Source organism: Ictidomys tridecemlineatus, chromosome 11 (genome assembly GCF_052094955.1).
Source record: "Ictidomys tridecemlineatus isolate mIctTri1 chromosome 11, mIctTri1.hap1, whole genome shotgun sequence".
NCBI lineage: Eukaryota > Metazoa > Chordata > Mammalia > Rodentia > Sciuridae > Ictidomys > Ictidomys tridecemlineatus.
The window spans coordinates 124,507,469-124,650,720 of NC_135487.1; the positions used below are offsets into that span (position 1 = coordinate 124,507,469).

Consider the following 143,252-nt stretch of genomic DNA (forward strand, 5'->3'; position numbering starts at 1 on the left):
TTCAGAACAATATAGATTCTGATGGGAACAGACTCTGGATGCCAGGGTCTTCTTAGGGAGTCCCTCTGTTTTGTGAAATCTAAAGATTGGGTGGGGGGTAACAGTTTCTGTCCTGTGCTCAGCTAGGACAACCGTTTTCATGGAACATGCCTTTAAAGAGAGAAGCACATGTAAAGAAACATGATCCTTAACTGCAAATAATAAATGCCTCAAAAGCAAGTCAATTGCTGGAGACCAGATCTAGAAGGAAGCAGCTGGGAGTCGGGAGGTGATGGACATGACAGTCCAGGCAGAAGGAGTGACCTGTGAAAAGCTCTGAGGGACGAGGGAACAAGAGCCAGGATTCAGGGACAGATTGTTTTTTAAATTGAGTTCTAATTTACATGGAGAACAACTCAACATTTTGAAGTATACAAGGATTTTCTTGCACTTTTCAGAGAATTTTTAAATTTTTTCTACAGCTCTGTATTAGATTCATGTTGTTTTGTTACTTCTTATGTTGAAATGGGGACAATCAATTCTGTCATTTATATTTATTTATGTATTTGTGGTGCTGGGGATCGAACCCAGGGCCTTGTGCATGTGAGGCAAGCACTCTACCAAGTGAGCTATATTCCCCATATTATGAGTAAAACCACATTTTCCCTTTTCTGTTTGCATCTTCTGCTTAGCTACTCAGATGCTGAGACAAGTTTAGAGACTGGACTGTGGGTAGCTGCATTCTGGCAGAGTAGTCATTTGGTTTTCCTCTGGATTGTTGGAAACCTTTACGCCTCAGGCCCATGCCCTGTTTTTTTGCTCTGATCATGTTCCCCAGTGACAGCAGTGCCCCTTTTGACTTGGGGGGGGGGCAGTGTGCATTTTTAGTTCTGCAAAGCCCAACGCATCCTGGGAACCATTATCACTGCTATTGTTATTTCTAGGAGCAGAGACTGGAGAACACCCCAGACTGGAAAATACCACTCACTTCAAACCTCCTGGGAGGAATTCCTGGGTGAGGATGAAGAGCTCTGAAGAGGTTACAAAGATCTGTTTAACTGGAACAAAAGGCAGAGCAGGGTATCCTGACTGTTGTGAGCCTGAGATTCGAGTTCACTAGGGATTAAGCAATTCTTGGCTCTTGAGACACACAATGCCTCCAACTGCTCTTGCAGAACATTGAAGGGAATATTGGGATTATGGCTGGATACTTTAAAAAAAAAAAACTCAACGGATGCTTAACCACATCCTAGTGCTTCTTGTCACGTACAGCAGCACCACAGGAAAGGCCTGGTGGTAGCATGGGTGAGTTGACAGGACTCCTACACTTTAATTTTCAGAAGCAAAGGATGGGTGGAGCCCTGGAGTGGACATCCAAATTTCTAGTTGTATTCCCAGCATGTGTTGCTCCTTTGCTTAAGACCCCTTCTGGTCCTACATCCTGGGGTCCAGAGCTGAGCTGAGCTGAGCTGGGTTGAGCTGAGCTGGGAGGGGAACCTGAATATTTGGCCTCATAGATAAGATCAAGCCTCAGCAGCTCATGGGTCTGGGGTAAGTCTTTTCTGATGCAAGAGCTGGTGAATGCAGCTATGTTGGGGCCTCAGGAGAGAGAGGAGGACCTCCAGGGCAGGGTTGAAGTAGCTGCACATCTTGGTGCAGTTTGTACCTGGGGGCAGGGGCAGGAAGAATGGAGCAGATCTGATAGCCCTGGATCTGACTGGCTTTCACTGGCTGAAGAGCACAGGATACCTATAATGTAATTCCTGTAATGGCTTGTACTTGTATATGACTCATTAGGGAAATATTTCAAAGGCAATCAACATTATAATAAGCATTATAATAAATTAATAATGCAAGTGGTTTTGAAAAATGTGATAAGAGTGAATTTATGGGGTTGAATTCTTCAGTTTATTGGCTCATCAAAAGGATGGGGGGATAGTTGAAAAATTATTGCTAAAACAGGAATTTTAAGATATGACTCAAAGGTCAGTCTGTTGTATATCTAGTAAATAGATTTCAGTCCTAAACCAGTGGGCCAAAAAATCTGAATGCACATTAGTCCTGCTAAATTCTAAATCACTAATTTAGCCCCAGAATAACTGTTCACATTAATGTTTATAACAACTTTTAATACTTTGTCTCTACTTTATGCCTTTTGATTTTATTGTTTTGAGATAAGCATAAGGCATATAGATTTTTGTGTTTGTATATCTTTGACTAATGTGATCATAAAGCAACTTAAATCATAATTGAAATTCAAAGTGTGCGCGTGATCTAAAAGGGAACTCATAGCTCTTAGGCAAATACCATCTGCTACGCATAGTGTCAGCACCACCTAGTGGCTAGATGCAGAACTGCAATACCACTGCATGGTGAATTTCCATGAAAAACACGACCTTAGTAAAATTACAATTATCTTATATTAGACAAAGGAGCCAAAAACATGCATTGAAGAAAAGATAGCCTCTTCAACAAATGGTGCTGGGAAAACTGGAAATCCATATGCAACAAAATGAAATTAAACCCCTATCTCTCACCATGCATAAAACTCACCTCAAAATGGATCAAGGAATAAGACCCCAACTTCCTTAATAAGACTCACAAGAATTCAAATCAAGAATCAATAAAACTAAAAAGTTTCTTCTCAGCAAAAGAAACAATCTGTAAGGTGAATAGAGAGCCTACATCTTGGGAGTAAATCTTTACTGTTCACACATCAGATAGAACACTAATCTCTAGGGATTATAAAAAACTCAAAAAGCCAAGCACCAAAAAACCAAATACCCCAATCAATAAATGGGCCAGGGACCTGAACAGACACTTCTCAGAAGTTGATATGCAATCAATCAACAAATATATGAAAAAATGTTCATCATTGCTAGCAAATAGATAAATGCAAATCAAAACCACTCTAAGATTTCATCTCACTCCAGTCAGAATGGCAGCTATTATGAAGACAGACAGCAATAAGTGTTGGTGAGGATGTGGGGAAAAAGGTACACTCATACACTGCTGGTGGGACTGCAAATTGGTGCAACCAATATGGAAAGGTGTATGGAGATTTCTTGGAAAATTGGGAATGGAACCACCATTTGACCTAGCTATCCCTCTCCTCAGTCTATAACCAAAGGACTTAAAAACAGCATACTACGGGGACATAGCCACATCAATGTTTATATTTATAGCAGGACAATTTACAATAGCTAAACTGTGGCACCAACCTAGATGCCCTTCAGTAGATGAATGGATAAAAAAAGTGGCATATATACACACTGGAATATTACTCAGCAATAAGAGAGTAAAAATCCTAGCATTTGCAGGTAAATGGATGGAGTTTGAGAAGATAATGCTAAGTGAAGTTAGCCAATCCCAAAAAACAAATGTCAAATGTTTTCTCTGATATAAGGAAGCTGATTCATAATGGGATAGGGAGAGGGAGCATGGGAGGAATAGAAGAACTCTAGATAGAGCAGAGAAGTGGGAGGGAAGGAGAGGTATGGGATTAGAAATGAGGGTGGAATGTGATGACCATTATTATCCAAAGTACATGTATAAAGACATGAATTGGGTGTCAAAATATTTTATATACAAACAGCGATATGAAAATTGTAGTATATATGTGTAATAAGAATTGTAATGCATTCTGCTGTCATTTTTTTAAAATCAATAAAAAATTACAAGAAAAAAAAATAATTTAAAAATGGGTTTGAACAGATGGGAAGACATTTCTTCTTGATAGGGCAATTCTAATACCAGAAAGATGCCACTCTCCACACCCGCCCTCAAAAAAAATTTTTCCCAGGTCCTGGGGATTGGACCCAGGGCACTGTGCATGCTAAGCAAGTGCTCTTCCACTGAGCTATATTCCCAGCCCCTCAAAACAAAATCTTAGATAAGTGTCTGTCTTCTGGTGAGGTCTTGAAATGAGGGGCCACCATGTCCACATTCTCCATATTGACCTGTTCCACCCTGTGGCTCTTCAACTATTCTGTGGAGGAGGGAATTAGTCTTCATGTGCTGGGAACAGGATGTGGAAAAAAACTGACCACTTTTAGCGAGAGAGTTTTCAAGAAGTCATTTCTACCAATTAGAGAATGCCAACAATGTCCTTGAAGGGGCCAGAATATCCATCTTTGGTTTTGCTTCTGTTTTTTGGTTTCTCAAACATTTCTTGACCCCAGGCCCTGTGGGCAATGAACTCCCTTCCATCAGAAGTGTTTAAATAGCAGCTAATGCCCAGGGTCACAGATGCTATGGAAAGGCCTTCCGGGTTTAGTGGGAGGATGGACTAACAGACCTCCTGGTCTCATGATAGCCTGGTGACTCCATGAGCTCAGAATTCAGTACGAATTCTGAGGTTCCATGCAGGCAGAAGGAAGAGGAGGCTTCCCCAGAGCCAGTGGCCAGTCTTCTGTACAGCAGGATATTGGACGCAGACTCACTCAACTTCATCCCCTTCTTGAAAGTGTCCATTCAGTGGAGCTGAGACTATCATGCTAAGTGAAATAAGCCAATCCCCCAAACCACAGGCTGAATGTTCTCTCTGGTATGCGGATGTTGACTCACAATAAGCAGGAAGAAGGGAAGAACAGAAGTCCACTGGATTAGACAAAGGGGGATGAAGGAAAGGGAGAGGGATGGGGACAGGAAAGACCGTAGAATGAATGGGACATCACTTTCCTGTGTTCACATATGAACACATGACCAGTGCAACCCCACATCATGTTCAACCACAGAATGGGAAGTTACACTCCATGTACATACAATATGTGAAAATAAACTCTACTGTCATATGTATAGCTAAAAAAACCAACTAGAATACTTTTCAAAAAGCGTCTTCGCTGTCTCTATGTCACTGTGCTCTTATTTGGATCAGCCGATTACAACATTGCTACTGATTCATGGTGATCCCGAGATAGGAAGGAATTGAAGTCAAAGGAAATATTAGAAACAAAACAAAGAAACTGTCCTGTTTTCTACAGATCTGGAAAACAGAGGAGAACAGAAGAATTCTCATTAAATGAAGGAGGTGGTCTTATAAATGAAGAATACAGGGCCTCAAGCTTCCAGGATTTATAGAATTGGGAAGAGATCAGGGGAAAAGGTTTATATATAGCTCTTCTCAGCAATCTTCCAAAGCCTTTCCTAAGGGTCAGATCTCTGGCTGCAAGGTCTCCAAGTTCCAGGTCTTGAACCTGTGCTGTGTGTGGGAGGCGCTGCCCACCCTGGACTGTGCTGGGACACCTGACCATCCTCTCCACATTTGGTGTCTTGCCTACAAACAACCAGTTGGAGACTCTACGTGACTCTCTATAGACTACATGTGACTGTGGACTGTATGAGACTCCATACGTGAACTGCTTGGGCTCCACAGGAGTTTCCTCAGAATCAAGTGACATTGGGACCTTCTCCATGGAGCCCGCAGACTTCCTCAGGGATTTTGACCTTTGGGTTCATTGGGGAGACCCTATATATAGGCAGGTCTGATGTTCTAGAAGGATCGATGGGACTCTGTGCAGCCGGGGAACGGCACAAGCTGTGCTGCCTCTGGTGACTACGACCTGGAGAAGTTGTGAGAATAGAGTTTTAACACATGGCCTCTGCAGACAGCCACCCCATTCAGTCTCCTGGGTTGCACTAGGTGAATTTGGACAAGTAACTGAAGTTCCCAGAGTCTTAATCTCTCCTTTTCTTTCTTTCTTGAATTGAACCCAAGGCCGAACATGAGCTAGGTGACTGCTTTACTACTGAGTGACCTCCCAAGCCCAGCTGGACGACTTCAGAATAAAAGGAGGGGAGCAAGAAGAGAGAAGAGGGTAGGGAAAGGGAGGGGGGCAGGGGACTGAAATGGAGTAAGTTAAATTTCATGTATTTGTGATAATGTCAAAAATGAACCCAACTATTATGTACAGCTGTAATGCACCAATTAAAGCAAAAAAACAAGCCAGGAATATCAATATACTGATTTACCTACTCCTTTTTATGGGTAGATAGGACATGGCAGTGAGGTGCCCGGCTCAGGGCTGGCACATGGGGGAGCCTCACAGGTGTGAGCTACAGCAGCACCTGCGGATAAGAGAGCTGGGCCAGAGCACCCATCTGGTTGTACTGGGATTTCTTGAAAGGAGTTTATGGTAGAAAGTGCTCAATGTGTTGGATTATGAAGACTGCTTGGATTTATGGAATTTGGGAAACCAACAAAGGCCAATCATGTGGCAGCTGCCTCACTCCTCTTCCTTCCTGGTTGCAAGGAGACAATGACAAAAGGTAATTGCAGAGGTGTTTGCTGTCTCCTGATGCTACAGACAGCTCTCTCTGTGTGGCCCGAGACTTGGGTAGGAAAAGTGTGCGGTGGCCAGACATCATCGTCAGAGGAGGGAGTGTTGTGAATACTGTGATGACCTTTTCAGAGAATGACTCTCAGGTGAGAACCTTGTTTTTTGCGCTGTGGTCAAAGACATAAAGGCTGTTGGCTTACAGTGTGAGGACATTCTCAGGAAACACCTGACTTCATGAATGTGGTTCTGGGGCCAGGAGGAAGCCGGCCCCACGGGTTTCCTATTTGTGAGTTTGTGGGTTTTCAAAGATGTTCAGGTAGCTTTCAGCAAATCTCCAGGGTATCGAGGCTGGTTCTTGGCCTCTGGAATGAGTGAGGCCTTCTCTGCTTAGATTTTGAGGTGGCCGCATCATGCAGGGACAGGGGACAGCTACAGACTCCCAGCTACTTTTGGAAACCCACCCTTCAGTGAACAGGGCTTGTGGTTTACCTAGTGGCGAATGACTTCCAGGGATGACCGGTGAGACAGCTTTTTTTTTCACATGTATAGTTTCGATTGACCTCTCCTGTAACGGGATCTTGACTTAGGTGTGGACGTGATGGGTTGGTGGTAAAGATATGGCTGTAAGGGAACCTTACGTGGTGTGACCACTTCCCTTCTTGGCCTGTCCAGTCAGCATGGCTGACCGAACAAGTGTGTTAATAAAGGGAAGGTCTCCCCTACTCTCCCCACTGCTTCCTTAGCTGGGAGAAACTGAACACCCGTCTTCTCTGAAGGGCATGCCTCTCCCACAGGCCCTTCTCCCACCAGGTTGAACATCTCTCAGCTGCTGGTGGTGGGGGGAGTTCTAGGTTTTCACGTGCTCACAGATCTCAGCCCCAAACCAGGGAGATAACGAAGCTGAGAAATGCTGACCATTGGGCCTCCCCTCCTGTCTCGCCCTACCCAGCAGTTTGCTTTCTGGAAACTTCTAGGCTTTAAGAGGGACACTTGTTCAATCTTCTTATACTTCTTTTCCTTTGAACACTGACCTGCTTACACAGTGTGGGCGAGTTGGTCACAGTCCCGCCTGGTACAGCTAGTGCTTGGCAGGGTGCTCAGGCAAGCGGATGCTCTCCAAGACATTGACACTGACACTGAAGTCCTCACCCGGCATCGTCCTGTGGTTTTACCAAGGGATCTTTTGCAGTCACTTGTGGCTGGCCAGGCTGGAGTGATGGCCTCGTTGTTGGGGAGGAAGGAAGTAAATTCTCTACAGAGAAGCCGCAAGCCTGTTAGTGGCTCTGTGGATGTCCTCGGTCTTGAGGTCTGTCTTTCAGACTGAGGGCATTTCTCTCATTTGTCCTGAGTTTGTGGCATGTGTGTGTTTAGAAAGAACTCGTCACTTAGATTGGAAACTACCCACCCCCCAGTTCTGTGGCGTAGGAGGATTGCAGGTTCAAGGCCAGCGTGGGCAACTTAGTGAAAATTTTTTCTTTCTTTCCTTCCTTCCTTCTTTTGCTCACCTGCCCACCTCTCTCTATCTCCTCCCACCCCCCACCCCCCGCCACTCTTTTTCTTTTTTAAACAAAACAAGGGATAGGACACAGGTGTTACTCCAGAAAGTAAATTGAAAAACCCTTTTATAGCCAAACTGGGAATTCAAGAGGCGTCTTATATTTAGGTCCTCAATAATGAAAAAGTTGACATTTTCTTCTGGAAAATAGTTATTATCTCCACAATGACAGGGTAGGTGCTCCCCACAAGGGACCTTGGAGAATTGTGATGTGCATCTTTACCCAGCTGTACCGAGGGCTGCAGCATCAAGCCCACCTGACAGTATGACCATTTTTGAAGTTTTGGGGTTTCAATTCTCGGTTTGTCTTTTTTTTCCAAAATAGCTTCTGATGAGAGCAGGCAGGAGGGTTGGGGTGGGGAGGGCCTGGGGCAGCTGAAACCTCTGAGAAGGCTCATCATCTGTTGGGGGTCAGTACCAGGCGAGTTTTGGGATGATGATTGTGTGTCTCTCAGGCTTTCTTCCTTTCCTTTAGCAACTTCCTGACATGGAGAGTCCTCTCTGACGTGTACCATCTGTCATTTTAGAGGATGCTGCATGACGAGGCCTGCTTCCAGGGCCCTCTTGGCCCCACCTGGCTCACTGGCCTCCCTGCTGCCCTAAGTCCTGTATCACTTGAGTCCAGCACGTGTTGTGCCTCTGTCCCCGTCTTGGTGGCCTGTGCCACTCCTACCCCACTACACAGGGCTACTAACTCTCAAGGGCCTTGGATGGGGGCCCATCCTGAGGACTCTTTCCTGCTGGTCAGGGCTAGTGACCTCATGAATCTGCTCCCAGTGCCCCTGCAGATCCTCTTATTGGCATTTGGGATTGAACACACGGAGGCTTTACCCCTGAGCTACATTACTAGACTTTTTTTTTTTTTAATTTTTAATTGTAAGACAGGGTCATGGCTGGCCTTGAACTTGCCTGTTGGGTCACTGGGATCACAGGTCTGAGCCACTGGGCCACGCTTGCTGCTGATCCTGAGGTCCCTCCACCATCCCACAGGGAGGAGGCCCAGCCTCACTCACTCCTTCTCTTCCCTCCCACAGGGCCCAGCTGCTCAGTTTTCTTGCTCTTTACAGCTCTCACTGTCCATGTTAACTGAGTTTCCTTTCCCCTTGATCCTGATTTCAGACTCAGTTTCCTTATGCCTGCCTATTCCCGGCCCCTTTTCAGGATTTCACATGGTCTTTGCTTTGCAGATACAGACTAGGGATACAAAAATAGGCAGGTTTCCCACTTGTGAGAATTCAAGATGTAATCTGAGGCTCGATCGCTGCTAAGTGTATTTTTTGCATGTGTGAAAAGGTGTCATGGGCTGCTAGGCCAGGGTTAGCTACCCCACAGGAGCCTGTGGGGGCAGGGTGAGAGGTCATGACCAGGTCATGGGGTACCTGTCCAATGTGGCTCAATGGTTAGGCACTGCTGAGTTCAATCTCTGGTTTAAAAAACAGAAAAAAAAAAAAAAGAGGGAGGAGAGTGAAGAAGGATGGGGAGAGGACATTTTGGGCAGGGGAACTTTAAGTGAGAAAGAAAAGCTGGAGACGCTGGGAAAGGGAATATGAGAGGAAGATAGGCCAGAAGCCAGGTTGGCAAATGCAGTGTTCGTAATCATTATGCAGTGGGTTATCTGCTGAAAAGGTGCCGGTTATCTCATTACATGAGCCATAAGGTTCTTGTTTTACCTCAAAATATTTGTGGTAAGAGGCAGTATTTTCTTTTAGGCCTCCTTAGAGTTATAATCATTTCCTTTGCATTATTTCTCAGAACATGACTTCATTTAATCATTTGACCTTAGCGTGAGCCACAGATGATAAAATAGAACATTAAAAAAATATCCAACACTGGAGGTGTTACTTGGTATGGGTGCAGGCTCTTTCTACCTTTTGAGATTAGATCTCTTACCTGCCATGCATTGATATGTGGTGCGCATGTGTGTGGGTGAGAGGTGTGTAGAAGTTGAGAATAGACAGAAAGATCTCTGGGGCTCTGAGGCTGGAGTCAGGGCAAGAGATGAGAGCAAAGAATCAGGAGATCTAATTGCCCCGTTAGGACCCTGTCCCCTCTTGGCATGGCTGAACTCCCAGTACCCAAGCAATGTCTCTCTTCATGGGAGAAGGTAGGAGTTGCGCAGGACAGCGTGATGGTTTTTATAGCAACTTCTCTTGCCCTGGCTGACTAGAAAAATATGACCCATCTTTGGCTGAGCCTTTGCGAACTGTGTGGTCCTTCAGTTGGTGAAGAAAAGTCCACTGACATCATCACCTCTGTTTTGGGAAAATCTGGTGTACAAGAACAGGCCACCAGAGTAGGATGGTGCTGAAAGACCAAAGGACAATGGGGAAAATCCAGGATTGCAAAAAAGGGCAATTAGGGGCTTACTGACAGAGCATGTCTTGGGTGGCAACAAGAGAGGAGGATTCTTGCACCCCAAGGCAGAAAGAAGGTGTTTTCACGCCTTTGATCAGTTTTGGCCCGCAGAATCCTTCATTTCCCTCCCTTCCTCCTCCCCCTACTACCTTTCCTCTACCCTATTAATTTACCATCTGTTTTCAGAAGATCCTTTTTTACCCTCTTTTTTTTCTCCCTACCTTCCACTTACGAGAGAAAGCACAGGACCCCTGACTTTCTGAATCTTGTTTTACTTAACACGATGCTCCCCAGTCCCATTCATTTTCCTGCAAATGACATAATTTTGTTCTTTCCTGTGGTGGAGTAAAACTCTGTTGTGTTTATATACCACATTTTAAATACATTTATCTGTGGATGGACACCTTGGCTGGTTCTCTAACTTGGCTATGGTGATTGTGCTGCTATGAACATGGATATGCATGTTGCTCTGCAGTATGATGACTTTAATTCTTTTGTATAAATATGAAGGAGTAGCACAGATGGACCCATATATGGTGATTCTATTCCTAGTCTTTTGAGGAACCCCACACTGATCTCCACAGTGGATGTGCTAATTCATATTTCTACAACAGCATATAAGAGTTCCTTTTCTTCTGCAGCTTCTCTACCGTTATTAGTGTTTGCATTCTCAACAACTGGTATTCTAACTGGGGTGAGATAAAATCTCAGTGTAGTTTTTATTTGCATTTTCCTGATTGCTAAGGATGTGGACCATTTTTCATGTATTTATTGGCCATTTGAATGTCTCCTTATGAGAAGTGTCTTCTTACTTCATTTGAATGGGTTATTATTCTTATTATTTTTTGTTATTAAGTTGTTTCAAATTCTGTGTATATTCTGGCTATTAGTCACCTGTTGGAAGAGTAGCTGGCAAAGATTTCCTTCCATTCTGTAGATTCTCTCTTTGCACTCTAGTTTCCTTTGCTGTGCCGAAGAAGTTGTCCCACTTATTAGTTTTTGGTATTATTTTCTGAGTTTTGGGGAAGCTTTGAGTCCTACTGAGGAAGTGGTTGCCTGCTTGACTGTTGTGACTTTATGCGTCTTAGAGGGTTTAAATGTGTGCCTGTGTTCCCTGGTGGGCACGATGGTGGACTCAGATCAACCTGGATCCCTTCAGACCCCAGTGCCCCTTGTCATTTTAACAAAGCATGTACTGTAACTATAACTCCTACCATAGTGATACATGCATGTACTGGTGACATAGAGTGACAGCAGTAGCAGTGACTGTGGTTAAATGAGTTCCTTTCTTGTGTTGGCATTGGTCTAAGCATTTTATTCATTCACCATCTAGAAAATACTTTATGATAACTGACTGTGTTACTCCAAGAGTGGGCGGTGCAGAGAAGGAGACAGACTCAGCCCCACCTGGCGTGGGTCGACAGCAGATAAACAAGAAGCAAATCTTCATGGGGTGAGGCATGCAGTGTCAGTTCCATGAGGAAACTAAAGGCACAATAAAGGGACAGCTAGTGGAGTGCTGGCCAGTGTGTGGCTGTGGGGCTGTGAGGGAACATGGCCCCCTCCCTCCCTTCTCTCTCTCTGTCTCTCTCTGTCTCTCTGTCTCTGTCTCTCTCTCTCTCTCTCTCTCTCTCTCTCTCTCTCTCTCTCTCTCTCTGAGCCACCTCTCTCGGAGGAGAAAATTGAGTATAACCCAGAAATCAGTTTGCAAAGCTCCAGGAAAGGAATGTTGCAGCCAAGGTCACAGCAAGGGCATAGGCCCCCAGCCAGTAATAAACTTGGCTGAGAGGCAGCTCTCTCCCTATTTACAAATTTGCATTCTTTTTAGTACAGGGTCAGTGAACTCTGACAAATATACACATTCATATAACAGGCTGCGTACAGGACATCCCTCACCCCCAAGCATTCTTCTGTGTTCCTTGATTGTGAATCTCTTCTCCCACCATAGTCTCTGGTGGCCTCTGATGTATGGCTGGCTGTTCCTACAGTTTTGTCTTGTAAAAAAAATCATAAAAATGGAACCACACAAAGGGAAGGTACTAGAGAATGAGATTGATAAATTATGCTATGTACATGTAAAAATATGGCATAATGAAACTTACTATTATGTATAATCATAATGGACCAATAAAATCCCAGAATCATGCAGTTTGTAGTATTTTGAGAATGAGTTCTTTCACGTAGCATAATGCACTTGAAATTTATTCATGTTGTGTGTTTCCGAATAGGACTGTTGAATAGGATTCCATTTATAGAATTTGCCCATTTTGTTCATTCATTTCCCAGTGAAGGGATATTTGGGTTGTTCCCAGTTTTGGGTTACTAAAAACAAAAAACTGCTAAAACCATACAGATATAGGTTTTTATATAATTCCGGGTTTTCCTTTCACTTGGGTAAATAACTTGGGTGGTGTTGCTGGCTGGTATAGTAAGTGTGTGCTTAACTTTATAGGAAACTGTCAAACCGAGGAAAGCTACTCTTAACATTTCACCTTCCAGGGGAGGGTACTGAGCTCTCTTGGGCTAAGCAGCTTGCCCAAGGTCACAAAGCTGCTAAATGTAGATCATTTTAAATTTTCTTTTTCCTGTAGTAATGGGAATTTGAACCTAGGGCTGCCTTACCACTGAGTAAGGCTGCTTCAGCCTCCGGAGTCGCTGGGATGACAGGCGGGCGCCATCACCAGGGCAGGCATAGGTCTAAAGAACTTGAGCTTCCTGAGTCTCGCTTCGTGCAATGGCTTTTCTAGGACCCTCGGTTTCCGGTTGTTCCCTGCCCTTACCGACTCCATCAGGCAGTTTCTCGCCTGGTGATGCCATCTGGTGTTGCCCAGGCAGTTTTGCCACGGAGGCCAGCTGAATGTGCTTCTGCCTCCTGCACTTTCCGCTGTTTACCCCGAGATGACACAGGTCTGGGTGTGTGCAGAAAGCCAGCTCCTGCTGCCAGCAAGCCACCCAGGAGCCCCTGTTCCCAGATTGTCAAGGCTCCGATGAGACAGCTCTGCTCTCACGCTTGGCCCCAGGACGATGAGACAGTGACATCTCGTGGCCATTACTTAGAACTTCAGCTTTAACTTGAAGGTTTTTTGGTTTTAGTTTTTGTATTCAAAATTGAACCCCAGGGCGCTTAACCACTAAGCCACATCCCCGGAGCTCTTTATTTTGAGTCAGGATGTCACTGAATTGTTTAGGGTCTTGCTAAATGGCTGAGGCTGGCTTTGAACCTGAGATCCTCCTGCCTCCAGCACCTGCTGGGCTTGGGTTTTTCTAAGTGCTGTAGTTGTATGGATTCACCTACATACTAAATCCTGTAGGCACATGTGTGTGTATAAAGTATACACGCTCATGTTTAAAAATTCAAACAGCAGATAAATACATACACTAGAAGTAAAGTTTCTCCTCCATATCTCTCCTTAAAATTCCACTTTTTATCATCCAGCCGTTAGCACAGTTATAACATGATAATGTAGGTAAACTTTCAATTTATTCACTTTTTATGGTATTATTATCTACATGTGGGAAAGATAAATGACTTAGAACTTTTCTACCTTCCTGGTTGTAATATTACTAGGTTTTCCTAGTGGTTAGACTTATGTTTAAAAGTAATGTACTTCTGGGAATTACAAGGGAGCAAATTATGTTCTATGCTTTTATAAATAGGTCAAAATGCCTGCTACAATTACATATAACTATAATGCACTATTACTAATAAAAAATTTAAAAGTAATGTAATTAAATCTCCTTCTTGATTACCATTGTTAGACAAGATCTATTGATTCTCCACTACACAAAACAAGGAAATTATTATATATAGACTTCTTTCCACTTTCTGCCTCAAGATTTCTGTCAGTCATATTATCACTTTCATATGAGCATGTTTATGGTAATTAAGTGTTTTGTGCTTGGGGTTGATTTGAACCCTTAAATGGTATTTAAGACATTATGATTAAGTAAACATGATTCACTGAAGAACCAAGTACTGTGATTAGGCTACAGAAAAGGAAATAAGATGCTGTGTAATTAAACCTTGGGCACTCGAAGGAGAATGTTCTATGAATGAAGGTCTCTTTTCTCCACTCCATCAATTATTCACAATTACCTCATACTTTAGTTTGCATCCAATCTGAACCACCTCTTTCTTACACTGTCTTGTTTTTCCCAGGGTCTCTAATTAATATTTTTCTTCTCATTAAAGTCTCTATTAAAATTCATATATCTTCATCTGATCACTTAGAATTGATCAGCAATGGCTTAGGAACTTTACTTTGAGTGCCTGTTTGTATAGTTCCTGTAGTAGCAGTGGTTCACCTGAACACAACCTTTAGAGTCCCCTGACTTTCTGGGGACAACTTGCTGTCTAGGACTGCTGTGTGGCTGTCACCTTGGAAGGTTTTTCACCCACATTTTTAGGGGTCTTGTGTATTTTCCTCTTAGGAATGTTATTTTATTTTGCTAAAGTTTAGATTCGCTAGAATGCATGCTCTCTCTGTATAACAGTGTGGCTAAGAGCCAGCCTCCTGGAGCTGGGGCTGTAGCTCAGTGGTAGAGCGCTTGCCTAGCACAGGTGAGGCACTAGGCTTGATCCTCAGCACCACATAAAGATAAATAAATAAATAAAGCTATAAAAAAATTTTTAAAAAAGAGGCTGACCTCTTGAGTTTGAAACCTGACTTCACCCTTGATCTTTGACAAAAGTTTGAACTTAGCACCATGCCATCTGAAACATGGGCATAATATCACTCCCTCAGGGATAATTTCAGGGATCTATTGAGATAATGCATACAGTATTGTAGGACAGAGACCAGTAAATGATCAAATAATATTGTGGTGGCTTTTGAGAGGAGTCAATTGGAGTGCTCCTTTGATCCTGTTGAATTGGCAACCAACGCATGTTTCTGAAGTGGTCATAAAGGCTACCTCGGCCACTGTACCCACCATGCCTCCCTTGATGATCTCATGCTGTCTTTATGCCAGTGACTGACAGATGCATCCCCAGGCCTTTCTCCTGGACCCGGACTTAAGTGATGGACTGTCTGCTTGACAGCTCCACCTGCATGTCCCCTGTGCCTCTCCAGTGGAACTTGTTGAAAATGAACTCTGATCCTCTCTCCCGGATTTGTTCCACTCAGGCTGTTTAGCACATTAGGATAGAATTTCCATCCTTCTAGGGGCCCAGGTTAAATATTTTGGAGTCATGTTGACTCTTTTCTTTCTCATGTACTTGTCATCTCATCCACCAGGAAAGTCCGGTTAAAATATGGCTGGTATCCCGCCATTGCTGACCACCATCACCATTTTCATCTCATCTCAGCCATCATTATCTCTTGCTTGGATCTCATGGTGGTTTCCTGGCTGGTCTGTCTGCTTCCACTCTGTTGCTCTCTGCTGTCTGTCCTCAAACACGTCAGGTGTGATCCTGTCTTATGGCTTGTGCCCTCTTCCCTGGGCATCCTCCCTCCGAGGCCGCTGGCCATCTGCAATTATAAATAAGGTAGCCAGGGAAGTGCTCACGGGGAAGTCGGCCAAGGCAAAGGTGTGAAGGGCTCAGCTGTATACACTGAGCACACAACCAGAGAACAGGCCAGCAGTGACCCTGAGGACAGAGGAGGTTCTCCCCCATACTCCATTGCTCCCCTGGTCCAGTTGTTGGAAGAGGCCTTTTGATGATAAGTCCAGGGAGCAGGATCTTCTTAATGCAGATAGACTTCAGGGTGCAAAGAGGGCAACAGGAAGTGTAAAGATGTCCCCCTCCAGCATGCACTAAAGCTGCGCCAGGGGTGTTCTTCAACTCTCACTTCCTGTGATTCCAGGCTTTTGGGGTGCTCCGGGGCTGAGGATTCCAGCACAGGCTGAGTGCTGCCTCAAGTTCTCCTCTGATCATGAGCCATGAGAATTAAGTAGCTGGCCTCTGCCTGACCATCCCGCCTCTCAAAGCCCGAGTCTCAGTCCTGGGATCCCTGACCCTGCAGGGGGGATGCAACTGGGCTTCTCTCAGCACCTCCCCCCACCCAGTCCTGTGTCCTGTTTTTGGTCAGGCAGGTGACAGCTCCTTCACTGGGAGAGGGCACCCTGGGCACATGGAAAGAGGGAGAGGCACCTGCTCTCAGCCTTGTTCTCTCATTTCTCCCAACTCTCCCCCTCACTCTTCAATAGCCACAAAACCAACCGTGCACAGAACTTTCTATGGGGTTTGCACTGTGGTTCAGAGCCCTGGATGTGGTATTCAGGCTGTGGAGAAGGTGTGAATGAGAGCAGCCAGGGAGACTCAGGAGGGGGCTGGGTGTGGAGCAGACAGCCCTGAGAAGACCAGGAGCCTGAGCTCTCTGGCTTGATCGCTTTCCATCCCTGCCCTTCATCTCTTGAAGCGCCTGGTGCCAGGTAACCAGAGCTGCAGGACACGCCACGGACCCCACCCAAGGAACTGGCATTTATGGGAATGCTCTCAGGAGCAAACAACACGTTCTTTTGTCAACAAAACACCCGGGAGAGTGCTCTAGGGAAGTCACCCATCTTGTCTTTAATTCCCTGGAAGGGTGAATGGAAAAGATCTTTTTAACATTAGTCTGATTAGAAGGACATTGATCTGGAGTCTGTGCCCCATAACTTTAACCCGAGTGGTAGAAATCTTCCAGCAAGTTTGTTTTGCCCTGTGCACTTATCATTTTGGAGACAGGGAGTCAAAATCCACAGAGGAGGTACCTTTCTTTCCTAATGAGGGATTTTTAAATTTCCTCTCTGGAGCCTGGTGCAAGTCTTCTCAGCACTGTTTTGGGTGTGAGTTATTTGGTGACAAGATCTCTAGAAGAGATGGTGAGCAGATATGTTTTTAGTCTTGAACTGCCCTTACACTGTCCTCTCTGGGTTTTCATTTAGACCTAAGAACCCCGCCCTTTTGGAAAAAATTTCTCGTGCTCCACCTTTATGGCAAACTACATTTCTGCAATCAAGACAATCGTCTCTGCTTCATGCTCTACAAGGCGCAGGCCTGTGACATGATGTGGCCTCCTTTGGAAAGGCTCAGCTTGGGTTGGGTTGGCAGAGTTGGCCCTGCTGATCCAGGACAGGCCCTTGCACCAGAAAGCTTGAACACCATGTGGCACACATGGAACTCATCTGTATTACATTGAAAGCAGGAACTACTGCTCTGAATTCCAACAGGTCAAAGACTTTAATGACAAAATTTTTTTAAATAGTTGAACCTTTGCAACAGCCTTGACTGTTTAGGAAAGCAACATCTGTTTAAGAAGTGGGCATCTTTTCAAGACTCTTGGCTCTGCCAAGGCGTTTTCCATCTTCTCCCACTTTCTGTGGCTGCATACCTGGTTGTGACTGCAGGGCTCCATGTGACTGCAGCCTGGCGGTAACTCTGTGGCTCGAAGCTGCTTTTTTAGCTCCTGATCCCTAGAAAATAGCATGAAGCAGAAGTTCATGTGTTAACCACATGATGGATGAGCCTAATCTTAGGGAGCAGGAATGAGAGAATGGGAGAGGCTAGGAAGTAAGGAGAACACATCTAAAGGTGTGTCTTCCCAACTTGGTCACAGCTATGCCACAAGTTGATTGCCTGGTCTCAGAATGTTTCTATATCAAGTTTTTGCATCTTTGAGCAGTGCACTTGGTGGTGGTAAAGGAGAGAAATCCATCCAATGGCTCTACTATCCCATTGTCAAGATCAACCTCCAGCAGGTGGCCCAGAGTGGAGGTCGGGGCACATGGTATACATGAGGAAAGTGCCATTGGGTCATGCTGCACATGCCAAGAGAAACTGGGATCCTTGCCTGGCAGATGCAGAAGCCTGAATACACAGTAGCAGAACTAGTGAGACCTGTGGCTACAGACTCCAGTCTGAGCAGTCCAGCACCCCTGCCCAGCATTGCTTAATGGTCAGTGTGTGCATTCTCAGCACCAAAGCCCTAGGACAAAGTCTTAGTGACCTGCCAAAAAACAGTGCAGCCAGAGCCTTAGAGGCCTTCAGTAGCCAAAATCAAATTCAGCTCCAGATGACAGTTCCAAATAAATTATTGCAAATAATCATGGTAAAAACCCCAAGTGGTCTATGCCAGGTAAATACCACTGATGCATAAAGCATCCACCATGGCCGTAGCAGAAACTTCTATCCTTCCTGTGCATTTGCTCCTCTGAAGTCTCCCCTGTTTCTTAAGGTTTGAAGCCTTGCAGGCACCTATCTGTGGAGGTGGGTTCTTTCAACATTTTTGGGGGGGGACGGTGTCCAGGGATCTGACCCAGGGCCTCACTTATGCTAGGCAAGCACTCTACCACTGAGCTACATCTGCAGCCAGAAGTGGGTCCTTTGGAACTTAAGACAGAGGACAACACAAACTCCCGTGAGATGCCCTTGGCCATGACACAGGGGGAGACAGACTGGCCGGTCCACACATGCCCACACTCTCTTTCCATCCTCTTCAGGGAGCTAAGTAGCTGTTCCTTATCGGGGGAGTAAGGCAGAGAGGGACCAGGGGTGTGGTGCAATGGGCTCCCTCCCCACGGCAGGGTGGGGACATCAGGAGTGTGAGAAATGCTTCTCCCTCAGACACCCAAACTCCAGGGCACTCGTGTCCAGATCTCCTGAAAGCTCAGTGGGCAGGGCTCGGGGGCACAGGAGGGGCCTGTGGACTCCTGAGCTGAGTGCTGAAGGACCCTCTTCATTTCTCTGAGCAGTTATCCAGGAGTCTTGTCTTCCCTGGCTGGGTCAGGAGGGCAGGTGCCCAGCACCCTCACTGGGTCACTATCTCCTTAATGAACCCCACACATCACTGATGAGGAGGCCTGAGGATCTGGAAGTGCCGAGGGCGGGTGTGCCCTCTGTTGGTCCCGTGGGCGTGTCTAGAAGCTCCTCTTCAGAACATGGTGGGTAACTGTCAACTGCGGACCTCAGCCTTGGGGCCACGGGAGTTATTCTGAGAAAACAGCAAAGTCCCATTCTATACATTTGTCCACTAAGAGCTGAGCATCTGACTGACCAAGTCCTGTACTGTGGGCTGCGGTGATGTGAGAATTGGGGAGGGTCTCTCTCTGTCTGTCTCTCTGTCTCTGTGCCTGTGCCCATCCGTCTGTCTGTCTCTCTCTCTTGTAAGGATGATAAGAAACATAGATGCAAAAGTTATAGAGACCCAGAGGGAAAAAGTGAAGCTTCCCTGAGAGGGGAATTAGGTTTTGCAGGACAAGTGACTTCCACAGATAAGTCAAAGAGGGAACAGTTACTGGAACAGATGTGGAAAGGTATGGCCACATGAAATCAGGTGTGTGTGTGTGTGTGTGTGTGTGTGTGTGTGTGTGTGTGTGTGTCAGGAGCATGGGGTGCCTGTTCCTGTGGTGGTGGGGAAGGATTGGAGATGAAGCTGGAAGTTTGGGTTGGAATTAAACTGCAAAGAGCCTTGTGCCCACAGGAAAGAGTGAGCTCTCTGGAAAACAAGGGAATCCCAGCAGAGGGATCAACAGGCTGGACAGTTCATCCTGCTGATCCTACTGGGAATGAATGGGGGTGGAAGAGTCTGGAGGTAGGGACACCAGTCTCAGGTGACTGCAATAGTCCTCATGGTTGACAAGAGCCAGTACCAGGGCAGGGGCCGAGGGAACACGATTTATGAGATACCTAAGACAGACAGCAGAATGGATTGGACTGGGTGACCAATTCAGTGTAGAGAGCCAGAGACAGCTGTGTGTCTCCTGGCTGGGGTGACTGGGACAGAGGTGTGTCTTCAGCTAAAAAGAAGGAGATGAAAGGAGAAAAAGGAAGGGAGGGGGAGGGAAGGAGTAAGGAGAGAGTAAAAAAATTTGTGGTTCATCTGATTTATTTTTTTTTCTTGAGTTTCAGGCAACCTGCAGGCAATGCTGGTTTTGTTAAAAACAGTTAAAAAGTCCACTCCAGACTGACAGGTTGGTCTCATAGAAATTATTTTATTGGTATCCCCAAACATTCTGAGGTCTGAGGACATGAATTGCATTCCCCTGGAATAAGAGTTAATCAGTAAAGATATGGATAAATTGGTGGAGATGATGCAGATTCATTGGGAGACTTACCCAACATTCAATTTGACAATGATTTATTGAAAGCCAGCTGTATGCCAGGCACCATGCTGGGCTCTGTGTGTACATCAACTGGAGTTGGGCTTTGCTTTTATGGCCTCTCGAAGTTGTTGGAGAACCAGAAATGCCCCCAGCCCCATGTTTCTGCAACAGAAGAGAGATGTGAAGGAAAGAATGTGGTCTTGGGGGTTGGGAGCCCTGGGTTACTTTAGTTTGGGCTTTGCTACTACCTGGCTATGTGGTCATCATCATCTGGTTTCCTCCCAGATCTCAATTTCTTGCTGCAAAATTAGGGTTGTCCTAACCAACTTTCAGTTCTCTCCCCACATTGACAATGGTAATTACAAATCTGTCAAAGTGCCATAGGTGCCCAAAGGAGAGATGGTGGGTGGATACTGGTGGGGCTTAGGGAAAGGGCAGAATTACAGTAGATGGAGATGATGGGAAAGGCCTTTCAGGAAAAGAAATTGCAGAAGGGCTGAGCTAGGAAATGGAGAAGAGCACCTCTCAACTAGGGGCAGGGTCTGGAGGGCATGTTGATACATAGGGTGTTCATTCACCCTTCACGGGAAAGTGTGGGGAAACACAGATGGCGGCAGCCACCTTCCCCCACCCAGGGTGGCTGATAAAACCCAATATGCTGCAGGGAATTTCTGTATGCCACAGCAGCTGGCGGTGCTCTGGCTGAAGGACAGCTTCAGGAACAGTGTGAACTGTGTACAAGTTACATGGAGGGCAGCCAGGCCTCCTGCACCTCAGCTCTCAGTAGGGTTCCTGGTCCTGTGGCATCAGTGTCAACTGGAAGTTTGTTACAGAGAATCCCAGGCTCCACCCAGCCTCACGGAGCCAGGATCTGCAATTTCATAAGATCCTCAGGTATTCCAGAGGCACATTAAAGTCTGAGAAATTCTCTTTCTTGATAAGCCAAATTCCTCACCCCAGCTGCTTCTCTTTTATTTCTTGCTCAGAGGAAACAGAAGTACCTCCTGAATTTTCTCGGGAGCATGCTGAAGCTGGATCAGATGCCAGTTTGATTACCCATAGTTTCTTCTTCACTTATTCAGTCAAATGGTAATTTGCATATATTCCAATATGCATTCTAGCAGTGTCCTTGGGCATCCTGGAAGGTTGGGGAAGACCTGGGAACCGGAGTGCAAAGTCCACTCACTTGGATGAATAGATATTGGCACAGGCGCAGGAGAGGAGTTAGTCTCAAGTCAGGTGACCTTGGAGATTCAGACAGGTTGAAAAGCATAAAGTGCAGTCCACTAGAAGGACATCCATATGGCGTCCATCATCCTAGGGGCGTGTGCTTCCCATCTGGCAGGCTCCTGCAGTCGTCCCAGGAGGCTGATAGCAATTGAGAAGTGTACCCACGCGGGCAGGACCTCCCTGCTGGAATTGAGGACTGTCAGGATCCCCCTCCCCCCGAGCTGACACTCACTAAGGAAGCCTGGAGATGCAATGGGCCCCGAGTTGGGAGCAACTTATCACTAGATTAAAAAAGGAGCCACGAGGGCAACGCTGTAACCTAGGAAATAAGTGGGAGTCCAGCAGGGCTCTGGGCTTGGTGCAGACAGAGCATTTGACACAAAAGCTGCTGGATGTGGCCTAGGGTGGCTTCAATCTTCCCATTTCAATGCTCCTTCTTCCCCATGGAGAACACTTTGGGAGATGCGTGGACTCATCTGTGAGGAGCTGGGGAGGCCAGCTGGTGGGGCCCGGAGGCTGGGGTGCGTGCCTTCTTCACCTTGGCGTAGATGACAGAGGAGTCCTAGGAGGAAGGAACACTTAGGCGGGGCCCAGAGCTGTTGGGCCCCCGGGCGAGGCAACACAGGTCAGGAGACTCACCGTCTGATGGCTGAGGCTGTGTGCAGAGGCCGCTGTGGAAAGAAGGGGAGCGCTCAGCTGTGGAGGCCCACTCAGAGCTGTCCCTGTGCCCCGAGCTATAAGGCCAGTCCTTTCCGCCCTAGGACCTCTCCTGCCCAGCAACTGCTCATTCTGTCCTCAGCCTTGGAGCGCTGACCAGCCCCCTCCTCAGCACCACCTCACACTTTGCTCCCCACTCTGAGCTTCCAGAAGCTCTCAAAAGAAGGGCTTCACCTTTGACCTTGGTAGTCCCTTGACCCTAGAGTCATGTCACATATTATGGAGCATTGTCTGAAGCAGGCTTTAGAGAGAAGATTCCGAGTCCTGTTTCCCTGGGACGGAGCCCTGGGTCTGCCTTGCCACCCGGTGGTCTGGGGCTAGTCACTCAACCTCTCCTGCCTCACTTGTCACATCTCTATGATGGGAATCGGCATGTCATCTGCCTCTGGGCTTATTGCAGAGATGTATGCATCTATATGATACAGGCACATACTGTGCACCTGGTTTTAGATGGATAATTCCTATCATCTATCATGTGCTGAGCAGTTTCTGTGTGCCAGGTACAGTTCTGAGTGCTCTAAAGAAATAAACTCAGGGCTGGGGTTGTGGCTCAGCGGTAGAGTGCTCTCCTAGCATGAGTGAGGCACTGGGGTCGATCCTCAGCACCACATAAAAAGGAATTAAAGATACTGTATCCAACTACAACTAAAAAAAATAAATATTGAAAAAAAAGAAAACAAACCATCATATGCAAGTATACTACAGTTATATCCTTCTATATCTATATATGCTACAGGTACAGTTCTAAGGGATATCTAAGATATTTATACATATGATAAATATATATTTATAGATATTTATTTGTATCCTAGTCCTAAGGAAATATATAGCTGAGATCTTAGATATAAATATATATCTTAGATCATATATATGTATCTCTCTCTAAGATCTCTTTCTATACATACACAATTTTTATTTACACCCCTATATAGCCCTGTTCTAAGGGTTTGATCTGTCTACCGACCAATCTATCAATCATCAATCTATATCTTATATATATGTTAGATCATTTGTATATATACACACACACACATATATATCTTAGATGTATCTTAGATCTACCATGATGGGATTGGCGTCCTTAGAAAATGAGGCACAAGAAAGATGATCTCTCTATCATGAGAGGATGTAGCAAGAAAGCTCTTGTTTGCAAACCAGGAAGAGGAAGAGGGGACCCTGACCATGTTGGGGACTGTGAACAATAAATGATTATTTTGTAAGCCAACCAGTCTATATTATTCTGTATAGGAGCCCAAAATACGACAGCAGAGAATAATAGTCCTGCTCCATTTTATAAACAAACAGCTTTACAGAGGGGTTCAGTGACATCCCAAGGTGATGGTTCTATGCTGAGTTAGACTGTACTGAGGCCATCAGTTGAGGACAGAGAAAGTAGTACCATGTGATGGGCTTGGGCTAACCCCAAACAGTGTAGGCACAAGTTGAGAAGCCCCAGTGAACTAGGCTGGGGGCAGCTGGCTCTGTGTCTGGCTGGCCCAGTCCTTCTGGGGAGGAGGAGATGGAGCAGTAGGCTGTCGACGTTGAAGGCTGGCCAGAACCGGTGCTCCCTCTGCTCTTACCTGAATTTCTGCTTTCCTTCTGGAGGCAGGACACTTGGGAGTAAACCACGTCTTCTCCTCTAGAATTTACTTAGAGAGAAGTTGATGTGTCAGAGGACAGGAAGGAGCTTGCCTCTTAGCTGAGCCCTGTCCTCCTCCCCAGCCTGTTTATTGTCCAAAAGGACGAAACCTTCTGGGTCTGTGGGCTGTCGCCCCTCACCTCCGGTCCCAGCTCTTTCCCACACCGACCCTGTGGCCCAGCCCAACGGCTTGTCCCTGGTCCTCACCGTTCAAGTACACCGGCTGCAGCTCTATCCATCCTGGCACATTGTGGTAGGTGGGGTCCTGGGGGTTGGAGTCTGAAGAGCGCCTGTGAGACACAGGAACACTGGTGTTTCCCAGGGGCCTGACACAGTGGCTATGGTGATCCCTCTCAGTGAGTTTTTACCCCAGACGGGCAGACAAACCTGGAATCATATTCATGACTACGAATCATGAGGAATTCATACTATGTGTTAGACTTTACGGCCACCAGGTATGTAACAGGCACTGTACTTGGAACAATAGAAAGTTAGTTCTATTTTATCTCCATTCTACAGGTAAAAAAATAATGGAGGTTTTACAAGGTGAAGTGACTGACCATGACCATGTGACCAGAAAAGGGAAAAACCAAAATTCAAACCAGGCTCCAGAACCTCTATTTTCACAGAGATCAGAATCAGAAAAGGTCTTAGGAACTCTGGATGGTTTAGATACTACTCCCACTGCTACCAGGGGTTGCCCGGGGATAGTGTTGAGCCACGGTGTGGCTACTGAAGTCAGCCTTAAGGATCCAAGACAGTGGCCCTTCTTCAGCTGGCAGAGTGACTTCACTGGGTGACCAAGTTATGCGGCTCTGTCTTCTTGGCTGTCATCACAACAGGTCTTGGTTATGTTGGCCAAGTCCAGAGCTTTCCAGGTTAATTAAGCTAAGTCATCTCAAGACATGGATGGACTCAGGGGTCACAGTGGGCACTCAGACAAACAAGCCAAGAGCTAGGGGTGGTTGTATAAGGATGTGAGCTGAGAAATAAAAAGTAGTGGATACTTGATGTGAGAAGAAGGCCTCTACAGTTGAAGTGGTGGATGGGAAGGTCCTGGGAATTGCCTTGAGGTATCCCAACAGAAGTGGCGACGTGAAGCGGGTACCACCCATCTCAGCATCATACAGCAGAAACTGGGCTCTTGGTGATAATCGGGTTCAATTCCATTGTATACCCCATGGGAATTTCATTAACTACATGGAAACACAGCCCAGGTCTTACCTGGAGGGGTCAGAGGCCGTCCGTCCCCCTGTGAAAGAAAGCACAGAGGTATTTGATTTAGGAAAAGAGGACCTTCTTAGGGGGCCCAGCCGCAGGAGACTTACATAGAAATCACCAGGCATTGCTGCCAATAAAGTCGGAATCCTTCCCAAGGGAGGTGATATTTGGGGCCCAAACTACTAAACAACTGACCCTGGCCTCCAAAGGAGTATGGTTATAATGTGAAATAGGAGTCCACAAACTGTAGGCCTTTAACTTGGAGTTTTCAAAGAGTGATCTTTAAAAATGGCAGGCAGTTTAATAGCAGCAAGGCAGGAAAATAGACTTTATCATCTACAAACATACTGTGCATTTAAAAAAAATCAACAAGTTACCAACTCCTATTTGGCTTCTGTTTTTCACTTCTGTTTCTCAGAGTTGATGTCCTCCTCTTCCCATCGCTTAGGGGTCTTTGTAGATACCCAGGGAGGAATGTTGCAATTTGGGGGGTTGGATAAGCTGCATGTCACCCAGGCTTGCTCCACTAACACGGCTCTTTCAGCAGTTTCAGATTTGGTAAAGAGGGCTTTGGGGGACCCAGTGGGAAAGGTGAAGAGGGATTGTGGGGTGGAAGGAGAGGAGGTTTTGAAAGCCTGGGGTACGGTCACACAGTCGGCATGAGGTTGAAGGAAGGCAGAGGAGGGATGGGCTCAGGCGGAGGTGAGCCAGGAGCTTCTTACCTGCTTTCCTCGAAAGCCAATGGTAGAAGAGCAGAGCGCCAGCAGCCAGGACCACCGTCCCCAGCAGCCCCCCAGTGACTCCTGGGGCCACAGGACCACTTTGGCTCTCCGTTAGCCCTGACGAGGAGACCCCATGCGTGAGCCCAAGACAGAGGCTTGTGGCCTTCAGCTGCTCTGAGCCCTGAAGCTGGTGCCTGGCCTGGGAGACAGGACGAGCCTAGAGGCCCAGAATCCCTGAGGCCAAGCGGGTGTTGGTGTGGCACAGGACATGGCTCCTGGCTTTGTGAGGCAGGGCGTTGCCATGATTGAGACAGGGCTGAGGGTCAGGATGGACAGTGGCCAGTGAGAGAAGAGCCAGCAGGTAAACCATGAATTCCATGATGCTCTTTGTCCCTGCCCCCACCACAAGTGGGAAGCACTCTCTTGGTAAAGCCCATGAGAATGACCAGAGGGTCCCTGGAGGAAATTTTTGGCTCACACCTGTGCCCTGGGAGTAAGAAACTTACCTGGGATGAAAAGTGCCACCACCTCACTGCGCTGGGCACCCTGGCCATTGTCGGCCTCGCAGGAGTAGTTTCCAGAATGTTCTGCAGTCAGGGAGAGGTTGAAGGATGCCCCTCCCACAGAGGGTGCCGAGCTGTTTCCCAGGGTGACGTCCTCCAGGTAAAACTGGTACAGGATCGGGGGAGAGCCCCTCAGGGCCTCGCAGTGAAGCTCCACCATGTCCCCCACCTCAGCCTGGGCCCTGGGAGCCCTGAGGGTGAGCACAGGGCGGGACACTGGAACTGAGACAAAACAAAATGTCCATGGCAGTTTCTACTTCTAACATATTTGTAAGAAAAAGAAAAGTGTTATAAACAAATGCAAAAAGTCAGAGCTCAGACTCTGAAAATGGATTAAAACAAACCATAGTTAATGACTTTGATGCATAAATACCTTTTCATGTACAGTAATATTCCATAGAAAATGTAGAAAGTGATGAAAACTTCAAATAGTCAGTAAATATAAAAAGACTTTTATCTTCATTATGAATACATTACATGTATGCAAGTTAAAACAACCTGAATATAATTCCTTTTCCTTCTCACCCAATTAGCACAGCCCAAATGGATGGATAATGCCTACAAGGTAAACAGGCACCTTGTTATTGACTAGGTGAGAAAGCAAATTTAAGACACTTCTTTGACAATTTGAAAATATCTACCAAATTTAAAACACTTTGAAAGCTTGGCCCAGCAAAACTACTTCTAGGACCATCTCCTTTAGGGATACTGACATAATGTAGGTCAAAATTGTTTGTATACGAATTTCTACAATAGCTAAATATCAGAAATGACCCAGTAGACCAAGTAATGCAATAATGAAAGATAGCTAAGATGCATGGGTGTACTTTTAAGTGAAAAATGGAAGTTGGGTAACTATATGTGTAATATGATCCTACTTGGGTAAACAAATTCTGTGCCTCAATGTTCATAGAATATTTATGGAAAATACTCATGAAACAGTTAACAGGTAGTTATATCTAGGAGAAGAGAAGTTGGAAAGAGACCTTTGTGTTCACTTATACATTGCTGTTGGAACTGCAAATTGGTACCACCACTCTGGAAAAAGTATGAAGATTCCTTAGGAAACATGGGATGGAACCACTATTTGACCCAGTTATCCCACTCTTGGGTTTATATCCAAAGGACTGAAAGTCAGCATACTCTAGTGATGCTGCCACATCAATGTTTACAGAAGCTCAATTCACAATAGCCAGGCTATGGGACCAACCTAGGTTCCCTATAACAGATGAATGGTTTAAAAAAACAAGTGGTATATATACACAATGGAATATTACTCAGTCATATAGAAGAATGAAATTATGGCATATGGTAAATAGATGGAACTGAAGAATATTATGCTAAGTGAAATAAGCTGGTCCCCCCTCCCCCCCAAAAAAGAATGTTTTCTCTGATATATGGATGCTAAGTCACAACAAGGAAGGGGAAGATGAGAAGTTCCTTGGACAGACAAAGGGGAATGAAGGGAAGGGAGGCGAGATGGGAATGGAAAAGACAGTAGGATGAACCAGACCTATGTGACTAAGTTATGCTAATTCTATGTATGTCTAATATGCCAAAATACACTCTATTGCCATGTATATCTAGAAAGAACAAATAAATTAAAGAAAGAAAGAAAGAAAGAAGTAGACCTTTACAACGTTGGTCCTTTGGTAATACTAGATTTTTAACATTCAGATAACATTTCATGATATGGATCTTGAAACTAGGACACACGTCATAGAGAGGAGAAACTGCCTCCCAATCTGCTCTTCTGGGTGGTTGCTGTTCTCCGTGACTTGGGTCCTAGCTCTGGAACTCACACACAGTATATCCAGGATGTTCAGGAAACTCTTTAGCTAGGTTGATAATAGCAGCAGAATAACAGGTGTTTGTGCCGGGGAATCATAGGAACAAGGGGAGAAGGATGATCAACAGTCCCAGTTCAGAGGAAAACTGTCTGAGGCAGGTGCTACTGGGACAGGAGGTCATAGAGCAGGAGCAAATGATCTGGCTGAATGGGAGAAACCACACCTCAAATCAGCTCACCTCCCGGGGACTTGGAGATCACTGCACTGGCTACCTCGAGTAGAGACTGGATCCTGAGCTAGCAGTCCCAAATTATCCTGTTTCTTTAACTTTGTCTCTACTCCTCAAGATACTTAGGGATTCAGCCAAGAAAGACCAAGAGTGTAGACCTAGGTTTGGCTTTACCTGACTCAGGGGTAATCGTACACCATAGCATAGTCTCCCGTTCCTGGGACGAATCCCGGAGGTAGGGACAACCCTCTTCTCCTTTTGCACGAATCCTTCTAGGAAACTTTGTGTCTGTATGTTCTATATTCCCTGTCCAGGAAATTATGGGAAATTATGGCACAATTTCCATCTAGGACAGGGAAATTATGACACGATTTCCATCTAGCCGGATTTCCCACTTTACGGATGAGGACACTGAGGTCAGTATTAGAAAGGTGCTTGGTGAAGGTCATATAGGAAGTTGATCTTTAAAGCCAAGTCTGCAACATTCATCGTAACAGCCCTAAGAGACTTTTTCTTTACCCTGAGTCTCCCTAAACAAGGTTTAAAGGTCATCGCCAAACAGATTAAAAGCTCAAAAGAAGCACTTTTCCTTTGGTTATTACACTTAATGGCAAGGGGCGAGAGGACAGCTTAGAAAAGACAAATTTAATTGATGGGGGCGATTTTTATCCCATGTCACCCTGCTGTCCCCTCCTCTGCCCCTGTCACCTGTGCCCATCCTTTAAGGACCCAAAGGCTGGGAGGCTGTGCGGATGTTAGCATAGGATTTTAATATGGAATATGGATAAAACTTCTATTCCTGGGAATGAAGTGAACTCAGGAGTAGAAGCTTCTTGGAAGTCAAGGAGAGAAGAACCCAGGCAAGGAAGGGTCTGATATTTGGGGGAGCAGAGAAACCCATCCTCAGAATCCTTGGGCTTCCCGAAACCACCTCAGGAGGGAGCTCAGATGTCAAAGGGGCTCTGCAGGCGGGGAGAGGCTGCGAAGGCAACCAGACAGGAGCCCGGGGAGCGCTGCACCTTGGTTGGAAGGGAAGGCACCCGCAGGTCTGGCTTGTGATGCTGGTGGGCACAGCTGGCTCACCTGTGACAATGACAGTCACCAGTTCACTGTGCTGCATCCTCAGGTCATTCTCAGCCTCACACGAGTAGTTTCCAGAATGTTTCTCCATCAGGGAGAGGTTGAAGGAGGCTCCTCCGCCAGAGGGGGCCACTGTGCTGCCCAGGGTGACGTCCTCATGGTAAAACTTGTACAGGATCGGAGGAGAGCCGCTCAGGGCCTCGCAGTGAAGCTCCACCACGTCCCCCACCACAGCCTGGGCCCTGGGAGCCCTGAGGGTGAGGACAGGGCGGGACACTGGAACTGGGGGAGGAAAAACAGCCATCAGCTCTTTCTGATTGAATATATTCTTCCACACTACAGACATTTCAAACAGGACAGTGATTTTCTTGTTTTTTAATGACCTTGAGACACAAATGAGAGCTCATCCTTTACACATTCTCAGGACCTTCTTCAGACCTCAGGAAACACTGACATGTGTGCAGTTCTCACACACATGTGGTTTGGAGAACTGAGATGTAAAAACCCAAGCATATGTGAGGAATCTGAAAACAGATGAAATTGAAACCTGTGCATCTGATAAGGATGAAGGGGGGAAGGAGAAACCAGCTCAACAGAAAGTGAAGGAGAGGAGAGAGCTGTTGCATTTATAACCAGGCATGGAATTGAGTCTGGGCTACACTAGAAACAGGACTCACAAGAGGATGGGCATTGCAGTGTATTTGCTTATTTTTATATTTAATTATTCACAAATTACTGAATACAAGGTATCCAGAAGTTCCACAATGGTTGTATGTAATGGATATTCAGTGGTGAGAAAGACATAGACCCTGCTCTCAGAGCTTTCAATGCAGGGGAAATGGTAGGCAGAAACTGAACAAAACAGAAATTTAGAGTCAAAGCATTGATAATTGACACCAAAGATCAGGTGCTAAGAAAGGTTGAATACTGGGACTGGATCTAGCACAGATGAGTCAGGGGAAGCTTCTCATGGCATTAGAAATTAACCATGGGAAGAGGGAGGAAAGAGGAAAGAGGAAAGATGAAGCAGGTAGACAGTATGTGCAAAGGTCCTGGGTTGGGAAGAAGGTGGGCATAGGTGGGGTAGCACTGAGGGAAGGCTGGAGAGCCAGGCAGGGCTTCCCACAACATGCTGAGGATTTTGATCCTTCTTCACTAAGCAATGGTATGAGAATTCTGACCTTGTTAGGCACAAAGGACTGTAGTGGGGGCAGAAGTGAAACTGAGGGGTAGTTAAAAGTCACTGAATGACGAAGGCTCTGACTAGGGTGGTGGCAATAGAGATAGAGAGGATTCAAGAAACACCCCTCAGTTTCTGCCTTGTGGATTTGGGTGGAGCAAGTGTGGTGAGCAGTGGATGGAGCAGGATCAAGCAATGGTGTTTCTAGCTGTGAGAGAAATGGAGCAAGTCAAATACCCACGGAAGGAGCCTATGAGGAGGGATGCTGAGAGTCGTAAGTGAGAAAGGGATAGTTGGTTTCCTGAAGGTTCTGAGGATGCATGAGAGGATGGAATGTAGAGATCAAATGAAAATGTTCACTGACACCAGGAGAAGAGTCCCCTGCTCCACACCTGGGGGAAAGGGGGCATAGTTACTGACTGGGTGGAGAGATAGACAAACACTCAATTTGATGGTAGGAGTCAGAGGTTTTCTTGTCAGATGGATGAGGGAGGGAGAAGGAGAGTGATTGAACTGGGAGTTCTGTTGAGGTCTGAGGACAGAAGTGACAGAAGGAGTTGCTGGAAGGGCAGGAGGTCATGGTGAGTAGTTAGTGCTTGAAATGGTCTTTTAGGGTTGGATGCCTGTGTTTATGTAGGGTGGATGATGGACGTGGGAAAAGGATAGGCCATGGTGTTGGTCACGGACATAGACATAGACATGTGGTCATTAGAGTCATGGAATGAGGGCCAAGGGATCAAAATACATGGAGGTCTTTGGTGATCTTTGTGATACAACCTGGTAGCTGAGTCTTTTCTCAAATTTGGCGATGGTGAAGCAATGGGTGGAGGTGGATTAGTGAGATGTGACCAGATGCTCAGCTCATGACAGTGGGACTTGGTGATATTGCTGAATGGAAAAGGGCATGTAAAAAAGCAAGAGTGAGAAAGTTGGGAAATTTTCTAGCAGGGGTCTTGGATAGGAGCCGAAGTTTTTCTGGCAGAAAACTTGAGAAGCTAGGGAGAAATATGTGAGGTTTCATAACAATGGCTGCAGAGCATTGCTAGTAAGAAAAGTACAGCTAGAGAAAGGAAGGTACAGCTGGAGAAAGGAAAGTACAGCTAGAGAAAGGAAAGTACAGCTAGAGACAGGAAAGTACAGCTGGAGAAAGGAAAGTACAGCTGGAGAAAGGAAAGTACAGCTAGAGAAAGAAAGATACAGCTGGAGAAAGGAAAGTACAGCTAGAGAAAGGAAAGTACAGTGAGAGAAAGGAAAGTACAGCTAGAGAAAGGAAGGTCCAGCTGGAGAAAGGAAAGTACAGCTAGAGAAAGGAAAGTACAGTGAGAGAAAGGAAAGTACAGCTAGAGAATGGAAGTACAGCTAGAGAAAGTAAAGTACAGCTGGAGAAAGGATAGTAGAGCTAGAGAAAGGAAAGAACAGTAGGAGAAAGGAAAGAACAATTAGACAAAGGAAGGTACAGTGAGAAAGGAAGGCGATCTCCTCCACCTGTGGAATCCAGGCACACCTGCTCTCCATGTGGCTGTGAGGCAGCAGGCCTGCCATGACAGCCCCCAGGGGGTGCTTCTGTGGAAACTGAGCTCCAGTCTCGCCTACAGGGGCTGGTGGGGCAATGGTCTGTCCCTTCTGCTGCTGTTAGTGGGAAAAGCCAACTTACTTTTGACAGTGAGTGTCATTGTGTCACTGCGTTGTGTCTGAGCACTGTTGGTGGCTTCACAGAAGTAGTTTCCAGAATGTTCTGGAGTCACAGAGAGACTGAGGGATGCTCCTCCTCTATAATGGGCCTCTCTGCTCCCCAGGGTGACATCCTCATGATAAAATGTGTATGTGATGGGGAGGGAGCCTCCCAGGGCCTCGCAGTGAAGCTCCATCACGTCCCCCACCACAGGCTGTGACATGGGAGCCCTGCGTGTGAGGACAGGACGGGACACTGGAACTGGGGGAGGAAAAACAGCCATTAGCCTTTCTGATTGAATATATTCTTCCACACTAAAGACATTTCAAACAGGACAGTGATTTTCTTGTTTTTTAATGACCTGGAGACACAAATGAGAGCTCATCCTTTACACATTCTGAGAACCTTCTTCAGACCTCAGGAAACACTGACATGTGTGCAGTTCTTACCTGTGGTTTGGAGCACTGAGATGTACAAACCCAAGCATATTTGAGGAGTCTGAAGGGATGAAATTGAAACCTGTGCATCTGATAAGTCAAAGGATGAAGGGGGGAGGAGAAACCAGCTCAACAGAAAGTGAAGGAGAGGAGAGAGCTGTTGCATATATAACCAGGGATGGATTTGAGTATGAGCTACATTAGAAACAGGACTCACAAAAGGATGAGCATTTCAGTGTATTTGCTCATTTTTATATTTAATTAATCAATCACAACTTACTGAATACAGGATATCCATAAGTTCCACAATGGCTGTATCTAATGGATATTCAATGGTAAGAAAGACACAGACCCTGCTCTCAGAGCTTCCAATGCAGGGGAAATGGTAGGCAGAAACTGAACAAAACAGAAATTTAGAGTCAAAGCATTGATAATTGACACCAAAGATCAGGTGCTAAGAAAGGTTGAATACTGGGACTGGATCTAGCACAGATGAGTCAGGGGAAGCTTCTCATGGCATTAGAATTTAACCATGGGAAGAGGGAGGAAAGAGGACATGAGGCTGGTAGACAGTATGTGCAAAGGTCCTGGGCTGGCAAGAAGGTGGGCATAGGTGGGGTAGCACTGAGGGAAGGCTGGAGAGCCAGGCAGGGCTTCCCACGCCATGCTGAGGATTTTGATCCTTCTTCACTAAGCAATGGTATCAGAATTCTGACCTTGTTTGGCACAAAGGACTGTAGTGGGGGCAGAAGTGAAACTGAGGGGTAGTTAAAAGTCACTGAATGACGAAGGCTCTGACTAGGGTGGTGGCAATAGAGATAGAGAGGATTCAAGGAACACCCCTCAGTTTCTGCCTTGTGGATTTGGGTGGAGCAAGTGTGATGAGCAGTGGATGGAGCAGGATCAAGCAATGGTGTTTCTAGCTGTGAGAGAAATGGAGCAAGTCAAATGCCCACGGAAGGAGCCTATGAGGAGGGATGCTGAGAGTCATGAGTGAGAAAGGGATAGTTGGTTTCCTGAAGGTTCTGAGGATGCATGAGAGGATGGAATGTAGAGATCAAATGGAAATGTTCACTGACACCGGGAGAAGAGTCCCCTGCTCCATACCTGGGGGAAAGGGGGCGTAGTTACTGACTGGGTGGAGAGATAGACAAACACTCAATTTGATGGTAGGAGTCAGAGGTGTTCTTGGCAGATGGATGAGGGAGGGAGAAGGAGAGTGATTGAACTGGGAGTTCTGTTGAGGTCTGAGGACAGTAGTGACAGAAGGAGTTGCTGGAAGGACAGGAGGGCATGGTGAGTAGTAAGTGCTTCAAATGGTCTTTTAGGGTTGGACACCTGTGTTTATGTGGGGTGGACGATGGATGTGGGAAAAGGATAGGCCATGGTGTTGATCATGGACATAGACATGTGATTCTTAGAGTCATAAAATGATGGTGGAATGGAAATGTTTAAGGGATCTAAGTACATGGATGTCTTTAGTGATCTTTGTGATACAGCCCGGTAGCTGAGTCTTTTCTCAGATTTAGCGATGGTGAAGCAATGGGTGGAGGTGGATCAGTGAGATGTGACCAGATGCTCAGCTCATGAGAGTGGGACTTGGTGATATTGCTCAATGGAAAGGGGCATGTAAAAAAGCAAGAGTAGGGGTCTCGGATGGGACCCAGGTTGCTCTGGCAGAGGTGCAGGAGAAGCTAGGGAGAAATTTGTGGATTTTCATAACAATGGCTGCAGAGCACTGCTATAAGAGAAAGTACAGCTAGATTAAGAAAAGTATAGCTGGAGAAAGTAAAGTACCAATAGAGAAAGGAAAGTACAGCTAGAGAAAGGAAAGTACAGTGAGAGAAAGGAAAGTACAGCTCGAGAAAGGGAAGAACACCTATAGCAAGTATAGTACAACTTCAGAAATAATTCTTCAACTAGAAAAAGGAAAGAACAGCTCGAGTAAGGAAAGTACAGCTAGAGAAAGGGAAGTACAGGTGGAGAAGGGAAAATACAGCTGGGAAAAAAAGGTACAGCTCGGAAAGGAAGGTGCAGGCTCCTCCACCTCTGGAATCCAGGCACACCTGCTCTCCATGTGGCAGTGAGGCAGCAGGCCTGCCATGACAGCCCCCAGGGGGTGCTTCTGTGGAAACTGAGCTCCAGTCTCGCCTACTGGGGCTGGTGGGGCAATGGTCTGTCCCTTCTGCTGCTGTTAGTGGGAAAGGCCAACTTACTTTTGACAGTGAGTGTCATTGTGTCACTGCGTTGTGTCTGAGCACTATTTCTGGCTTCACAGAAGTAGTTTCCAGAATGTTCTGGAGTCACAGAGAGACTGAGGGATGCTCCTCCTCTATAATGGGCCTTTCTGCTCCCCAGGGTGACATCCTCATGATAAAACGTGTATGTGATGGGGAGGGAGCCTCCCAGGGCCTTGCAATGAAGCTCCATCACGTCCCCCACCACAGGCTGGACGCTGGGATTCTTGAGGGTGAGGACAGGACGGGACAATGGAACTGAGGAGAGAAAACATGTTAGCTGACGTTAGTGTCTTCTTAAAAAAATTTCAAACAGTTCCCCATTAAAATAATGTTAAATTTACAGAATTATATAAAATAAATAAGAAACATTCTATCATTTATCTTATTTTTATTTTTCAGAGATTTCCTCAGTTGCATATGTGTTAATAACTTTCTAAGCCGTTTCTATGTACAAATATACTTACATCAACACATAAATACAGTGAAAACCACAGGCAGCGGATCACAATACACACTCTTCCGCAACCTGCTTTCTGCCTTAGCAACCTACCCTGAGCCTCTTTCTGTGGTATTTATGAATGATCTGCACCATTCACTTAAAAGAACAAAGTTTATATATATGTATATATTTTTTTAAGAATTTTTTTAAAGGTGGACACAATATCTTTACTTATTTTATTTATTTATTTTTATGTGGTGCTGAGAATCAAACCTAGTACCTCACAAGTGCAAGGCAAGTACACTACCGCTGAGCTGTAACCCCAGCCTCAAAGTATATTTCTTTATATACAATAAAGTGCAACTCTTATGTATGTAAAATTTTGTACAGATATTACCTACTTTACAAACCTTGGAATATTCCATTGTGTTTATTTACTATAATATACTTAAGCAATTCTTTCTGAATGAATGTTTAGGTCATAATTTAAAAATATTTGTGTAGTACTGCATTAAATGATCCTGTAGATATATCATTATATATTTGTGCATGCATTAGGATAAATTCTTAGAAGTAGAATTTCTTGGAGGAGGTATATGAACAGTTTAAATAATGATAAATTACTCTTTAAAACGTTGGACCAATTAACACCTGCACTAGGGGAAAATAAGTATCTGTTTCCTCATACCTTTTTCAGTTAGGTTTATATTTATTATTTATTCTCTTTTTCTAGTCACTTCCCTTGAATAATTCACTCATTCTCTCCTGTGTGACTCTACAGGCTGCCAGTTGGTTTTCCATGTAACTTTACTAACCCATTAATGAATTTCTAAAAATACTCAGAAATGATTTATAAAGTGGAAACTTTGAAATTTGTTATTAATTTTATAAAACGTTTTCCATTTTAATTACTGACATACAGTAATTGTGCATATTTATGGGTACAGTGTGACATTTTGATATTGTATACAATGTGGAATGATCAGATCAGGGCAATTGGTGTGTTCGTCGTCTTAGATGATTATTTGTTTGGAAGCAACATTAATTTAAAAAAATTGTCAAGTCAAATTCTTTTTTATTGCTCATTATGAAATAATAGTGATCACAAGAAAATAATTGTTATTTTACTTCCTCTCCTGCTTCTGACCAGATGATTTTTCTTCATTACACATATATTTTTTAAATTTTCAGTGTTTGTAATGGTTTTCTTTCTTTTAACGGATTTTTTAGTTGTAGATGAACACAATACCTTTATCTTATTTATTTATTTTTATGTGGTGCTGAGTTTTGCCCAGTGCCTCACACGTGCTAGGCGAGCGCTCTACCACCGAGTTACAGCCCCAACCCTGGTTTTCTATTCATAACCACAGTTTTCACAATTGGTTGGCCACTGTTTCTGCATCGAAATATGTGGTTTTTCAACCTTGTGGTACAATATTCTCACCTGAATATGTGTTAAAAAATATTGTTTCTCAAGTCTTACTTGAGAAATTCTGGATTTAATATTTTTGGAGAGGAGCTTAATGAGAGGATTTTTGCCAAGTTCCCAGGTGATTCTCATGTGCAGCCAGGGTTGGGAAACCCTGATCTACTAGGTTCAGTCTGTATTTTCATATCACGTTTCCCTCATTATATGTCCTTTATGTTGAGTCATATCTTGAAGGGCTGGATTTTCTCAAGAAGTAATTTTTTTTTCAAGAATGGCTAAAGGGCACTAAATTCCCTGAGTTTCTGCATTTTTTGACAGTGACTTTTCAATTTGATATAAAATTCTCCGTTCTCATGCCTCTCCTCGAGGTCCAAGTCTGGACACCACACTTCTCTCGTTGGCATCCACTACTGTGCAAAGTCAAGGACCAACTGGATATTTTTCTTTCTGAGATGACTGCTCATTTTTTCCAAAAACCCTCTCTCTCACTCCACCCGCTTCCTTTCCCCTCTGCTTCTCTTCTCTCTCTTTCTTTCACACACACGCGCTCGTGTGCACACACACACACTTTAATTCTGAAGTTCAAAAACTTAATTGAAGATAGTCTTATGTACATGCTAATGTTTTCTTCATTTTAGGAAATTTTCAAATTACATCTTTGAGTTTTGTTTTTCTCTTCAGTGTGGTTTTCTAATCTGTTTTTGAAATCTGTTATTTATTTTTAAAAATGTTTTTCCACTAGAAGCATTTAATTATCCAAACATGGGGTATCTATTGTCTGCTTTCCATATTATATTTTTGCCTCTTTTTCTGTTTTGCATTCTGTATTGTTTTCTCATAATGATTCTTCATTCAATTAACATTTTTTAGGGGTATCTCTTCTATTCTTATTGCCTTACATTGGATTTTATTTCTAAAACATCTTTGTAATTTTCTTTGTTTCTCCCAAGTTCTGCTGAATGGTTTTCTTATCTCTTCTTATTATTTTATCGTCTTATCATCTCTTCTTTGACCTCTTTAATTTATTTTTGAACTTTTTTTGAGTCCATATTTTCTCTAATTGTATTGAGACTATCTAGAAGAATTTGAGAGTTTTTTTCCTGTTTTCTGTAGCAATTCTTCTTCATAAAAGTACTATGTCATCTTCTTTTCTCCTTATAATTTTTAAAATTTTAATTGACATAGTAATCATATCTATATTTGGGGCATAGTGTGCTATTTTGATACATGTATACGGTCAGGATTATTAGTTAATCCATTACCTCAAACATTCATTATTTCTTTGTGTTGGGAACGTCAAAATCTTCTCTGCTAATTATTTTGAAGTAGACAGTTAGTTGTTGTCAATCATAGGTACCCTCCCAATGTGCTATAGAACATTAGAAATATCCCCCCTTTTCAAGTGCACCCTTATTAACCATCTTCTCCCCCGACCACTTCCCAGCCTCTGATAAACACTATTCTATTCTTGCACAAGAATAGAAAAGTTCCAAATGCCCAGTGTCACACACTGTTAGGCTCAGGGCGGTAGGGAAGACCTATACCATGAGGTCCTATACTCTTAGAGCTTATATCCCGTTGACATTGAGGGAGACAGACAAGGAACAGGAAGTAGAGAGGATTTAGATATTGCTAAGTGTGAGGACATAATAAAACATTATAATGGGTTAGTGGATGCATTAAGGCTGGGGGCTCTGGTTTTGGAATCGTCATATTCTTTCCTTTCACATCCAGTCCTCTGCAGACCTACTGTGAGAGCTGTAACTGCTTGAGACTTCTTTGGAGAAATTATGGTGTGGCCCAATATTTGCCCGCATGGCGGTGCTTGCAGCTGAACTACGAGTGTTAGGGAGAAACAGGTGAAACATCTGTGCATCAAGTGAAGAAAAATTGGCTCAGAAGACGGAGGGCAGAAAGTGATGATTTGCAAAAAGAAATGTGTTGGGTAGAAGCTGGGGGGTCTCTGAGCTATCATAGGGTCAGGTTGAGCCAGGGATGGATAAGCTCTGAGGCCTGGGTTTGCTGAGAGTGGAGAAGGGTGTTAGGCTGACTGTGACAGGAAGCAGGAAGGTTCCCGCAGACTTGTGAAGGGGCCTGAGAGAGAGGGCTCTGACCGGGGATGGGCTTAGCAGGAACTCAGGGCTTACCCAAGACGGAGAGCCTCACAGCCGCACTGTGCTGGGGGCCGAATCCATTATCAGCAGTGCAGTAGTAGTTCCCAGAATGCTTTGTGGTCAGAGAGATGCCCAAGGATGCTCTTCCTGTAGAGGGGGTTGAGCTGCTGCCCAGGGAGACAGACTCATGATAGAACTTGTACAGGATCGGGGGAGAACCTCTCTGGACTTCACAGTGAAGTGTCACCCGGGTTCCTTCCAGGAGCCAGTTCTCAGCAGGGCTGAGGGTGAGGACAGGCCGAGACACAGCAGCTGAGGGAGAGAAAATGAGTCAACCGTCACTTCTGCCTCTTCCCTGTAATTGCCATCTGTGGCCAGAGCAAACGGCCAGACTCTAGTCTCTCCTGGCCCTCAGGGTGGTCCAGCAACCTCCCAGGCTTCCCTCCCATCTCTCCCCATCCTCCATCTGGTCTGCTCCCGTCTATTCCTTCTCCTTCAGACCCCTGCCTCTTCCCTCCTGCCCCCCTTGACAGGTGACCTGCCCCCCTTTTGCAGAGATGAAGCCCTTGGGGAAGAAGTCGCTTATCTTGCTGCCACCAGACCCCCATCCTTACCCCCATCAGCTCTTGGCTCCTCCCCTCTGCTCTGTGACCTTGGAAGAGTTATTCCTTGGGTCAATCCAAATAACAGAGAGAGATTCTCTAGAGATGAAGTGTATGGGAGACCAGCAGAGCACAGCAAGGGGATACACAGGCATGAAAACTAGGAACCTATCCAAGGAGGCTGAGGCAAAGGGGAGTTTTTAGGGGTGAAAGGAGGAGAATTACATAAGGTGGTTCTGAAACAGTAACCCTTGACTATACAAATGAATAATAAGGGTGGTGTCTGTCCAATATAAAATAGTTGTTGGGCAAATGCTTATACAAAAATATTTTTTTTGTGCAAGGGTACGATGATCTTTATGCAAGGCTGTGGTTCTGGAGTCATTTTATGAATAGTTGTTGTTATCAGGCGTGCATGCATGAGTTCCCCCTCCTCATAACTTCCTGGCTTAGTTTGTTTTGCCTAGGACTTGACGAAAGTGACTCCATTTTGATTCTGACTGCCCAAGGTGGGTTCTCCTGTTTCTTGACCCTGTGCACACCTGTCTCTATCCTGGATATAAATTCTCTGCCTGCATTGGCTTTCTCCAAACCTCATTTGGAGTTGTTTGATCTTGTTGGACCCTCTTCATGTTAGAAAAGCAACAAAACAATATAATAGCAACCTTGCTTGCGCTTAGTGTTTTCTCTCTCCTCTTTCCTGTGGACAGGCTTCTAGAAGAGATGACCTACATTTACTGGCTCTCTGCTGTACCTCAAACTCATTTCTTGCTTATTACCACTGGTGTTTATGCCAAATCTACTAAAGTTGAGGTTTCCTGTTTATGAATATAACAATAATGATGCTATTCATAATAACAAAAGATACTTGCTATTATGACAGTAGAGTTCTTTTAACTATAGGTCTGGCATATATGTGTCTCTTGTCATGTGTAATATGTAGATATTTACATGTGTGAAGACATTAACCATCAAAACCATTCCCTGAGGTAAGCACTGTAGCTGTTCCTATTTTACAGATGAGGAAACTGAGGCTCAACAAGGTTGTCATACAGGTAATAAGTGGTGAGGCAACAGTCAAACCCTGGTACTCCGGTTATAGCCTCTGTTCTACCAAATAGGACTCTGTGGCTAAATGCAGAGCCTGAGGCTGGATTCTTGTCTTCCATCACTTCCAGCTTGGCCTCCTCTGAATTGGCCCACTATCTTTTGCTTAAAGCAGGATCTTGGTTTAGTGTCTGTGTGAACCCTCTCCTAGCATCTCGTCCCTCAGCTGGGACCCTTTTGGTGTCCTTTCTCCTCAGCTGAGACCGGCCTGGGGATTCTGCTCAACAGTACCTTCTCTTCTTGGGTTCTTACATCTGCTCCCCGTTGGTCCCCAATCTGGCTGTTCTACCATCCATTCTTCATCCTACAGCTGCGGTGATTTTCCCCAGCACTAAAACTCCTCCTGCATCCCAGGTTACCCTTTTGCATAAAGCCCACAGGCTTTCCTAGTGTGGAGGGCCAGGCAGGCCCAGCCGCCCTCCCTTCCTCATCCTCGCTCCCAGTCTTCACTCCATCCTGCGGCCAGTGGGTCTGACCTCCTACTGGCCCCCCGAGTATTGGTTCTTTAGCACATGCCTTTGCCTGGAACCCAGCCTCTCACTTCTCCTCCCGCCCTCCCTGTCTTTTCCTGAAATGTTCTCTTTCATCTTAGGGTCTCAACTCACACAGAAGGGGTTTTCAAGTTGCCTTAGTTCTCCTAAGAAAATGCCTCTCATCTCCCAAGTCAGATTGGTGGGCCTTGCAGGTTTGCTTCTGCCACCTCCAGGTATTTCTGTCCCTCAGGTTGACGTTTGTCCTAGGACTCATCTGCATCTGCTATTAGACCCCAAGATGGGTCCACGTGGCGCAGCCTGATGTATCCTTAGATGTCAGTGCAACGCACCCACAGGCAATATGAGGTACATGGGCCACCACAGAGCACTTCGAATGTCTCTAAACACCTTTGATAATGGTATCCCTGTCTCCAGTTTCCTGGTCTCTGAATGTTAGGGACACAGACTCTTTATCTCTGCCATGTGAGATCTCTCTGCAGGGTTCCCTGGTCCTTCCTTTCATAACTTGCATATCTATTGTGAGAGGGACTGGGTTCTGCCTTCTCTTCCAGAATGGGTCTGTTGTATTAGAGGAGGTCAAATCGAGGCTGATTCCAGACTTCACCAAAAGTGGACTCTCTGCTATCAGTACAGTCCCAAAATCACACTGTCTCCCTAAAAATGGGGCCTGGAATTTTGTCATGTGGATGGCCCAAAACTGACATTCAAGTCTTAATAGAGTCCATTTGAATTATAGGAGAACTACCTTCAAGAGCCTTCAGGTCATTAGACCAAAAAAACCAAGGTTACGCTGTCTCCTGACCTGTGTCCAGCCCCTCCCTTGACTCTGCCTCCCCATACCACTGCCTAATCAACTCTTAAAAATGCTCCAACAAGAGGGACATTTTGGATAACAGGGATCCCGTCTATATCTTATGCTGCTTGATACACTGATTGAACAAATGTCTGATAGTAAACTAACAAGCGATACCTCTGGGCTCTGGAAACTGATTTTAGAGCAACTGTCTGATTTTCCTCCCGGAGGATCCACAGGACAAGTAGAGAGAAAGGGAGAATTGGGGGTTCTTCCTGGTGAGGGGCCAGGAGAGAGAAAGCTGTGTGACATCTAAAGGTGTGATGTCACCCAGGCTGCCCAGGCAGCAGGGGGGATGGCTGGTTTGGAGAGGGGAGTGGAGAGTACATCGGCTTTTCCCAAGGAAAAAGCACAGGACACTGGGAAGTGGGAGCACATTTGTGGAGGGGTTAGAGAGAGGGTGGGGGTGAATGGAGGAAACCACGACTTACTGACGACCGACAGGCTCACAGCCGCACTGCGCTGGGGACCATATCCATTATCAGCAGTGCAGTAGTAGTTCCCAGAATGCTTTGTGGTCAGAGAGATGCCCAAGGATGCTCTTCCTGTAGAGGGGGTTGAGCTGCTGCCCAGGGAGACAGACTCATGATAGAACTTGAACAGGATCGGGGGAGAACCTCTCTGGACTTCACAGTGAAGTGTCACCCGGGTTCCCTCACGAACTCGGTTGTTAGGAGGACTGAGGGTGAAGACAGGCCGAGACACAGCGGCTGAGGGAGAGAAAATGAGTCAACCGTCACTTCTGCCTCTTCCCTGTAATTGCCATCTGTGGCCAGAGCAAACGGCCAGACTCTAGTCTCTCCTGGCCCTCAGGGTGGTCCAGCAACCTCCCAGGCTTCTCTCCCCATCCCTCCCCATCCTCCATCTGGTCTGCTCCCATCTATTCCTTCTCCTTCAGACCCCTGCCTCTTCCCTCCTGCCCCCCTTGACAGGTGACCTGTCCCCCTTTTGCAGAGGAGATGATGTCCTTGGGGGCACTTCATTAGGGTAGGGCTCAGGGCTTTGCCCGTGGCCATTCTCTGACCATCTCTGTTTACATGTGTGCAGGGAGGGTCCCTGAAGATCCGTAAGTCAAGGGCCTGGTCCAGAGATGTGGCCCTAGATCAGTCCTGACTCTAACATCCTAATTGTTCTGCTTTTTCATTCTTAAGAGGCACTGAACGTTACTTAAACTGCAAAGGGATTGGTGAATATGAAGGGCGCAGACATATTCCTCACCACTGAACGTTTTCTTTAATCTCTATGTCTGAGAGTTTCCAAAACCTCCCACGGCCCGCAGCCCCTTCTGTCCTGAGCTCTTTCCTGCTAGACTCTGACTAACTCCTGGAAGGCTTCTCAGAGCATTGGATGCCAATGTCCACTCCCACCCGACTGCCTGTGGTCTGCACAGAGGACCCCTGTGTGCAGTTGGTAATCCATTCCTTGGATGACACTCAGCAGCACTCGCCTTTCCGTGGCTTGATGGTCACCGGCCTGCTGGTAAAACTTTTGTGACTACTGTTGACGTTACAGTAATAGTCCCCAGCGTCTCTGTCTGTCACCATGGAGATCTTGAATTCCGCTTCTGAGGATGTGTGAATCTTCGTTTCCTTCCCCAGCTTGACTTTATACCAGGAGAACGTGATGGGCCCCGAGAGCCTGTCTACTGAGCAGATGAGCGTCAACTTCTGCCCTTCAAACACTGGTCCTAAGGCTGGGTCAGTGCGAATTTGGACCTTGACAGTAATTCCTAAGTAAATTAAAAAAATGTATAGACGTGAGCCTCGTGGCAGTGGGGTGCTCGTGGACAGAGGAGTCACAGGCTGGAAATGGCAGAATCCGCTGATTCTCTATATGAGGTTAGCCTGGAGTGGAGTTACCTTGTCCTTGGGAACAGGGAGACGGTTGGAGAGGCTGTGGTCCCTGCTTGGCTAGGGAGGTCCTCTACTTCCTAATGTTCTTGTGGAGAGTCCAGCCTAGGAATAGAGTTAGCCCTGTCTTCTATCCTGCTCTCATGCCCACCCACACCTTGATAGAACATGATCAGTCATCCCAGAGGTGATATCTGCTGCCCAAACAGCTGAGTAAAATGACCAGGGTGTGCAGGGGGCAGGGAGACTTGGCATCAAAGGAGACTGTCCTGGGGATTCAGTGACAGCAACAGCTAATTGGAAAGGAACACTGTTGACGTGCTTAGTAGGCTTGCCCTTGAGCACACCCTTCTTAACCTGTCTAGCACGTGACACAGGAGGTCAAAGGACTGGGGGCCAGGACGGTCCCGTCTAGGAGGCTCATCTGTGATGGGCTTTCAGTCGTGATGTTGGCTCAGGGCAGTGCTTTTTGAGTTATCCTCAGGGCTTTAAGAACAAAGGAAGATCATTAAACCGAGGGGGAGAAGAACCTGAGGTTGGGGGAAAACTTTGTCAGAAATTATTGCATTTTAACTATTGGACCATAAATCCCCTCTCCACCTTTGCTGGACTGTTTGTCCTTAAGCTAGTGACCCTAAAAAATTCTGCTTCCTGGAACTGCAAGATTAATAGGTTTTAGTCAGTTTAGAAGAAAGTATCATTGAACTTTTGTTTTTCTTAGGAACAGGGATGAATTTACGGGAAATGCTATCACTTTCCTTCCCAGCTCACTCAGGAAATTGGGCACCACAGGCCACGTGTCCCTTCCTAATGCTTAAATATATTTTCCATGAGACAGACCAAATTTCATAAAGGGAACCATTTGGCCATTGGATGAGAGTCATGCTTGAAAATGTCTACAATTTTAGAAACTTGGGAAAAATGAAAATGGCACACCACCATTCCCAGGGACATGAAATTGGAACCGTTTATTCCTCAACCTTTTGTCCTTGGGTTTCCCTGTCTTTCCGCACTCTGCTCCAGGCACCTAGTGTTCCAAGTCTGTCCATTGGCTGAGCAGAGTCCAGGCAGCCCAGCCATCGCTCATGACTATAGACCGAGCAGGAAACACAGGGCATCAGGGAAGAGAGCTTTCAGAGAAGAAAAGAGTCGTATCTAAAGGCAGTGAAAGAAAACTGAGCCCTGTCTCTCTTCCTGGACTTTTTTTTTCCTCTAAACTCTTCTAAGATGTCCACAAGAGTTGAGGTCTCTTCTGTCACACAGCTCCCATTCTCACACGTGGAAGAAGCACGTTCCACACGAACCAAACTGATGTGCGATTGCACACAACTCTCCCAGTCCCGTCCCCTGTCCATCCCAGGACCCACTGAGACTCACCCCTCACAGGGATGGAGATCTTCCAACTCTCTTTCAGAACGTGGGAATTCACTCTCTTTGCCTGGCACCAGTAGGACCCTGAGTCCTCTGTCCCCAGGGCGGGAATCCGGAGCTCTGGGGAGCTGCTCCAGCCTGACCCCAGAACCTGACCGTCTCTGAAGAAGCAGAACCAGAGCTGGACATGTGACCTCTCTGGAGGGAGCTGAGTCTGACAGGTCAGGGTCACTGGACTTCCCTCCGTGGGCTCAGAGGAGCTGCTGCTCAGCTCGGGACGTGGAAACAGCACTAGAAAGAAAGATCACAGCAGTCCCCAGAAGAGTGAGGCTTGGAAAGGCACCGGAGGGAAAAGTGCCTCTGTGGCACCAGCACTTCTGAGTTCTGCCGTCCATCAGCACAAACAGCACAGTCGCACTTTCTCTCACGGGCACCCCAGCCCACCCTCTTCTTCCTAGTCTACCTCTGCAACCTCAGGTGCCCTCCTTCTCACCAGCCCACTCACAAAACAATGAAAGCCTTACTTCGGACTTGGATGCTGACTCTATTGGAAGAAGCTGTACAGCACGTGTGCATATAGCCACCACAGTGATAGTGACCATTGTGCGCCAGATCAGCATCATCAATGTGCAGATCAGAACTATTATTAGGTAATATCAGGCGTTCACCGTTCTTAAAAAATGCTACAGTATTCAGTTCCATTTTTGCTTGTGTCCGACACCTTAGAAGCACGGAGTCTCCTTCGAACACATAAGGTGGACCCTGGAGGATCAGTGGAGCTGGAGGAAAAATAAGACCAGTTATTTGGTTCATCCCACTGTTTCCTCTTTCTTTTCATTATTATTCCAAGGATTCTTAAAATACTTATCACTTCCCCCCTGGATTTTAAAACGAACATATGCAATTGAGAAAAGCTGGAAAGTAGAAATGTAAGTAAAAAGTATCTACCATCTCGCTGCCCAGAGATGCTTCCAATTGTTTTTCTTCCGTATTCAAATATGTGAGCGTCTCTGTGTATTTTTTTTCTCCTTTATCGAATTGAAATAATATTTATATATTTGATAAATTGCCCTTTATTTACTATGTCAGAATATTTTCCCTCATTACTGAGCTTGATTTTCAATGGGTGACAGTTTTCTTTTAGGGGCAGCATTGTAATTCATTTAATGAATCTTCGTCTCTTGGTCACTTAGGGTCTTTCATTTTGGGGGATGTATATTTATGATCCCTTTAATAGGTAAATGTTTAAGAGGGAAATTGTTATGTTACTACACTGTTTCCTTTTTCACTAAATTAAAGGACATTGTAACTGGGATGATATGACTTCAACTTTATAACAGGTGGTCTTAGGACAAACAGGAAATTCTTCATCTATAGCTATAAATGTGACAAATCATTATGCCACTTGTTATTTCAAGTAAGTAATATGGCTTAAAACTACACACCTTAGTGTATAGGAACTGTTCAAGCGAATTTCAACCCAAATTTCCTTTCACCTGAGCAGCTTATAAAACATACTAATTCTTAGACTGCACTCCCATAAGTTGTTTCTTTTGAAATACTGAGGAATAAACCCAGACCCCTGTACATTCTAGATAAGCCCTCTACCACTGAGCAACATCCTCAGCACTTTTAAATTTTATTTTGAGACAGGATCTTGCTAAGTTTCCCAGACTGGCCTTGAATTTATGACCTTCCTGCCTCATTCTTCCAAGTAGCTGTGATTGCAGGCATGGGCCCCTGTGCCCTGCAAGTCTACACATATTTATTCAGTAAATATAAGGTAGGGCCTGAGTATGATTAAAGACCTTCCCAGACCCCAGCATCGTGGTGCATGCCTGTAATCCCAGTGGCTCTGGAGGCTGAGGCAGGAGGACTGAGGGTTCAAAGCAGTCCTAGCAATGGTGAGGTGCTAAGCCACTCAGTGAGGCCCTGTCTCTAAATAAAATACAAAATAGAGCTGAGGATGTGGCTCAGTGGTCTAATGCCCCTGAATTCAATTCTCAGTACCGACTCCCTACGAAAACAAAGAAAAACAACAGCAAAAAAAACCCCAGACCCAAAACCTTCCCAGGCTTTCTGACTGAGGTCAAATTTTGAAAACCACAGGGTTAGCTGGGCATGGTGGTGTATGTCTGTAATCTCAGTGAATCAAGAGACCAAGGCAGGGGGAATGCAAGTTCAAGGCTAGCCAGAGCAATTCAGCAAGACACTGTCTCCAAATTAAAAATAAAAAAAGGGATGGGGATGTGGCTCAATAGTAGAGGGCCCTGGATTCCATTCCCTCATACCCCAAACAAACAACCCTCCCACAAAACCATGAAACTACAACACCCCCTTTCCACACCCTGCCTGGGTGTGAAGACCTTAATTCACTCTGAAGAAATGGTAGTGTCAGGGTCATCCATAACCTTTAGCTGTTATGTGGCAATGATATCCTTCTGGATACACTACTCGGAGTCTCGGCCCATTGGGCTACATGAATTTTATCTGGATAGTATCAATTTTCTTAATTTTTAGGTTCAAACTTAAGAAGCTAATTCTGTTCCCTGTCTGGTTACACACAGAGCCTGTGAACACCCTCCTTGTTTTACTATAATGTGGATCAAAAATGTCCATTCAAGAGCCGACCCAAGTGAATAGTGTCAGCAGCCTGAGAGAAAATGGTCTGAAATAATTTCTAAGGTTTTTATTTCTTTCACTTCTGTCTCACCTGTAGAGAATTCCAAGTGCACAGGGTCGCTCACAGGCAAGTCATCAGCCTGGCATCTGTAGTCTCCAGATTCACGAACCCTTAGGGTGCTTTTTGGGGTTCTTCTTAATTCTTTTTCCTCAAAGTACCATTTTGTTGTCCATGGGGAGTGGGAACTAGATCCTTTGCAGGTCAGATCTATGCTCTCTCCTTGGAATAAAACAGTCCATGGAAATTCAAGGGAAATTATGGATTTGGATGGAGTTACTGAGGAGGAAGAGAGAGTAGCAAAGAACAATGTGAATTCAAGAGGATTCACTGCGCTGTCTGTGGTTAGTTACCTGTGGTGGAAGTGGGTCATGGGAAAATGACCCTCACCCCTGTCATCACATTCCTGAATGTGTGTGTGCATGTGTGCGCACACACATACACACACACACACACACACACACACACACACACACACACACACCACCCCACAGGTTTAGAGACATTAATTCACTTTGAAGAAATTGTAGTGTTTGTGTCGTCTTTAGCCTTTAGCTGTTATGTGACAATTACATCCTTTGGATATGCTACTTGGAGTCACTGCCCGATGGGCTGAATGAGTTTTATGTAGATAATTTCATTTGTCTTAATCTTAAGTTCAAAACTCAGCTAATTCCCGTTCCCTATCTGATTACAGGCAGAGCTTACACAGGCATTGTTAAAATCACAATTTGGCACTTTTCCTTAAAAGAATAGATAATTCTATCGAGGGTTTTTTGCTACCGAGAAAAGCTTAAGAGATCAAGTTACCTAACAGCTTCGTTTTATAAATGATAACTCAAATGTCCAGAAAACCCCAGCATAGCTAATTATGGAAGGACAAGAAATGGATAAATTATCTATTGGAATCCAGAGATGACCTAGGGTGCAGTTGAAGCAGCTGATTTGGGAGGAGGAGAGGAAACGTGGGGAGTTCTTGCTATTCATGGATTCTCAGATAGCCAAGACACCCCCTGGCCCCAAGAGTGATGAGTCACAACTAGAGTAAACGTTGATACAGGCGGTCTGTCTTCAGCCCTGGCCTGGTCCCCACACATTTCCTGGAGGACTGACTTCCAGAGCTGTGGAGGTTAGGGTGTTCCTGCTGGCATCTCACAGTGGGATGTTTTCAGAGGATCTCTCCTGGCTTGCTGACTAGAGAAGAGCCTATCCCCAGCCCTGCACGTTGACCATGGAGTGGAAGGAGTGCCTCGTGGATAAGTGGGGTCCAGCTCTAGTAGGAATAAATTCAGGGCCCAGCCGAGGTCAGTGACTGGATCTAACACTTCACCCCGGGAGGGGCAGAGGGTGGCCATGAAGATATGCTAACCCTTGCGCAATGCCAAGAGACCGGGTGTCATTTTCACATCTTTGCCGGCCTTGGCAAAGAAATGGAAAATAGGAGGGGTTTTTAGGCAAATGTTTTATGTTAGAGAGACACGCTTATCCAGACACACTGAGGAGCAAAAGAGAGAACTCACCAAGTTGTTCACTGACAGGAGCTGCAATAAATGAATAAACACATAAGTAAGTAAATAAATAAATAAACAATAAAAATAAAGAGCCAGAGATGAGCACAGAGCATGGATTCTTCAGTTTTTCAAGGATAATACCTTTCCCCAATCCATTTATTATTTCTTCCATTAAAAGAAAATTATGTCTAAAATATTGTTATCTTTCAAACGTCTTCACATACAACATAGTGCTTAGACGTCTAACATAAATTTAAAAACGGTATCTGAGACTATCACGCTAGTGACGTAAGCCAATCCCCCAAACCAAAGGCCAGGTGTTCCCTGTGATATGAGGGTGCACATGAAGGGAGGAGGGTAGGGAAGAATAGAAATACTTTGGACTAGGCAAGGGGGAATGAAGGGAAGGGAGGGGGTCGGAATAGGAAAGACAGGACAATGAATCAACCGGGTATCACTTTCCTATGTGCGTATATGATTTCACAACCGATGTAATTCTAAGTCACGCACAACCAGAAGAATGAGAAGTTATACTCCATATATGCATAATATGTCAAAATAACATTCTACTCTCATGCATAACTAATAAGAGCAAATAAAAATGGTATCTTCTAGCAAAACGTTGAGCAAAACGTTGTGTGTGTATGTGTGTGTGTGTGTGTGTGTGTGTGTGTGTGTGTTGAAGAGGGTGAGTGGACATGGAAGCGCCTGGAGGAGGAGAAAACTATGAATGAGAATCAGCCAGGGGAGGGTTAGTGTTTGTGTGTGGCAACAGATGGTGGGAAGAGTAATCAAAACAGGAAGGGCACAGGAGTGAAGAGTGACACTGGTCCAGGAGTTTCGGGGTAGTTGGGGAGGGACGGGGGTGGTGGTGTCTGGAAGGACCCACGGGGAAAATGAGATGAAAAAGGAATGCAGGGCCTGAGAAGGCAGGTCCATTTTTATGATAGAAGCCACGGGGAGCTATGGAAAGTTTTCAAGGAGGATTGTGACAAGGTTAGAATTGGACACTTAGATGGAGCACTCTGACAGAGAGTACCCTTTGATGGGACAAGTTGTGCAGCACCTTAGAAGGCAGGGCGAGAGTGCTGATGTTTAATGTTGCCAGATTGCTTATCCAGTAAGGGACCTTTCTCTTGATTATTCAAGATTTTACAGGCCAGAAAGCTTAGCAGCTAATAGGCGACAGTATGGCCTTTTGAACCCAAAGTGCATGCCCCTCGCCATTCTCCTGTCCTATCCCTCCGTGTGGTGCCACACCAGGAAGTGCTTCTGTCTCTGGAACATTCCAGCATCCCAAGCACCTTCTGGCTGTAGGGTCCTCTTTTCCTCCATCATATCCACTCTGTCCCTCCTGCCTCCGCCTCCTCGTCCTGCTGTCCCTCTGAGTCTCATGAAGTCTTTATCAGCATTTGTTGTGTAGTTTATTATCTGCCTGCACCATCAGTTGGAAACTCTGCCTCCACAATGATTTCACTGGGATCCTGTTCCAGAGCTTTCTCTTGCACACTGGTTACGCTGGGAGCCCGTCTAAAGCTGAGCTTCCTGAGCTCAGAAATGGTACCTCCCATGTCCTCTCATCATTCCCCAGTACCTGGGATAGTGCTATCCATAGACAATAACTGAAATTTAGTTTTGCCAAACAAATTTATAAACATTTAATTCTGACCTTTAAACCTTGGCAAAAAAAAAACCCAAAAACTAGCCACTTCGTAGCTATGACTTCACAGAGACTTATGCACACGCACAATGAGAATGTCATGTGTCTGAAGTTTTGTCTACCCCTGTCCCTATTGTGTTCTTAATCTGTCAATCACTGCTGTGACTTGCCCTCTCATGCCTAGCACCACGATCTGACCTTGTCATACAAGGAACAAATGCATCTCCTTTGCAGAAAGAGGGTAGATTGTTCCCAGAATCAAACACTAAGAACAAGCAGACACAACATATCTTTCTAAGGCTTCATGAAGTGTCTGTTAAAGAGAAATGTAAGTGAAACCTTCATAGAGCGCTATGGGCTTCTTCTTTGTAAGATTGAAGGAATTTTTTTTCCATCCATGACCACTGTCTTTGAATTCACTAGAGGAAACCCTGAGCTGTACAGTAAAACATTAAAATACAGTATCTTTATGTGGGAAAGACTGAGCAGGTGCTGGGCCCTAAGAAAGGGCCAGGGCCAGGTGGAGAGAGGAGCTCCCCAGACCCCAACCCAGGCTCATGTTGAGTCATCTACTCACCCAGGACCAGTAGCGTCACCCACAGCAGCATGAAGACCGGAACCACCAAGACCTGAGACCCAAAGACAAGTCTTCTCATAAAAGCAGGTTTGGTCTTGATCTTACAGTCAGCACACTGTTCACATCGGCCTCAAGTAGCACATCTGAGAACATGCTTTTTTGAAAAGAGCAAAATGCATTAGTAAATTAGAAACAAGGAAGTGGGAGTACCCATGGTTAACTACCAATCAGGATTTCCTGTCCTCTGATCAAATGGAGAAAATAAAGATTAGGGTTCTTAAAAAAAACCACATGCCATTGACCCCATATTTCTCTTGTTGGGAAATTACCTTAAGGAAAGTATGTGAAGATAGTTCTATAAAAAAATGTTTATTGTAACATCATTCATTATTACCTGCACACTGGAAGGAAGCATGGGGATGTTTAATAATATTCCAATCCATCTATACAATGACAAACTATTAAGAATGAGGCAAACCTAGCTGGTGTGGTGGCTCACCTCTATAATCCCAGCAGCTTGGGAGGCTGAGGCAGGAGGATCTCAAGTTCAAAGCCAGCCTCAGCAAAAGTGAGAAGCTAAGCAACTCAGTGAGACCCTGTCTCTAAGTAAAATAATAACAAAATAGAGCCGTCCCTGCAACATGGCTTTCATAACCAGGCAGTTCCTGCGCTCCTTGTCTTCTTCGTCCAGCGCTTCGGCCTTGGCGAAGAAAATTATTGTCAAGCATGTGACGGTCATCGGCAGTGGGCTGATGGGTGCCGGCATAGCCCAGGTTGCTGCAGCAAGTGGCCACACAGTAGTGTTGGTGGACCAAACAGAGGACATCCTGGCAAAATCCAAAAAAGTATTGAGGAAAACCTTAGGAAAATGTCCAAGAAGAAGTTTGCAGAAAATCCTAAGGCTGGTGACGAGTTTGTGGAAAAGACCCTGAGCAGCATATCAACCTGCACAGATGCAGCATCTGTCGCCCACAGCACAGACCTGGTGGTGGAGGCCATCGTGGAGAACCTGAAGGTGAAGAACGAGCTCTTCCAAAGGCTGGACAAGTTTGCTGCTGAGCATACAATTTTTGCCAGCAACACTTCCTCTTTGCAGATCACAAGCATAGCCAATGCCACCACCAGACAAGACCGATTTGCCAGCCTTCATTTCTTCAACCCAGTGCCCCTGATGAAACTCGTAGAGGTCATTAAAACACCAATGACAAGCCAGAAGACATTTGAATCTCTGGTGAACTTTAGCAAAGCCTTGGGAAAACATGCTGTTTCTTGCAAGGACACTCCTGGGTTTATTGTGAACCATCTCCTGGTGCCATAGCTTATAGAAGCGATCAGGATGCATAAACGAGGAGATGCATCCAAGGAAGACATTGACACTGCAGTGAAGTCGGGAGCTGGATACCCTATGGGTCCATTTGAGCTTCTTGATTATGTTGGACTGGATACTACAAAGTTCATTCTGAATGGGTGGCATGAAATGGATGCCAAGAACCCACTGTTTCTGCCCAGCACATCACTAAATAAGCTGGTAGCAGAGAAGAAGCTGGGCAAGAAGACTGGAGAAGGATATTACAAATACAAACGATGCACAGCTTCTCTGGCTTCAGGAAGAAGTTTTGTGAGTGTGCTCTAACCAGCCCTGAGAGCCATGGGGATGCGCTTTGGTCAGGCAATCCCTCTCTGTGCAGTCTGTTCAATGTGCATTTCAATTATAATCTATCTGAGGCAATTATTTCACTAGTCACAGTAATGATAGATTCTTCCATTGATAATTAACTTCTTTTTTTAGTCTGTTCTTTTTTATGTATTTTCTAAAAAAAACTTCACACCCTCAGTGCCTTGGAGCAAATGTTTCTTTCGAACCTTGTCTTTTATGTAATGCATTGTTTGAGTCACTGAGAAAGGAGAGGCCCTTCCTCCCAGAGTGAGCTGCTGGCTTCATGTTGCTGTGCACTCCTATGAGGAGCCAGCAACGCACACTGGGCATCTGTGAGGGACAGCAGTCCGTGATGCCTGCATCTTGCCTTTCTGAGAATATTTTGCTGCCTGCAGCTTTGAGCCTTATCCTGCATCTGGGTGTGACCTAAGATGTTATGTCTTTATTTAGCTCATCATCAAGACACTGTTGCTGGATGGGTGGGAATATCTGTGTATGTTTGGTTTCCAGGAAGACATGTTTTCATGATCATTCATATCTACAAATCCTAATCATCAAATCCTAATCATTACTCTCTCTTTTTTTTTTAATAAGAAATCAGAGCTGCAAACTCCTGTAAATTGTCTTCTAAGAAAATGCAATCTATTAATCTGTGAAAATTTGGAAATAAACATGTAACTTAAAATTTTAAAAAAAATACAAAATAGGGCAGGGATGTGGCTCAGTGGTTAAGTGTCCTGAGTTCAGTCCCTGGTTAACACCTCTCCCCCAAATGAGGCAAACCTCTACATGCTAAGATTAGACCACTCTGATTAATGGGAGAGGACAAAACATGAGGTGCTGATTGGCATTTGCAGTATTATTTCTTTGTTATAGATGGAAAAAATTGAACACGTGTATAAATGTATTTTTGTAAGTATAAATATACCTTTTCATGGAAAGCACTAATAAATGGTTATATTTGATGTATTATTGGTGGGAAAGAGCCACTTCATTGTGTGTATCTATCCTGTTTTATATGCATCATGTATATGAATTGCTTCTATAATTTTTTAAAAGTCAGGTTTCTGTGCTGGTGCACAGGTCAACCAGGCCCCTAAGACATTAGCTGCCATAAGGAATGTCAGTTTCTCTCTTTGAAATATTTTTTCCCCACCTTTTCTCTCTGGACTCACACCTTGGTCCTCCTAAAGGGACATTTAACTTTGTATCTACTAATGCACATTGCCTTTGGCATATGATGTCACATTTAGAACTACTGTGCCCTGAGGAAAACATTCAGGGTAAACAGAGACTGAATCCATCTCAGTTCAGTAGGGGACCCTCAAGGGGAACAGAGTCTCTGCCTGCATTTGGAGCTAAAACAAATAGAACAGCTGTGAATATTCTTCTATAGATTTCAGTACATGTGCATGGATTTCTATGGGGTAAATACCTGGAAGTGGAATTACTGGCTCATCAGGCATGCCTAGAGAGTATCCAGGTTAGAAAATGTGGCCATGCTATTTTCCAAAGCGATTGTGCCAATTCACACTCCACCAAGCAACACGAGCGTTCTCAATGCTCTAGTCCTCGCTAATGCAAGTATTGCCATCGTGTGAATTTTAGCAATTTTGTTGGATTCATCTTAATAAAATTTTAATTTTCATGTCCCTGGTGATTTAGATATCTGTTCTCTATGTGAAATGTTTGCTCAAATATCGACCTATTTTTGGTCTTTATGTTTTATAGTTCTTTTAAACTCTAGATATGGATCCTTTGTTGGATATTGCAAATGTCTTTCTTCGGTCTGGGCTTTTATTCTTGCTCATTGATAGATCCTTCTGATTAATGATCATTCTAAACTTTGATGGAGTCTAATTCATCAATCTTTTCCTTTATGGTTAGATATTTGTATAATCCCTTCTGATTTTGTCTACTCTAAGACCATGAAGATATTTTTGTAGATTATCATCTAGAATATATATATATATATATATATATATATATATATATATATATATATAACTTTTTAGTATTTAATAATTTTTCCTCTAAATTACTACACTGGCTAGAATATTCAACATAATCCTGAATGAAGTGGTGATAACAGGTGTCCTTCCAGTCACACAGGGAAAGTTCTCAATATTTCACCATTAAATTGTATATTTTTTTAGGTGATTTTGGTAGAAAGTCTTCATTAGATTAAGTAAGTTTACTTCCATTTTTAGTTTGTTAAGAATTTTTCGTTTTTCCTATATGATGGACATTGAGTCACAGTAAATACCTATTTTGCATTTATTGAAATGATCGTGTTTTTCTTTTTTTTATGGTCAATCACATTGACGATGATGTATGTAAAATCATCTCTGCATTCAACTGGGCCATGACGAGTTGTTCTTTTTTTACGAATTACTGGATTTGACTTTTAATTTGGTTTTGGATTTTAGTATTTGTGTTCATCATGAGAAAGGTGGACCTATACTTTTTCTTTCTTGACAAATTTTAATATCAAAATTAAACAAGTTCATAAAACAAGTTCCTCCATTCTCTATTGTCCTAAAGAATTTGTGTTAAGATTATTGTTATTTTTTTCCTTACCCATTTGAAGGTTTTAGTGGTAAAGCTGATTGGGCCTGAATTTTCTCTGGGGAATGTTTGTGTGTGTGAATGTGTGTTTAATGACAGATTTGACTTTGAAATCCAAACAGGTTTATTCAGATACTTTCTGTTTGTGCTAGTTTACATAGGTTATATATTTCCAGGAATGTGTGCAATTACATTTCCAAACATAATGACATTATTTATAATGTCTTCATGTTATTTTTTAATAGTTCTGAGATCTGTAGTGACATTCCCTTTTTCATTCCTAATATTGATAACTGTGCTTTTTCTTACCTCTTTTTTAAAAATTATTATTCTTGATCAGTCTTTGAAGGGATTTATCAGGGGGACTAGCCTTTTCAAAGAATTGTTGGTCTTACAGACTTTTTTTATGCTGTAGGTTTATTTTTCTTTTTCAATAATTTCTGCTCTTTTCTATCTTCTTCTCCATTCTACCATTTTGGATTTAATTTGTCTTTAAAAAACTTATTACAGGGATATTTAGCTATTTGATTTTTATAGTTTTTTCTTTCTTTATATATATATATATATTTATGCTATATATTTTTTAACCTAAATGTGGGTTTAGCTACAATATGCAGGTTTTGATATGTCATATTTCTGTGATGATTTTGTTCAAAATGATTAAATATTTTATTAGGATTTCTTTTTTGACCCATAGATTATTTTGAAATGTATTGTTTCACTTCCTAACACTTAGTGATTTCTTTTTCTTTTATCATTGATCTCTAGTTCAATCTCTCTGTAGTTCAATCTGTCTTTGAAATTTGTTGAAATTTGCTTTATAGATTAGTGTCTGAAAAGTTTTACAAATATTCTACATTTTCTTTAAAAAAGAATTTGCATTATGCAAGTGTTGCTGCAGTATGTCCTTTGTCATTTAGAGTGTTCTATATTCTATTCTGAATTGTTCAAATATTCTATACTCTTAATATTTCTTTATGATTTTCTATCAATTACCAAAGGAATTATGTTATCGCTTTCCATCATAATTCTGGATTTTTTTGTTTGTTCATTTTTTTCTGTCAAATTTTTTTTTGTTTTTGTATTTTTGAAGTTATTTTATGAGATGCATTCTCATTTAGAATTGTTACCTCAGTGTGAGTGTGACAGTGTGACTCATCATTATTAAAAGTCTCTGTGTTTTTGCCCAGGAGTCACCTTGGAGGAATCTCATCTACATTTGGGCTTTATTTAGATGGTTGGATGCTCTCCTTTAAATCTGAAACCGATGTTGGATTGAATGAGTCTGGGTATCTCTAGAGGTGATAAGTCCATTGTTTTTACAGAAGAGAATGTAAACGTTTGTGGCCAGAGAATGCACTGTCTCCTAAGATGACTAGTAACAACTCCTGTCATATTGTTTCCCCCATCAAGAAGGAAGGCTGTATCCATCGCCCTTAGATCTAGCTGGGCTTATGATTCGCTTGACCAATGGGATGTGGCAGAAATGAAGCTGGGCAAATTTCAAACCAAATTCTTTAGAAGCTTGGCAGAGCCTTTGTGTTTTCTTGGAACCCCAGATTATCATGTAAGAAATCTAATTGCCAAGACGGAGAGTCCCAGCCAGCCCCAGCTGGTGCAGCCAACTCAGATAAGGCACTGACCATGTGACTTAAGCTATTTTGGATTCTCCTACACCCCGTTATATTCCCTGATGAACATAGCCACATTCATGACCCCCAGATAAGCCAGGTGCCTGGCTGAGCATGACCAATTATAGAACCATTGCTTTGAGTCACCTGGCTTTTGTGTGGTTTTTTTTAGGCAGCAAGAGCTAATGGGGATGGGTTTGTTCTATCTTTCTTAAGAAGGTCCTTTTTATCATTAAGAAATAACCCAGCCAGAAGCAGTGGTACATGCCTGTAATCCAAATGGCTTGGAAGGCCAAGGTAGAAGGATTGAGTTCAAAGCCAGCCTCAGCAATTTAGTGAGGCTGTAAGCAACTCAGCAAGACCCCGTCTCTAAATAAAATACGAAAAAGGCTGGGGATGAGGCTCAGTGGTTAAATTCCCCTGGGTTCAATCCCTAGTACCCCTACCCTCCAATGAACTTATTCTCTATAATGATTTTTCTCTTAAAGTCTTTTTCTTCAAGTTTGTTAATCATGTTTTTCAAATCTATATCCTTATGGATTTAGTTTACCTCAGCTCTCAATTTTTTGTATGCCTTTTATGGTTCCTGGTTTTTATGCATGCATGTTTTAATTTGAGTGCATTAACAATTTTTATGACGTTTTATTTCTCCTGATGATTATTCATCGCCTGGTACTATATGGCAGAGGCATTTACTGCTCGTGGAATAGCCGTAGTCTCACCATTTCCCAGCTCCCTAATAATAGAGAACCACATGATTTGTGTGTCCAATAAACTGTGGGTGAAAGTGGTACATCCTGATTCCAGGCTGAAATATACAAGAACAGGTAGGAAATGTTCATCAGCCCTTCCCTGGCTACTGGACCACAGCGTGTGTGTTTCAGAGAGTGGACTCATAAAAGGGTGAAGCCTCTCGCTGCCTGGGTCTGCTGCTGAGGCACATTGGACATGAAACTGAGATTAAAGTCAGCTTTTATGTGTTGATTCACTCAATTTTGGGGGTTGATTATTATTAACATTACACAAACTGTCCTTTCCTCAAACATACTATCAGAACAATTCTAAACTATCATACATTTCCCAGCCTTCCTGGAAATCATTTTAATATTCTTCATTCAAAATGAATCTGACTTTTATTAAGGAAGAATCCTTCTAGTTTTATTTTTTTATGTGCTCCAGGACTGCTTAAGTATCTTTGCAATTATCTTAGAATTTTAGAGCCAGAAGAATACTAGAGTTATAAAGTCAACCTAGTTAATAAGTGACCACACTGAATGTGTGTTAAATTCTTCTATCCTGAAGCTAAATAAATAACACACTGTCAACTTCATTCTTCTCTTGGTTTCGTTTGAATTTCCCTCTGGTTCTTCAGAGTAAGTAGGTTGGGGATGTGGCTTTTAAAAAGTTTCATTGAAGATAAAGTTTCATTTTTCTTTTTTTGTCGTTTGTGGTTGGTTTCAGAAAAATAAAATGTGGTAGATATGCATTTATTCTGAACTGAAAGATTCTTAGTCCAATAATAGGTACGTTGATTGGATGATTACTGTAACCACATTGGATATTTTGTAAAGATTACCTTTTGAAATCTTTGCCTCCACACTAAAAAAGTTAAATAGCAAAATAACCCAGGCAGTGTTCTTTCAGGCGGATATTGCTATCCATAGCTTATAAATGTATAATATATTCTTATTCTTAATAATGATTTTTTTCTTAAAGTCTTTTTCTTCAGCTCAAGTTTGTTAATCATGTTATTCAAATCTATATCTGTATGATTTTTATTTACCTCAGCTCTCAGTTTCTGGCTTTGTAAGACAAAGACTTGTGGACTATAATGGCAAAGCCAAGACCAGAATCCAGATCTGCCCGAGCCTTAACAAATTCAATAAAAAGATACAACAGTCACAGGCATTTGAACAGGAACTCAGATGCAATGCAAGTCTTAAAGCCGGCTGAAGCGGGGACAGTTTTCATGGCTGAAGAGTTACCTCTCAAGAGCAATTGTTAAGGGCTATTTTGGTGACAGGAAATGGAAACTCAGTGTTCTGAAGTTTAAAAATGAACACTGAACTATTTACAAAACATACAGATAATACTCAAAGATGTCTGGAGGGCATATTTAAAGAAAGAGGTAGGAAATTAGCCATAGAAATCTCATAATCATTGGGTGGGGCTGGGATATCTCTTAGAATTCTGTTCATCAATTTGGACAAGGGCCAGAACCTCTTAGGAGCTCTTTGAGTGATGAGGAGAATTTTAAATGTTGACAAAGAAGATGCTCTGGCATAGTGGCTAGGAGACAAGTGTCATATAATACAGTGAGGGAGAGAGAGTCGATACAGAAGAGAAAATCCTGGCAGCAAAACCAAATCAGAACAAAGAAAAGGCATTATTTCTTAAACGATTTTGCATCATTTTCTGGAGGAAAAATCTTACAGACAATGTACTATCATGACAGAGGGGCAAAGGAACACAGGCTCCGTCACCAGGTTCTGCCACCAACCAGTTGGGTGACCTTGGACAAATTACTGCAGTGATTTTCTTCATTTTAAAATGGGTGCCACATACCTACCCTCCTTGCAAATCAAAACTGGTAATGTTTTCCTTGCCTGTTTGGAACCTGAATGTAGGTGACACAAAATCTGTTGCCCTTTCAAAGATCTATTTACGTTTTCCTCTCTAACCTTTATACCAAGTTGCCTTTACCTGGTGGTGATGGATGCTTTTGTTAAAAGATAACTGAGTGAATGAATATATATTTAACAGCTCTATTGAGGTATAATTTTTAATGAGAAAAATCACTTGTTTGAGGATAGGAATGCAGCTCATCAGTGAAGCACTAGCCTAGCATGTGTGCATGATGCTCTGGGTTTGATGTCCAGCACTGCAAAAATTAATTAATTAATTAATTAAAATACAGCTCCTTGTTTTTATCAACGCAAACCAATTTCAATTCACTTTTATTTTATTTTTCATTTTTATGTTTTTATGGTGCTGGGGATTGAACCCAAGGCCATATGCAATGCTATGAAAATGCTATACCACAGAGTTATCCCCCAGCCTACAATAATTTAATTTTAGAACATTTTTCTCTACCCCAAAAAGAACCTAGTACCCATTTGCAATCACTTTCAACCCCCACCCACAGATCCAGGAAATTAGTTACTAATAATTTACTTTCTTTCTCTGTAGATTTGCCTATTATGAGCATAGAAACGGATTGGTACAGTATATGATTCTCTTGGGTCTGTCTTCTTTCACTTGGTGAAATGTTCCTTAGTCTGTTCATGTCGGAGCAAGCCTCGGTGCTTTGTTGATGTGTATGTCGTAGCTTGAATCTTCTTGAGCAGTACAACAAGATTTATTAAAGACTAGTGGAATTGTCTTTAGGGTACTGCCCACCGCAATCGAAGGTTCATAAATAAGGATAACAGAGAAAAGGAAGAAAGAAAATGTCTGATATCCACCATCAGCAGCTGCTCTTTCCAGGCAAGCTAACTATGCTTTTGGGTCACTTTGCATTCTGGCTACTGTTTCCCTAACAGCATCCAGATGGATATTACGTCAGAGTAATCTGACCCTTAACTTTTATCTCTGAATACTGGACCTGCTTTTTGTGTACTCTATTCTTGCTTAATTGCATGGGTCTCCAGGGCCCATAAGTCTCCAGCCTTCAAATTCTTTGCTACTTCTCTGATCTGTACCCATTCTCCCACCTAAGCCAATTCCTGGATATCACCCATCACTCTGTTTGTATTCCTTATTAATTTAGCTACCTGGACTGGGCATGTAGCTCAGTTGTAGAGCACTTGCCTAGCATGTTCAAGGCCCTGGGTTCGATCCCTAGCACTGAAACCAACAAACAAAAAGATAATTTGGCTACCTGGTTGTACTTAGAAAAAAAAAATTGACACAGGCACCTATCATTAGGTTTCTCAGGCAGATTTCCCCTCCTCTTAGAATACATGCTGGATCTGCCAAGGTGGATCTCACCTAAAATCTCTAAGCCCTTCTTTTTGTAGTACTTTTGCAACTCAGCCTTTTAAAATCAGACTCTGATTCTTTGAACAAACCAGTGAGGAAGCTTGTTGTATAGGAATAACTTGGATACTTGAATTATTCAGATATGAAATAGTCTTAGCTCTGTTGCTTATCATTCGAATGACTCCAAGCAAATTTTGCAAGATTTTGAGCCCCAGTTTCCTCATTTATAAAATTGGCATTATACTTGCCTAGAGGATTAAATAATATGTGCATAAAATATACCCCAAAGAGCTGCCTGAGAGGCAGTTATGAAGTTTGTCAGCCTGCCAACACTGCTTTTAGCTGTTCTCATTCACATAACTGTTTAGTCAAAACTGTTTCTAGTCTGGGTTTTGGGGGGTCCAGTTAGCCTTCCAAACCCAGAACTAGCATACTTAAATATTCCAATGTAGGTTCAGTTAGTTATAGAATTTGTAGAGAAACTTGTTTGCTTGAGGGTAGATAATGCTGTGTAGAGCCTGTTGGATTCCAGAGCAGTTCTCTGTTGGAGAGGCTTCTGACCAGCCTTTCATGACTTGATGAAAATGTCTAACTATAGCTAGTTTCATGGGATATGGCATGTCCCATAGGACCCCATGCTCAGGAGGACCCCAAGCTTGGTTTAATACTCTGCTGCTGCCATCTTGAAATTACTAATAGTTTTAACTTCGAAAACTTGTGTTTTGTAAATGAAATCTGCGGGGACCAGGCTGGGCGTGTGCTGAGGAGGTGCCTGCAGTATGCCTGTCTGCCTCCCCTGCTGCCAGTTTGCAAATGACATGAGCGATACTCTGTGGCCACAGAATCCCAGGTGGACCCAGCTTGCATGGGAGTTCAAGGAGCCTCAGAACTATTCTTCGTGGAATGTGGATGATTGACAGCCCGGGGAAGTCGCACTTTCCATTGGAACTAGAACTAGCTCACCACAGAGCAAGAAGGACATGGTATTCTAGAAAACAACGAAAGGTCAATTTCCTGTCCCTTTTTATGTTGCCTCTCTGCATTGGTTAATTGCTTATGATGAAAATAACACAGAAGGAAAACAGGGCAAGCTGGAGTGGCTTTGCCTTTCAGTTCTTACTCATCAGAAAACTCAAGGCAGAAAGTGCTCATAGCTGTAGCTCAGTGGCAGAGCGCTTGCCTAGCATGCGTGAGGCAGTGGGTTTGATCCTCAGCACCACCTAAAAATTAACAAATAAAATAAAGACATTCTATTTGTCTACAACTACAACAAAAAAAGTATTTTTAAAAAGTCTGGTAGGGGGAATAGGAAATATAATTTAAAAAGAAAAATGTTTCTTAACATCTTAAAGAAATGGAATATAAACAGTTGAGTATTTTTTAAAATCTGCAGCATTTCTACCTTTCTGATAAGAACAAAATGCATTTTGTCTGTACAAAGTATAAAATAAGAACTAATTTTGGTGATTCCACTGCTTTGGTCTGTGTACGAGGTGCCCTCCCAAAGCTCCGGTGTTGATGCAGGAATATTCAGAGGTGACAGGACTGGATTATGAGAGCTGTAAACTAATCAGTCCCTTCTAGTTGGAGTGGACTAACTGGGTGGTTACCTGTAGGCAGCTCACTGGGGGCAGGGCTGGAGGAGGTATGTCACTGGGGCATGACCTGGAAAGGTACATCTTCACTGTGGCTCCCCGCCCCCTGCTTCCTGGCCAGGCATGAATGGGGCAATGCCCCTCCACCATGCCCTTCCACCATGGGTCTCTGAAACCATGAGCCAAAATAAACTTTTCTTCCTCTAAATTGTTCTTGTCAGGTTTTGGTAAAGCAACTAACACATCTAACACCACTAACACAAAGCTGACTAACACATCTACATATTAATTAAAAGCTCTTATATTGGCAGGTAAAATTGGCACTGAAGGAACATTCATGCTGATGACTTATAATTTTATTTTTTCTTTTCATAGGATGACATTAGATAGGAAATAAAAGGATTATGACAAGTCAAGGGAGGGTCTAAGAAAGAAAAGGAAAAAGCTTCATATTTTATTACTTTTGTGAGTGTATAGTACTGGAGCTAGAGCCTCTTACCCCAAAGCTGCATTCTTCACCCTTTCTATTTTTTTTATTTTGAGATAGGGTTTCACTAAGTTGACCTCAAACTTGGGTTCAAGTAGCTGTTATTACAGGCATGTACCACCAGGCCCTGTTATATTTTAGTGCCTTCAATGGTACATTTATTTTCTTGCCTTTTAAACGAGGGAGTTTGCATTTTAATTTCACACCAGGCCCCAAAAATTACATAACCAGTTTTGCATCTAATTTTGTTATCTTTTCTGTAGTCCCTGGGCAGCTTCCTGGGAGGAATTGTGGCTTCTTGAAAGGAGGACCCTGTGCAGGTGAGCCAATCTCCTTTTCTAATGAAAATCCTGATTTTTAAACCAGAAAGTAATAGAAGCCCGTGGGTTTGAGGCTTTCCACTAAACCCTCCAGCTTATGTAAATGTTTGCGGTATTATTTTTCCATGCCTCTGGGAAGTCCGATGACCCAACACACGTTTGCATAAACATGAAAGATATATTTATCTTGGGGTTCCTCTTTCTGTGGCTCTTGAACCGACGTTTGGGTGGGGGCTGTTTTTATATCTTACCTCAAGTTCATACTTGAGTTTAGAGATTTTATTAAACAGGACCAGCAAGAGTTGGGATGGAGTGTCTGGGTACAGAGGAAGGTCGTGATAAAAGGGGACCCTGAAACCTAGGAACTAAAAGGATCATAGAAATTATACAGGGAAACTTTCTAACTTGGCTCAAGAGTAAAAGGCAAGGAATTGTCAGAAGCATCCGAAAGTCTTTAAAAATTTCTCATGTGAAAGCTAGAGAGAGAAAAGGAATTCAATAAAAGGGGATCTCACAAAAACAGAAGTGAGATAACCGAGCAAAGGGATCTAGAGGAAGGTTGAGGGTGGAAACGGGGAAGTACTGCGGAACAAAAATCTCCCAAGATACGTTACATCTGGGTACGAGTACATCGAAACGAATCTTGCTTTTGTATGTGATTATAAGGCACCCATTAAAATTATAATAATAGTTTGGGTGCAGAGTGAGTGCATTCTACTAATCCCAGCGACTCGGGAGGCTGAGGCGGAAGGATTGCAAGTTTAAAGCCAGCCTCAGCAACTTAAGGAGGCCCTAAGCAATTTAGTGAGACCTTGCTTCTAAATTTAAAAAAATAATAATAAAAATAAAAAGAGCTGGGGATGTGGCTCAGTGGTTTAGTACCCCTGGGTTGGTACAAAAAAAAAAAAAAACTAATAGAAAGGGATCAGTAAAGAAAGTGAATCAAGGAAGAAAGGAGGAGAGGGAAATAGAAAGGGGGAATGAAATAGATCAAACGACAGTAGGTGCATGTACAAATACAGCATAATAAACCCCACTATTATGTATAATATTATGTACAAAGCACCAAAAAAAAAAAAAAAACCAAAAATGAGGCCACAAAGTAACGTGCCGGGTGAAAGAAAGCTGAAGGGCATCTCAAAATTGTTGTGGGAGCTGATTGGGACAATCTGAACCAAACGCAAGGGCAGGGTGGCCCATGGGTTTGGATTCTGCTTGTCTCTTTGTGTTTTCTCATTTCCCTGGTCACTCAAGACCTAGTCCAGGGAGTCATTCTAAACCCCCTCTTTCACCTCCAATCAACCAACTGCTTATCCTGAGTTTCCCACAAAACAAGTTTTGCACCCGACCTTTCTAACAAGTCTCTGGCTCTGGTCCCCTTCAGCTAACCTGATGATAGTGATCTCTCCCTGTCACCAGCAGGTCTTCCCCGCTTACAATTATCTTTTACACAGCCACCAGGAGGGCCTGTCTGAAGGGCTAGTCTGAATGTTGATTGACTTTAAAACTCCAGTGGCCCTGGGTAGTTACAAGCCAAGGTCCTGAGTGCAGCAGTATATTATGCAACTCTGCTACTCAACTGCACTGTCCTGAACACATTTTGCTCTTTTATGCCTTGATGCATTATCTATTTCACACATTTATTAAATACTATGTTCCAGGCACTGTTCTTAAAATTTCATGTGTTTCTCTGAGTTCACATCAATTAAATTTCTATCGTTCTTTCCATTTTTTTTCTGAGCTAGAAAGTAGGTCAGAATTTGAGTAACTTCAGCAAGGTCACATAGCCACTAACCAAGATTGTAGAGCTACTAACTGTGACCTAGCTTTGAACTCATATTTTCCTGTCTCCACACGTCAGTGATTTCTGTGTCTGCTGCCTCCCCCAGGAAAATGTCCTTGAGTATTTCCCTTGGCTGAATGTGGCAACGACTAACTAGGGTGCTGATCATACCTGTATCTTCATTAGGCAGGGAATTGTGGCTAAGTCCTGGCAGAGGGAATGTGGGAGGAAGGAATGCATACCATTTTCAGGGCTGACCTGTAAAGTCCACACACTCTTTCCTTTTGCAGAGAATTTGGAACCCTGAACAGAGTGGCTCTGTGAGATGCAAGGACCCTGGGTTCCAGGATGATGGTATGGAGCAGAACCATCCCCTTCAGCCTGGATGCAAAGGTTGGTATTTTGTTTTAGAGAGCTCCTGAGATGTCTGAGGTCATCAGTTATAACTATTAATGTTATTTTCCCTAAATCACAGGCTAAGTACACACTAATATTACTTCTATGTTATGTGAAAGTTTTTTTAAAATATATCTATCTCTTTCAGTACATTACTTTGGAAACTTCTTAAGAAGAGACACTTTTTCTGACCAATCTTTGTGTTTGATGCCTACTAAGTGCTCAATAAATATTTGTTGAGTTACAAAATGTGAGTGCGATAATAGTAATACTATCAATTCACACGTATTGAGTGCTTATATGAGAGAAGTTCCCTATCAGGCACTTGCATTTCTTGCTTTATATAATCCTCATAATTCACAAATGTTACCTAAGTGCTCGCTGCGTGTTGGTTTCTGAGAAGATGCACTGGGAATACATCAGGGAACAAAACAGATCAAAGTCCCTTTCCTTTTAGAGCACCAATTGTTGGTGGAGAAATCAGATAAAGAAGAAAAAAATGGAATATCAGAAGTTGAAATGTCCTTGGAGAAATATGAATATGGATGAGAGGTATTGATGGGAGTTGGGCAGGTTGCTAACTAAGCAGGAGGTCATAGAAGACCTCATAGAAAAGGAACAGTAAGTGCGAAAGACTGAATGGGGCATGTTCCCCCAAGAACTCCATGAGGCAGACATGACCTTCATTTTGCAGAGCAGGAAATGGAACCCAGAAAATTAACCTGTAACTTGTCTAAGAGCTTAAAGCGAACATGCAACATGTTACAGACTTGGAATACCTTGACTCAAAAAACTCCTGCTCGTTGAGAGGTTCATGTTAAATGAAATAAGCAAGACTCTGAGAAGTGAAGAGTTATATGTTTTCTCTCATCTGTGGGAGTCAGAAGAAGGGAACAAGGGGATCTCATAAAAATCTAAGGGAGATCAGAAGGCAGAGGAAAGTCATTGCAGGAGACAGGAGGGGATAGCTAGGGGAGATACTGGGGAGTGAAATTAATCAAATTATGTTATGTGGAGGTGTGCATATCAATGAATCTCACAATCATGTACCAATAAAGATTGTAAAACAATAACTTATACAAAACAGGTGAATGGATAAAGAAAATATGGCCTGTATATATACTGGGATACTATTTACCCATATAAAGGAGAGAATCCTGTGGTTTGTAGCAACATGGGTGAGCTTGGAGGACATGATTTTAAATGAAATATGTCAAGGCACAGAAAGAAAAATGCTGTATATTTTCCTATGTGGAAGCTAAAATAGTGATGTCCTAGAAGCAGAGGGCAGAATAGTGTTTATCAGAGGCTGGGAAGGGTGAGGGTTAGGGAGAGGATTGTTAGTGGGTACACAAGGTCTTTGGAAGGAGCATCATAATGCCATGTGCCCTAGATGCTGGCCATGAATCCACAGGACTTGTTTGCCCAACTGGACTTCAGTCTTATTCTGATCCCATCTCTTCCTTCTATACCCCTCTTTCTCCTTTTTGAAATGGAAACGTTTACTCTGTGCCATTAAATATTAGATATATGCAAATTGCTTTTAATCTTTACTTTTGTAGCTAAGAGTTTTCCTTGAGTCTCTGATGAGATCTTGGACTTTGGGGCAATGCTGGAACTGTTAAGACTCCGGAGACTCTTGGAAATGGACTAATGTACTTTGCATTGTGAGGTGGGCATAAGTTTGGGGGGGCCAGGAGCAGAATGCTATGGTTTAGATATGAGGGATCCTCCCAGAGCTCATGCGTGAGACAATGCAGGAATTTTTCAGAGGTGAAATGAGTGGGTTGCAAGGGCCTTAAACTAATCAGTGGATTAATCCACGGATGTGGATTAACTGGGTGGTATTTGTAGACAGGTAGGGGTGTGTGCCTCTGGGGTTTATATTTTGTCCCTGGTAAGTGGAAGGCACTGCACTCTCTGCTCCTTGGTTGCCATGTCTTGGGCTGCTTTTCTGGGCCATATCCTTCCGCCATGATGTTCAGCCTCACCTCAGGTCTAGAGATATGGAGTGGCCATCTGTGGACAGAGACCTCTGAAACCACGAACTCCAAAAATCTTTCCCTCCTCTAAATTGTTCTTGTCAGATATCTTGGTCAGAGCTACAAAAAGCTAACTGAAACTGTGAGTATAGGGAACCGTGGGTCAGGTGGAATAACTTGCAATGTCCAACAGCCCAGCAGGGTAGCTGTGGCTGACAACAATTAGCAGGGAGGATTTTTAATGTGTCCAACATTAATGATGAATGTCCAACAGAAATGATGAATTTTGGGGGGGAGGGGTGATAGATATGACAATCACGTTGATTGAATCATATTACACATTTTATCCATGTATTTAATGTACAATTATCGTGTGTTAACTAAAAATAATAGAAAAAATAAAAGACCATCTTGTACTTCTAAAAATTTTTATCGATGTCTTATAGTTATACATAACAGTGGGATTCGTTATGCCACATGGATGCATAATTCAATCAATCTTATTCCCCAGGACCTTCAATGTTCTATCTTGATAGTTTCCCTCGGTCTGCATTTTTTGTTAGTCACTCCATTCTAAAAGAATCATTGTGAATTACAACTGAAGAATGGCTTTCTAAAGACCAACCCAGCCTCTTTCTAGAGTGGCTTCTTATTCAACGGGGACTGGAAGGGTACATCCAGGTTCCTGCATGTCTCCTCTCTTCCACTAAAGAGACCATCTACAAGACTGAGAGCCGCTTTGAATATGGTGTTTGGACCCAGTGGGTCTTCTGGAAGCTGGGTGATAGATGTGGGTGTTTTGATTCCTCTGAGCTCATTCCTTGGTCCGTCTCTAATCTTGAGGTGCTGAGCTGCAGCAGCGGCAGCAGCTTCTTGATCTGGGGACGTTCCTAGTGGCAGCAGAGGCTCTGTGGATCTTGAGTCAGCTGGTGACGGTGTCTGCTCTCTTGCCAGCCCAGTTTGGCAGTTTGCTCCTGGGAGTTTTCCTTGAGGCTCATTCAGCCTAGGACCCCACCCTCCAGCCCTTTCCTCAATGTCCTGCATTAAGTCTTTTTCCTCCTCAGTCAGCTAGACTGGATTCCATTGTCTGCTCTGGGCCGTGACTCATACTAATTGGCACAAAAGTGGGGTGGTCATGACTTTGAAGATTGGAGCCGGGCTTTGAGTTGGTTTCCATTTATACAGATAAGACCTGCTGGCCCCTGTTGATCCCGTCATCCGACGTCCTAGTCAGTCCAGTGTTCTGATTGCTATCTGGGCCTTGTTTCCTATTATGGTAGCTATGCCGTGGGCCCCCTAGTCCACTTTAGTAGCAGCATCTTTAATTTTATTTCTGACCTGTTTCTGTTTTGCTTTTCAAAGAGGCTAGTATTTGATTTTTTTTTTTCATCACCAAAGTATGTTTCAGGGTTGTGTGGAAAGTAATGTACTCTTAGCGAACATAGGGTGTACGTGAATGGGTCCTAGGTGATGGGTTCACTTCAATAATCTCATCTCTATACATCTTTGAATCTTTCCTCTACCTTAGGCCAAGGAATTAGTATCTCAGCTGAATTCATCTCAGGCCACCATTGAGTACAGGTTTTGATCCACCAAGAAAGCAACTAATTAAGGTTTCTCCTAGATGCTTGAACCAGTACTAGCATTCAGAATCTTTTCCAAGTCTATTGATTTATTTAACCTCAAACAGGGTTCTATTCTTCCATCCTTGGTATCTTATTCTTAGCAAAATATCCAGATTTTTGCTGCTATAAGTTAGCAAATTATTTTTTATTTCTAAGTCTATTTAACCCCTTTTCTCTTTGGTTTTACTATGTAGTTGGCTCTCTACCACTGGTTGGAAAAGTGCTTTCAAAGAAAATTAAGTTGTTGTTGCCATTTTATCAAGAAAGAAACCCTAATTTGAAAGGTCTCTGGGTAACATTTGGTTGCCTTGCCCTGTTCAGTCTCAACAATTGAATAAAACTACTGTCTCTGATTGGGCCCTTGAGCAAACAAGAGGTCTTTAGCTTATCTAGGCTACTGTGCTGCCACCTCTGTTCTGGGCTTTTATAATCTAGCATATGGAAAAGACCCAGGAGTGCAGTGGCTATTCAGGATGTTGTGCAAAGTCTGCAGCAAGCTTTGAGAGGAGACCCTATAGTTTTGAAGCAAAACTGTGCCCTCTTAAAATAACTGTCTTTATTTTGTTCAAAAAAAAAAGAGAAAGCTATTGGCTAGAATTGGGTTGTCATGATCACTGAATGCTTCACCATGATTCACTAGAGAGCTGACCTGCTCATTTCAAACTGGAAGTTTCTTATCCAAAAACCAAAAAGTCACACATGTTCAAGATCATTCCTTCCTTACGTGGACATAATGGGCAGGGTTCTGACATGACCCAAAAGCAACAGTAAATTGAATAAACAGTGACTGGCTCATATTGTGCTGCTCTCTAACCCCACAACCATGGCTTGGTGGTAAATTTCCCGTGATCAGTTGGCAGAGGGAAAAATATCTATCCTGGTTTAGATATGCCAGGATCAGCTGGAGTCACCATGCAGCCCTGTGGCCTCATGCAAGGAGTCTCCGGAGGACTGTGGGGATGAGGGATGAGTCAATAAACCCTGGGGGAGGAAAGGAACAAAGAGAGGAGACCTTCACTCTTGCAGTAGAAGTGAGGGATGCCTCAGTCAGGGATCAAATCAGGGAGTGACAAAGGAGGTGGCTTTCTGGTCATAGAGATTTTAACATTTTATTGTGGAAAATTAAAAACACAAAAAGAATCAAATAGTCTAAGCAGGAATAATAATAGTATAAACCCCACTTTCTCCCCCACACAAGACACCCATCACTCAGCTTCAGAGATGGGGCACGCATGACCGATCCTCTACCCCTGCCCTCTTCTCCCCACCCTCCCCCATCGATTCCTTCAAGTCAAATCTGTCTTTTAGTCCACTTCTTTAATGTGCATTGAACTTATGCTAACACCTTGCACTCAGTACTTCAACATAAGCTCTAAAAACGAGTGCCTTTTGTTTTTATAAGAACATAACCATACTATCACTTCTATCCAAAACACATGAATTTCTTAGCATTAGCATCCAATTTTCTCTTAGTATTTCATAAGGTGTTTTTTTTCCCCTTTCTTCCCTGGATTTGTTTGAATCAGGTTCCAAACGGGGCCTGCTCATTCTTTCTGGTTGATAGGTCTCGAGTCCCATTTAATTTATGACTTTCTCCCTTTTCTCTTTATCTTGCTCTTCTTTTTTTCACGTTCTCTCTTTTCTTCTTCCTTCCCACCCTCCCTCCCTTCCTTCCCATTATTAGTGAGGAAACCAAGTCATTGATCCTGTAGAATTTTCCCACAGTTTGCATTTTGTTGGTTGCAATCCCCTGATGCTATTCTAACCTGTTCCTTTGTTTCATGTATTTCCTATAAACTAGTAATTAAGTCTAAAGACTTGATGGGATTCAGTTTTGTTTTGTTTTTTTGTTTGTTTGTTTGTTTTGGTGCTGGGGATTGAACCCAGGTCCTTGTGCATGAGACATGAGAGGCCAGCCCTCTACCAACTGAGCTACATCCCCAACCCTGGGATTCAGTTTTGATATTTGGGACATCGGTACTTCGTAGGTGGTACTATACTGTATTTTTCCACCAGAAGCCACTTGTTGTTTGGCTGTGGTTTTTCTCTTTCATGTTAACCAGTAGGGGCAGCATGAAACATCCACGAGAAATAGTGATTTCCTTTTTCTTTCATTGTTTTCTTAATTTTTGGAAGAATTATTCTCTGAGTAACTATTTGATAACTCAAAGACAAAACTCCTACAAGAAAGGCAGCCCTATTTTCACTTGAGGAGGAAAGGGTGTTTAGAGACTATAACCTTGGCAAGGGGTGCTTATCGCTGTTCAACTGATGATTGTGTCTTTTCAGTGGATAAACCTAGAAGTGCACATTTTTTTAAAAAAAATGCGGAGTTTATCATGAATTCATATTGATATTTCAAATTCAAATTTAGGTTTGCAAAGTTGCTTTTTAATTTTCTATTATATCTTTTTCTCTCTAATGTTATAAGGTTGTGTTGCAAATGATAGTAACATAAATCCCTTTTGCTTTGGGAAGTTTAGCCTAGAGCCTGCTTCTCTAGCTCTCCTGAAGATTTTGTAAGTGTTTAAAATCTTGGGGAAAAAAATCCTTTCTCCATAAACCATTTGAAGTGGATCTTTTCATCTTCAACTGAACCTGACAGGGCAAACTGCAGGCAGGTGGGGAGGGGCTGTTCAGATCCCTGTAGTGCAACTGCTCACAGCTACACCAAAGGATGTCAAGGGTTCTCTGCTGAAGGAATCACAAAGGCATTAAAAGGAGAACCACATTGCTCAGTCTTTTCTATCTTTGTACAAGTCCTAATTCACTAAAATGTATGTTTCTATTTTTCAAGAGCATTCTCTCTCTCTCTCTCTCTCTCTCTCTCTCTCTCTCTCTCTCTCTCTCTCTCCTTATTCTCCTTCCCTAAATCAGATTCTGGAAACACATTAGGTCAGACCCAGAGCAAGTGTACAGAGTCTTCTTCTAGATCTGGACAAGAACCAGTCATTTTAGCAAAGGCTGCCAGAGGGCATCCCATCATTACATCAGGGTGGACAATGAGGCCTCTTGGGGGTGAGTGCATGTGGTGTAAGTGTCGGAAAGCTGCATCTGTTGCTTGCTCCGAGGGCCTGGAGGATTGCACTGGGCCTGGGGCTTTGGATAGGGTCAAGTCACATGAGTACAACATTTTCATAATATCCTTCTGCATCTTCATCATTGGAACCGACTTTTCCAACTGAGTTAACTGGCAGCTGTGTCTTCACCTCAGAGTAGACTATCAAGGCATGCTGGGACGGAAAGAAGACAGCGGAGGAACTTGAAAGGGTGAGAAGGAAAGGGCTGGAGGTGGTGGTGACAGAGGGAAATGAGGCTCACCTTGTCCTCTGGAGGCATCCAGGGGGTGTTACCTGTGGAGGACAAGGGAACCATAAGAATTCCCTTAGAACCCAGTCTGCCAACGTATTTCCTAAATCCGGGGGTCACTGGGCCCTCCCCATCAATGTCGTGTCTTCCCCACCCCAACATATCTTTTGATTTTCTATTTTACCTTTCTTTTTCTTTCTTTCTTTTCTTATTGGCTCACATCCTATTAGCTATGCATAGCATTAGGTATTTTACCATTTCTTTTTTTAATTTACCATTTCTCAGCTAAGCCCTCTGCAAGTTTTTCTCAAGCTTCATTGATCTGTAAAACTCTCTCTCATCACATGAAGAAACTTCACTTCTTCTTCTACCAGATGTTGAGAGAATATTTTTCTCCTTGTTTAATTCGTTGTACTTTTAATTTAGAGTACATCCACCACACTGTCCTGGATGGTTTGGCAAGTTCTCATAAAACTCTCCATATGTGTTGCCCGGTGAGGAAAACTCTCACATTAGCATGTTCTAGTTCTTGATTTTATTGCTATATGTTTTTTTAGAGGTGGAGTCACAGAGAAAGAAAGTTTAGCAGATGTGATTTCTTGGATCACGAATATTGGTATTTAAGAGTCTCGGGTAAAAAGGTAAATTGTTAAAGCACCATAATAATTTTATGGAAAACTAGAACCTGAAAAGGAGATATAGCTTGGGGCACCTGAAGTTTCTGTTTCACCGTGTTCTTACCCATACACTTATGGAATTACAGACATTGTTAGTGAAGTGATAAAAGTGATGCACACTTTCCTCCTGCAAATGGAAAGAGCTTTGCTTATGATCTCAGGGCCTTTATGAAAATCTGAAGGAACAAGTAAAAAGGGTTTTCTACAGCTGATTAATACATCAAGTGCCTGAAATATAACCAATCCATTAATAAAAATGGTGTTTGGGCCAATATGTTAAGGATAGAGTGGAAAGATGATTGAGGAAACTGTATAAGACAGATGCACTCAACCAACCCAAACAAACTGATAGTGGTTCTGATTCTACTATTCAGAGGGTCCTGGCCAATGGCTGGCTCAGGGAGCAAAGAGACAAAGCAGATGATCAGGTGATACATTATTGGTCAAGCAGGAATCGGTTATACAAGCAGCAAATATTTAATCAAGACAGAAGACTTTGTCTTATCTTTGTGTTTCACAGGCTTTGTGACCTTGGGAAAGGAATTAACCACCACTTCATTTGCAAAACAGGTTCAGTGTTAGATTATGAATGAAATTCCCACAAGGCGGGGCTGGGGATGTGGCTCAAGCGGTAGCGCACTTGCCTGGCATGCGTGCGGCCGGGGTTCAATCCTCAGCACCACATACAAACAAAGATGTTGTGTCTGCCGAGAACTAAAAAATGAATATTAAAAAAAAATTCTCTCTCTCTCTCTACTCTCTCTTAAGAAAAAAAAGAGAGAGAGAAATTCCCACAAGGCACAAAGATACTAGATGAGATACCATATTTAGGTTTATTAAAAAATAATAGTTTGTTTCTTTGACTCTAAGAGTCTGGGTTAATCAACCAAATTAACGAAATATGGAGAGAGATTTTTTTAAAAAAATTGTTGAACAGATTTCTTTAGAAGGAGATATTAGTTTCTGTGCAATGAGTTTCTACCCAGAAGCGTGTGTGTGTGTGTGTGTGTGTGTGTGTGTGTGTGTGTTTAGGGAATGGGGAAATGACACTTTATAAGCCCCCAGCGTGGTGAAGGAGCCTTCAGAGATTCCTCTTAGAAACTGAAAAGTGATTTCCCTGATTTGGAAAATAAATAGTGAATACCAAAAAACAAACCCAAAGTGGACTACAGGTTACAGCTGACCACAGTAATGTCCAACAGCAGGTCTCCACTCATTTGAGGGTCTTGAAATGGGATCTGAATGAGATTCAAGGAAATGAAGAAGGACTGCTCATTCTGGCCAAAAGGGACTAATAGGACTGGATTCACCTTTCCATTTTCAACCACCAGAACACAAACAAACAGATAATGCAATGTTTATCAGGCATTTGACAACAGGCAGTCCAGGACCCAGAGCCAGAAAAGAAAGCCAGTAGACAGCGGAGCCTTGCAGTTTCACAGTCTTGCCACTTGGGGGCAGTTTCTACCCTGCAGCACAGGTTGGAGAGCCCTAATAGAGACTGGTCTGCTCTCTCTGACTTCAAGTGACAGAGACCAACAGTCCTGATAAACTTAGTCGCTAGAATTTCTAGGACAGAGTACTAGAGAGACAGCAAGCAGCAAGGCAGATCAAAAGCTCCAGAGATCTCCAGACAGGTATGTAGCCTCAAGTCTTTGGCTGAATATTAATACCACATATGAGAGAGGAAACTATCTTGGGCCAGGTAAGAACCATCAGAAAGGAACGGACAAAATAACCCCAGATGCTCGTGCAGATCTCGTGATAGATGGGGCAACTGGTATAGAATCCTCAGAAATGTTGCTTGGTATTAGGGATAGATTAGCCTTCCTCTAAAGATTGTTCAGGACCTGCCATAATGAAGCTTAAAAGCAAGCCTTGAGACCGCATGACCAATGTGATTCTGCAACCTGCGCACTCAGAAAAATGAGAAATTATACCCTGTCTGAGTCAAATGTATGATATGTCAAGATCATTCTACTGTCATGTGTAACTAATTAAAACAAATTTAAAAAGAAAACAAGCCTTGAAAGGATCCAGTTGGTACCAAGTAACTTAACTTTGTCCAGAACAAAATTCCAAGTTCAATAGTAAATTAAGGAATATTAAATGGTAAAATTCACATTTTCAGCATCCTATAAAAAATTGCCTTCTATCTGTCATCATCTATGGGGAGGGAGGGAGGGGGAGAGAGGGAGAGAGAGAGAGAGAGAGAGAGAGAGAGAGAGAGAGTCCTACTTACAATCATTTGACCTTACAATTGTGCACAAACCGTAGGAGAAACCATTCTTCAGATTTAAAATTTTTACCTTTTCCTGGGCTAGTGCTGGGTGGTATGATACTCTCTTGTCAGCACTGGGAATTGAACCCATAGCCTTATCCATGCTGGGCAAACACTCTTCCACTGAGCCAAGACAGTTTCACCCATGATACTATCTTGTGAGGCTGGTCAGTAACAGGAAGCCACAGCTCCCATCCAGCGACAAAATCAGGAGGGTAAACAATGGGTACTTTATGGTGCACCATAGAATGATTGTTAAACTTGAGGTTTGGTAGAGTAATATTAAATAGACTTTCAACTTAAAATATTCTCCATTTATGACAGGCTTATTGGGACATAACTCCATTGTAAATTTGTATCCAATACTTTATATTTAAATGTTCTCAATGCAGTGCCTATTGTAGTAGTACGTATGTTGCAAATATTCATTCATTCAGACCTATAGGCCACCTTAGTACACAAACCATCAAGATCACAATATTTATCAGAAGGATGCTGAAGTTTTGTTCTGATCATCAGCAAAGATATAGTATGTATTTTTTAAAATATTTTTTTCAGTTGTCCATGGATCTTTGTTTTATTTATTCATTTTTATGTGGTGCTGAGAATTGAACTCAGTACCTCACAGATGCTAGGCAAGTGCTCTGCCACTGAGCCACAGCCTCAGCTATAGTATATATTTTTTCATGTCTGTCTTCCGTCTTTAGAATCTAAGCTCCATACTGTGGGGAATTGTTTGCTGAGCGACTCTCCACACTTATAATAGCACCTAGCACACGGGAGATACTCCATAAATATTTGCTGAATGAATGAGTATAGTTTGTAGCTGTAATCGTTTAAAAACATACCTTCTCCTTCTTCTCCTGGGTCAGTAGTCTGGATCTCAGCATATACCAAACCTCCTTCTTTGGGGTGCATTGGAAAGAAAAGACAATATTACCAGTCTGTCTCTGCCTGTTATGTTCTGCAGAGGCCTCTTCCCAAGCATTCCCTCCACTCGCTTTAGGCACACAATGAAGTGATTATTCTTTAGGAATATCTGACTCCAGAGTACTGTAGGGAGATGAGTGGCATTTCCCAGGGGACTCAAAGCTATTTATCTTTCCCTGGTGGAGTCTTAGGAGCAGCTTCTTATAGGGGAAACCTCACCATTGTCACAGGAGACGTGTGGTTCCACCTGGGCAGAGCAGATGTAATGAAAGGACTGTCCCAGGCCGGGGGTGTGAGGACTCCTATGGGACAGAAATCCATGATAATCCTTGGAGCATTCCAACATGCCTGAGGGTGAGATGTTTAGGCAGAGGTGGTGGATAAAGTGGGTTGGAGGGAATTCAGCAGTCTGTAGGGAACTGGGAACCCTGAAGAGTTTAACTGAAGCTTCAGTGGGTCCATATTAAGTTAAATTGTTGTTTTGAAAGAAACTGGGGAACTTTAGTATGGAAGGCTACCTTGGGACAAGACCAAAGTCTTTGACATCACAGTGACAATCACTGTCTCATAGACAGGATGGATAAGAACCCGTCTTCTCCTCAGGAAGCAGTGGCCAAATGCCTTCACATTGTTATGTTGGGAAATTTAAGAAGGAATTAGACACGATCCTCACTCCAGTTCCTGGGTGCAACCTAAGACTGAGATACTGACAGAAGAGGACCATATTTCCCAAACTGAAATGAAGAACACGGTCTAATTAATACCTTTGTATGTCTGGGAGAAAAATAAGATCAATAAAAGCATATACCTCCAGAAAATCTAGAACATTTATAAAAAATCTAGAATCTAACCCTTGGACATATATTTAATAACGTATGCTCTAACTCTGGAGCTATTGGTACAGAAGTATTTTGTACCCACCCAAGAAAATCTATAACCTTTGGTATCATCCGTTTAAATGAATGTGCCAATTTCAAATAAGAAACCAATCCAAATATACATAAAATCTATAATAATAACTTTTAGCTGACAGAATGGCTTTAGGAAGCTCATTTTTGACTGACTCAAGGAACATGCAAATGGAAGCATTTAGCCACAAGATCTAAGAAAAATATCTTGACCTAATTTTGCAACCACACAGTTTTGCATATTGTGTACCTTGGAAGCAAAAAAGGCACTTGCAGAAGCTGAGGTCTCACCTGGTTTCAGCTGTCCAGAAACCACCTCCTGCAAAAGAAAGCAAAGGCACATTCATGTCAGCAGAGGGAGCTCTTTCTCAAAGACTTCACATTCAGGAGCTACTGAGGTGGGGAGGGGGGAGGGGGGGAAGTGGGGGGGGGAGTGGGGGAAGTGTGGGGGGGAGTGGGGGGGGAGTGGGAGGGGAGGTGGGGGTGGGGAAGTGGGGGGGAGGTGTGAGGGGAGGAGGTGGGGGAGAGGGAGATGTGGGGGGTGGGGGGAGGGGGGAGGTGTGTAGGAGGCACCATTTAAACACCAGCCAAGTCCTGGTTCTCATTAATATACTTTGAAAAGGGATGGGAACAGAGCATAAAAGGACGGAACTTGCTGGGGCCAGTGCTACACATCCCTGGGTCACATTATATGAGACTTTATTAGGGTTCAAGGCTGTGTTACTGTAACTCAAGAAATATTAAATGTAACCAAATCATCACCCTCGCAGAGAAGTGCTGAGGGTAGACTTCAAGGAACATCTGTGGCTGTGTCCAGAGGAACCTCAGGCTCTGCCTCAAGCATATTAAGGAGACTCATCAGAGGTCCAAAGTGCCCCCCCTCCAGCTCAATACATGGTATGTGGAAGGGCTCCCAAGGATCTGGAGGGCTCAATTGAATTGAATGAATTAAGAGAAAGAGTTGTAGGGTGTGGGTAATTTTCTAGAACTGAAAGCCTCACTGTTATTTTTTTTATTTTTTTTTTTTTTGGTACTGGGGATTGAACCCAGGAGGCTTTACCACTGAGCCACATCCCCAGCTCTTTATTTATTTTTTATTTTAGGACAGGGTTTCACTAAGTGCTAGGACCTCGCTAAATTGCTAAGGCTGGCCTTGAATATGTAATCCTCCTGCCTCAGCCTCCTGAGTCACTTGGACTACAGGTGTACCCCACTGTGCCCGGCTCTGCACCTGTCGTTTACACCATGTTTTCTGTCATCTGAAACTAGTTTGACCTGGTCTTGAGCAAGAAGGCTTTGGGAGCACATGGTCGACAGTGCCTGGGAGAGACCTTCTCCCAAAGTAGGGGAGGCTGACCCATGGAGAGCAAGGCCAGGGCAGGTTCAAGCCAATAAGGCCCGGGAAACCTTCACAATCATTTCTCCAGAGCCTTTCAGTTTAGTTCGAAGATCCATTTATAGATTTGGGTGGGGCTGAATGATCTAGTTGGTTGACCTGTATGAACCAAAGAAACTGCCCCCCAGAGCCGTTAAGGTAGTTTTTGAAACTTTATTCATTAAAGATTCTCTCTTTTTCCTTCCTTCCACTTGAGACTTAGTGAACTAGACTAGGTCTAAGCAGCCCTCACACACTGGTCTGACTGGGGAACTGCGCTGTAAGGAGGAGACCTGCAGAGTGGCTTAGTGGTTACTGAGGCTGACCAAAGCTGGGGTGTCTGACGCAAGAACAGGGCAGGGACCCTGGCAAAGGCAAGAGGAGGACACAAACCTGATTTTGTCCTGTGCCAGTGGAAAAACAGCAGGGCCCCAAGCAGGAAAAGAAAGCTGAGCAGTCCCCCAGCGGCTCCTCCAGCGATGAGGACATTCCTGTTGCTGGGAATCACTAAGGGGAGAGAGGCTGTGTGGGCCGGGGCAGGAGAGGCTTAGGGTTTGGAATCACCACGCATTCCCATCCTGGAAACTTTCCTTAACTTGTCTGGGAGGGGAAGAGGGATGAGAAATTATGGGTCTAAAAGTGGGGTGGGGGAGAGAAATTATGGGCCAGGGTAAGGCCAGAAAGATTCACCCTGTGTGGTCCAGGGTGGAGTAACACAGAAAATATGGAATTTTTTCATATTTTCATATGCAACAAAGTGAGTTGTTGGACGTTTCTGATTTTTCCTTAGGGCCCACTCTCCTACCCTGTCATCCACAGCGAGAGAGATTTCCACTCAGCTTTTCCACTCACCCAAGAACGTGCCGAGCACATGCCAGGCACTGATCTAAACCTCGAAGATACAGCAGTGAAAAAATGATAGAAAAGGTCCCACCTTCTTGGAGCTGTGGTCTAGTGAGGGAGACAGACAGTAAACAAATTTATAAAGGCCACAGAACTAATGCAGGATGGAAGGACAGGAGTGGGTGGGGCTTTTCACACAGATTCTAGGTCCCCAGGGAAGTCAACTTCAGACACAGACAAGTGTCTCAGGTTCAAACAGAGGACACCCTGATGTCACAACAATGGCAATGCTAATGGTAATTTCCAATTATTTCATTTATGATTCTCAGAACAAAATCAGTGGCTGGCGGCCAGCGAGGGAAATTTCTGTCTCTATTTTTCCATCCTGACCAATCTAACAAACCTGCCATTGGACCCATGAGTGGTTCCGCCTACAAGCAGGGTTCAGGGGGCAGCCAGCCCAGCCTCCTCATCCCGACCGCTAAAGATGGCTGGAGAGTGGAAGAAAGAATCTTTCCTCATTTGCCTGCCGGGGCATCTACTTGAGCAAAATCAGAATTTCAACCATACTCAGGCCTAGGATTTAAGATTTAATGGATAGAAAGCAAATTATCCCTCCTTTCTGGTAACCCAGTTTCCTAGAAGAAATGGCTACTCTTGAGGATGTAGTTGAAATTTATCTTAGAAAGGCCCAGGATTCTAAAACCAGATTATTGGGTTAGGATTCCAGCTTTTCCATTTAATAACTGTGTGGCCAGGGAATATAATTTAATCTTCCTGGACTTCTGTTTTCTCCTTTGAAAAAATGGGGACCCTAACATCTATTTACTGTTATTGGTGGATTAAGCGAGTTAATATTGTTGAGTGCTTTGAACAAACAGTGCCTACCATGCAAGAGCTATGTCTACCTCAGTATGAGCTCTTAACCCCACAGGATAAGCCTGCTCCCCTGCAGCACCACAGCAGCCAACCTCAATCCTTGCAGTATGTCCCCTCAAAGTTCATAGGTTGAAGCTCTAACCCCAAGGTGGCCATATTTGAACATGGGCCTTTGGAAGGTAGTTAACTTCAATGAAGTCATGTGGGTGGGGAGCCTCATGATGAATTAATACCTTTCTAAGAAGAGACATTAGAAAACTTGCTCTTCTCTCCCTCCCTCCCTCCCTCTTTCTTTGCCACCGTGAGGACGCAGCAAGAAGACAGCCATCTGCAAATCAGCAATAGAACCCTCACCAGAACCCAACCCTGTCAATGCCCTCATTTCATACTTCCAGCCTCTAAACCAGTGAGAAAATAACTTTCTGTGGTTTAAGTCACGTATGACGAGATGTTGAGTAGTAAGATCTGAACCCAGGGCCTCATGCATGTTAGGCTACTTACCACACAGACACTTAGTAGAAAAGCTTCACTGAGCTACAACTCCAGCCTCAGTCGAAGGAATTTTATTATGGTGACCTGAGCTGCCCCAGCCTACCTTAAGCCTACTGCAGAATTAATGTTTTGTTATAAATTTGCCCATTTCTGAGCACAGAGATTTTGGCATTAAGTCCACAAATTTAGAAGGAAATCTCACTCCATCGAACATCAACTGCATCCTTGCCGTCTGTCTAACTCTCGGAGATGATGTTTCCCTCGTATATGAAAAAGTAGCCAAGCCCACACATGCAGGGAAGTGAGAGAGGAAAATGAAATTACCTGTGTGAAGCCACCAGCTCACTCCCTGGAGCAGAGAAGCCTAATCCATCCCATTACCTTAACCCCCCAAGCAAGAAGAGTAATTTTACACTTGAGTGTCAGTCGCCAATGGATTGACGTCTACCCTCCACAGGGATCACAACCTCAGCTCCCCGGGCAAACTTTTCAGGACAGGTGGCTTCCTGGACAAGTGGCACCTCCTGCCTTCAGAGCCACTCTGGATTCCAGGGTACCTGGGAGTCTTTCGAGTGTGATCTGGTGGCTTTCAGTTTTCCTGACCTCTCTTCCCTTCTCCCAAGCTGATTCTTGAAATGCCACCTACTCCGTCTTGGTCCTTGTCTGCCAGGAATCACACCCGGTGTTTCAGGTCCTGAAGCTGTTCTAAGACGGAGATGCAGCTCCTTCTGTTCTGGGAAGACGTCCGTCCCCTACCTGGGAGGACCCCTGCTTCATCTCAGGACTTGCCTCAAGGGAGCTACAGAGAAAACTGAGCAGCAGCTGGGCCATTAGCACAGCCACCCTTTCCCGCAGCCTCTGTCTAAACTGCTCAGGTTCACGGCTCTGCCTGTCAGAGCTGACTGCTTATGGAGCATGGCTGACAGTGTAGGAACTCCACAGCGTGGCCTCGGGAGAACGTTGACGTTGCTGTCGTCTCTCTGACAGCAGAGGTTCAAATCTGGGCTGCCATGTCTAAACCCTGTGACTGTGCACACGACAAGACCTCTCTGAGCTCCGCCTTCCCGGTCGGTAGAATGCAGATGGTCATGTCTTTATTTTCTCGGACTCTTAGTACAATCCACAGAGAGGATGGGTGAGAAATTCACTCATTCAGCAAGCATTGATGGAATGGCTGAGTTACCCGGCTCTGTTTCCGGCATCTGGGATACTGTAGTGGTCGGAACATGGATCTGCTGTCCTGAGGCTAAGGCCAGAGGAGGGGAGAGGACAGCAATGAAGCGCATGATAGTTGGTGATGAGCGTGTCGGGGGAGACTCAAGAGGGACTGGAGGAGGGAGTGCTGCGGTGAAGGGCTCCCTGTTGTAAAGGATGGTGGGGGAAGGACTCCTTGAGAAGACCAGGGCCCTGGAACAAATGAGGGAGCCAGCCGAGGATATCAAGGAAGAGCTTTGTGCAAGGCCTGAGCGGGGAATGTTCCTGGAAAATCTGAGGAAGTAACAGAGGGTCAGGGTGGCCAGAGTGAAGGAGACAGGAGAGTAATGGGAGATGAGCTCAAAATGACAGGAAGGATAGATCATGGAGGGCCTGGTGAGTCTTTGGGATATGTTGGCTGTCATCCTGAAAGAGATGGGAAGCCAGAGGAGGATTTTGAACAGAAGAGTAATGTGATCTGATTTAAGTTCTCCTCCTGATGCTGTAGACAGAATTAGACTGGAGAGCAGTGACTGAAGTGGAAGAGCAATTAGAATGTTATTGCAAGAATCCAGGCTAGTGGCCTGGCCCTGGTGGTGACCACAGAAGTAGTAAGCGTTTGCTATATTTTGAAGGTAAAGCTGTTAAAACGTGCAGGTGGATTACATGGAGGGTGAAATAAAAAAAAGAGTCAAGCATGAGGTCTGGATTTTTGACCTGAGAAACTAGGAGAGGAAGCTTCATGTGTCGCAGGAGGATGCTCTAAGCAGAAACCTGTTTCAGGTGAAAATCAAGAGTTTGGTTTCAGGGGTAAGTTTTTGGCTTTCAAGTTAAGTTTGAGATGCCAATTGGAACTGTGAAGTGCATGGTTTAAGTCCTTGGGTAGATGGATCTTGAGGTCAGACTGAAGGTCTAGCTATAGGCTGAGTCTGGGAGTCCTCAGTACCTGGAAGTCACAAGTGCATTTAAAGTCATGAGACTGGGTGAGATGATGGAGAGTCTGGGCACAGAGTGTCTGAGAACAGAGCCCCAGGAGGAGTCTCCAGAATGGACAAGTCGGAAATATGATGAGACTCTGAAAAGCAACCTACAAGGAGTGTCCGATAAAAAGCTAAGAGCTGTGCCCCAGAAGTTAAGGACAGTATTTCAAGAAGGTGGGATCATTTGAGACAAGAGCTGGAGGAAGATCAAGTAAAATGGAAACCGAGCGTCGCCCGGCCTCGGCATTATGGAGGTCATTAGAGGTCATTGGTCACCTTTACAAGAGTAACTCAGTGGAGTGAGCCAAGCCTGAGAGCGGAGGGTTTGAGAGAAATGGAAGAAGTGAGGAGAGCCAGTAGAGAGAACTCCTTTTGAGGAGTTTTACTGGAAAAGAAAGCAAGGAAATCTAGTTTTCCAGTAGCTTCTCGATGGATGGACGGTTTATTGAAAGCCTAGGGAGGCACTGAGCCCGGGTGGGAGAGGAGCTGAAGCCCAGGAGAAACCACATCCTCAGTGCCCAGTGTTGACTGAGAACACGGCTTGGCCCATTGTGGCTTCTTGGGCACACAAGACGACATGAACTAGGCCTGGAGGATCCCAAAGCAAGGCTCGTCTGCCTAGGGGACAAGGCTGGCTCTGGATCTGCTCACCAGACTTAGGCGTTTTCTGCATGTAATTGTGAAGCTGGGAATCCCTCAGGCCTGCGGTACCAAGCAGAGGGCTGCCTTATGCCTTTGGTTCTGTCCCCTCGAGGACACGGATCAAATGTGCAATGAATCATTTACTGAAAGGAGAAGTATAGGTGACACTTAGGTGACAGAGCTACAACGCTGCCAGTGAGGTAAGGCTACTCGTTGAGATCAGCGCACAGAGGATCAGAGAAGAGACACACAAAATCAGCTCCAAGAGGCAAAGATGGCTTCCGGCCAGCTTTACCTCACCGTATTACTTTCCACTGACCCGATTGGTTTGTTAACATTCTGATGGAAAGAGATTGTCGGTCATGGGGAGGATGGAAAAAGAAGTCGGAAAAAGATGAGTCAGAAAGTTAACATTGGTGAGGCCCACTCCTGATTTGAAAAAATACCCTCAGAATACACAGGATCAGTGGTGGTTAAGACTCACCCCTCACGGTGACGTTCACCACCTGGCTCTGCACAGGGCCGTAGCTGTTGTCGGCTGTGCAGTAGAATCCCCCGCTGTGGCTCCCTGGGACGACTGGGATCTCCAGCTCTGCTCTCTGGGAATGCTGCGTCTTCCTCCCTAGAGTCTCCGATGTGTCCTCTCTGTGCCAGGAGAATGTGGTGACCCCTGTGCCTTCAGCCACGGAGCAGACAAGGACCAGCATCTCCCCCTCAATTGCCTGGCCTCCTGGGGGCTGAGTCTCCAAGGAGACCTGAGACACAGGGACCCCTGCGGGAACAGGAGCAGCAGCTGAGGGCCAGGTGTGGGGAAGGCAGGACTGGTTTCAGATAGAGTCACTTTTCACGCGACTTAAGGTGTCCTCCGTTAGCGGATACTAGTGCTGTGATCAATGGACTATGGATTTTGAATCTAGAACATCACTAAATGTGCTAACCCTTCCGGCCTAACACACAAAGCCCCAGGAGAGAAAAATCGACCACTCCTGGAGAAGCATTTGAGCTCTGTCTGACCTAGCTGGTGGTCTGAATTGTTTCGAGAGATAGGTAATAGAAATAGTGGTTGTTATGGGACTCAGCTGGACCACACCTGATTCCTGAAGTCCTGGGTTGATACCTAAGACAAGATGATATTTTTCTTTTTGGGCTGATTGACTATTTTTATTTAATATCAGGGGAAAAAATAGGCCACCATGTAAGGGACATACAAGTTTTTGGTCCCTTAAGAAGAAAATTTCTTTGAGAAGGCAATGTTTAATGAAACTGGCCCTCTCATTTCTGGGTACAGTGGCACATGCCTGTAATCCCAGAAACTCAGGAGGCTGAGGCAGGAGGATTGCAAGTTCTAGCCAGCCTGGGAAACTTAGCAAGACCCTGCCTTAGAAACAAACAAAAGAACAACAACAACAACAACAACAACAACAACAAATCCTGGCCCTTTTTTGCATTCTGTCTTTACTAACTCTTCTAAAGAAATACAAGTCCAATTCCAATCACCTGTAAACATAGACAAGATGGTATTTAGTGTATTTCCCTTTGTATGCATGTCTCCCTCACCTCTGCAGCACACCTCACAGACAGTATATTGTTTTTTTGCTATTGATTAGGAAGAGGTGGGTATTTGTCTTCTAAATAGTTTGCCCTGGGTTCTGGCATGCTGGATCTGCCAACTCAATAACAGGGAACCTCGTTTTCTTGTTTTTTAACCCCAGATCTTGAATTGAACTCCATGCATCAGCTCTATCACTCCAACATGAAAGAGTTTGAAAGGAAGACTAAGTTGTTAGGGAAATGAAGGTAGAAATGAAATCCCCTATTTCTTTTATTATATAGTTCCTCGATTCTTACTTTAAGCCTGAGCCCCTATCAGAATGACAAAACGAATCTCTTTTGGATAGTCCCTATACCCACGGGCCAGAAGGAGCCCAGAGATGTGGGAAAGATGCCTCAGTCCCACCCAGCCCCCTGGCCCTGCCTACTTACTCTGTACCAGGATCTCCCGGGGGGAGCTGAGCTTCTGGATGCTGCTGGTCACAGTTGCAGCCCCACATCTATACCTTCCCGAGTCTTCTCTCCAGATGGTGGGGATCTGGAGCCCTGAGAAGTTGCTCCAACTTGACAGGACGATCCTGTCATCTCTGAAGAAGATGAAATGAAGAGGGGTGTCCAGTCTCTCTGGAGGAAGATGCGTTTCACAGCTCAGGTTTACAGAGTTCCCTTCTGTAGGCTGAAGGGCTGTGACCTTCAGGTTCGGACGTGGAAATAGTTCTAGAGAGAAAAGGAAAATCAAGTTCTGAGCAGGAGGGTATTTAGCACTCTGGGAGGAACAGGCTTGGATTCTCTGTCCCCGGAAACTTCAGACATACAAGATTAAATGTATCAAGCTCTCGATTATGTTTTTCTTTCCTAGGACAATTCAAGTCCAATCACTCCACTTTCTCTGCCTCTGGGAGGGACTCATAAGTCTCCAGTATTCAGGGTTCCAATATTCCCCTATAAATCCCTCCTGCCCAGTTTCTCCACCCTGACATTACTAAATGAATCTATAGGAAATGAAGGATTTACCTTTAATTCCAATATATTTGGTAGCTGACGTATCTGCCGATTTTTTGTTCCTAAATCCAATGCATTGATAAAAGCCACTGTTATTTAAACTTGCTCTTGGGATAAAAAGATCCAAGCTTTTGTTAGAAACCAGAAGGACTTTTCCATTCCAAGTGTATTTCACGGAGGTCAGCTTCTCTTTTCCCCTTTGCTGGCATCTCAGAACCAATATGTCTCCTTCAAACACAGAATAAGGAGCCTGTAGGATTAAGGAGCCTGGAAACAACACAGAGATAAGATACCATCATTCAGGACACTACCTCCTTTCCCCCTGCCCCTTCAATTACAAAGGCTTTATTGTTTTCTTTCTGCCCCCATCAGAAGTTAATCTCCTGACCAAAGTCTATTCATTTCCTCCCAACTCAGTGAGGCATTCTTCAGATACAACTCCTAAACAAATTCTAAACACATGTATTCAATCATTTAAGGACAGATTCAAAATGTAAGGACTTTAATATGGAGAAGAAAAACCAAAGAAGGTGTGATCAAAATCTCTGTCATCATACAATAGAGCAAAAATCAACACCAGTCTGCTCACTAAATCTCCTAGCAGGTGCTATCAAAGAGGAAGCCTTTGGAGAAATATGCAAGGAATCATGGCAGTGCATTGGGGGATGCTAGAGAGAAGAACTATTTTCAGAGACACAAGGTTAGGTTCGATTGATTGTGAATGTGGTCCTCTGTGGAAATTTTCCTGCTGTGCAGGCTGTGACTTGAGGTTAGCTGTATCAATTCCATCTTAGATCCTGAATACCTCCTCCTAGAGAGCCACGTCTGTGAAGGGGATCCAGAACATTATGTGTAAATGAGGTAGAATTGCACGGGAAGGGATATGGGCATTTTGCAAATTGGAGATGAAAAAATAGAAAGGAAGAAGGGACAGATACCAGGACAGGCAGGGATGAAAGGCCAGAGGTTTGAAATCTCTGACTTTCTCCTTCATGCTCAGCATGTCCGTGTGTGTGATTTCTCCCCTGTGAGGCTGTGAAGTTCCACAGGGTAGCATCTCAGACAGCTTCCTCTTCGTATTGACTAAACAAACAAATTTCCTGGACAATGTAAATGTGTGAGAATGTATGCTGATTAATATGAAGCATTTCAACTCGAATTTCAAGTGAAAAACATTTGCAGACAACGAGGAAGAGTGTAAAACTGTAAGCAGCTAAGGCTAAGGGAGAGAGAGGAAGGAAGGACCCCAGTGCTTAAAAACTGCAGAGAGCTACGATCTTAACCAGTTCACCTTCTCTCTCACCTGTAGAAAAGGTCAAGGATACAGGGTCACTTAGAAGTGAGCCCTGGACCTTGCATCTGTAAGTTCCCGATTCACGGACTTGCAGGGTATCTCCTGGGGTTTCTCTTCGTGTTGTGTGTCCATATTTCCCGTACCATTCTGTTTTCTCTGGTGCATGGAAATGAAACCTATTGCAAGTCAGATTCACTGTCTCTCCTTGAAAGACTGTGGTCCATGGAGGTTGAAGGGAAATCACAGGTCTGGGTGCAGCTGCTGAGAAGAAGAGAAATGAGTCTGAGGTGGTGGTCCCTGCAATCGCTGCCACCGAGGTTCCTGTGGGGATGACAGGAGGACCTGGATTTGAAGAATCCCCTGGGTCCTGGGGAGAGCTACTGCTTCCCCAAATTGCAGGTTCTACAGTTGGGCTCGCCTTACTGCCAGGTGCCGTGGCTGCTCCGGGGTTTCCAGGAGCAGACTGACCTTTCAGAGGGCAACCCCAGCGGGATCCATTCATGACTGATCAATGATGGGAGGTTTACAAATCCTCTAGCCTTCTCAGGTGAAGCCGATCCTCAGGGACATAACTGAGCATTGCATTTCTCCAGCATGTATTCCTTCCTCCAGGGAACTGCATGTTACAGTTCCTCTCTAAGATGAGTGTGTGTGTGTGTGTGTGTGTGTGTGTGTGTGTGTGTGTGTGTGTGTGAAGGGTACCAGCACATGTCATCCCCAAATATGTTTCTTTCGTATATGAATTATTTTGAACCAAAAGACCATTGGGAACTACCAGAAAAAAAGGAAAAATCTAAAAATAGGCCATATATTTTCTTTTCCTAAAGAAAATTTGCTTTGATAAAGGCATCTCCTTCTGTCGGACCTTCTCAGTAGAGAAGATATTGGCTTAGATCTGCACAACAAAGCATACTAAACAACCCTTGTTAACACGCTTTTCCTTGTCACCACCCATAACTCGCTTCTCCCTCTCCAGAATCCTCAAACCCCTCAACGTTGTTTAGCCTAAGATGATATGTAAACCTCGAATATCTGCCTGCTTCCTTGAGCCACATTTGACTTTGTGATCTTCCATGTGTACATGTGTAATTAAAGCTTACTTTTTCTCCTCTTAATCTTTTACCAGTTTGATTCATCAGCCCCAGCTAGTGAGCCTAAGATGAGACGAAGCAAAAATAATTGTTTTTCCCTCCCTTACATGTGGCATGAGCCTATATTGGGACTGGACTTAAAGATGGAAGAAATACAAAAATTTGGAGATTAATTATGCTGGTATTTAAAAAGTCCAAATCGTATTTTTACTCATATTCTAACAAGGACTTAACTCTTCACTTCTGCCTGCAAATTTTTGATGGGTGGCTAAGAGCAAGATTAAAGACTTGGCATTCCCACCTCCATTTCACATCTATTCCCATTGCTCCAAGTCACCTTTGATTCCCAGAATCGGATCTGATCCAGTAAACATCTTGTGATGAGTTGAAGCTACCTGCCAGGCAACATTAATTTTTTTTTTTTTTAAAACCTGACATGGTCAGACCTGACCAATCTTGAAATAATGAGATAATATGGAGACAGACCTCTCCTGATCAGGATCACCTGCTTTGGTATCTTTGCAAACTTTCTAGTTATGCAAACGCCCACCGGTGCCTTTGTTCTTTTCTTCTTCTTCTTTTTTAAAGAGAGGGGAACTAGGTGCCTTTACTTTATGTGATGCTGAGGATCGAACTCAGTGCCTCACAGGTACTAGGTACATGCTCTGCCACTGAGCTACAGCCCCAGCCTCTCATTCTCCTCTTTAAAAACCTTAAAGTCATTGTCAGTCTATTGAAGATGGGGCTAAAGGGATGGACCACTTCTCTTCCCAGCAGAGCTACACTGATTAAAATTCCTTTCATGCTTTCTATCATTTCCTTTTCTATTTGTTTTTAGGGTGAGTGGTTGGACCTAATTTTGGGGGTCTCCCGAGTCAGGCCTCTGGCCTAGGACTCAAGTAATAATATCAATGAGAAGCAGGAGTGGGAGAGGGGAGCAGGCTGCTGTCTGAGGTGTGAAGTATGTCTAGACAGCTACAAAGGGTAAGACTGCAGGGAAACAGGTGCTCCCAACACTCTAAACCTCAAAGACACTCTCAGGGCGAGAAAATATTGACCTTGCATGAAACTGGACCCTGAGATCTTTGAAACATGAGTGGACAGAGCTGGAGAATCCAGGGCAAAAACAAGTTTAAAAAAAAAAAAGCATTAGCATTAGCTTCCTGTGGAAAATAAGGGAAGAGATTTCTGTTTTCTTTCAGAATTTCTTTTTCTGTCCCTTTTAAGTGTTTATAAATGTTATAATGGCTAAACAAGAGTCTGGCCAGTCTCCAAACCCAGGAAAGTCCTGGGTGCCATGTGTTATCCTTAAAAAAAAAAAAAAAAAGGTGGGGGATAGTAAAACATCATCCCCAGATGCCCCCTTCTTTTTCCAAAAGCTCAGCCAAGCCAAGGCAGCACTAACACCCTTGGGCTGCAAAGTGCAGATACCTAGGATCTTAGAGGACCTGGCTTTCTCTTTAGCACGCTGGGAACCAGGGAAGTTTAGTGCCATCTGTCAGAAGCTCCTTTCTTCCGTATATGCTGGGAAAGTTGCTCCTTGATATGCTGCTCATGCAAGCAAACCAAAGCCGCTTATGTCACTGCTGCTGCAACCTGATGTATAAAACCTCCCTCTGCGTAGGGACAGTTGTGGAACTGAGAGCCCCGTGGAAAGAATACAGATCACTCCCGAGCCAGGCACCACTGGACAAAACAGCAAGAGGGAGGGACGGAGGAGGCGCGTGCTTGACGGAGGGGCTGCCTGTTCAGCCTGTCACCACTGAACTCTTCTTGGAGCAGTCACTTATCCCCGCCCCAACCCCTGGTACTGGTGATTAAACCCAGGGTGATTTACCACTGAATTAATCCACAGCCCTTTTCATTTTTTTACTTTGAGATGGGATCTCACTACTTCTGGAGGCCGGCCTCAAACTTGCAATGCTGCTGCCTCAGCCTCCTGAACTGTCACTGATCATAAGTCTCACAGCCATCTCTGGACATCTTCTTTGGCCTTTTCACAACCTGCCCGCTGCCCTGGCACAGCGGGGTCATGAACTTGACATGCTATCTTTTTGGTTTGGGGGAGATGGGCATATGGAAAGACGCTCCTCTGTCTCCCGGTTTCTGTAGGAGGCTGAGTCTAACTTTGCTGGGCTCCCCCGACGCCAACATGCAAAACTACCTGTTGTTATAAAAATGTGAGAAGTTTGTTTCTCCTATGATAAAAGCCAATCCACTAACACAGGTGGTCCTCCCAATTACCATAGTTAAGATAAACTACGTGTCAGGTTATTTTATTGGAAAACCAATTATTATTTATGTTGAAAACACGTATGTTTGGATTATCTGCTTGACTAAATAGAGGAACGGAATTCCTTTCTGTCTTTGCTCTTTTAGTGGTTTTCCTATGAGGTGCATTCCATTCTGGCTTAACACTTCTTCCATAATAAAGTGTTTTCCTTTATCTATTACCATTTATAGAGAAGATTTCTGGGTTGGGAGATTTTATTTTTTTAATGCTAATTCCCTGACAAGAAATCATTACTGAGGCTTCCTGGTTTTTTTTGAACCTGAATGTTTATTTTCTGAGTCCTGTAGTTTTGAGGTGGTGAAGCTAACAACAAAATTATCCATTATTAGAAACATCCCTCCGGATGCAATGCTCTTCTCTGGCTTGCTTAAAGATGAGTGGCTTGGTAAGCTAATCTTTCAATGGGTATAAAGTGAAAATGGATGGCTATTGCAGATTGTGCCTAAGATGCAGTATTTCATGAAGTTGGAAAAGTCATGTGGAACCGCTGTTCTATGGCTGGCGACAAACACAGAGGTGAAAAGCAAGATCTGTTAACAATGAAAAAGGAGAAATGCATCACAAGGAAAGCAGTGGTATGGTTCCTGGAGGTGGGTCCCGTGCCCCCTCTAGACTGCTGGCGCCCCCCCACCGTGGGCTTGGAAAAGTGAAGCAGTTGGCTTTCCTCGCTACTCCATCCAGGTCTGGGGAAAAGCTGTCAGAGGAATAAAACTAAGGGACAGCAGGGACTGTGGGATCCGGGGAAAGTCTGCCTTTACGCTGAAGGAAGGGAGGCAGGTGGGGATCCTCTGACAGCCTCAGTCCCTCCTGTGCTGCCTCCATCCTGTGCGGCCTCGATGCCACATTTGAAAACCCAATACTAGGTCCAGGCTTCAATCTACACAGGGCCTGTGATAGTCTAACTTCTGTGAAATAGAAAATAAAACAAATTATAGTGCGATTATTTTGTTTTTCAAAAATAAAAATCTCAATTTGAGGTGCCGCTAATTACTATCCAATTTGCAGTGGAATCACTTTACATGGATTTTCGTCTTGTTACCTTTTCATGCTCAGATAAGGGGGAAGTGTCTAGAGTTAAGGGCTTATAAGCAATTGCTATTTTAAAGCTGGAGATATTAAGCATTATTAATTTTTTTTTCCCTAGAAGAACATCCCAAATATGTCTTTTAATGATATCCAAATGTAACAAAAAGGCCTTTCTTGTGTTTAGGGGGGAAATAACCTGTAAGGTCACTTGAATGCATGTTTTAGATGAAGAGGTTAAATGTTTCTGTTTGGTAATGTGAAACATTCAAGAATTTTTGCAGACTTTGAAAAAAAAAAGTTTCTCAGCCAGGCACAGGGGCATGCTCCTGTAATCCCACGAGGCTGAGGCAGGAAGAGAGAGAGTTCAAAACCAGCCTCAGCAACTTAGTGAGGCCCTATTTCAAAATAATAAAATAAAATAAAAGGGCTGGGAATGTAGCTCAGTGGTTAAGTATCCCAAGGTTCATGTCCTGGTACCAAAAAAAAAAAATTCTCTGAAGGGAAAGTACCAGGGAATAAAATTGATCAAATTATGTAAAATGCATGTAAAATGCACCACAATGAATTCCACTATTATGCACGGATAGAAAAAAAGATAAAATGTTTTCTCTTAAATATTTGGGCAGAGTGCCCTGTGTGCTCAATGGGAATGTGTTGTGTTTCTCCTGAAGGGAATAGAAATGTTCTATTTCTAGGGGACACCTGTCATGTGCCTAGGAAGCTTGGGGCAAGGGAACAGGGACTTGGGCAGCAGGTCCTTTCCTGGAAGGAAGGAAGACCTTCTCTCTTTTGATGGGTTCAACTGGATTCTTCTTTGGTTCAGGTAAACTGCCCGTCTGGTGTGCCGTGGCCCGGTGACCAGGAGGATGTCCCTCGTCAGGGCCTTTGTGAGGTTTGGCACTGGGTCCTGAGATCAACCACACTCAGGGGCTGACGTAAGACCTTCTGGTTTATTTCCTCATCCTAGATCCATTAGCAAGGTCTTGCTGAGTTAAAATCCTGTCTCCCTCTGACTGGGAAATGGTTGGTGTCCATGACATCATGAGGGAGAGCCACAGAGACAGTGTATACCCGGGGGGCTGTGGCTCCTTCTGGCTCAAGCAGGACAACCACCAGCAATTCCCAGGATGTGCTTGGAACACTTGAAGGAATCCCACGGTGGCTGCCAAACATTTGTGAGATAGTTGCCTATAAAAACTGGACTTTCTATCAGGGTGCGGTGGTGCACACCTGTAACCCCAGTGACTTGGGAGGCTGAGGCAGGAGGATTTCCAGATCAAAGCCAGCCTCAGCAACTTAGACCCTCTCTCTCTCTCTCTCTCTCTCTATATATATATATATATATATATATATATATATATATATATATATTGGAAAGGACTAGATTGTAGTTCAGTGGTACAGCATTTGTCTAGCATTCATAAACCTCTGGATTCAATCCCCAGCATAAAAGAAAGAGAGAGAAAGGACAGAAAGACAGACAGACTTGGCTTTCTGCTGAATAGCAGATGGATGGGAGGTCAGAGTTATCATAATTTGAGCTATTACTAGAAAAATGTGTCCACAGAAAGTTAGTTACACATGGGTAGGGACAGAGTTGGAGCTCCAGCCTCCCACTTTGTAATAATGGCTTTTAAAAATCTTTCCCTCTCAAAATCCTATGCATTCCAACATCAGCCTTGGCCAGAATCCCACATCAGGTGAGGGGATGCCCCCACCTCCTGTGAACTCCAGTGACACGTGCCCCAACCCTCCACATTCATCCAACACGTGGCAGGTTTGGATGGAGAAAGGTACTTCCGAATAGTCTAATGCTTAGCATCAGAATCACCACAACAACTGGTATTTTTATGTCCCTGCAGTGCTCAGAGAAGAAAGGAAGGAGATAAGGTGGTCTTTCTTACGAGAGTTAGAGGCTAGTTATTAGAGTATCTGCAGATGTGAAAGAGAAAAGAAACGGGGGACTTACCAAATTGTCCATGGACTGGAGCTGCAAGAGAGTAAAAAGCCAGGTATCAATAAAGGCAGGGTGTTCCCAACCATGTCTCCCTGAGAACCCGCAGGCCACATTCTATTACAAAACAAGAGGAAGAGAAACACATGCAGTTCCACGAAACATGGTGGCCAAAATCTCACGTTATGGACTCAGACAACCTGGTTTCCATTTTAGCCATGTAAACCCTGGGCAAACCACATAAACTTCCACATCTCAGTTTCCTCTTTTGAAAAATGAGAACCATAGAAGTGACTTCCTGGTGTTATTGTAATGAATTGAATTAGTAAGTCCTCAATTAATGGCTGCTGTCAATTTTTTTTTTTAAGTATGGGGCTACTGCTGATCTTGACTCCTGGAGTATTCTTCTCCTTCAGTACCAAGTTAAGTCAAGTCACATCCATGCATTAGGGTCCAAATGAACCTTCCCTCCTCCATGAAGCCTTATCAGGTGTCTAGAGGCTGAAGCAAGCTCTCTCTTCTTTTGACTCAGGACGCTGACAATCGTAGCTTATTGAAGCTCCGAACTGAACATACAGTATGGGGTGACGGTTAAATGCATAGTCTCCGAAGTCAGATGATGGGTTTGAATCCTGACACCACCACTAATTCTAGCTGCATGAATCTTAGTATTGAGACCACAGTTTCTGTGCCTTCGTTTCCTCATTTGTAAATGTGAGTTATAATAGTTCCAAGCTACAGGTCGTTAAAAAATTGGATAGATTAATAATATGGGGGTATTCCTAGAAGGGTGTCCAAGACATAGGGGTTAGCAAGAAGCAATTGTCATCATCACCCATCATGCCGTGACCCAGTGTGTAACACTTCTCTGATATTGGCAGGTCAAAGGTTCTTGCATTGGAACTTTGATGCTCTAATCAGTGTCAGCTCTTGAGGGTGGAGGCTGTGATCTCCAGGCCTCTCTACTCTCTGAGGTGCTCCGCTCTGGGCTGCGCTGACACCATCCATCCATTCTTTATTTGCTGATCCCATGAGGTGCATATCACACTAATAATAAATCTTCCCCAAGTTAGAGTCGGGGGATCCAAGTTGGAGCAAGACAAACACACTTAACAAATACACAAGACTGACTTTTTAAATTCCCAAGTGTGAACTACTAGGAATTCAGTGTCTCACATGGACAAATATTGTCAAATAACACAGAAGCAGGGGCGTGGGTCGGGGCAGTCCAAGGGAAACCATTTTATTTTTTTTTTTCTTTTCTCATGGTTTGATTGCAGGATACAGAGAAGGAAATAGCTATTCTCAGCAAAGCATCAATTGCCCCAGCTCACAATTAGAATATATATGGTCCTTAGAATCTCAGATTGTATTTTTCTCTGGGTTTTCATGAGCTGCATGGGAAGGGGGTAACCAAATCTAGTTATTTTGTTTGTTTGTTTGTTTTGTTTTCATTTGAAAACAAAAATTGGGAGGGATTTCCCACAGGCAACTAAAAGCCAAAGTGGATGAAGATCACATCTCTGGAAATCAATTTCTGTTTATTTCCCTCATAGCATTAAATCAACACCTTCCCTTTTGTTCATTTTCTGCAGTTTTCACTAGCCAGGAGGGGGGACCCTTTGCTTGGGATGAGGCTCAGGTCGGGCACCTGTTCATTACTCACCGAGGACCAGCAGGGACACCCACAGCAGCATGGAGTCCTGCCCCAGCAGCTGGACAAGGAGCAGATCTCAGGAGACACGCCCGGTCAGCCCAGAGGGTCAAAGCAGCGTGTATCCACACTGTGCGCTCCCAGAAGCGAGTTCAGGAGTTCAGCGTGTATCCACACTGTGCGCTCCCAGAAGCAAGTTCAGGAGTGGTTCTCCGAGTAGAGCTAGTTGCTTAATGAAGTGAAAAACAGAAGTGGAGCGATCTTTCTTAAAATACCATGTTGCCCAGTGCAAGAGAACCCAGAAAGTGAAAGTCAGTATTTGACAGGAGGATTGAAGCTTTGCTCTGATGTCTTGGTGTGAGGAGTTTGCTGTTACTCGCATCCTGGTAGGGGGAGTTTCTCCAGCTGCAGCTGTCACATTTCCAAAACTTTCTGGCTCTGTCTTTCCAGGAGATAGAACACAGGTGGATCCTCTCTGATACCAGAAACCAGGCAAGACCGAAGTCCTCCCGAGGTTCGCATCATCCAAGGATGTACCTGAAACACCCCGAGATGGAGAACATTCCGTTTGGTCAGAAATGCCCTCCCCTGACCCTACTGCCTCTGCTGGCCCCACCCCTTCAGCTGGCTGTCTAGACACATGATGAATTTCTTAGTCACAAGACAACTCTAACCTCCAACATGCATGAAAATATCCTGACTCATCTCTCCCAGGGGAAGCCACGACCTGTGATCTGAGTAAGAGATGAACTGAAAAGGAAATTAAGCCCCATCTTGCTCTTCTTAGATAACGAGACTGTGAATTTCCACTTAAGGTCCTAGAATCTGAGTTTTGCCACAGGAATATCTTGACCGATAACGTTGTTTATAAAAGTGTATTCCAGCTAGAGTGCCAGGTGCGGGAGCAGAGTAGAAATCTGGACTCAACAAGCTTTTTATTCTAGTGGGGGAGACAGACTGTGGATAGGGAATGAGACACAGAGTGAAAGTGCTCTGATGAGAGGGAAATTGACTTGGGATGGGGAATCAGGAGAGCCTTCCTAGTGGAAGAGGCATTCAACCTGAAGGCATGTCATTCTTGAACTGGGAGTCAGCGTGGCTGAAGGAGGAAGGCAGTCACCATCCCCATTACCATCATCCCACATGTCTCCATATAAATGACCCTTGGCCTTCTTGTAAGGAAGGATGATGGATCTAGAAGCAAATGAGGAGCACTCTGTATTTTCTAATAGAACTATGAAGTTATAGCCATATATACTGTCACACACATTCGTGTACACATCCATTTTTACTCTCACCCTGGCCCCTTTCAAAAGTTAGGGAGGCACATAACACTTACAGGAAAGCAAAGAGGTGGTGCTGATTTTCCATGAACTTTTATTTAATGGGGCAACTGACTTTCTTACTACTTCACTTCCGTTGGCTAAAAGATAAGTTTTGAAAAAGGATCGCCAAAATAGAACATTTAAAACTATAACCTTCATTAGCTTTTATGATTTACCAAATCAGGTAATTTGTTGAAAACCGAATATAAAAGAACTTACAATTTTAGAGACTAAAGTAAAATCACCAATTCACCAGGACACAACATTAAACTGTGCATTAAATGACGTCTGAATGCTGTCTGTGACAACCCATTTTCAGCTTGAACTGCACACCACAAAAAAAAAAAAGATATTTAACAAAAAGCCCGTTTTAGAAAGGCCTATTTTAAAAAATTACACTGGAGGGTCCTCTTTACTTTATGGGAGTGGAGTGAGTTCACATTTTCCCGATTTATTCTGGTTTGATTGCTTTTCATAGATTGGTGCCCCTGGCATTTGTTTTAATCCGACTTAGTCTATTTCAAATAGGCTTTGCAAATTCAAAGCCTGTGGGAGCCGGATCAGCAATGTAGAGAGAAGGGAATGACATGTTAGAATAATCAACTTCCAGAATGCAATGAAATTCAATTATTTTTTACTTGTAACAATATGAGAATGTATTAGAGACTATATTTTCAATCCAAACTTGAAAAGTACAGATTGTCATGCAGACATAAAGTTTTTTCCTTCAGTAGTCATTATTTTTTTTAGTCAGGAACTGGAAACCTGACATCGCCTCTTCTGCACCAAAAATTAGTGTGAGTGAGAACTTACATTTCATATTGTATTTGCAACGTAGGATTCAGCTTTGTGTTCTTCAAACGGTTGCCATATTTAGTTTTATTGTTTTCTAAAGGCAAACAATTATTTGCAAATGTAGGCACTTCTGACCGTGGGAAGGAACTGTGCACAATCGTTTTTATATTGGGGAGGACTTCTTCTTTGTAGAATCCTGGCAGTCCTCCATTGCCACATTGTTCCTCAGTGTTGCCTTACTCCTCAATTATTTCTATTTGTGACTCTTCAGGCTCACTATCAATATTAATTGATAAAAATTTTAAAAAAAAGCAAATTCAACCCTACTGGTTTATTTTCAGATCTTTCCTTTCTGAACTCACTTTTCGATTCCACAATTTGGGAGACGTAGTTCAATCCTTTCCTTTTATTTCTGGAAACTGATTTCAATGAAGAGGATCCTAATTTGGGGTAATTACAAATGCTTATCTCAGAAGTAGTCAACGTGCCGAAAGGGGAGGCACTGTCCGCTAAAAGTCCCACTATTTGGTCTTTGGTAAGAAGATTGCTCAGTGGATGACATAAACCATTTATTTCCTTTTAATTCACCGTGCTGCAAGTAAGCCACCTGTACTACAAAGTAATACACGAGGCAACCAACTTGTAAAGGAAAGATTTGTTTATCTCACAGTTTTTAGAGGTTCAAAGGCACAGCACCTCACTGGCTTGCTTGTGGTCAGGGCGGCAGAGGACAACAACAGGGACAGCTGTGTCAGAACGAAAGGTTACACCTTAAGCCCGGAACTGAGAGAGGAAAGGCAGAGCCAAACTTGGGCTTTTATATCAGTCCTCTCATGAGAACTACCAATGTGTCCCATGAAAACTGTCTTCCAAGGGTACTTCCTTAGTGACCTAAGGACCTCCCACTTGGAGAGACCTGCCTCCCAGTACGGCACTTGCCAATATCTCCACCCTGGAGACCAACCCTTATATATACCTTTGTGATTGGTTGATTGATTGATACTGCAGATCAAATCCAGAGCCTCTCCCATGCTGAGCGGGTGCTGAGCTCTATCCCCAGTCCTCCAAACCTGGACCTGTGGAAGGCACTTCTTGTGGCTTGGATCTGGAATGTCTCATGTGCTCTGAGGGGGGGCTTTTGGGTAGCGACTGGATCATGAGGGCTTTGGGCTCCTCGGTGGATTCATTGATTGATGGTTGAATGGACTCCTGGCAGGTGGAAACGAGTTGAGAGAAAAACTCACTGGGGGCGGGCCCTAGAAGGGTTGGTCATCTTTCTGGCCCTTCCCTGCTCTCTCTTTGCTTTCTGGCTGCTGAGAGCTGAAAGCATATTTCCACTGTGCCCTTTCACCATGATGCTCTGCCTCACCTCAGAGTCAAAGCAATGCATCATGGGCTGACACCCATTAACCAGGAGCCAAAATAAATCTTTCCTCCTCTAAGTTGTTTTGTGCAGGTATCACAGCCATAAAAAGCGAACTAACCTCAAATGATAGCCATAGTGACATAGTACCTCCTAAACTCCCTGTGTGGCTGATCACCATATTCTACGTCTTACTCATCACATAAAGTGTTGATCTCTCTGTGGCTCTAACATCGAGAACTTATCTAGCTCATGCCCCCTTTTTATTACTGAGTTTGAGATATATTTATTCTATATCTAAAGTGTTAGCACAGAGTGATGGCTTTGGATGATGTGACGATGGATTTAAATCCTCTGTCATGGCAAAACACTGCCATCTTGAATTTAAACTTCCTAACATGTTCAATGATAATACAGATCATGGTAGGGGTACATCTAGATTCTGCCATAAGTTATTTCCCTCCCCGTATCCATATGCTTACAGTGTAATTTTGCAGCTTCTCCCAAAAAGTTGAATCCATTTTTATAGTTCTTAAACATGGTTTGACCTTGTGTTTTTGTGACATGATAAATATACTTTGGTATCTGGTACACAGCTTATGAAACTCATAATTTCCTGAATGACAGGGGAGCTAGGAATATCTTTTATTCTAATATTTGTTCTTTAGCTACAGCTCACAACACCAAACTCTTAAATCTTTTGAAATTTCCTAGACACTAGGACCACCTTTTGTTCTAGGAAGGTGGCTCTTGATGGGTTCTTGGATGGTATCTGGAAAGGATCTAGTTAGAAGCCTTGAGTCATAAATCAAAGCCTAAATTTTCAATTCTACCTTCCCAAGCTTACCCAACCTACTAGTCCAGGAAAGGAAGAGGGAGTGGAAATGAAGTTAATAGTAGACCACGTGATGTGGTGAGGCTCCATAAACCCCCTTGGTACAGGGTTCAGAGAGCCACTACCTTGGTGATGGGAGGGTGGCCCATCTCCACTCCACGGGGACAGAAGCTCCTGTGCTCTGACTTCTTCCAGACCTCACCCTAGGTGCCTCTTCATCTGGCTCTCCATCTGTATTCTTTATCATATGCTTTATAATAAGCTGGTGAAGGTAAATTAAGTGCTTCCCTGACTGAGTTCTGTGAGCCATTTTAGCAAATTAACAATTCTTCTGAGGGGCTTGTGGAAATCTGACATGGTTTGAATATGCAGGATTCCCCAAGGGCTCATGTGTGAGATAATGCAAGAGCGTTTAGATATGAAGAGATTAGATTATGAGAGTCGCAACCTAATCAGTGGATTGATGCACTTACAAGGATTAACTGGATGGTGACTGTAGCGAAGTGGGGGGTGGCCGGAGGAGGTGGGTCACAGGGAGGTATGCCATTGGTTGGCGAGCAGAGCTCTTTCTTGGCTTCCTTGGTACCATGTCCTGAACTACTTCCCTCCACCACACCCCTCTGCCAAGAATGTCTGCCCACCTCAGGCCCAGAGCTACAAAGTCAGCTGACCAGGAACTGAACTTCTGAAACTGTGACCCAACAAACATTTTCCCTCCTCCTATAATATCTGTTGGTCACAGCGATGAAAAGCTGATTTGTAGCCATGTTGGACAGAAGTGTGGGTACTCTGGACAACTAATATAGGTGAGTAGCATCTGATGTGCGGAGCATTCTCACTGGACAGAACACTTAATCTCGGGGCTCTGCATTAACTCTAGGTAGATTAAATTGTAGGACACCCGGTTTGTTTCTGTGGAGAACTAGAAGCTTGCTTGGTGTAGAAACCCACACAATTGGGGTAAGAAGAGCGGGAACGGAACAGTTTTCCTCCAGTCTTGCTTTCGCCAATAGAAGTGGCAGAAGCAATGTGGTGAAAGTTCTGAATGTGGTGCTCAGGAGAGCTCGCATGCCTCCCTTTCACTATTCGGAAGACACTGACTACTGTGTGAATGAAGCTGGGTTGGCAGGCTGAAGGGTGAAAGATCTTGGAGAGAGGACCCAGTCACCTCCGCCAATCCAAAGGAAGCCATCACAAGCAAGATGGCCCGAACCTGTGAGCTGACAACATAAATGCATGAGTGAGTCCAAGAGAGTCCAGTTAACTGTCCAGCTGAGCCCCACCCACATTGCCAAATGGCTGAATCATGAGATAAACAAATGGCTGTTGTTTAAAGCCACTAAGTTTTGGTGTGGTTACACACAGTTATTAACGGGAAAGACTTACCTTAATATGCTATGGTCACCAGGAGCAAAGTATTCAGTCCCGTCTTGAGTGTTAATGATATTGAGATAAACATAGTTAACCTAAGCATTATTGTTTATATTTATATTCTAATAAATTGTAATAGAAAAATGAAATGAATTACTTTAAAATTTTCACACACTTAGCCTTTTAGTTCTATAGTCATATTTTCAATCTCCCGAGTATCAGCCAATGGTTGATTCCCTCCTGTAATCATAATTCTGCTAATAGACATTCTTTAGTAAAGTCATGGTAGAAACACATGTGCAGATTTTTAAGAAAAATTTAAAATAGAATGACCCTGTGACCCAGCAGTCTCCCTCCTGGGTGTGTGGCCAAGGGACGTGAAGTAAGCCTGTTGAAGGGAGATCTGCCCTCTCATGTTCATTTCAGCATCATTTACAACAGCCAAGCTGTGGAATCAATCTGTCTGTCTGTCCATGGAGAGACAGGTAAAGGAAATGTAGTATAAACACACGATGGAGAAGTATTTGGCCTTTTATTGAAAAAATAAGGAAATCCTGTCATTTGTGACAACCTGGATAAACCTGGAGGACATTATGTTAAGTGAAACAAGCCAGGCACAGAAAGACAGATCCTGCACGGTCTCACCCATATATGGACTCTAAACATTCAAGCTCATCGGAGAAGAGAGTGGGAAGATGGTACCAGTCTGGGGTGGAGAGGGTGGAAGATGTTGCTCAAAGGCTTCACAATTTCACAAAAGGATAAATGAATTCTGGAGATTTACAGTTCATCGTGGTGACTACTGTTAGTAATGATACATTGTATACTTGAAAATTTGTTTTTCATTTATCCATTCTTTTTAGTCATATATAATAACAGAGTCCATTCTGATATATTTATACAAGTATGGAATATATCTTTTTTCTATTTAGGACTCCATTCTTATGGATGTACACAATGGAGGGATTTACTGTGTTTTTTTCATTAGGAGAATAGGTTCTGAGGGTTCTCACCTTAAAAAAGTTAAATATATGAGATAATGCCCATGTTAACTAGCTTGCTTTAGCCACTTCAAAATGCATACATATATTAAAGCATAATCTTTGTGTCATAAATAAACACTAAAAATTTAAAAACAGACATAGATTATAGATTTACCTTCTGTGGAATTTTTTTTACTTAATACATAAATCCACTTTATCATAGCTATATTTAATATATAAACACGTTATAGAAACCCAGTTCAAAGTTTAGTTCTTCATTTTTTAGTTCATGAAGCTCTTCAACAGTCATTTTCTCTAGTCATAATTCTTTAACAATAATTGCTTCATATATATATATATATATATATATATATATATATATATGAACATTTTTTTTCTGCTTTCACAAAGAAACAATCTTTTCCCTTCTTTTCATGAAACCACAAGTTTTTCTGTTTTGTTTTATTCTCTCACAGGTACAGATAAAAAAAGCTCTTGTCTTCTTCAATCTATTGAAAGTCAAACACTTGGACATTTGTGAGAATAAGCGGTAATTGTCACTTGTCTTCAGTGTTGGGAGGCAATAGGGAGTGGCAGAGACTATGGCCAATTGGAGAACGTGTGCTCCACTTAAAGGTAGCAGCTGTGATTCGGCTTCCAAGTATTGCTATCAATAGCTGATAATAGCACATGTTCTGAAGATCAGCTATTACCTGATTTTTCCAATTTTTAAGAGAACTTCAAAGTATGTATTTTTATATTAAACCTCTTCACTTTTAACTTGTAAATAATGTATGCATTATCATATGAGCCAGCAATGTGGTCATTTGTGAAAACGTGTGTAGTAGGAACTTAATATTTTCCCCAGAGTCGATACAGAGTAATAAGCAAAGTGGTCCAAACGCAGACAAGTTGAATGAATGCTTGAATAAATGATAGAATAGGATCCTTAATAGGGGCACAGGTAGGGAAGGACAAGACCCTTCCATGTCTCACCTTTGGGCCAGCTTCAGGATTTGTGGAATACGTCAGGGAAGAAAAGGAGAAGACAGATGGCAGAAAGGCCAGAGGCAGAGGTGTTCTGAAGGAGATTTTCAAAAGAGCGCTCTCTCCAAAGCTCCCTCAGCCCAGCATGAGGAGCTATTCTCCCTCTTGAATAGAGAAGCTCTTTGCCACCGGACCCTAACGTTTTGGACCCCCTCCCCTTTTTTGGTACTGAAGACTTGGGCACTTCCCCACTGAGCTATATCCCCAGCACTTTCTGTATTCTACTTATTTACTTATTTTATTCTATTTTTTAGAATAGTGGTGTCAGCAACATGGTTAAAGTCATTAGCAATCTCCTGCTAATTATACATGACAGCAGAATGCATTTCGATACATTTTACACAAATGAAGCACAACTTCTCATTCCTCTGGCTGTACGTGAGGCAGAGTCACATGGATCTTGTAATCATATATGTATATAGGGTAATAATGTCCATCTCATCTCATCATCCTTCCCACCCCCTCACCCCCTCTCCTTCCCTTACTTCCCTCCGCCCAATCCAAAGTTCCTACATTCTTCCCTAACCACCCCCATTATGGATCAGCATCTGCTTATCAGAGAAAACATTCAGCCTTTTGTTTGGGGGCGGGGTTGACTTATTTTGCTTAACATGATATTCTCCAGCTCTATCCGTTTACTTGCAAATGCCATAATTTCATTCTTCATTAAGGCTGAATAATATTCCATTGTGTATATGTACCACGTTTTCCTTATCCATTCATCTGTTGAAGGGCATCTAGGTTGGTTCCGTAGTTTAACTATTGTGACTTGAGCTACTATAAATATTGACATGGCTATATCAATATAGTATGCTGATTTTAAGTCATTTGGGTATAAACCGAAGTGTGGGATAGCTGGGTCAAAGGGTGCTTCCATTCCAAGTTTTCTAAAGAATCTCCAGACTTTTCAGTGTGGTTGCACCAATTTGCAGTCCCACCAGCAATATATGAGTGAACCTTTCCCCCCATATCCTAGTTGACACTTACTGCTCTTGTCTTCTTGATGATTGCCATTCTGACTAAAGTCAGATGAAATCTCAGAGTAGTTTTGGATTTGCATTTTTCTAATTGCTAGAGATGTTGAACATTTTTTCATATATTTGTTGATCGATTGTATTTCTTCTTCTTTGAAATGTCTGTTCAGTTCCTTACCCCATTATTGATTGGGTTTTTGTTTGTCTGTTTGTTTGTTTGTTTTGGTGTTAAGTTTTTTGAGTTCTTTATATATCCTGGAGATTAGTGCTCTGAGGTGTGTGTGGTAAAGATTTTCTCCCATTCTGTAGGTTCTGTCTTCGTGTTATTGATTATTTTATTTTGATACAGAATCTTGCTAAGTTGCTGAGGGCCTCACTAAATTCCTAAGGCTGGCCTTGAATTTGGGATCCTCCTGCCTCAGACTCCCAAGCTGCTTTTTGTAGTAACCTCTTTTGTATCATCATCTCCACATCATGGAATGAGTAGGTTATTGTGGATTTAAAAAAAAAAAAAAAGACTGGGAACTGAAACTAGCCATAGCTTAGCACTTTCATTAAGATGCCCAGGGACAGAAGAAGAATATAATTAAAACTACAGATTTACTTAGAGAATTAGATGCCCAGGTCACTGTCTTTAGCAGATTCTTGTCATTTACTTACTCCATGTCTTGGGAACAAAACAGCCCTCCAATTAGCACTTCTATTTGTTTTCAGGCAGTATCACCTTGCTCGTGGAAAATAGTGTAGCATGTGAGATTCCTCCACTCCCCACCCAAATGCCATCAAAGCCTGGGCATGGAACCTTGGCCTAGCCAGTTAGGTTTTTATCCCAGGACTTTGCAGCTTGAGCTGGTGACATCAAGGTGTGGAGCCTCTGTGGTGCATGGATCTGCATGATGTGGAGACCAACTTTCTGCAGCATGACATTTGCAGGGTTCCTGCGGCCTGGGCTGTCAACTCCTTCTGGGTTCTATTCATTTTTAAAGCCTATTATTCTTCCAATTTTCTGAGTCCTTGAGGTCCTTCCAGTAAATTATCCCCCTTTTAAAAAGACAGCCAGAATTGGTTTCTGTTGCTAGACCCAAGAAACCCAACTAAAATATCCTGAATATCTGAAGATCTGCAGAGTCTGCGCCCCTGATTAGGACTATGAGTGCATATGAGGACCCCACCTGTGTTTCTGTGTTTGGAGATTCAGTATGGAAAAAAATGTGGTGGCAGCAACATGGTTAAAGTCATTAGCAATCTCTAAATTCTTATGGAATTTAGAAATTCTATAAGGAACAATATTTTCCATAATAATGATTATAATGATTGGATATTACAGGTACCATTTATCATTTACTGCTTTTGCAACAGACATGTTTTGAAGGGTCTCATGCAATCTTTCAATCCTGATGAGAGAGGAGCAATTATTCCCAATTTACAGATAAGACAACTGACGTTCAGAGAGACAACAAGCTTCTAAGATCAAACAACTAGTAAGCAACAGTTGGAATTTTTGCTTGGCCAAATCCTGTTTTCTTTTTGTTCTGCCACATCTTGACTCTTGTGAAAACAGAGAGGGAAAAAATCTATCCCTAAGTACACACCACAGACCTCATGGTATCTTCAAGACTCTGTGGTGTCTTTCCTAACGCTGCACCCATAACTAGCTGTTCTCAGCCCCTCATCTTGTTTTCATGTCTTATTGGTTTGGAGCTGACCAGTGACAGTATGTCAGGATCGCTAAGTTCAAAGCACAGAGACAAACTCTGCTGGAGGGAGTGTGGAGGCAAAGAAAGAAAAATATTCAGGCCCACATTGCCTAAGAAAGTCAAATGCTCATTTTTTTTTCTTTTAAGTTGATGTCAAGTTGAAAGTTAATCAAGAAGCTGTATTAAGAATCAACTTATCCTGCTTGGTGCAGTGGCCCACACCTGTGATCCCAGTGACTCGGGAGGCTGAAGCAGGAGGAAGAAATCAAGTTCAGAGCTAGAGTAGGCAGCTTAGCAAGACCCTGTCTCACAATGAGAAATAAAAAGGACTGGAGACATAAAGTGCCCTTGGGTTTGATCCCTAGTCCAAAAAAGCAAACAACAACGACGACAAAAGAATTTTTTCTTTCCAGGAATGGGAAGCAGAGGGTGCAGAATCAGGAAGGGAAACCCTTTAACCAGAAACCTAATGGCTTTGAGTAATCCTTCATGTCATCAAGCTATGTTGATGTAGTACAGCACATGTCATTCCATGATTATAGCATAAGCAGATGCATATAAAAGGCCACTGTGGATGTGGAGTGTGGTCTCAACTGTTTGCTCTTCACAACTAGTTTTCCGATTCCAGTTAGAAACTACTTACACCACATTATTATGTTTAGTGTATTTATTTACATGAGACTCATGAGGGTGTGAGAGTTGTCAAAATAAAAATGGAGTTGCTTATGCCAAATGCTAACTAACCAACTAAAGCTGGGAGGTTATAAAGGAGAAGATCTTATTCATACACATATGAGGTAACAGTGATCACAGAAGACTCCCCTAGAACCCTAGCCCTGCACAAAGGCCACTTCAATCTCACACAGAAATTACTTCTGCAAGGACATCTAACTATCAAAGGCCTTTTCATTACATGCACATTACCCTTGTTATTGATCCTTATAGCCAAGGACTATTATCTCAAAACAATTTATGTAACAGTCCCCATTTTACCTTTAAAAGATCCCCCCATTTCAACTTTCTTGAATGTGCTCATAGTAAACTACATTGTGTGTATTCCCACTGCAATGTGTATTCCTAAAAATAAACAAAGATGTTTATTCCTAATTAAACTTAGTAATCTTTGGAATAAATCTCTGTTCTCACCTTCCAGGCAAAGAAAGAACTAACATCCAAATGTTAGCCCTGCTCTATTCTTCTCTTTCTAGTCTCAATGTCTTCTCACATCAAACTCCTTCTGCACAAGGATTCAGGCTCTCTTATATGTTTCCAGACATGGAAGTTGCTCAGCCTCACACCCGCGGGACCCTGAGTCTTCACCCGGTATGGTGGTGACCAGGAGCACCAGGGAGTTATTTCAGCTTGATCCCAGGGCTCAAGAATCGCCGAAGAAGTAGAATTGGAACTGGAGAGCTGACCTAGAGAGAAAAACCAAATCTCATGTTCAGGGTCACGTTGGGCTCCCCGTGGTAGACCTGAGTGCTGGCAGCAGGACTGGAGGTGGAAACAGCTCAAGAGAGAAGAAAGAAGAGACAATCCCTAGACACTGAGGCTCAGAATTCCTTGAAGAAAGCCTGGTGCAGTCAGCATCAGCAAGAAGGTCATTTAGAAATAAAGCAATGTGCCATGGATGTGGCCCAACTGGACAGTCAGACACCTTGATGGGCACTCTGTCGTCCAACCCTCTACAGGCTTTGTTTGCATCTAATGTGGTCACCTAGCGGGTAGCCATTGCCTTGAACTTGGATCTGTGTAGATCTGAAGTTCTGATCCATACAGAAACCTGCCCAAGAAGCAGTGCACACACACAGGTCACGGTTGGGAGGCCACTACGTTGCTTGAGGATGCTATTGGTAGGAAGAAACTTGAGTTTCTTATGAAGAACATCCTTTCTCCCTTTCTTGAAATAGTAGTTCATTCATTTTCTCTTTCTCTCTTGCCTGGCATCTCAGAATCGCTCTGTCTTCTTCAGAGTTAGGAAGGGGGACTTGGAGAACCAGCAGGTGTGTAACGGAGGACACTTAATTCTCTCCCTGATTTTCCCCTGCTTGATGAAACCTTGCACAGATATCTCGCTTGATATCCTCTCCACAGTGGATGATATCTTAAACCCATTTTCCCCACAAAACTCACCGGTTCATGGCTTCCCCAGTGACCGTTACATCTTTCTCCTTTCTAGGTTTATCCTTCACCCAGAAGCAGGGGACAGCTGACGGATACTTCCCCAGCCCATCAGCAGGACTGCTAGGCTCCTCAGATTTCCCTCTCTTGGTCCCCAGCACTGAAGTGGAATAGCACAAAGATAGGAAGACAATGGAGAATGAAGTCTAGTCCTTCGCCTTTCTTGGCAGGTGGTCTTCCCTCACTGCTGGTTGGCTTTACTGTCCAAAGGAGGGTTTGACAGATGTCCGGTCTCACCAAAATCTTACCTGGGGTACAGCAACTTTGCAAGAGCACTCAGTGGAGACAATTTTCATATTTTTTCATTCTTTAACAGATAGATCGAAGAATACTTACTGTGCCATCCTGGGTGTGAATATCATAGTTACCAAGAAGACTGAGCCACTGTCCCTACCCTCAAGAATCTTACATTCTAACAAAGGAAATTCAAAGTAAGAAACCAGTTATAATCCAGTGTGATGGAATGACGGCAGAGGGAAACAGGGGGTTTCAAGAGCACTGAAGAGAATACGCAACTGCTCTTTGACTGTTTAAGAAAAGACCATTTGTGCAGCCTGGATATTACCGGCATAGAGTCCAAATGTTAAACCTAATATGATGAAGTTTGAGACCATTTTTTTTGTACATTAAATATTAGTTACATTTAAAAAGTAAAACAGTCTCAATTTAGTAGCTCATCTTGTTTCATGAACTGTTTTGCTATTTGTATATGTATGATTTTTAACCTAGATTATGTTTATTTTTTGCAGTGCTGGGGATTGAACCCAAGTCCTCACACACACTAGGCAAGTACCCTGCCACTCAACCATATCTCCCCCTATAACCTAGTTTTTTAAAAAATTTTTATTTGTCCTAATCTCATTTTAATGAGTATTAAGATACAGGATTCTGCTTTTATTTCCTCGGTATTATCATAATAACTATAATGAACATCCTTATGTATATCTTTTTCTCCACACTTATTTTAGATTCTTGGTACAGAGATTACTGTGTCAAAATACATGCCCACTGGCTTTCCAAATTAGCTTTACCGTTTGCACTGCCAGCAGCAATGTTGCAATCTGCCAGTCTCCGCCAATCTCCCTACACTGGTTAAATAGCACTTAGCCTTTTGGAGTGGTTGCTGATGCTGTAAATTTAATGACTGTAGATTGCACCTCCATTCCTATTTCTTGAATGGATTCATTCATTCATATGAGAAATATTTATTGACTGTAAGGTATGTGCTAGATGCTTTGATAGGTTTGGGGGATAAAAAATGGTTCGTGTGAAGCTCATTGTCAGCTCAGCAGCAGCTGGCGGGAGTGTTTTTGTATTATATAATCATGCTCTTTACCCATTTACTCAGTAACACTTTCAAGTTGTTCTTACCAGTTTATATGAATTATTTATATTCTATCTCAACTCTTTGATTTATTTGCTGTAAATTTTTTTCCAACACAAAATTAGTTTCTACTTTAGTTCTGTTATTTTAATACATAACTTTTTAGTTTTTATATTATAGAATCTCTGATTTTTCTACAACATCAATGTTTATGAAGATAATCTATTTTAAAATAGCCTTAATTTTCCATCAGGTTTTAGAAAATTAAAAAAGAATTTACTTATCTTATAATCATCCAAAGTTTATTTTTAAATTTGTAGTACAGCCTGAAAATATATGTTTGGTGATGTTTCTTTATCATGCATTAAGGAATATATAATTAGATTTATTTCTAGATTTATATTATTCATATTATTATTTCTGGGTTTAGATTATTTTCCATGGATGTATATTTATATGGAAGTAGATTTTCATCATTGCTCTTTTAAAATAATCTATCCCTTGACATTCTCACCCATGTTCTTTTCCAGATAGACTTTTGAATATTTTATTGAGTTCTAAGGAAAACTCTGCAGGTAGTTCAAAATTCTACAGAAGGTACAAATGTACTTGAAATGAACCAACATTTTTATAACATTTCCACTGCTTTTTACTTTTATTGCTATTTTGGATGGAATTTCTTTATTATAATCTAAAACTGGAGATGGATAATATTCAAGGATTTCATTGTTTTTTTTTTAATTTATCTTGAATATTTCTAATTAATGTGTATTTGTGCTTTCTTTGGTTGTTTTTCAGATTTTGGAGGTACTGGGGATCAAATACAGGGACACTTTACTGCTGGCTACAGCCCTAGCCCTTTTAATTTTTAACTTTTGAGCCAGGGTCTCACTAAGTTGCTGAGGTTGGTCTTGAACTTGTGATCCTCCTGTCTCAGCCTCCTGAGTCACAGGATTACAGGGATGTGCCACCACATCTGGCATAATTCATGTGTTTTTAACTCTTCCACATAGATGACATGATCAAGAGCAGGTGGTTCATGGCGATAAGAGCAAACAAGCAAGTGTTACAGAAGTGTGGTGAGATGAATAAAGAATGAATAACGATTTTTAAAATCTTAGTCTCCACTAGGCATGCCTTTTATTTTTATTCCCACTCTAGTGTGTCTGCTGGGATTTAAAAGCTATTGAATATGATAATTGTAAACATTTTGGTCCTAGCTCCCTCCATTTTAGACAGCATTTTTAAATTCTATCCTTTTATGTGTAACACTAGATATCAATTTAGAAAGCATATTCTTTTATAGCTGTGTGTGTGTGTATGTGTATATATATATATATATATATATACATATATATATGTATATATATGTTGTAGTTGGACCCGATATCTTTATTTTTATGTATTTATTTTTATGTGGTGTTGAGGATCGAACCCAGCACCTCGCACACACTAGGCAAGCGCTCTACCACTGAGCCACAACCGCAGCCCTAGAATGCATATTCTTTATCATGTTAAGTAAATATTCTTTCAAATTATGAGATGATTTCTTTAGGAATAGATACTGATTTTTTTATTTAAATTTTTTTTTTTAGTTCTAGATGGACACAATAGCTTTATTTATTTATTTTTATGTGGTGCTAAGGATCAAACCCAGGGCCTCATACATGCAAGGCAAATACTTTGCACTGAGCCACAACCCCAGCCCCTAGATACTGATTTTTTAATAACTATTCCAATATCTTTGGCACCTGTTGACATCGTATGATTTCTTTTATCCAGCATTTTGATGTGCGATTTTATAGAATAACAGTAGATCTCCATATATTCTTCAATTCTAGTATGAATCTTACTTGGTGGTAGTTAGCATAGAGATGAACATGATTCGCTCGTCATTGCTATTGAGCCTTCGATAAATGTTAGTATTTCTATTATCATTATTATTTTTACTCTTATGTGCTGCTAATTTTTTTATTTAAGAGGTTAGGAGCTCATCATCTAAGGAAAGCTTGCCCAGTCCCCCCCTCCCCAAGCCTAAAGATGCCCTGAGGGCAAGATTCAGAGGAGGGAAGCTTTCAGGAGCATCTGAGTGAGACTCGTGCTCTGGGGAAGGCAGAGGGTCCACCCAATCCAGGTCCTGCTCCCTGGCACCTGCTCACCTAGAACCAGCACCCCCACCCCCCAAAAATACAGTGGCATGGTGTTCTGCTCCAGGAGACTCCAAGCAAGGTTCTTTTGTACCAGTCACCATTTTAAACATTTTAAACATTAAACATGCCATTGTCCGATTCAAGTCTGAGGACAGAAGCTGTCCTCTGTGGGACCGATGGACATTGCCAGACATTTTTTAAAAGAGAAATCAAGGTTTTGGTATTTGCTAATTGCCACTTCCTGTATTATGGATCCGAAGGATAGGAAATATTTTCAGATCTGCTTAAATACAGGGCAATATTATGGCTAACCTGGGACTTCAAGATTTACTATTCTGTTAACAGTTCAAGTCTCGGCTTTTGTGTCTGAAGGACATCATCCACTCACACGTTTATTAGTTATCTATTGAGTATTTCCTGTGTCTCGCGTGCTGATCTATTTAGTTGAGTTTCACTTCACTGGTTGTAGAGTGTTGTCCAAAGTTTACTTGATTTCTGCTCTCTTTCGATGCTCACCTACTGACTGAAGAAAGACTTCTAGAGAACAGCATGCCCTCTGCAGTCTCTTTAGCATCCAAAACCTTAACACCATGCATTTTGGCAGAGTATTTCTTATCTGCCATTGTCCGTTCTCTATAGTTTCTACTTTGCCCCTACCTTGCAAACACACTTACTCTTTCCCCTTGAGCAGATATTTTAACCTTTTCATCACTATTAATTGAGTTAATATTTGAAATGTTTAAAATGGTGACTGGTACATATAAGTAATAAAAAGATGAAAAGATATGCCCACCGGTCTCAAACTCAGCATGCACTAAATTATCCTAATTCACTTTCAGAGTATATGCACTTAGCTCCTTGTCTACCTAGTGGGTCTCAGTGATCCCATAGGTCTCATGAGTATCCCAGGGTGCGTCCTGTGTCAGTTCGACAGTAAATGAGTGTTCCATTCCCGAAGCCTGTAAATGACACTGATCCCAGTCAGTATCAGGGGAGCTTCCTTGGGAATAAGTGCCCCTGGGTGGGACCTCTGCTTAGGCATACTGCTGGATGTACAACACCCTTCCCAGTAGTGCAGTCCACAGTCAACTCATTCTAGAACTTTCTGGGACGCAGGTGGGTCTTTAGAAACAGGGTCAGGAGGATACTGAAGAGTTCTATCTATTCAGGAGCAGATGATCACATCCCTCCTTGACCTAAAGCCTCGCTTTCTTTTCTTTATTCTCATTCCAGATCCTTCCACTACTGCCTTTGCCCTCTGAACTTGAGATCTTCATTCCCTTCTCCAAATTTGGGTTTATCTCTTAAGGAGAGCTGCTCGGCTCATGGCAGTCAGGAGTCAGAGAAAGCGAGAGAGCAAGAGCGAGCGAGCGAGAGAGAGAAGGGGCCAGGGACAGACAGTCCCCAAGGCCATGCCATGCCCCCCAATGATCCATTCTCCACAGCGACACCCTACCTGCTCAGTAGTTCATTCAACCAATGGATTAATCCACCAATAAGGTTGGAGTTCTAATCCCCAAATCCTACCTCTGAGCCTTGCTGCATTGGGGGTTATGCCCTCAACATATGAGCCTTTTGGAGAACCTTCTAGATCCACACCATAACAGAGGGACTAACTCAAAGAAACCCAAGAGCCCTGTCTGTTCTTTCTCGAATCAGGAAGAGTTCAGTCCTAGGAACCCCAAAGCCTGTATTCCTTCCTGAAAATCACTACTCCCCCTTCCTTTCCCTCACAGCCGGCCCCACATTCACACGCATGGATGCAGCAGGTATGGACTGAGGATATTTCCTGTCGGATTCTTGTAGAAACCATAAAGCAGTCTAGGGCTTCACTGGAACAGATTGCTACATTTAAAACGATGCAGGCACCTAAGAGCTGTTTGCACAGGTATGAGCTGGCTTCTTGAATTTGAAGACTGCCTTTTATGAAGAGATATGGATGCAGTTATCTGTAAATTGGAGGTTAGGTCTGTTCTTCTCTGACTTTGCTAATTATAGTCAGGAGCGAGCGGGAGGAAGGGAGATTTTGAAGGTCTGAAAGTCCTTTTTTTTATGTAGTCATGCTTAAATTTCAGATATAGTAACAATAATAAACATCATCACAATTAATATCTATTAAGCACTTACTTAATGTCATGGGTTGAACTTAGTATCTCATTTCCTCCTCATAAATTCCCACAAGTGAGATCATATTCCTATGTCAAGACATCTCCAAAATTAAAGAAAATTGCTGTGCCTTTGTGCCCCTTTATTGCTAAAGAAGAGGTACAATACTCGGAAGGTCTTTTTGGAGGCAACATGTTCCTCACTGAAGTGTACTGCTCTCTTACCCATTTGATTCAGTTTTGACTGAGGCCTGGGGCAAGGGAGAGCTCTGCAGTGTTCTAGATTGCCACGGAAGCAGCTTATCACTTGAGATTTATGATGTGGCAGATATGGTGTCACCTGAAGTGTCACATCAACGCCTGTTGAAAGGAGGAACGGAGGAGGATTAGAGCTCAGACTCCTAGAGTTTCAGAACAAACTCTTCTATTTTCTGGAAATAAACATTCTTTTGAGAAATAGTATCTAGTTCGACACTATCTTACTAGAAATTTAATGCTTGGCCGTGGAATATCAAGTGACCGTGCAACTTGTATGGCTTATCCTGAGTGAGGGTTACCTAGCCACAAGGTTGTGCATGAAGAGTGGCAGTTCTTCAAAAGGAAATAGATATGTATGTATGTATAGGCTGCATGGCCTTCCTCTCTCAGTCCGCACCTATAGCCTCATGTAGAATTTCTTTTTTAAAAAATTATGATTATTAGTGTACATTAATTGTACAAAATAAGGAGATGTACTGTGACAATTTCATACCTGCATATTTCCCTGTTTCTCCTCCCTTCCCTCTGGCCTTCTCTTTACCTAACAGTCCCCCCACTTTTTTAAAAAATTTCTAAATTCACATATGAGAGAAAACATGCAATGCTCGTTTTTCATCTGGCTTATTTTGCTTAACATGATGATCTCCTGTTCCATCCTTTTCCCTGAAAATGACACTATTTCATTCTTCTTTATGGCTAAACAATATTCACATAACTCGTTAACTAAAGAAGGAAAACTAGGGCTTGCTTCTTTTTTATATATATATTTATTTTTTAGTTGTAGTTTGACACAACTAAAAAAATTCACTTATTTTTATGTGGTGCTAAGGGTCGAACCCAGGGCCTTGCACGTGCTGGGCGAGTGCTCTGCTGCTGAGCCACGACCCCAGCCCTGGGGCTTGCTTTCTGATGGTTTTGTATGATATACTGGCAAGAAATGGAAGCAGATTGCAAGAGCATCACCACCCCAGGTTAGATGGTTCTTGAAAGGAAGTGGTGTTGGTCAGCTTTGCATCACTGTGCCCGAGACACCTGTTAAGAACAACTTAGAGGAGAGAATGTTTACCTTGGTTCATGGTCTCATAGGTTCTGTCCATGGCCATCTGAGTCCCTTGCTCTGGGCCTGGGCGGTCAGAACATCATGGCAGAAGAGCATGGTGGAGAAGCAGAGAGGAGAGCGGTGAGGAGGAGCAGAGGGAAGACGGACCCTTCAGGAACTCCTGGTGAGCCAGCTCTTCCTCACCTCTACTTGCTGACAGTTACCACCCAGTTAGTCCATTCACACTAGGGTGGACTCATTAGGTTATAGCTCCCATGATCTAATGCTCTTACCTCTGAATATCTCTGCATTAACAGGAGCTTTGCGGGTCACCTCATACCCAAACCATAACAAAGGTGCTGAAGGGAGTCGGTCATAAGCCAGTGGAGAAGACGGATTCTACAAACAAGTAAATCAACAAGGTAATCTCAGAAAGTGGAAAGTTCTGTGCTTAAAAATAAAATAGAGATTGAGTCATGTAGCTGGGTACAGTGGCCCACGCCTGTAATCCCAGCAGCTCAGGAGGCTGAGGCAGGAGGATTACGAGTTCAAAGCCAGCCTTAGCAACAGCAAGGCACTAAGACAGTGAGACCCTGTCTCTAAATAAATACAAAATAGGGCTGGGGGTGTGGCTCAGTGGCTGAGTGCTCCTGAGTTCCCTCGCCTGGTGCCCTGGCACTCAAAACAAAACAAAATCTCCCCTTAAGCAAAGGCAAAAAAAAAAAAAAAAGGAAAAAAAGAAATCAAGACACTTGGTCACACAGAATGAGACAGCAGCAACAGTGGTTCGAGGGGTAGGGAAATCCCATGTGCAGTTCCACACCCTTTATTTGTGTTAATGCACTCAGTCTTCACAACAGTCTTATGAGGTAGTTATCATTATTGTCATCTTACAAATAAAGAAGCCGGGGCATAGGGAGGTTGAGAAGGTTGTCCAAGGGCACAGATGGCAGGCAGAGGAGTCTGGATGCAAGGGCAGAGTAGTCCCAAGATTCACAACAACACTCCACCTTCTGCTTCTCACCTTTCTGCCCAGGTATTCTAAAAGCCACCCCCTTTTCCTTCATGATCAATTCTTATTTCTACTTAAGGTCACAGATATTGGCCCATGTCCCCTGCTACCAGAAAATAGATAGTTATGTAATGGATAAGAGCAATTCTCACTTTCAGGAGATTTAAACCTGCATGAAAAGAATTAGCACTGGGGGTGGGGCGTGGGGGGGCTTTCTTTCCATCAGGTACTGAGGGGCAGTGGAGTGTCCACGAAGAAATAGTTGAGGGACCCGGTCAACTTGAATCTGAAGCTGAGTGACAGGGCTTCACAGATGATGAGCACGATATTAATTTTTTTCTAAACAAGGAACATGAATTTCTTGAGTAGATTTGTTTTCAGGGACCATGTCACTGGAGTTGGTCAACTGCTGTACCTTGAAGAGATTTATGGCTCAGACATTGTTCCATCAGCAGCCACCTAGAAAGTCTGTCGCTCATGGGCATCCCTCATCAGATCAACTACCTTATTAGGACAAGCTCTGATCACACAGAATGACAAACAGGGGACCAGGAGGGAGATGAGTGTAGCCACAGAGCTTCCGTGGTCCGAGGCCATGGGGACCACACTCTTGCACCTGTCGGAGGAGAGATGCAGAGCACGCTCACAAGCCTCCCCTGTGCCCACCAGAGAGAGCCGGGTCCTGGCGGAGGTTGCAGAGGGAGTCAGACTTGTTTCCTCTGCTTGGAACTGTAAAGAAAAGAGAGAGAGAAAGAGAGAGAGAGAGAGAGAGAGAGAGAGAGAGAGAGAGAGAGAGAGAGAGAGAAAAGCAAAAAACTAAAGAGTCTTTTGGTGACTACTTCCCTGGGTCCCTTTTGACTCTTCTTACCACATGTAAAGCAGCCCTGTCCTCCTGGTAGACTGGGGAATGAGAGTTGCTGAAGAAGGATCCTGTTCATTGCCCACTGACAGGGAAGAGGGGACATTTTCACGTCAAGAGCAGTTTGCACAGGGAGGCCCATTCAACTTCCTTCAGTCCAAGGACGGGAGAGTGAAGAAGTTACATTTGTCAAGAGAAAAAAAAAATACTGTGCGAATAGTATTTCACCGACAAAAAAAGGACAGTCGGGACAGGAAGTGGAGACCCGCGGGGACCTGAAAGGGGGTCCAGCATTGTCAGTTATGTCTCCATGTGCCTGTCTCTTTCTTAATCAGCAAGGCACTGCTTTGACCATGTAGATCAAGAGGTTTTCTCCTCTAAGTGTACAGTACATTAAGAAAATCCTGGGTGTTTTAATCTATAGTCCATTATACTCACTTTTGGAAAAATGAAGCTGTCTCTAGGCTGAAGCAGCCAAGGTTTCTGGTTTTCTTAAAACTTAGTCTGTGATTCTGAAATGGTCCTTTGCTATTAGCAATCCCTACTTTAATCCATTCTCTCCAACACCTAATATCAGGCTGTTCTGGCCATCAGAATACTCTGCTTTTGAGAGCACAACTGACAAGTGACTTGTCTTCCATGATACTCGATGGGGATATCCTCTCCTCCTCTCAGATACAGATGGAGACTTCGTTTCATGTTTAGAGAAGTCTTGGTTCACGTCCATGTGTCCCTTAACTAAGAGAGGAGAGCTAGGAGAGCTGTCTTAGTACATGAACACAATTTGTGATCTACTGGATAACTTTGGCATGTTAAGATACCATCAGCAAAATGGAAAATAAGACACAGTGCCTAACAGATAAAGGATTAATGTCCTAAGTTCATAAAGAACCCGTGTAACTCTTTAGGAAAAGAATATTTCACTTATTTGAAATGTGAAAAATTCTTATGCTGAACTATTGATTTAATAAAGTACATTGCCTTAAATGCATATAATTATCTTAAACTTTACTAACCTCCAAATAAATTAAAATTTAAGCAATTAAATTTAATTTCTGTCAACATTTTTGTAAAATTAAGAAAAACCACACAATGTTGGAACTTTCAAAAATATTTTTGGGACTACATAGTGTAAAAGTTTTCTGGATTAAAGGTATTTAAACAACCAGAGAAATGAAAAATCGGGCTCTTTATGTGTACTATGAATTGAAATGCATTCTGCTATCATGTATAGCAAATTAGAATAAATAAATTTTTTTTAAAAGGAAAGGAAGAAAAAAAGAATCTTTAAAATTCCTTGTAATTTGTTTCTCAATAAAATTTTATTGTGAGGAAGTGAAGAGATGCAAAGATTTCATCTTAAACTTTTTATAAAAATAGAAAATAAAATATACAAAAGAAGGAGAATGGTAAATTGGGGTACATCTATATGATATAGTATTATACAACTATTGTTTATGTTTTAGAAAATGATTTTAAAAGCATGAAACATGTCCAGACACATTAAATGAACAAGTATTTAACACAGATGAAGTCCAAGTGGGTATGTAAATATATATCCTGAATCACCACTTTATTATCCAGAGAGTAGAAATATATTTATTTATATTCAAACTGGAATCCCATTTCTGATATGATATTTGTCAAATAACTACAGATAAGCCCAACAGCTGGTAACAATTATTAATTGGATAAACAGAAAACACTGGGGATTCTGCAGAACTAAAAAGAGCAGCCAGACTGTGGAGAGGAATTGAATTTTGGAGAAGTGACTGGCACACAGACGAGTTTTACGGTTTCTAGTGGGTTTCACCTGCGTGCAGGTTGTAGCATGAAGAAGCACAATGAAGGTGAGTAACACTTTGCTAGAAATCCCACCGTCTTTCTAGCTGGAGGAACGAAGGAAAGGAGGATTGTCAACTGCAGATACTGGGAGGTGAGGGTAGGACTCTGGAAAAGGGAGAAGCGGAGGAAGCCCCATAATTCTCTGTATGAACAGTGCTGAAGTCCAGGCTGACTCCACGTGCAGGTGCAGGACAGTCTCAGAGCCCTAATACGGCAAAGAATGAAAAGAACAGAATTAAGCTTTGAGCTACTACCAACAGAAGGAAAGACAGAGTCTAACTGGATTAAATGCTGGCCACACAACACCAACATTCTTCTGATGAAGGTAACAGAACCCAGAAGCCACACAACCTAACGTTTGTAACATCCAAGATGTAATAAAAAATTATACAAGGTAGAAGGAACACGGAAAATGTGATCGATTTTCTAGGACAAAGATGACTTGTAACAACCACGTCAAATGCCTCTGAGGTCAAAATGATTTGACAAGAATTTAATAACAGCCACTCAATGGGGTGAAAGAAAACACACAGAGAATGAATGAAAAGGCAGAAAATCTTGGTAGAGATACACAAATTTTAGAGAAACAGATTTTACAAATATAGTTGTTATTTTAAAAAATAATCAAATAGGGTGTACAACAGAATGGGTAGGTCAGAGGAAAGAACCAGTGAAATTGCAAATGTATTGATAAAAATTATTTGATCTGAGGGCTGGGGATGTAGCTCAGTTGGTAGAGTACTTGCCTCACAGGCACAAGGCCCAGCACCACCCCTAAAAAAAATTATTTGATCTGAAAGAAAGTCAAAAAAATTGACAGAAACTTAGGGATATGTGGGACAATATAAAAAAGTATAACATATACATATTGGAATTGAAGCAGGAGGCAATAGAGACATAAAATAGGGAAGGGGAATAGGAAAAGGATATATTATATCCTTATATAATTATATCAAAGTGGCTTCTGCTGTCATGTATAATTTTTTTAAAAAACCAATAAATTTAAGACATTACAATTGAACTATTCTCAAATTTTGTGGAAAACATCCATTTGCCAATTTGAAAAGGTTAATGAACTCCAAAGAAGATAAATTCAAACACCACCAAGCCAAGACAATAATAATCAGACTGCTGAAAGCTAAATACAAAATCTTAAAAGTAGATTAAAATGCTGTATTATTTTTAGAGCAATGATTTGAATAACACAAACTTCTCTTGGAAAACATTGGCACAATAAGATAGTGGAACAACATTTTAAAGCATTGAAAGAAAAAAATTTCAAACCAGTTTTCTATACACAGCAAAAACAACAGCTTCAGCTGGGCTCAGTGGCTGAACACCTGTAATCTCAGCTGTTTGGGGGGGGGGGGGGCTGAGACAGTAGGATCCCAAGTTCAAAGCCAGCCTTAGCACTTTAGCTAGGCCCTAAACCACTCAGGGAGACCCTGTAAAATACAATAGAGGGCTGGGAATGTGGCTCAGTGGTTAAACACCCTGAATTTAATCCCCAGTACCTAATAATAATAATAATAATAATAATAATAATGGCAGCAACAAAATCTTCAAACATAGAATAGTATCATCCAGCCTGGTGTGCTGGTGCAGCCTGTAATCCCAGCAGCTCGGGAGGCTGAGGCAGGAGGATTGCAAGTTCAAAGCCAGCCTTGGCCAAAGCGAGACACTAAGCAACTCAGTGAGACCCTGTCTCTAAATAAAATACAAAAACATGGCTGGGGATGTGCCTCAGTAGTCGAGTGCCCTTGAATTCAATCCTTAGTACCCCAAAACAAAACACCAAATACAAATGCAGAAAACTATAAACAAAACAAAACCCTTAGAGACTCATTGCCAAAAAACTATAAGAAATTGTAAATGGAGTCTTTCTGCCTGAAATATTCCATTGAGTATGTTTCACATTGTAGGCTTAGTTTTTTTTTTTAATTCTTTTAATTTCTGCTTATCATGGAATGTTTTATTTCATTCTAAATTCTGAAGGATAATTTAGATGGGCACAGTAATATTGGTTGGCACCCATTTAATATTGGTTGGTATGGCACATATTATTCTAAGCCCTCCTGGCTTTGAAGGTCTGGGTTAAGATATCAGTTGAAATCTGAATTGATTTGCCTCTAAACGTGCAGATATTAAAATTTTATTCTTATTCTGTATGTTAGGTATTTTCTTTATAATGTGTCTTGGAGAGGATTTCTTTTGAACTTGCCTATTTGGAGTTTTATATGCTTTTATATTTGAATTTTCATCTCATTCCTAAAATTTGGAAAATTTTTCTGATATTATACCATTGAAAAGATTGGGCATTCCTTTAGTTTGTATTTCAAAGCTTTGTTCTGACCCATTTAATAGTGTTTAAATTCGGTCTCTGAATATTATCTTAGATATCTTGAATATTCTGGTCATGGTCTCTTAACATCTTTTCTTTCTTATTGACTTTGTTTTCAACATTATATATCTTGTCTTCTAGGCCTGGGAATCTGTCTTCAAGGTAGTCTAATCCATTGATAATGCTTTCCATTAAATTTTGTATTTGATTTATTGGCTCTTTCATTCCCAGAATTTCTACTTGATTCCTTCTCAGAATCTCTTTCTCTTCATTGAAATGATCTTTCCTGCATTTTTTCTCTAAGTTCATTCCTTACACCCTCTTTTAACTTGTTAAACATTTTAACTATGAACTTTCTAAATTCTTCCTCTGACATTTCCTCCCCTGTGGTATCCCTGGGTTCAGTTGTTGAAGTGTTGTGTGCAATATTTTTGGTGTGCCTTCTTCGTGACTATTACTTGTGGCATGAGATCAAGATATGAAATTTTCCACTTGTGGGAGCTCAAAAAGTTTTAGATTTGGGGGGGGCGTTTCAGATTTCAGATTAGGGATGCTCCACTTGTAGTAGTATATCTATTAAGAGCTTGCATTATCAAAAATTTTTTTATTAGTTGCTCAAGACAATACAATGATCTTGACATATCATACATTTGATTCAAATGAGGTATGAATTCTTATTTTTCCACGTGTACAGATTGCAGGATCACATTGGTTATACATACAGCAATCTTAGTGTCTGTTGTATTCTGCTGCCCTTCCTATCCCCCCTCCCCTCCCCTCCCCTCCTCTCACCTCTCTCTACCCAATCTACTGTAACACATTTCTCTCTCTTTTTTTCTCTTCCCCCTCACACCATCATATCAAATTTTTTTTTCACAAAGAAAAAAATTAAGTTCAAACAGCTTCATTGGTTTATTTTATCAAATATTTATTTTATCAAATATTCAAGAAAGATATCAATCCTATGCAAATTCTCTCAAAAAATTTAGAGAAGTTATCAAATTACACTAACAATAAGCAATTAAAAAATGAACTAAAATCTGCACTTATAATACCAAACAACATAAAATCATTAGAAATAAATTTAATGAAAGATATGTGAAAGAGAATTAAATAAGACCTAATGAAATGGAAAGGTCATGTGAAATTCATGGATTGAAAGCTTCAGTCTTGTTAAGATGGAAATTCTCCCCAAATTGATGTAGAAATTCAGTGTAATGCTAATCAAAAAAATTTTTTTAATAAATTGACAAGTCAATGTAAAAATGTATATGGAAAGGCAAGAGACCCAGATTACCCAAAATCATTTTGGGAAAAACAAAAGAACAAAATCGGTGATTTATACCAAGTGATTTCAAGCTTCACATGTAGGAACTGTAATCAAGAAATTGTGTGTTTTGGCTTAAGGAGAGAGCCTTATGATCTACTCCAAGATAAAATAAATAAAGCAAAATAGTCTAGAAGTAGGCTCACACCTATATTATCAATAGGTTTTTGCCAAAGATGGCAAGATAATTCAAAGGGAAAAGGTATGCTCTTCAAGTAGACTCCTGTAACCATGGATATCTGAATAGGAAAAAAATTAATATCAACCTTGATCTCAAGCTGCATACAAAAAATATCTTGAAATGTGTCACATATAAACACAAGAGATAAAAATATTAAATTTCTAGAAGAAAATATTTTTTAATATTTATTTTTTAGGTGTAGATGGACACAACACAATACCTTTATTTTTATGTGATGATGAGGATCGAACCCGGGTCCCGCCCGTGCTAGGCGAGTGCTCTACCGCTGAGCCACAATCCTAGCCCCGAAGAAAATATTTATAGCATTTGGGCAGATAAGTATTTCTTAAACAGGATATACAAAATATGAACTATAAGTGAAAAAATGGAAAATTTAATTAAATTTAGAACTTTGAAAGTTATAAACTGAGAGAAAATATTTGACAAGCATGGATCTGATAAAATTATATAATGCATTATAAATTTTAAAAATGTGCATTTGCTATTCCCTCAAACCTCACACACACACAAAAAAAGCTATGAACACCTACCAAGGCAAGTGGTGGAAACTTCTAAGAAAAAATATGAATAATTTTCCTTGCATTGCACACAACACATACACACAAAAATATTCACTATATAGAGATCTTAGACCTAAATGTAAAAGTGACAATGAAAAATTTCTAGAAAGAGTCTTTTGATTTGGAGCTTAACAAATTTTCTCACATTGGAGACACAAAGCATAACTCATAAAAGACAAGATTCATAAATTTGATGACATCAAAACTGAACACATCTGCTCATCAAAAGACACCATTAGGTGAATAAAAATCAAGCTATACATAAATACGTAAATCAGACCAGAATATATAAAGATTTCACCCAACTCAAATAATAAAAAAAAATACTACCAAAAAAGAAGTAATGAAAGGTTTTAACAGAAAAATCACAAAAGATCTACAGAAAGTCAGTAAGGACTTGGGAGATGCTCAACATCCGGGAAAAGAGAAGACAAAGCATAACGCCACCTTATACTGCATTCCATACTCCTTAGAATGACTGAATTTAAAGACTGAAAATTTCAAGTATTGACAGAGATGTGGAATAACTGAGCCTATGCACCATTCATGGGAATGTATAATTGTGCAGCCATTTAGGAAAACAACATGCAGCCTTGAAAGTTAAACATGAATCTACTATGTGACCCAGCAGTTATACTCCACAGGATCTGCCAAAGGGCAGTGAAAACATGTTCACAAAACGATTTATATATATCAAGCTTTATTTTTAACAATGACAAGTGAAATCACCCAAACGTCCATCAACAGGTAAATACATCGTCAAATATGTCTATACAATGGAATATTACTCAGGAATTAAAAATAAATAATGAAACAACATGAATGAACCTCACAATCTTTTTGCTTCGTGAGAGAAGCCAGGCACCAAAGAGTCTATCCCATGTGATTCCATTTATATATATTTTTAGAAAATATAATCTATAATGACGGAAGAAAGCATGGCAGTAATTGAATGGGATGGAGGTGAAAGTGAACAATCTTTGCTCAAGGGGGAGGGGCTGTGAAGGTGATAGAAGTGTTTGGGATCTTGATTACGTCCGTGTGATTTCATCTGTCAAAACTCATCTAAGTGTACACTTTAAATACATGTAATTTATTTTGCATAAATTGTTATTCAATAAACTTATAAACAAAATAAATAGAATGCAAAGAAAGAAATTAATAATGCCCCTGATACCAAAATCTCTAATGTCACCTTGTTGACTAGCTGGAAACAGCTTCCTCTAGGGACTCTCCACTAACACTCCTTAGACTCCCCCTGACTACGTACAGGTACCACTATTTCCCTGGTTTGGGGGATCTGAATAAAGTCTTCTGTTAGGGACGTTCCCCATTATGCCCAGAACCATTCTGTGCACAGTAGCTCCCCCACCTCCTGTCCCCAACTCTCTCCTTTCCAAAGGCTGCTGTCCTTGGTGCTACCTGCACCACCAACACATTCCCCTGGAGAATGTCAGTAGCACACTGCCTCTGTCCTAACTTCCTCCCCTAGACCTTTTATCTCTCAAAAGTCAATGGGAGAATTTTTCTCCTTTTATCATAGGTTTCCTACAACAAGCGCCTAGTGACATGTCTTTTCCCCCTCAAACCAAACAATGTATCCTTCCTGGAGCCCCCAGTAGAAAGGCCTTAGGAGAAAACTCAAGCACACACAGATTCCACTTGGATTATTTGATCCCCCTTACAGGCCCGGCCCCTGTCCTGGATTGTGTTTTGCCCCTAATAATATGAAAACAAAATATATAAGCCCTTCTCTCATAATAAAAAATACACATTTCTTCAACAAGAAAAAAAAATGGATTTTTTTCTTCAGTTGCTGGTTGAATTCATTAGGCTAAAATTAAAAGCTTCAAATTAGATTGCATGTTTTTCTTTCTATTGTCTACGTTATAGACACCCCAGGCATAAATCTGAACTACACTGTGGACTTTTATGCTTGAACTATTTCAAGGTTTTCAAAGTGCTCTTGTGTTTTTTACATAAAGTGACGCACAGTGGGTGGTGCAGAATCCATGATGTTGGTAAATTGATCCATTCACATGCATTAGGGAATTCACTAGATTCTTCTTCTTAAGGCCTATTGTTTTGACAGCTGTAAGAAGTGTAATGCCAGGTAATCAAGGCTAACCATTTCAGTTACTCCTTTTCTGCCTCTGAAGAAATTTTAAGTGATTTTGTCCATTCTCCTGAAACTTAAGCACAACAGCATGTTGTTGTTTTATTCCGAGTCCATGAAAGACAATGTTTCTCAGCCAACTGGGGGACAGATGAGAAGTTCTGCTCTGAGCTTACAAGTTAATGTTTGGCAACTTCTGCTCCACTGTCAGCTCAGGTAACCAGGACTCCTGAGTGAATGGAAAGCAGTAATGGAGACTCCTCAGAAACTTGGAATGGAACCACCATTTGACCCGTTATTTCACATCTTGGTTTATACCCAAAGTACTTAAAGTCAGCATACTGCACTGAAGGGGCCACATCAATGGTTTAAAGCAGCTCAACTCACAATAGCAAAGCTATGGAACCAACCAAGGTGCCCTTCAACAGATGAATGGATAAAGAAGATGTGGTATCTATAAACAATGGAATATGTCAAAATACGCCCTACTGTCCTGTATATCTAAAAAGAACAATTAAAAAAAAAAAGAATTCCTGAAGGTTGCCCTCTAGTTCTGTGAATCATTGGATTTCCTGAGATTCTGGGGTTGGCACTGCTGCTTCAGTAGCTTCAAACTGTAAGTGTTGCAGTTAAGTGGCACAACTGAGCTGCTACAGGACGGCCTCATGATGGATCCTGTGACAGGAGATCAACGAATTCAGTACATTAACCACTGTCAACCAGGGTGACTGAAAACTTTGCCAATAACATTCAGATACTGACAGAAGGAAAAAATAACATTTTGATGCAAAATGCACACAGAGTGATCACTGAGAGAAGAGAAAAAAGACCCATGAACAATGCAAAACCAAGACAATGAGAGAACAGAAGCCGAATACTCTGTGGTGGGACGGATTACAGGCTTACGGTCCATTCTGAATATCACTTATACATGCTTAAGCCACCTGTTTGGTGAATAGCATGTAATTCACCTTCTGTATCATGTATGATCCTTCTGAATTCTCTTATCATCCTCCTCATGAGAAAACAAGGTAGGGCAGTAGTTGAGAGCTCAGATTTCAGAGCCCATCACATCTGCATTTGGATCCTGCTTTTGTTTGCATATGACCTTGGACAGCCTCTCTGGGCCTATTTAACCTTTAGGGACCTCTTCTGCAAAACAGAAGTTATATGCTTAAGCCTTAGAATGATTTCTGTGTATTTACTGCAATTCTATAGGTAAAGCCTTTGTGACCCTGGCTAGGCGGTCCTCCTCCTCTAGTCCATGGCACACGGCTGTTCCCTGGGCTCTCTGAGGGCCACTCTGGGTGAGGGGCTAGTGCTCCGAGGCTGCTGGAGCCCATGAGACATTCTCATAGTTTTCTGTAATGTCCTCGTGGTCACTGCCTCTTCGGCTGGCCGGTCCTGCAGAGTCCTCCGGGTGTGCCTTCTTCAATTCTGAATAAACGACCACAGGTTCCTGGTGGAAAACCCACAAATTTTAAGCACCTAAATACAGATGAGGAAGAGCAGAGAAGAGAGAGGGCCAGGAAATGCATCTCACCTTACTGTTCCTAGGCGTCCGCGGTGAATTGGCTGTTGGATTGGGATAGCAAAGAAAAGTTTTAAGTTCTACATTTCAAATTTACAGCCTATTCACAGTGCATTCCCAGTCCACTCCACCTCTCCTGCTCATCTCTTGACTGTTTTCTCTGCTGACTTTTTCTAAGTCCTCACAGAAAAAAAGCACTCTTTCCCCTCCACACACAAGATATATGCACACTAAAAAAACAAGGCACCTCTGTGGCCGTATTGACCATCTGGGAGGAAGGGGCCCACAGCACTCACTTCTCTTTGCACAGGGAATTTGGAGAAGGCTCGAGGAGAGAGCGGCCGTCTGAACCACACAGCAGTTCCCCAGGAAGCCAAAGATTTGCAGTGGAGCATTAAGAAAATTCACTGTGCGTTCCTCTGTCCTTCCAAAGAGTTGTTTGTGTCTCTCTTGTTTATTTATTCAGACAACAAGCATTCATTGAAAAGTGGCTTCTTATTAAACATTAGGTACATTACAAGGAGGCAGAGATGACAGAAGCTCAGTCCATATGACCAAGGAGCCCATGAGTTCGAAAAGGAGAAACGGACATCGAAACCAACGCAACAGGTTTCCAGAAATGCCTATTGAACTCTGCTGTTGCCACAAAGAGTGATCGTGGGAAGAGATGATGAGAGTCACGTCCTGAAACGTGGGCAAGGACAGAGAAGAGACACTGGGCCCAGGAGAAGCAGGCCATGTCTCCCATGTTAAGCTCACATTTGAGACGACTCTTTGATCAAAGACCCTTGGCTGGATCTGAGAACACTGCCACCTACCACCTCGCCTCTTCTTGTCTGAAAGGTATCTCACCTGAAATTCCGTTTGTGTTCGGGATGCTCCTGATCTGAGAATAAATCAGGTTTCCTTCTTCAGGATTCACTGTGAGAAAACAGAAGACGTTACATGGCCCCCCTCTGAGAGTCTCCTGCTGTGGTTTAGTTTGGGATTTGGTTTGTTCTCCAGAGGTTCATCTATCAGAAGAGTGGTCCCCTGCGTTGTGACATGAGGAGGTAGTGGAACCTCTAAGAGGTGGGGTCTAGGGAAAGGTCTTTATGGGCACCTCCCGTCACTCTGGATTCCTATTTGCCACACGATCTCCCTGCTTATGTGCACTCCTGAAATTGTGATGCCATCTGCCATGCATCCTCGCCAGAGCCAATGCCAGTGCCATGCTCTGGAACCTCCAGAAATGTGAGCTAGATAAAACTTTTTTTCTTATGAAGTACCCAGTCTCAGGTGTTTCATCATAGTAAGGAAAATCAGACCAATACTCCTTTACAGCCACCAAATTTATAGCTGCCTTTTAATCCCTACAATGTTAGGCATGTCATATTTAAATTGGCTATGAAAGGGCCCTGAGTCGTTGCTCAGTCCTTCCTGTGTACTGGTACTTCCCTAGAACCCTGTGTCCCTTAAGAAGTCCTTACCATTGCTATACACTGGCTGCAGCTCCAGTTGGGCTAATTGCTCAGAGTAGGGGAGCTCCTGGGCATCTAGGCTGGAGGGCCCAAACCCAGAAGTCTCCTGATGTTCACTGGGACTGTAACTGGGACAAGAAGAGATAATGGATGAAGAATGTTTGTGAGTTACACAGAGTCTCAGAGAAATTGGTATCCTGGAAGCCTGGCAGGATTTACGTAAATATATATATATATTACGGACTCTTTCAAGAAAATATTGGGAAAAATGTGGTCAAGATGGACCCCAGGGGAAGCTAGCTGAGGCCAAGTCCAAGGGCAGAAGCCACTCAGTCTTCAGGTCCCTTTGGGAGGATAAAACTTATATTTGTCTAATTGTTAAGCTTATTTTTAAAGATATTAATGTTTAAACGTTGATACGCAGGGTCTTCTGCATTCCCATGTAACTTGACCTTTGTCTTTTTTTAAAATTCTCTACCTCGTGTGGTAAGACTCCACTTTCCCTGTAAGATATTATGAAGTTTCCTCAGAAAAGTGGGCTCTTTTCTGAACATCACCTCCTTGTGCGCTGTTAATTTAACGCTGGCGTTTAGTGTCACTTCCTAAATGAGTGAAGGAATGAGAGAAACAGGGAGTGGATGAACGGTGGCCCCATGCAGGGTGACGTCATTAAGACGTCAGCGGTCAGTTCTGTACTGTAGCTCGGAGGTCGATAAATAAACCCAGACAACAGCCTGCATTCAGCATGTCAGCTGACACAGTATTGTCCCCAAAGAGGAGTGGGACTGGTTTTTTTTTTTTTTTTTTTTTTTTTTAATTTTGTAAGAAGGTTACAAGGTTGGTAGGAAGTCCATTCAAAACTTTAAAAATGTACATCATCCTAGTTATAAACAGATTATGCAAATGAACCCAAGCAGCACAAGAATCCGAGACCTTACCTAGGTGTCCCCGTGGCCGGAAGTCTCCCTACAAAAGGAACAAAGGAACACTGAGGGTGAGAGAGCTGTGTGGACAGTGGGCTGCGACAGAACACTCCTTCCTCCAAGTCAGATTCTCTGTGAGATCTCAGACATGGCCAAGCTTGGGGAATAACCTTGTATGCCCCCATGTCATGGGACACATAGGGAAGGCGGGGTCTCGGAGGACATCTGCCCAGAATCACACTCGTTATGAATCATTTTTCAATCCGTAGCAGCCATGCGAAAAGAAATTCTAAATAGCTGTGGCCAGGAAGCAGAAGTGAGACGAAGCGATATTTAACTCGGGGCCCAGGTCTTCCTCCACACCCACTTGTTCACTGTGACTGCAGCTTAACCTGACACCAAACTGCGACTCTCACGGTATGCTCTACCCTGCTTTTCTCTAACTGTGACCCCTGCAGATCCTCTGCAGAAACGCTGAACCGCACGTCACTTGGGCACTCGGCAGTTTCTCCGTCCCTTTTCTTTCCGTCTCTTTCACCTGGATAATTTCAATTTATCTTTCCTCCTTTGCATCAGAGCTTTGCATCAACTCTACCTAGATCCAGGCACATAGAAGTGGGTAATATTGTAAGAACTAATTATTACGTGTACTATCCTGATCTGTGTCTTGGTTTTCCCTTAATCTTTCCTGTAGTCTGCTTTTTGAACATTATCCACTTGAGTCTTTTTTTTTTTTGCATTCACAGAGCCATACCTAACAGTTGAAAATATTCAATAAAGGTTGGTTAAACCATGGAACAAATTAAAGTATATACCTCGAGGACTGAAAAAAAAAATGACAAATTGACAATTTTCTAATAGGTGACTGATTGCATGTGAGTTTAATGTTGAAGCCTACTCTATCAGCCTTAAAAGTAAGGCAGTTTTAAAAAATATTTTTCTTTTTAGTTATAATAAGGCAGTTTTTCATCACTGAAATTCTGAAAAATTTCTGGCGTGCCCCAGTGTGGACTTGTTCCCAGTTTCACATCCCTGTCATTTGCCTTTTTAAATATCTGAGTCTATCTGTCTCACTGGTTTTAGAGCACACCAGTCACGGCACAGAGTAAGCACACCAGTCTTGATTCCTTTTTTTTTTTTTTTTGGTGGCTAGAGATTGAACCCAGGGCCTCGTGCATGTGAGGCAAACACTCTACCAACTCAGCTATACCCCGAGCCCCGATTCCTTTGATAAATAACTGAATGATGCCTTCAAGCCCAGTCCCTGGGTGCCAGGCCTCCTGAGTTAGGCTGGAAGTGTGTGATCATGACCTAGGCCTGTGTCTCTGTCCTCAGGACAATGAGAACCCACGTCCACCCACAGCCAGTGTCTTCCCTGGGCAGTTTGTCTGTAAGGATGGATCTAGAAGTCAGTCTATCTCCTCGCTGTAAAAAGAAAACTGAGATGTAAAGAGGTGGCTATCTACCATGTCTTCCCTGAGGACATGTGGGCCAGGAACTCTACTAAGCAGTTTGCCTACACTGTCAAAGGTAGCTACTGTTATTATGACCACTACATAGACGAAAAACACTGGGGTTTGGAGAGTTTAAGTGACTTTCCTAATATCAAGAAGCTAGCAAGTTATGGGCTGGGGTTGTGGCTCAGTGTCAAAGTGCTTGCCTAGCACGTTATTAGGCACTGGGTTCAATCCTCAGCACCACATAAAAATAAAAAAATAAAATAAACGCATGCTGTCCATCTATAACTACAAAAAAAAACAAAAGTTAGCAATTGACATTACTAAAATTTTAACCCAAGTAGTTTGAATATAGAATTGACACATTTTTACCTCTTTTGATAATTTGTAGGAATTATTCAGGCAAGAAGTAGAACTCTTCACTTCTAGAAATATGTGGAAAGTTTGAGCTCCTTCCTGAGATAAATGGTCAATAACGGGACAGGGAATTTTGCCATGGGGTGGAGGATTCAGGAGTCAAGATTTTTGGGAAAAGAAAGACAGAGACCCTCTTCCTGGTGAACTGTCACCACTTCTCGGTGAGTCTGCTATTTAATACACTTCTTCAGGAAGCCAATGAAGGGCTGAGCACTTGCTTGGCATGCATGAAGTCCTGGGTTCGATTCTCAGCACCACAAGCAAAACAAAACAACAGCAATTCTTCTAGACCTGGTGGACAGAACACCCCCTGGCCTTCTGTTCATATGGATCACATAAAATAGTCAGTACACTCCTCCTTCCTGGTGTCGTGGTGACCGAATAGTCTGCTTTTTGAACATTATCCACTTCAACAGTGAGATTCTAATGCCCTCTTCTAGGTAGTGGGGAGGGAGGTTAGACAGAGATTAGATGGGGGATTCATTAGAATATTGTGTAACACTGTGGGGTAACTATGGCCTACAACAATTTATTATGCTTCTAGAAATAACTACAGAAGTACTTGAAAATTCCCCAGACATAAAAATTGTTATATTTGAGGAGATGAAAATGCTAGTTATCCTAATTTGATCAATACATATCATGTACATGTATTGACTTATAATATTATATCCATAAATAAGTATAAGTATTATATGACAATTAAAATAAAATAAAATCTCACTTACAGATGGTCTAAACACCTTTCATAAAAGGTGGAGACTCTCATATTGGATGAAAGGAAAAAAAAGGAATTAATCACATTTTAATTATTTAAAAAAGATATACTAAAGTATAGGACACAGATAAATCAAAAGGACAGGGAAAGAAATACCATGTTAGCAGTGATTATATTTGTTAACATGCTAACATTTATAATTGTATTAATCATAGTTCATTATTACATTAGTATCAAACAAGAACTATTTCAAAGTAAGTGATACTATCCGGGAGGTTTGGTAAAGAGGGTCATTTTGTAAGGATAAATTTTTTCAATTCATCAAAAACACATAACGATTCTAAATATTCACACAGCTCATAAAGAGCATCAAATCCTCAAAGCAGAACTAGATACAACTGCAGGAAGAAATGAATAAATTCACACTTGCAGTTGAAGATTTCAATTCCCTATCTCAACAATTGATAGTATACAGAAAATCAGTAAGAACATAAATGAATTTAGTAATGACAGCACACTTACTGTAAGAAATGTTAGAAGAATCCCTTTTGGCAGATCAAAAATGATACGAGATGGAAATGTGAACACACAAAGAAGAATGGAGGATATTGAAAGGGTTAGCTAGGTGGCTACAATTTTGACAGCAAATCCTATAAAGGCAAGAGAAGAGAAAGATATCAACCAACTCCCTCTTACACACAGGTACAAGCATTCTTAATAAAATTTTAGCAAATCAAATCCAACCATCATGATAAAGACCCCAGAAATATAATATGGCTCGAACACTCAAAGTTAACCTTATTAATAGACTGAAAACAGAAAATCACCTGATTATTTTAATCAATGCAGAAAAAGCATTTGACAAATATCTGTGCCAGTAAAAATTCTAAACAAATTAGGAATTAGTAGGGACTTGCTTAGCCAGATAAAGTGAGTCTATAAAAATCCGGCAGTTGGTAAAATACTTAATTGTGAGAAACTGAATACTTTTTACCTAAGGTCAGGAACAAGACAGAGATGTCTGCTCTGACCAGTTCTATTCAACATTATATAAAAGGTTTTAGACAGTGCAATCAAGAAAGAAAAATAAAAGGTTAAGACTGGAAAAAAGTGATACTGTCTTTATTAGCAGACAGCATGCCACCTAGATAGACAATTTTATGAAACCTACAAAACAGATATTAGAACTAAGTAAGGAGTTTAGTGAGGTTGCAGAGTATACGATTAACATGCAAAAGGCAATTGTGTATCTATGTACAACCAACAATCAGCAATTGGATTTTTAATCTCCTCTCAGTTGTTCTCTCTTAGTTTTATCCAAATTTCATTATAGTTGACTGCTATTCAAATATATCTTGGCTTATGATTTGCACTTTTGACGATCACCTGCTTTTTGTTACAAATGGTGGAGGGGTTTGGGGGCCCTTTTGTTTTCAGTAGGCTTTGGAATGCAGGTAGAACAGTAAAGTGCTTAATTTTCCAAATTTTAATTGAAAGCAAAGCTCTGATACATAATTCATCTCAAATTAAACACAAGAGGTAAAAAAAAAATCCCATTGAAAACTTTATGCTACCTTTTTTGTTACTATTGCCTGTAAAACTGAGGGACTAGTACTTAGGAGGAATAATTGGCCTTTACAGGATGCACTACCCAACTCCAAATCAATATAGCAATGGCCAAAGTCACAGCCTTAAGGGCTAAGACAGAGACACCTACCTGGTTTCTTTTGGCTCTTGATGCGATACAGCCAAGTAGCAGCAAAGACAAGGATGAGGAGCAATCCCCCAGTGACTCCTGTGGTCATAAGAACAATTCTTCTCCTGGAATTCCCTGAGAGCCAAGATATATACTTGAGTTTCAAGGGCAAAAGTTTTGGATCTAGACAAAAAAACATGCAAGTGGAGCTAAGATCTATCAGGGCAGGTAATTTTCCAGTTTCTGATTTCTCCATTCAAATTATCTTTAGTATAATTTGTGATTTTCAAAACAATGACATGTTAAAGGTGGTCACCAGCATCTAAGGTTAAAATTTATTCCCTTTCCCCTTCCCACATGAAATCAGCATCAATCTCAAGCTGCTCCACACCTTGGTGGGCGTGTTCAGAAACTTGGCCATTGATAGAATTTGTACCATCCACTGGAGGAATGTTTTACTGCCTACTGCTATGGCCTCTAGTTCAGGTGCCACTAACTCACCTGTGATGCTGAGTGCCACCACCTCACTGTGCTGGGCCCCCAGGCCATTGTTAGCTGCACAGGAGTAGTTTCCAGAATGTTCTGCAGTCAGGGAGAAGTTGAAGGATGCTCCTCCTCCAGAGGACGCCAAGATGTTCCCCAGGATGACGTCCTCGTGATAAAACTGGTACAGGATCGGGGGAGAGCCCCCCAGGGCCTCGCAGTGAAGCCCCACCACGTCCCCCACCACAGCCTGGGCCCTGGGAGTCCTGAATGTGAGGACAGGGTGGGACACTGGAACTGAGAGAGGAAAATAGTTCATTGGCAGTTTTATATAAGCGTGTGTACAAGAAACTGTAATAAAAGAGTATTCTGCATAGTTCATAGTAGGAACACAAACCTGGATTCAGAAAAACATAGGTTTGAATCCTGATTCTGCTCTTTGTTAACTCTTTAATCTTGACTTTTACTTTACTTATTTATTTATTTAGGTACTGAGGATCTAGTCCAGGGGCGTTTTACCACTGAGCTACATTCCCAGCCCTTTTTATTTTTTATTTTGAGACAGGATCTTGAGAAGTTGCTCAGGGCCTTCCTAAGTTACAAAGGCTGGCCTCCAATTTGCAATCCTCCTGCCTCAGCCTCTGGAGTGTCAGGTATTATTATAGGCATGCCTGGCTGTAATCTTGATTTTTAAAAACTTTAACTTCTCTAAGTCTGTTTATTCATTTCTAAAAAGGAGCTAATAATAAATTATATCTCAAACTATTATAATAAGAATCATGTATGTAAAGTGATCCATGAATGCAAGCTATCATTATTAACAGATATAACTAAAATCCTACTTCTAGGATATTCCTATTGCTGAATCTTAGCTCTAAGATCAAGACATGGTTCCATATCTATCTAATTTAGGACCTCATTATTCTCCACCCAATTACCTGACTTCATTTTCCAAGTTACTATTCAGCACTGTGTAACATCCCTCCCTCTATCATCCATCCGTCCATCTATCCATCCATCCGTCCATCTATCCATCCATCCATCCCTCTATCCCTTCATCCATTCGTCTATCATTGTCATATATCAGATGACCCCAATAGAATTTAAGTTCCATAAGAACAGGGATTTATCTTTCCTGTGTTGTATTTCCAGTTGCTGAAACTTTGCATGACATTCAATAGTCGCCCAATCATTGGCTACCGAACTAATTGATCCAGACTGGCCCAAAAATATCCAGATACAGCACTAGCAACAATAATTCCACATTCATTGAGAACTCTAGAGATAGGACAGCAAATGAGAATAGAAAAACCATTCGTGTGGAATAGGAACGAGAAGATTGCTGGTTCTGCTAAGTGGTGAAGAAACTTAAATGAGATAGTTCTCTTTGTGTGCAGTGCTTTAGATTGAAGCTGTGTGTTTCACTGGCAAGAGACGCTTGGGAAGGATCTTAAGCTCTGCTTTGTGTTACAGACTGACTCAAGGGGAGGGAGTGTGGATGTGGGACCATTCATTGAATGGCAATGATTAGACCTGAAATATGAGCCAACACTGGCTGCAAGAAAGATGGCTTCTGCTGTGGCTAGCCTCACATGCACAAGGCCCTGGGTTCAAATCCCAGCACCACCACCTTTAAAAAAATAAAATAAAAGGTGCATGCAGGCAGGAAGAAAATCATGATCAGGGCAGGGAATGATGTTTCCTTGCCAGTAATCGCTGCAGCTCGTGTATCTGTTATTTTGGAGTCTTTGAACTGTGTATCTGTTATTTTAGAGTCTTTGAACTTCCTCTGGAGTGGGGAATATGGGAACTGTAGCCTCTTACAGAGGAAAACAAAGGAATGTGTAATCACAGGAAAGAATCCATGCCGGCAAGAAGTCCAGCAGAGTTCTAATGTGTCTGGACTACTGTGTGTACAACCTGCTTACCTAGGACGTGGAGACTCACTCCATGACTGCGCTGGGCCCCCAGGCCATTGTCGGCCTCGCACGAGTAGTTTCCAGAATGTTCTGCAGTCAGAGAGAGGTTGAAGGATGCCCCTCCCCCAGAGGGCGCCGAGCTGTTCCCCAGGGTGACGTCCTCCAGGTAAAACTGGTACAGGATTGGGGGAGAGCCCCTCAGGGCCTCGCAATGAAGCTCCACCACATCCCCCACCACAGCCTGGGCACTGGGAGCCCTGAGGGTGAGCACAGGGCGGGACACAAGACCTGAGGGAGACAGAAGGGCTGTCAGAAGAGCTTAGAAATAGATATATCCCTTGATCACTTCTGTTCCCCACTGCCTGCACTTTCCTAATCTAAGGATCAGAAGCATTGTCCTAAAACCCAGAAAAGTAGCCCTGGAGAATTCTGTCCCCATCATCCCAAAGTCCTCTCCCCATGGAGCAAAGCATCTTCCGCTCATTTTGCCACGTTTGTAGCGGCAGGGGTAGTTTTTTTGGATCTTCGCCTCTGTTCATTTGCCTGCTTCCAAAACTTCAGGGCTGATGGAGAACTTCAACTCTGGCTTGCAAAACAAGGGTGGTAGGGAGGAATCAGGAGCTCACTTCTCACGGTGACGGTGATCCGCTTGCTGAGGATGGGGACGTGGTTGTTGTCAGCCGCACAGTAGTACCTCCCAGTGTCACGCTTCTGCACGGCAGGCACTCGCAGCTCTGCCAACAGGGAACGCTGGGTTTTTCTGCCCAGACTTGTTCCCTCTTTGTGCCAGGAGAATGTGATATTCCCTGTGCCCGATAAGGACCAGATTTTCTCCTTCAATCAGCTGCCCCCCTGGGGGCTGGATCTCTAGATTCACATCAGATACAGGGATTCCTGGGGAGACACAAGGTAACACAGGAGGGTTTTGATGGCAAGCACTTCAGAGTCAAGGAAAAGTCTGGAGCCGTCAGGAATAGGCCAGTAGTCGTAGATGCAATGGGTCCAAAGTCGGAAAGAAGAAATTAATTTTATAAAGAGATCAGTACCCCTTCCCACTCCCACAACAGGTCCTATCCTTGGGAAATGCAGGCACCAGGCCCATGATCTTAAACCCGGTGTTGTTTGCAATCACATTTTATAAACAGAAAAAGAGTACTGAAGTGACTTTTCTCAGAATCCAAACTCTTTCCCCATCCTTTAAGGGTTCTCCAGTCTCTCTTCCATGCCCCCACATTCTTCTCTGACTATTCCAGTCGATAGTCATCTTCCCCTTTTCTGATGATTTTGGTGTGAGGTTAAGTCTACTATGAAAACACTATCGGGACCTTCTCAGACAGCATTTGGTCAATGGTGCTTCTAGTTGTCCGGTTTGGGCACCCAGTAACTGATCGATAATTACTATTGCCTGGCTTAGATGGAAAAGAGGGTCCTAGGGAAGTTGGTCCAATACTGAGTCCAAAGAGAGAAAGATACCATAATCGCTGGAGCCTCTCTCGACATCAACCACCCTAGGGGCAGGGGGTGTCCTGAACTGTTCTCCTCTCCCCAGCTCTGGAAGAGCAAGCAGCCCCTGTAACACTTACTCTGCACAAGCACACGGGACACCCGGCTCATTTTCGTGATTCTGGGAGTTGCTGCCTCTGCCTTACACCGGTAGAGCCCCGAGTCTTCGCTCCCCATGGTGGGGATCTGGAGCTCTGGGGAGCTGCTGCAGCCTGACCCCAGGGTATGGCCATCTCTGAAGAAGCAGAATTGGAGCTGGACCTGTGACCTCTGAAAAGCAAGCTGCGTCTCACAGGTCAGAGTCCATGGGCCTCCCTCAATGGGCTGGGAGGGACTGGCTTTCAGCACAGGACGTGGAAAGAGCTCTAGAGAAAAGGAACACAATCCTTAGGGAACGGGGCACAGATCTACCTGTGCTGTCAGCACCCCGAAGTGGGGACCGTCTTCCTCCCATGGCCCAAGGAGATTTTTTTCATGAAATCCCCACTGATAAACACCCTCCCTTGATCCTCACAGCTTCACTGCCAAAACCTAAACCCACAGGCGTTCAACCATTACCTTGAACTTGGATTCTTAGGGATTTTGAAGTTTCTTTCCAAAAAGAATCCCAAGAAAATTCCTTAGAAACAGCACAATGATATTTGCTCTTGTCTTGGCGGACTGAATGTAATCTGATGAAGTCTGAGTTATCACCATCAGGAAGTTGTTTTCCATCTTTGTAGTAAATCTTTTTATGTATTTTCTCCTCTTCCCACCCTAGGCATCTCAGATCTATATCATCTCCTTCAAAGACCGGGTATGGCACCTGGAGGATCAGCCAGTCTGCAAAGAGCGGAGGACATACTCAATTCTTCCCTCTCATTTCTTTCATTGCTCTCCGTTCTCCCCATGAGAAAAGAGCTACAGCCCTGTACACACCTGCAAATGTCCTCCACCAATTTTTCCACACGCTCCATACTAGATTCTTCCTTGTTCTGGAAGAGGGGACTAATTTCTTGAGAAATCCCATCTTTAAAAGAGGAATTCCATCAGACCTGGCCTCCTTTTTGCCTGGTGGCCCCTGGGGTGCAGACACTTCTCTGAATAAGGAAGTGGACAGCACCACACTTTGCTGCTGCTGTGCTTCTGCTCTCCCCACTGGGGCCAGCCCATCACACGTGCCCACGCCTGTCACAGTGCCTTCTGGGTTCCCCGTGTTAACCCAGCTCGCAGATATTCTGCCCAGTGGTTCGATTTTAGAAACTCCTCCTTTTTCTCACCAGATGAAAATTCCACATGTACAGGGTCAATCTGGGAGGATCCTTGGGTCTTGCATTGGTAAGAACCAGATGTTTTGATTAGGATCCTTCCAGATGTTTTGTCAATCAATTTATTGTTCCGATACCAAGATGCGCCTTCCTGGAATTGCAAATGGTGATTCACGCATGTGAGAATCATCGTTTGTCCCTCGAAGACTGTGGACCATGGAGGATGGAGCAGAAGTACAGCTTTGGGTGGTACTTCTAAATGGGAAATGGACAAAGGCAGGTTAGTGAGGGGTGGGCGGAGGACATGGGAGGGGCCAGCCTTGCAGCTGGGGATTTTCCTGGGACTGGGGTTAGAAATGGAACAGAGACAGCTTTGAAAAATGCCTGGGAGAGAACCTGTTCTTCCTCATCCTTTGCCTACCCTGCACACGGGCAAGGGGATATCGTAGGAGATGGGGGTCTTGGCAGCGGCTCAGAACAGTCTAGAAGACATGATTAGTGCCAGGTGTGGTGGCACATTTTTGTAATCCCAGCAACTTGGGAAGCTGAGGCAGGAGGGTTGCCAGTTGAAAGCCAGACTGGGCAACATAGGGAAACCCTGTCTCAAAGGAAAAAGGTCTGGGGATGTAACTCAGTGGTAAAGCACCCCTGGATTCAATTCCCAGTACAAAAAAAAAAAAAAGATTTCTCATTGTACAAAGACTGCTAAGTCCAGAAGGTAGGCTCTGAGATATTTTTGTTCTATTCATTCTTTTCAAGATGAAGGTGAACCTGGGCTGTTCAAAAGCCGTTTCTAGACTCAAAAAAAAAAAATCACTTTGGGCTTGACTTGAAACATGTAATAAACAAGATTCTTTCTTTACTTTTGTTATTTTTAAACTTTGCTTAGTTGGAGAATCTACAGGGAAGGCAACTCTTCTCTACTCTCCATCTAAGTTGGACACAATCAATAACAAAGGCATATAAAGAATTTGAAGTAAGAAGGTCGGGCTGCTTGGGAAATCAGGCTTGTGTTTAGGATTGCAGCTCACTGATGGACCGGAAGCTGAGGCATGAGCTTCTTTTGGAAATATAGAAGGGTTTTATTGTGTCATTACCCTCTGTGAATAGAAGCGATTCCTGTTTCCTTTGGTAGCAGCACTAACTTGGACACACAGAGGAAATGACTTCGGGGGTGGAGGAGATGAGGCCCGAGAGTCTCTGAACAGTTGCTTGCTGCATCTACCCTTCCTTCTGCTCATGCTTGCTCCCTCTCTGCACCGGGGTGTCCTGGTAATGTGGGATGAGCTAGAAACTGAGAAGCTGGGGGCTATTTGCCCAACATGGTAACAGGTGTGACCCCAGCACAGCAACTGATGTTGGCATCTCCCCAATGACCTCATTTGCAAGTGTTGGGCGAATAGCCCCAACATTCTGGCTGAGGGGATGAGTGATCAGAACTTGGGAGGAACAGAAAGTAGGGGAAACTTACGTGATTGTTCTCCTCCGGGAGCTGTGAGGGAATCCAGAAGCAAAGGTTATTAGCATAGAAGGATGTTTCTCAAATCTTTTCAATCAGATGCTTTAGGAGAACTTTCCTGACAACCTAACCGCACAATGGCTTCTTTCCTCCCAATTCTTGGCACCCATTGTTTACTACCCAAAGTTCCTAAACAATCAGGAAAACATTCAGTCTACGATTGACTTTACAAATGCAGTGCCCGTCCACAGGCCTGGCTCGTCTCTGCACCCGCCTGCGTGACAACTTCTTGCTCCATTCCCTTCCTTTCTTCTCCCAGGGGAACTCACAGTGCCCATGCAGGAACCACTTGGAGAAATGGCTTATCCTCCCCTCACTTTCTTGGGCCTCCTCTTATTCCTTCTACTTTTTAAAACTCTGGCTAAATTTTGGCTTAAAAACAGGGGAGAAGGAGGTCTTGTTTCTCAGTAGACCTTGCCTGACTCCCCTAGATTTGGGAAGCTACTGCTTGTCTGAAAAATTATTTCGTTGGGAGCTGTTCAAGGAAGGAATTTAGAGCTGTGGATTGGCAGAAATTTAAGCCCAAATCTCCTATAGGATTAAAAAAAAAAAAGAAAAAAGCCAGCAATGATACAAAACCAAGGGCCAATCCTTGGCTTCCTGGGATGGCTGTATTTGGAGTTTTATGGCTGTTTTGGGAACATGGGCCTTCTCTGTCTTTTCTTGCTATGTGATTATGAACCCCAATGTAAAAGAAGAGACAGAGGCTCCCTTGTCTGACCGTAGGAACTGAAGCCACTGTCCTATCCCAGTCCCTCTACTCACCTAGGATCAGCAGCAACAGCCACAGAAACATGGGAACCAGGCCTGGCTGCAGGCAGGGCATGTCTGTCTCACCAAAAGGCAGGCTTATTTCCCATCTACAAGGGAAAATGGGAGGTCATATTCAGATAAGATAGGTAGAAATTAGAAAAGGGGAAGTAGAAGAACTTGGTGTCCCGTCTCACCCCTGGGTTTTCAAACACGGACATGACAGTCCTCCTAAGAGATGTCTGTTTCTCAGCCCTGGTAGCTGTGTGCTTTCATATGTTGAGGGCCACCTTCCAACTGTTCAGACCTCTCAGAAAAACAAAAAATATTTTTATATATATTTCCAAAGCTGTGCCTGGGCTCTCTGAAAATGCCAAGCCATACATTTGTTTATATTCAAATAACTTGTCATTTCTCAAATGGAAACAACTTCCCCTCACCCCCCAGCATTTCTTCAAATTCATACATCCTCTAGGTCCACGTGAGGTGCCTAACATAGATCAAGCACGGACGTGCTTGACCGGCTCAGTGTTCTGATGCGCTTGGTGGTGAGAGCCGGTCACGATGGGCAAAGTGTCACGTAGGCAATCGAGGGGAGAACTAAAGAATGTCCACGCGCTTCTGCCCCTTTCAATGCTTTATTCACTCAGATCGCTCAACACAATTTCACTCTTTAGGTTCTTAATCAAGAAAATGACGATCCTTAATTCTGGGCACTGCAAGAGACATGATCAATTCAAAGCAAACGATTGTTAAGTTAATTCTAAGCACTGCAAACACTCTTAGCCTCATGACAGACATTCCCTCTGCAGCTGAGCTCCAGGGCCAGAACTAGAGGCTCTTAGGCCTTAAGTCCAGCGGTGCACACTCACTCAGACCCCAGTGATCAGGTCAGGAACCGATGGAGGCTTTTCCTGGGGTGGAGCCGGCGGCTGGCTGAGGAGAGGGTCTTAAGGAGACGTTGCCTTGCTCACCAGGGTCAAGATGGGGCTGTAGAGTTTGAGAGCCGTGAGGATGGTGCAGAGGATCAGGCAGACGATGAGAAGAGCTGGGATGTCGGTCCAGGTCCTCATCAGGCTCTCCGGGCAGGCTCTCCGGCATGTGGGCATCAGTGCTGGCTGGCTGAATGTCTATTCATTTGCCGCATCATTTATGCTAAATTTGGGGGCTTCTGACCACCCTTCCAATCCCTATCAGCTGGTCTGGTGGTTTGCGCCCCGATCTCTCGCCTTTGGCTTTTATCAGGGCGAAGGCCAATGACAGAGACTTCACTCTGAGCTGTATCAGGGTTGTGGAAAGTGATTTATTTTATCAGGCTGTGCCTGGTGACCATATGGGAGGGCTCTGTAGGCATGCCTGCTGGGGACTGTAGTTTTTTTTTTTTTTAATATTTATTTTTTAGTTGTAGTTGGACACAATACCTTTATTTTATATGTGGTGCTGAGGATCGAACCCAGGGCCTCAAACGTGCTAGGTGAACACTCTACGGCTGAGCCACTACCCCAGCCGTGGCACTGGGGTTTTATTTCAAAATGGAGTTACTCAGGCTAAGGCCCTTCTTAGGTTAAGGGCATCCCAAAAGAGTCCTGCAAAGTCAAGGTATCAGAGCAGTTGCAAAAGACTTGTTCACTGTCACATAAGTTGGCATGGAGCTTCTGAGTGGGAAAATAGTGGAATTACACAGGTTAGCTAAGGAGGGCCCAGAACTGTGCAAATCAAGATGTAAATGAGCAAGCGTACAAACAGGAACCCCTGTTTGTAAAGGCAAGGCCCTTCTGAGAAAGGCTATCCTTCCCTTTGTACTCAAAGAGGTCCCGCTTTTTATTTGTAATGTCTTTTTAAGTCACAACTGGCGAATGTTTTCTCCATGTTCTTGCTTTGCATTTGTGTCTCCCCCATCTAACCTTTTTTTTTTTTTTT

General features: G+C 43.1%; 4 protein-coding genes, 2 long non-coding RNA genes and 1 pseudogene across 8 annotated transcripts; 3 read left to right on the plus strand and 4 right to left on the minus strand.

Moving 5' to 3' along the window:
* Window positions 1-20,062: 20,062 nt before the first annotated feature.
* On the minus strand, window positions 20,063-43,370 carry LOC144368750 (Fc receptor-like protein 5). Its single transcript, XM_078027857.1, has 11 exons — window positions 43,319-43,370; window positions 42,383-42,661; window positions 38,929-39,207; window positions 34,890-35,168; window positions 32,219-32,497; window positions 29,388-29,666; window positions 25,004-26,507; window positions 23,987-24,069; window positions 23,721-23,789; window positions 22,063-22,094; window positions 20,063-21,985 (listed from the first exon to the last, which is right to left on the minus strand). Exons 1-7 carry the CDS (start codon window positions 43,368-43,370, stop codon window positions 26,197-26,199), a joined length of 1,758 nt encoding a protein of 585 aa, XP_077883983.1. The 3' UTR covers window positions 20,063-21,985; window positions 22,063-22,094; window positions 23,721-23,789; window positions 23,987-24,069; window positions 25,004-26,196.
* A 14-nt stretch (window positions 43,371-43,384) lies between these two features.
* LOC144368751 (Fc receptor-like protein 5) lies at window positions 43,385-51,730 on the minus strand. The gene is made up of 6 exons (XM_078027858.1): window positions 51,601-51,730; window positions 49,373-49,393; window positions 47,886-48,131; window positions 45,697-45,951; window positions 45,179-45,463; window positions 43,385-43,680 (listed from the first exon to the last, which is right to left on the minus strand). The coding sequence occupies exons 1-6, from the start codon at window positions 51,677-51,679 to the stop codon at window positions 43,385-43,387; spliced, it is 1,182 nt and encodes a 393-aa protein (XP_077883984.1). The 5' UTR covers window positions 51,680-51,730.
* Window positions 51,731-52,241: 511 nt separating this feature from the next.
* LOC144368752 (hydroxyacyl-coenzyme A dehydrogenase, mitochondrial pseudogene) lies at window positions 52,242-53,233 on the plus strand (annotated as a pseudogene).
* A 5,529-nt stretch (window positions 53,234-58,762) lies between these two features.
* On the plus strand, window positions 58,763-66,200 carry LOC144368441 (uncharacterized). Its single transcript, XR_013428199.1, has 3 exons — window positions 58,763-58,829; window positions 63,783-63,839; window positions 65,913-66,200. It is a non-coding gene; the product is annotated as an uncharacterized LOC144368441 (long non-coding RNA).
* A 2,211-nt stretch (window positions 66,201-68,411) lies between these two features.
* On the minus strand, window positions 68,412-96,878 carry LOC144368439 (Fc receptor-like protein 4). 3 transcript variants are annotated; one of them, XM_078027304.1, is made up of 12 exons: window positions 96,013-96,878; window positions 94,362-94,382; window positions 87,992-88,243; window positions 86,701-86,955; window positions 86,119-86,403; window positions 84,620-84,907; window positions 79,499-79,612; window positions 78,022-78,049; window positions 77,042-77,124; window positions 76,741-76,797; window positions 72,947-72,978; window positions 68,412-72,858 (listed from the first exon to the last, which is right to left on the minus strand). In XM_078027304.1, the coding sequence occupies exons 1-12, from the start codon at window positions 96,041-96,043 to the stop codon at window positions 72,742-72,744; spliced, it is 1,563 nt and encodes a 520-aa protein (XP_077883430.1). In that variant the 5' UTR covers window positions 96,044-96,878; the 3' UTR covers window positions 68,412-72,741. The 3 variants fall into 3 exon arrangements, 2 of the variants coding, with proteins under 2 accessions (XP_077883430.1, XP_077883431.1); XM_078027305.1 differs by having other exon boundaries at window positions 87,992-88,240; window positions 96,013-96,877; XR_013428198.1 differs by lacking the exons at window positions 68,412-72,858; window positions 72,947-72,978 and having other exon boundaries at window positions 77,042-77,170; window positions 96,013-96,877.
* Window positions 96,879-115,306: 18,428 nt separating this feature from the next.
* On the plus strand, window positions 115,307-128,170 carry LOC144368453 (uncharacterized). The gene is made up of 3 exons (XR_013428205.1): window positions 115,307-115,631; window positions 115,765-115,869; window positions 127,750-128,170. It is a non-coding gene; the product is annotated as an uncharacterized LOC144368453 (long non-coding RNA).
* On the minus strand, window positions 126,789-141,378 carry LOC144368446 (Fc receptor-like protein 3). The gene is given in 15 exon segments (XM_078027323.1): window positions 126,789-127,168; window positions 127,253-127,284; window positions 128,093-128,161; window positions 128,710-128,828; window positions 129,639-129,666; window positions 133,933-134,046; window positions 134,413-134,691; window positions 136,323-136,601; window positions 136,940-137,127; window positions 137,129-137,207; window positions 137,897-138,181; window positions 138,375-138,638; window positions 139,076-139,318; window positions 140,535-140,555; window positions 141,348-141,378. Coding segments are annotated over 15 exon segments (2,175 nt in total). The 3' UTR covers window positions 126,789-127,024.
* Between the last annotated feature and the right edge of the window lie 1,874 nt (window positions 141,379-143,252).

Coding starts and splice junctions, on each gene's coding strand:
- LOC144368750 (XM_078027857.1), bottom strand. CDS start 43,370: ATGGATTACCAACTGCACACAGGGGTCCTCTGTGCAGACCACAGGCAG. Junction 35,169..38,928: donor TGTGAGGCTCTCCGTCTTGG/GTAAGCCCTGAG, acceptor TTCTCTCCTCAG/TTCCATTGTCCCGTCCTGTC. Junction 26,508..29,387: donor GGTGACTGTCATTGTCACAG/GTGAGCCAGCTG, acceptor GTTTTGTCTCAG/TTCCAGTGTCCCGCCCTGTG.
- LOC144368751 (XM_078027858.1), bottom strand. CDS start 51,679: ATGAGAAGACTTGTCTTTGGGTCTCAGGTCTTGGTGGTTCCGGTCTTC. Junction 48,132..49,372: donor TCCTGTCAGTGAACAACTTG/GTGAGTTCTCTC, acceptor CTTCCTCCTCAG/TAACTCCATCCAAATCCATA. Junction 45,464..45,696: donor AGTCAGCATCCAAGTCCGAA/GTAAGGCTTTCA, acceptor CTTTCTTTCTAG/TGCTGTTTCCACGTCCCGAG.
- LOC144368439 (XM_078027304.1), bottom strand. CDS start 96,043: ATGCTGCTGTGGGTGTCCCTGCTGGTCCTCG. Junction 76,798..77,041: donor ACACGTCTCCTGTGACAATG/GTGAGGTTTCCC, acceptor TGCACCCCAAAG/AAGGAGGTTTGGTATATGCT. Junction 72,979..76,740: donor CCCAGGAGAAGAAGGAGAAG/GTATGTTTTTAA, acceptor TGTCCTCCACAG/GTAACACCCCCTGGATGCCT.